The sequence below is a fragment of the Indicator indicator genome, chromosome 18, assembly GCF_027791375.1.
Source record: "Indicator indicator isolate 239-I01 chromosome 18, UM_Iind_1.1, whole genome shotgun sequence".
Classification (NCBI taxonomy): domain Eukaryota; kingdom Metazoa; phylum Chordata; class Aves; order Piciformes; family Indicatoridae; genus Indicator; species Indicator indicator.
Window position 1 is genome coordinate 8710974 of NC_072027.1, and position 141527 is coordinate 8852500.

Consider the following 141527-nt stretch of genomic DNA (forward strand, 5'->3'; position numbering starts at 1 on the left):
TGAAATCAAGTATTAAATGGGGACATCTAGGGGAAACACCCGACGGTGCAGCCGTGCTTCCTAACATCTCTGGTTTTAACCGAGGGGTCAGTGGTGAATGATTGTCCTGGCAAACCTCAGTGGTCCCAGCATCACTCACACCAGTGTGTGTTTTGCTCCACACGTGCCCTGCTGACCAGCCGAGGGCAGAGGCAGGGGAGGGGGTGCATTTGCAGACTCCATCCCAATGAGTAATGCAGGCAAAACTCAGCATCTGGCTTTGAGAACATCTGGCCTTGGTGATTTCTCATCAGTTACCTGATATATTGTGCCCCAAAGCATGGGGGCTGATTGCCTCCTCCCCTTGTCTTTGCTCTTAAGAAAAAAATGGGTTTATCCTGGGATGATCAGCCCTCACATTTCTTTCAGGAATTTCCCCATACTGATGTTTGAAATACTATTTACATCTCCAGTTCCTGGAAATTTGTGGTTGCACAAGAATTTCAGAAGCCTTTTTTGAAGTAAGTTTCATGTTCCCCTAATTCATCCCTTCCCCTGACTGAGATGTCAAGAAAACAAACTGAAAATGCAACCCAAGTAAACCCCTGAAACAGAAGGAAGTTGACAATAATGAAGCACTTTTTTGTTTGTTTGTTTGTTTTTGTTTTAACCTAACTCATGGGGTTTGGATCTATCTGATACAATGTGTGGATTTGGCTATACTGGGTTAAGAACAGAATGGGATATGAACAGAGGAACTAATCCCAAAATTTCATCTCTTTTAATCTAGATTTTTGCAGCGGTTTAGCTAATTTTTTTAAAGTTATCAATTCTTATTAAAAGTAGAGTTTTTACTTTATTATACTAGGGGATCTGGGCATTGTGCACAAGCACAGAAACATTGCTTGGGTGGGACCCCCAGAGATCATCTAGGCCAGCTTCCTCCTTGGAGCAGGAGTGTCACCAGCACTGGGCTAGGTCAGACAGCAATCTGTCCAGCTGTGTCTTCAAAAACCTCACAGGATGGAGCCCTGGCCTCTTGGGGTTACCTGCTCCAAGGTGCATCACCATCCTGGGGAGGAATGTCCCACTAGACCTCCTAAGCTGCAACTTGTGGTCATTGCCCTTTGTTCTGTCATCTGCCTCCTTGAGAAGTGTTTGATTTCATCATCTTTGTGTTACCCCTACAAGATTATTTGGGATATCTATCCTTATCAGGTGCTGTAAATATATGGAATCCAAGATTCCAGGATAAATCCTGCGCTCAAGGGCTTGCAGATGTCCTCTAGACTCTCTGAGGGTAGGCAGTTCAGGCTGGGGCTTCTCTCAGGCTGGAGAGAAGATTAGTCTGCTGGCACAGTCTGCAAACTCAAGTTACCCCTTAGAAAGTTTCTGGGCAGCTCTGATTCAGCACAGCACTTTGAGGGCTCTGGCATTTTTCATTCAGCACTCGATACCCTATAAGCAGATTTGCTATCTGGTGGCTCCACAGCCAAAGGAAATAAGCCATTTGGATTCTTTCCACTCATTTCTTGCAAAGAGCTCACAGGTGTCAAGCCAAGTCAGGAAACAGGTTAATTACCTGTCTATGGATTACTCCTTCTTATTGTTTCTCAAGTGATAAATGAGCAAATAAAACCTCCAAAAAAGCCACAGAGCTATGCAAACCTGCCCCAGGCTCATGAGAGCACAGCTCATCCCATGGACAGACAGAGCATTGCCAGTGCATTAACCACAACCACTGGGAGCAGCCAGCACAGTTCTTGGCAACACCTGTTAGCAGAGCTGAGCTCTCCCTCAGCTTTATGACCCAGTGAGAAGAAACTGCTGCCCTGACTGCAAGGATCCAAGCAGCTCCCTGCTTTAAATGTCAGGTTACACAGGGTCTGTCAGCCAAAATAAACCAGTGGGGTTTGATTTTATTAGTACTGTTCCTGGTATAGGTTAGGGAATAAAGGGCACTTTGAATGGTTATTGCCGTGCTGCACTGGACTCATTCTGGGTTGGAAGTTGGAACACTTTCTATAAATCTAAGACCAGTTCAGCTTCCTAACAGCTAATTTCAACGTGAAATGGAGCATTCAAAAGCATCCATCTCTGAGCTATCAGGTACTGGAAGCTAGAAACACCAAGGCCCTGACCAAGAGGATGAGCAAAGCCCTGCAGTGGCTGTTATGAAGGACCAACAGACCCTGGGGTACCACTTGTCTGAAGGTGAGATTTGCATTACAGTCTGAAATAAATCCTTAAGTCTGTGCTCTCTTGTACATTTTAATTGGATTTTATGCTCTTGAGCATTGTAAGAATAATTTCTGTCACTTGATTGTAGTATGCATTATCCTTTAATGCCAAGTGGAAGGGGAACCTTTGTCTCCACATCTGAGGGGAACTCTTGAAACCATAGGAAAACACTGAAGCAGTGCGAGTGAGGTTGTGTCTGGTACTAAGGCAGAATTTTGCTTCTGTGAGGGTCATTGCCATGGTGCTAATTCTCTTCCTCTGATCTTCCACAGCCAACTGAGGTGCATCTGAAAGCTGAGTGTTTTCTGCAGCATCTGCATTTAGATGCAGCGTGCTGCCTGTTGTCAGTAAGAAATGCTGTGGCCCTGGCAGAGTCTTTCCAGCTCCTGGACCTTCATTGAAAGATTTACCTGAAGAGTAAGTACTTCTGAAAATGAGATTAGCTTTAGTGCTCTAAAATTACAGGTCCTGTGTAATGTTATTGAAAAGAGATAAACAGAATGATACATCTCTTAGGATTTAAACCAGAGATCACAAATATTGCACTTCAGATGTTCCAACACATGCAGCACTCTGTAAGACTAATTAACTACCAGCTTGGTTAATACAAGTGCTTGGCAGTACCCCAAAAACCTTTCACATGCAGCATGTATCACCATGTCCTCTCTGTTCTATCATGCCCTGTAAGCTGCTCTGGAAGCTTACAAGGCCTGGCTACTCCTGCATCAGCTTCTGCAGTAGGTATGGCTCAGGGGACTGTGCAGAGCCACTGAGCTGCATTTTCAGCTCTAATGGAAAATACTCCTTTCCCCTTCCCCCTTCCATTGCCTCCTTCCTTATTCGTGAGACAGAAGAAGGTCCAAGAGCCTATAAAAACTGTTTGATTTTATACTATTATTGTCCTTTGGATCCCACCCCACAGGTCAGGCTTGCTAGTGCTGTACAAACATGATAACCAGGTCCTGGCACAACCAGCAGATAATTGGCATAAGAAAAAACCCAGCCCTAAAGGAGCTCTTCACAGCTGTGCAAGTGAGATGCCAGGAGCGGAGGACAAGAGGGGATTTCTGGCTCACTGAAGCTAATTCCTTAGCACTGCAGCAACCTCCCAATGTAATCCTTTCCATAAACTGATCGTGCTCTGGGTCAGCAAGCAGGTGGGTTTCTTGCCAGCAGTGTTCTCCATGTGAGGCTGTTTGCAAACCCCTGTCTGCTGGCTCACGGCTTCCCCACCTCCTACCTGCAGCTATGGAGTCTACTGCCACGTTTTTGCAAACCCCCATGGTGCTCCAGCTCAAATGACACCTCTTTCCATGGATTTACCCCACTTAGCAGAGATTGAAGGGCAGCAGAATCAGATCAGCCTGCAGTTTCTTTCTTTCTTTCTTTTTTTTTTTTTTTTTTTTTGAGCAAGGGGCTTTGTCCTCTGTGTTTGCACTTAGGGAAGTTTGAGAGAAACGCTGGATGTGGAGGTTTGGCTCTTCCTCTGTACTAGAAGAGACTAAATAGGAGTAAAAGAATAGCTAGTGCATCACAAGTTAAAAATGACATCTCCAAAAGAAAAATGGGTTCTTCTGACAGTGTTTCTGATTTGTTGGAAAAGTCCTTCTTTCCTTCAGGGGTCGGGGGTGGAAGAGAAAAAAGGCAGAATGCTATGAGCACTTTAACAGTGCCTTCTGTGCAGCAATCACACATGCCCCTTTCATACACCAGGCCATCTCATTAATACTGTCTATTAATTCTGAACAGTATCTCTTGTCTGCTACTGGGTTTTAATTGCCTGTGCAACCTGTCTGGGATCAGTGGGCATTTAAAATAAAATAAATCCTGCTAATTATTGCTCACAGCTTTCTGCAGACCCTGCCTGAGAGCTCCCTGTTTTCCAGATCTGCATTTTTATTGCTTTCTCTGTTATGTGAGCAACCTGAATAAGGGCCAGATCATGCTGCTGTTCTACTTGCTGGACTGAAACCCCATGGGGAGGACTTGCTTTAATGAGTTCTGCACGGGGGTATGCATCCTCCTGTCCCATGAGGTATGTACCCTGTGGGTCCTGGAGTCAATACAGAGACATTGTCACCATCCAACAACCCTGTAAAGGAAATCAGCCCACTGGAGCTGATCTTAACTCATGGCATCCAAGGGATGGAGGGGGTCCCTAAATCCTCAGGGAAGTGAGTAGTCCTTGTGTTAATACCTACCTTGCTTCTCTTGGATAAATCCATACCTGGATCCTGTGCTGGGTAGTAACCACCTAAGCACTCTTCCCAGCTCAAACTGTCCCTTTTCTCAAAAAAATAACCTCAGCTATGTCTGGCTGTGGTGAATAGAGCACAGCATCTGTTTTCATCCATCAGTTGTTGCTAATTTGTTGGTGCAGCACGTGCTGTTGCCCTTCTTCAGCCCCCTGGCAATGCCTACAGCCAGGCTGGGGAGAGGCCAGAGCCTTTTCAGGGAGAAGCAGTGAGGACAGCAGGCTGTGGTGAGAGCCAGGTGATAAAGCCAGGGTTACTCCCAGAGCTCAGCCTTACTGTTGGGCATGTCCTGCAGCTCTGCTCTGGACCAGGCACCTGGCTAAGGGTCAGGGCTTGGGGCTGCTGCCTGTGGGAGTCGGGGAGGAAGGTGAGGAGCCAGCTGCAGGACCATAGCCTTGCAAGTCATTCAGCACATGGGAGGGCTGGGAAAGGACCTCACGAAGCAGCCGTGGAGCTTGGCTGGCTGTCAGTAGCTCTCCCCAGCAGAGCCCGAACCCAGCCGGCAGCAGCCACACGCTCCTGCGCGGCTCCACAGCAGGAAGCATCAGGGTTTTGGTATTTCCTGCAAGCACAACGAGCAGGAGGTCACCTTTATCCTCTGGATGTGAGCACCAGTTGGTATTCCACGTATTCTTTCCAAGCAGGAAATCAGTGCTTATCATCTGTTTCTAAGCCCTTCTGCCCTGAAACAGAACCATCTTGAAAGCTGTTCATCCACTGGCGCTCAGGACCTGCCTTTCAACTGCTGGGCAGGGATGGGGATGGTATGGTTGATTTCAATGGGTTTGAAGCCACAAGGTTTCTCTTCAGCATCCAGAAGGAGCTTAAGAACATAGTCCAGGACCTTGATATTTCTGGAGATGAGGTAGAATTAGAGAAATTACAGTCAAAACACAGGCCTTGAAAATGCCCCTGAATTTGAATCCTTGGGATTAATTTTACACTGCTGTGTGCAGCCACTTCTCACTCAAGCCTGAATTCTCTTCCTGTTGACTTCAGGATTTGGCCTTTGGTGACTTACTGCATACACAGAATGAATTGAAAATGATTTAACAGCAAGATAGCAACAGGGAGGAATATTTTGGGGGAGTTAAACCAGGTATATTCCTCTGTCTGAGGACACTCTAACGAGAGGAGGTAGGCAGGACTGGCAGCAGTGCTTTTGTTTAAGTCATTTTCTTCCGAGTTCACTTGTAGCTTCTCATTATTTTCCAGGCTCTCTGCAGTTCATTCTTACAGCACATGGCTGCAGGGGTACCTTGGTGGGGTACACTCAGACTTGAAATTCCTTCTAGAAACATTACAAGTGCTGTACCTTGGCACAGACTTGTGCCATGAAGACATCAATGCTAGAAAAGAGCCCAGGGGAAGCTCATTGTCTTCTCTGGTAGATCTGTCATTTTGACCTTAAATCAATTCCAGGTTTCAGTGAGAAGCTGTAGGGATCTTTTCCATCCCTACCTCATAAAGGGGAGCATCTCCCTGCAACCAGAAGGGGCACAAAGCTGGTAACAGCACCTTCTGTCCAGCTCTGCCTTGACACAGTCCTCATTACAGAGGTGTGTGCACGCATTCCTTGCCAATTTGCTTTTGCCACCAGCTCACCTTTGTCCCTCTGTGGTCACTGGTGCTCTTTCAGATCTCTCTCTGCTCTGAAGTACTCTCTGATTAATGACCACCTGCAGCTACAGTGGTAGGGAGTTAAGTCATTAATAAACTGTAGACATCTCTTATCTCTGTCACTGCTTCACATTGTCCTCAGGACTTCAGCAACTCAGGATGCTCCAGGAGTACATTTAGCAAGACAGCCATGGGTAACTGAGGAAGATCCTTTCTCTTCTCCTCCTTTCTACTGCTGTGTTCCTGGGTTACTGATTTTATTGGTAATTCTCTGTGTTCCACCACCAGTATCCTCTTCAATGATTTGTTACAGACAGTTGCTGACTGCCTCCTGTAAGCCCTGCCGGGCTTGCAGCCCATTTCCTGTGTGGTTTAACAGCACAGTGAGGTATCAAACCTCTGTCCTGCTTGGGGCCTGCAGACAGCTCTCTAAACACCCCCATTTCCCCAGAGCAGGCTGCACTGCTCTGTCCTTTCATCTCAAGGGGGCCTGATTTAAAAGGCTACTTCGAGCAGGAGCAGCATGGCTGTGACACAGCCATAAAGGCACCTTGCTTTCTGCTTTCCCTTCCACATCCTACCCCAGCTGTTATGAATCACTCCAACATCTGCAAGTCATTACAAATGGCAGAGAAACAGCCATGTGCCAGGGAGGTGCCCCATGAGCCTTTAACACGTTCGGGATGAGCCGGAGGCAGTCAGTTGAAACCAATTACTCTGGAGTCAGTTGGGAAACTAGAGGCAGTTGGAGAAGGGGACAAGAGCCTGGACTTGAAGCCCTTTCTCTGAAATAACTGTTGATATTGGGCAAGGCTGCCTTGCTAAACTACAGATCTCTCTCTTCTCCAGCTGAACTACAGATAATTGAAGATGTTTGCAGTCTTCTGCATTGACAAACAACAAAAAGAGGAAGGGGATCCTGAACGGCCTCCCAGCAAGACCAGTGCACTTCCAACAGGCTAATAAGAACTCTTTACCTAGCTGGGAATGACACAGCCTCACTTCTCCCATCCTCTGCTCTCAGCTTACAGCTACCAGATAGATTTATCAGACTTGTAGAAAGTGAACAACTCAAAGCAATTGTCTGTTATGTTTTCTCCATTGCACAGCACTGCTGCTACACCAAGGTGGGTGCCAGAGACTGGTGTCCAAGGAGAAATGAAAGACTGATGTAACTTGAACTTTAGCTTCATGTTTCACTATTCCCCAGGACTAAGCCTGATGTCAGCCTTACTGTCCCCCATGTAGTGCAAAGGGTGTACCATTTTGGTGTTTTAAAGATAACCTCTTCCTGTCCCGTGTTGCACCTTGGTTTAGCAAGAGCCTTCTGCCCCAGTGCTGCTGTTTTGCTGCATTCAGATACACACAAAGCAAGGCTGGTTTGAAACGAGGCAGGCTGGGCTCCAAAGGTGGAGCCAGTCGCACTGGCAGCTGCTTGCTCCCATGCTTCACTTTCTGCCTCCTGTGCCTGCATGCTCCAGGCTTGGGCAGCTCCCTCCATCCACACTGCCATGCTCATGAGGAACAGCCCAAGAGAGGAAATGCTATTTGCTTTGTTAACAAAACCACCTAATTAAGTCCATATGGAGAGAGAGCAAGAGAGGCAGCAGAGTTTCTCTTGCTTAGATATTGACTGTTTACCCTTTGGGAAAGCAACCCAGTGAATTTATTTCTCCCCTCTCACCTTATAGGACATCACATCATTCAGCCATTATCTGCCATTACTGAGTGTCCCTAGCAAAGCAGCATGGCTGCAGCATAAGGGACTAATTAGAAGAGAAAATTCCAGTCTCCAAGACCTCCCATGAAATGAGGTTTTGGCATGCCTGTAAGGCAGCATCCCACCTCTCAGACCTTTGCAACTGCAAACTAGGCCAGAGAAAATAAACTACATGGCTGAAATCCCAACTTTCTGGGATTCCTCAGAGAAAGAAGAAACACAGTAGGCCACTCTTTACAGAGGTGAGAGCTCAGTGCCTTTTCCACAAGTTACCTTGCTAATTGGAGGAAGGGACCAGTCACGGCAGGCTCTCAGCTGGCTGCTCCTTATGGTGTCCAGATGGACTCTGGGATTCTGCTCTCACCAGGGCAGTTGGCTCACTACAAGCAGCAGCAAAATCAGGTCCATGGTCCAAGCAGGATGGGTGATGCAGCAGCCAAATGAGGATGCAGGTTTAGCCAGCAGAAAGGAATGAGGGTTTGACACAGGACCAGGAGTGAGGGTACAACATTCACCATTGAGCAGAGACCCCATGCTGCTCATAGCACATTATGTGATGCCATACAGCCAGACACAGGTCAACAAAACATGAATATAGGCTCAAAACAAACATTAATTATGTTAATGAGGAATAGAAACAGCACAAGCTACAGAATATAGCTCTGTAAATCATACAGAATCTTCTCCTCTAAGCTGATAAGCTGTAGGGTGTGAAGCTGCACTTGATTTCACTGCTTGCAGTGACTGAGAAAATGTCAGCTCTTGTGCTCTTTTGATCTAGAACCCACATCCTTTTGGAGTTTTGCTTCAGTCAACAGCCAGCCCAGCATTCCCAGCCCACTTCCCACACTGAAGTGTATTACAGCTGCTCACCAAGGAGAGTGTGACATTAGGGGTTGGAAGGGACCTCAAAAGATCATCTAGTTCCCCCCCCACCCCACCTTCCAGAGCAGGATCACCTAGAGCAGATCACACAGGAACGCATCCAGGAACGCTTTGAGAATCTCCAGAGAAGGAAACTACATCACTCCCCTGGGCAGCCTGTTCCAGTGGTCCATCACCTGCACAGTGAATGGAGGATGGACAACCCTCTTACTGCTTGACAAGCAACCACCCTTTGCTCAGCTAGGAGATGGATAAAGGAAGACCAAATGTAGTTTTCTAATCCCAGTGTTTGAGGACATCAGCTCTGAGAACTTCTGTGTGTCCATGCTGAAGGAGATGGAAGCAAGATGGTCTTATGGGTCAGAATGAATGGCTACAAACAAGCCATTCAACCTGTTTACACACACACACACACATATATATAAGAAGGGGATATGATTATATAAAAGATTTTATATATATATATAAAATATTAATAAACATATATACACACATACATATGAAGGGAATAAAAAGTACATTAAAATCTATAAAAAGGGGGAAAGCTCCAGGAAAATGGCATGCTGGTTTGCAACTCACATCAGAAATTCTGCTGTGAAATGATCCTAAGATAAAAAAATAAAATTAACCAAATATATGTATTGAAACATTTAGCAGTGATAACATTAGACTGAAGTGGCCTACAAAAAAAAAAAAAAAAAAGATTCCTACTCCTTTGATACCATAGGTAGTTAATCAAGACTATGAAAGTGGTGACCTGAATTCAGACAACACATCAGTTACTGTAATTACAGGACAATTACACAGATCCATTTCTGCACTGCTCACCAAGGAGCCTGAAGCACATCTGCGGACAGCAGGAGCTGGGCTCACAGGAGGTTCATGCTGGATACCTGAGTGCATCTCCAGGCTCTGCATTCTCCATGGACTGCACACTTTATTTGCAAGGCAAAAGGTTACCACACCCCACAGTTATTACAAAGATGTGTCTCTGGGGTGTCAGACAGCTAATGAAGAAGTTGCAGAGCTCCAGCTCAGAACTAAAAGCCCTGCTGAAGAAACTAAAAGAGAAAAAACAACGCTGAGTTTCCTCCTCAAGGTGTGGCATTTCCAGCATTCATTTTATTTTGTAAATGCAGGGGCAAAAAAGGTTCTTTTTTTTTTTTTTTGTCTTAAATACAATAAATTTTGTACAGTGTTTCCAACCAACAGAAGCCCATGATGGTTTGCTCTCAATGGTAAAAGATCTTCCCTAGGTTAAAAACAAAAAACCCACATAATTCAGGTCTAAAGACAACCTGCTTGTGCTTTGCAGTTGATTCAAAGTATGTGGTAAGCCAAGACAAAAATGCATAATGCATTTCAAAGATTACCTGGTGGCCACAGCACCTTTGTGTTGTCCTAGGGTTCTTCATTGATTGAAGGAGCCAGAGAGGGGACAAAAGTTAAAAAACACATTTCACACCACTGCTGGATTTGATTCCAAAAGACTGGATAAAAGTTACAGGGATGAAAAAGGGTCAGACATCACTGGGATCCCTCCCTCTTGTTTCTGCATGCTGGAGCTGTGTGTTTCCTGAGTCGGGACCAAACCCAGCCACATGGCCTATGCAACGTCAATGCCTGTCACGGGGCACACACAAACAAACTGCATACAAAACGTTTTACCATAAAAATGAAGATATTTATTCAAGAAGTACAAATTTGATGGTACCAGCCATCTTTGAAAGCCATTACCATGAGGCAGAGAGGACACAAACCGAAGTCTCTTGCTCAGAGCACATGAAAGCAAGTGTCTAACAAATCACCAGCTAATGCAGTCATCTCAATCATTGCTCAAAAGCCACCTCTCTACTTTTTAAACATTCCCTGGACTTAAAGAGAGGCACAAATAGGATTTTTTTCCATACAAGACCAGTTAGTTATTTTAATAAAGCCATCAGCTAAAATTTGTTTTAAATTTCCTTAAATTGTCTCCAGCCTTTGACTGGATTCAAATTTCCTAAAGGAAAAAACAGGGACTTGAGAATGAGCGGGTGCAGAATTTTTTGGAGCTCAAGATGAACTAAATGTTTTAAGGCAGGAGTCAGGATTTTAAGTTCTCTATTTGCCCCATGGCTCTGATCAAATGGTCTTCATCTGTAAAATATACAAATACAGAGTTCTACTGGATAAATACCCAACAAGTAAGTGGTCCTGCATAGAGGGCAGGAACATACTTATTCAAGGAGACTCCAGTGGACACATTTGTTAAAAGTCTCAAAGTCCACAGTAAGAAGCCTGCTGGTTAAAACATTTCATCTTCCAACTATTTAACTTTTGTAGGCTCAGTGGCATGTCTCTCCCTTGGAAGGAGAGCTATAGCTCCATCTCCTATGAACAAGAGCAACACACACGCAGCTACAGAGTATCTAAGCAGATGAAATATGGGAGAGCCATTTGCAGAACAGAGCAATCAAAAACACTTTATGGAAAGGAAAGTCTTGAAGCAGGCAGACTTGTATATACAGTCATTAACCAACAGAAGTGTTTGGAGCTGCAGATACAATAGCAGGACATTCATCTTCCTTGGGAGAAGACAGAAGCATGGCTGCTGGCAAGTTTAAACCCAAGGTTTCCTGGATCAGTTACCTTGCAAGGCAGACCACCAACATCTAGTGGGTTTGAAGCAGCTTTCTTTCCCTCCCCTCCCCCCAGGAAGTTGCAAAGCATACGAAGCTCTTCCCCTACCCCCACAAAGCAAGTTTCAAGCCTGCCTTTCTCAAATACCTCTCCAGGAGAGTTCAAGCTGTCCAAGAGCTGCCAGCCATCATCCAGGAGGGAGGTAGATTTATGGGGGATGTGGTGAAGGGCAAAGTCAAACCCTCCCTTTTTTCCTAAACAGAGACTACTTTCATTTCAACATAACAGGATCAGAGCAGCGCAGTGAAAAAGCCAACACAACCCTTTTTTTTTCTCTTCCTCTTTAAAAAAATGTAAACATTCTCTGCATAAGGTGCAGGGTCCTGCATATGTACAGTGACAAAGAGATGAGTTGGGTGAATATAGCTCAAGAGTCAGAAATGTAGCTACCGCTGATGCTTCTGAAGAAGACAGAAACGGAGCAATGTACAGCATTCATTTTGTCAACACTTACACAGTGAAAATACTTTCAGAACTCCACAGCTGAAAGCATCCCACCCGCTGGAACAAAGACTCTATTTTTTATTTTTTAATATAGTTTTAAGACAGGGTTTTTTTTTTTTACATCATTTCCTAGCAATGGATATATATGCAGAAGCATGTCATACTACAGCAATATTTTATCCAAAGGTTATGCAAGTTGCCATGTGTTGCCTCATTGCCCCAATGAGCCTCTTTCCTCTCCTCCCAAAACAACTTAGGAACTTGCTGTGAAAGGCAAAGTGGAGCTGGGTTTTGCTTGGTTGCTCCCAGGCTGAGGTTGTGTTATTACTACTACTTGTAGCATTGGGTTATCTATTAAAAAAAACCCAGTTTATTACACTGCTGACTTGGATCCTTCAGTTTTCCCAAACACTTCCCAAATTCAGAGAAGCAAAGGCTTTGAGAAAACTATTAAAATGTTCTCACAGTGCAGCTATTCCAAGCTGTGTTTTCTGCTGAGGACACCAATAAACTGTGATGTGCAAAGAGCCACAGTAGTCAGTGAAACTTCTGGGAGCTGGATGCTCTGAAGGAGCAGCTGTCACTTGGTTGTGGAAGATGACCACGAGCATCCTTCTGTAGCACACTGAGTAATGCACTTCCAGCTTTCCTGCAGCTCCCTTGCCCCAACAGACTACATGTATGCATGCTTCTCTGCCCTTCAAGCTGTTCAGGATGTAGACTTTCACCAGGTTATTACTTCTGAGTCAGGCAGAAGCAAAATAAAGAGTATAAAAATCTGAACCAACATCAAACAGACCTATCAGTAACATGGTCAAAGATGTTACCTACTAGGTGAATTCATAGCCAGAGCTCATCAGGAATGACACAAGGGGCTGATGGATCTAACAAAACCCCCTATTACTCCTCACTTGCCTGTACCTAGCATTGCAGTTCATGGCTGTATGTCTTAAAAAAATCGTTGCACTGCTTCGATCATACCTAAGACAGCAGGCAGTGCAGTGGTGTGTCACAACCCAGCCCTGCCCATGCCACCAGCAGTGTGGAGCTGCAAGCTCAGCACACGCTCACACTGCAGAATAAAGATGCACACACCAGCGTGCTTCAGCCGCCCTGGGAGCAGCCACTGGTGTCCATCATGCAGACCTGCATCAGTCCTTCTCACCAGGGCTGCCAGCTAAACAGCTGTTTAGCACTGAGTTAGTCTCACTTCAGTCATGCCCACTCTGCCTTCCCTACCTCCTCCAGCTATGCAGGGAGTCCTGCTCTGCCCCAGCAGCTCCAGCCCCATCCCTGCACTGGCGTCTGCACCAAAGACCACCTCGTAGGACACAGGCATGGCACTTCAGAGACAGAAATGACTCTTCTCTGAATATATATTGCAGCCTCCAGTTATATACATGGGATATGTTAGTCAACACACTGTATGCCTTCGTTACCAATATTTGTTTAATATAGATACTCTTTGAAACTTAAAATTCTTTCCTAACACAAATCTTGTAAAGTTTTTTTTTCCCCCCAGCAGAGTACGTGCTTGGTATATCTGTCATTTATACAGAAGAGGCTGAAAAGTTCTTCCCTTTCACCTATAAAAACATTTTGCCACTTCAGTATTAGATATGTACTTAAGGGATAGGGGAGGAGGAAGGGCTGTTAGAGAAAAGAATATTTTCATCAACCAATTCTCAGTTATACACAAAGCCCACTCATGATAGGGCTTTCAGATAACCACCCTGCTCCCCAACATAAAAGCAATTAATATGAATTATGGTCATCCATCATGAATGTTTTCCACCTAACTGGGTGGGGAAAGAGTAAAAGCAGCAGCTCTCCCAGACCCTACATGCTGTCATCTCAAAACCAGTACACGGTGACAATTTTATCTTTTTGTTCAGGCAAAGAAAACAAACAAACAAGAAATGTTAAAAAAAAAAGTAGTGTTTTAGTGCTCACAGTGACAGAATTGTCACCCTGGTTTGCTTCTCCTTTATCATGATGTCCCCCCTTCCAGAAGGGACTGAAAGGAAATTACACCATAAAAAGATTCATACAGAGATGCAAGCTATACCTTACAATACAAGCAGTGTCTCTGGCATGAAACTATCCTTTGCCCAGTGAAAATCCAAGGGATTTTTGAGCTGTTTATATATCAAATGTTTGTTTCCCCTCTGAAATGCAGAAGATGTTTGCAAAAACCCAGTATAGTTAATCATATTTGTCTTTAGAAACACTCCACAATAGAAAACATTTGTTATAGATTAGTATTTATCAGCTTTGATATCATTTTTAAAAACAAAAAATAAAAGAAAAGAAAAAAGAAAACCAGGTCACTTTGGTGTTTATGAGAACAGAGAACTAATTTTTCTTTACATAGCTCTGCCACTGCACTTCAGTCAACCTGTATCAAATCAGGGCTAAAGGAGCTGTCAGAAAACCACAGGCTTAATACAACATGGGAACCAGAAAGCAAGTTGTGTTTATTTGGGGTAGGGTGGGAAATATATAGAAAATGTGGATCTGTTTTCTAACCCTCAATGTAAATTCTGCGCCTGCTTCCATCTGCTGGGAAAGGCTCAGGATGAACAAGTGACCTCTGCTTGTTCTGGCTCTGTGCTGATGCTTGTCAATCAAGAGCTCCTTTTCAGTTGGAGAAACTGAGTTCTAGGGAATTAACGAAAGAGCAAAAGCAAGAAGTTTAAAATTGTCAGTGTAACCCACCAGTTTCACAAGCAGACGAGAAGTGCAGCAAGGGAAGATAGAAACTCAAAAACCCCCTCACTATTCATACCTGAATAGCACATTGGACTTTGGAAGAAGTGAAGTCAATTCAATGATGGCTGAAAAAAACAAGCAAACTAGAAATTACCTTTCAAAAGGAACAGGGTATTTGATCTCAGCCAGAGGCATTACCAGACAGGGATGAAGAGCAGCCAAAGGAACACAGAGAGCATCTGCAACTGAGGGAATAAGCAATCAGGTTTCCCATGTCCCCCCAAAAATATGCTTCAATTCAGATTTGTAAGATTACAAAAGGATTTGTCATGTGCTGAAAGGGCTGCTCTTACACTCTGGCTGGGAACAGCATCGTGCTCTGGGCTGTGAGCGTGTGTTGGTGAGGATACCTCCAGTCGTCTCGGCTGGAGAGGGCTGGCTGCTGCTTCAAATGGCACTCACACAAAAAGCTGAAAACTGTGCTGCCATGTCCTCCCTTTCATCTTCCATGCTTTCTGACCTCTAGGAACTGAGCAGAGAGAGTAGCAACCCATTGCACGTGGGTGTAACTGCAGTGTAACCTGCACCTGTTACACTGGTGCCGTGTGACAGAGGTGATGCACCCAACGCTTGAGCACAGACCAGCACACCACTCAGGGTAGCTAGCCTGATCAAAGCTTGCCTTAATGATCTGAGTGATGCACAGTAATCCAGCAGACACCAACTGAGGTGCCCAGCAGCCTGTAAACTTCAGGCCAAGTCAGTCTTGCAGTAAGTAAATTTACAGTACAGTACGTGAGAGTATACGTTGACTAAGTTATTGCCTAAGGCTCCAGCGGGCTGCATGCCCAGCTTGGGAGCCAGCAATGGCACAGGTCTGCATTGCCATCTTGGAATGTACAATTGCTTGGTCTGAGCATCACCAGGAGCCATCCATGTGGAGAGACCAAGCCCCCAGCCCAGCTCAGCTGCCTGGGGCTGGCTGCACCCCAGCAGTGCCTGAGCAAAGCACTCAAGTTCGGTCAAACCAGAGAGGATCCCTGCAAGCAGGTAGTGCAGGACCCAACCACAGCAGCTGAGAATCCTGCATCAACTGTATGTGGTGCTGACATCACTTTTATACATTGATTAGGCTCTCTTTTTTTCTTTTTTTAATAAAAGTGCTCTGTGTTGCTCTGGCTCTGTAGATCAGGACACCACCTACAGCTGCAAGAATCTTGATGTGTTTGTATTGTTTGAGTGAACCACACTTCCCTCCCTCTTTGTACCTCCTCTCTTTTCCCTTCCAGCTCCTTCCTTTGCCCTTGCCCTGTGCTGCTTGCAGTTGTGTTAAATACAAGATCAGGCAAACCCTGAAGGCCAGTTTACATTTTTATGTTTTGTTTTTGCAGATCTCCATCACAGATGGAATTTTTGCTGGTCATTTCTTGAAGCCAATCCATGAGCAGGACAAACCAAAAGAAGAGAGGGCAGTGAAAACAAACCCCATGACAGAGATGGAGGGAAGAATCAACAAGCAAGGAGAAATCAGTTTTCCACTGGGGTGGGATTGGCTAAGGGCTGGCTCACGATGACTTGCACCACGTAGTCCTTTGGGATTTTCAGCTCTTCCAGTTTCATTTTGTCTGCCAGTGGCCTGCCCGAGAAGAACCAGCGCTGGCTGCCTGGCTCCACTCCCTCCACCGCATGCAGCCTCCTCTTCATGTGGTAGACTGTGTCCATGCTGCGGACCATCAGTTTGAGGTCTTTGCCTGTGGACAGGCGCAAACGAAGCTGGCATTCGTGCCCTGAATTGGGTGGGGGGTCAGGAATATCCAGAGTCTCCAGGTCTCCCTTCTCCTCTATCATGTTGATAGGTGGGGCAAGGCAGTAGACGGGAAGCTGGTACCGGTTGCCCAGTTCATCGTAACACTCTGTAAGAGCACCTTTAGGAAAGAAGAGGGGAAAAGAAATGAGTAAGGTGGCTTTTCACATTTAACGTTGAAGTGGTCACACTCAGAAGCATTTACCCTACAGGTAAACCATCCAAACAATGAGGTCTGAATTCAGGCTTTAGAACTTGATACCAAAATCTCAAGTTTTCATCTTGGTCTTGTATCAAAACTTGGGGGTGAGTTAAATAGCACCCCCTAAAAGCCAAACACATCCCTCCCTCCAGATAAACCAGGATAAACTTCTAAAGCAGTCCACAAGAAGAGACAAGGCAGAATGCTGCTCTCCCCATGTGCTATTTAAAAGAGGACCATTTCTCCGGCAGCACATCCTCAGATCAGGGCACACATGCAATGAGAAAATGCTACTTGGATGAATTGCACAATCCTCAACCTGAGCTGTGAAAAGGCAAAATGGCAAAGACCAAAGGTCACTGTGAAAGAAAGGTTTTATAACTTCTCAAACATTCAAAAACTGCTGAAATGGTTTCATATAGGACTCACATCTCAGTGAGCACTGCCAGAACAAACAAACACGACCACCCAAGTCAGACAACTCTCTGGCTCTGGCCAGTCCATGTTGTCACCACCAGAGCAGTGACACTCAGCAAATACTTTTTATATTTGCACGGCATCTCTAGCTCTCATGTTCAAAGACCTTAAGTTTCAGGAGTGATTTTTTTATTTCCCCAGACTCCTGAGAGGTTCCTTGGGAGAATCCAGGTGTTTGTGTTAAAGATGACCAGGCAGTGGTGTGCTGCCCTGCACCCAGCACTCCTTCCTACCAGTATGGTACAGCGTGCTCAGAATGGCTCAAGACTTCTAACACTGACTGAAGGAGAATAAAGACAGGTTGGATTTTCCACCCTGATGACACATTTTATGATGCTATTTCAAAGAACTACCTGAGAAAACCAGCAGCACATTTTAAAAAAATGTTTTAAGAGTTCCAGAAGGCTGAAAGCAGAGCCCTACAACACACCTCAGCTCTTGTAGCAAGCCGGGGTGCTGAGGAAGCTGCATCCTAAATCACAGCAGAAATCTCTTCTCACTGTGCTTAAAAAAAACCTCCAACAGTCAACACTCCAAACAAACACTTCTCTCATTTCCAATCTACCTGCCCTCACAAATTTGCACCTCGTTGCCCCTAGAGGGGGCACATTCCCTTGCGAGATGACCCATCCTTTTGCAGTCAGGAGCGTTTGAAGAGGAGGAAGTCCTTGAGCTAGAGAGTATTTTAAAAACGCTTTGACTCGGCAGTTCTGCACACAACACCCAACTACTCCTTGCCAGAAACTAAGGGTGGTTTCTTAGTTGGAAGTTTTGTCATGCTGACAGCGAGATGCCTTCGACTTTGTTGTTTGATCGGCAAAATTGTCCCAGTAGAGAACTGTAAGTTGGGGACACATTGTGTCACTCAGCACACTGTGACAGCAGCATCTTCTGCTGGAAATTTTTCTTTTAGACAGAAGCCCTCCTTTTTTAAAGGATATTTTGCGTTGTCAAAACCACAGAGGAAATCTTTGGCTGTAAGATCGATGTTTTAGGTGCAGCTGCTTTTGGAGGCTTTTCTGTTTGTACAGGTAGCATACCAAGGCAGCTGTGCCCTGAGATATACTGAGAAAACGAAACAAAAGCAGTAAAGCCAGAAAAAGTGATAGCTGTATCATTCATGAATCTCAGAGCAAAGCAGCTTTTATAAAAACTGTATTGAATCCATACCTTTCATGGTACTTTGTAGTTTACAGACCAAAGCCCAAAGTTCCCATACTTCACTTTTCGTTTTGCAACATTCATTTCATTCTGTACACCTGATCTATTTCATAAATGTCATAGGATCACAGTTCACAGAAACAAGTAGATTATTTGCTGCTAAAAATCCAACCCCAAATTTCCAAACTTCAACAGCCTTTAGATTTAGCCAGAGCAGCTCTAATGACCATGTATTTAAAAAAAAAAAAAAAAAAAATCCCACTTTAGAATAGCATCACAAAGAGTTAACTTTAAATACCATGGGGTAAGCTTGCTAAGGAATTTCTTCATCATTTATATCCTTGCACAGCTGAACCAACATCAAGGTCAAAGCATATGCTATAAACACTGGATTGCTTAATCATAATCAGATAAGCAATATTAAAAAAATCCTCTGAAACAGCAGCTAAGTTGGAGGTCTGTCTTTTAACAAACAAGAAAAAAAAAAAGAAAGAAAAAAGACACAGTAGAGGAAACCTGTTGCCAATAAAAACTGCACAGTCCCATCCCTGTCTAAGAAATGGCTCATAACAAAATGTTAATGCAACCACAGGCCACCATAAATCTCACCAGTAATCCCATTCTTCCACTCATACTGGTCTATACTATTCTCAAGTCTTATTACCTACCACACAATGGCCTTCAAGACTGGCTATGGTGGTTAAAGCACAGAACCACTGTGAGCCAAAGATACTTTGCAATGGCACCACCTCCTTACTAGCACATCACATCTGCTGAAAGCCAAACTAGACCTCTAAGGAGATGAGGAGGTGTTGGTGCTCACCTCCAAAGAGACATGGAGCTAGGCCAGATAATTCCTGTTGGTCTTTACAAGGCTTTCAGTTAAGGGATCTTTGGAGAAGGTCAGACTCTGCTACAACCTTCAAGATGTAAATGTCAACAAACTCAAAGGCAGAACATTCAGGGATGTCACGCTGGTTGGAGTTCAAAAGCAAAACGATGGCTGAGTGTGTTAAACAGAAGGCATGGTGAGCGTGGAGCTATTTTAAGTGATACAAGCAAACACAATTTATTGGAGAGGAAGAGAGAAAGTGGTTGAATTCCCCACAGCCACTATGGCAAGGCCAATCTCACCAGCCAGATGGCAGCTCTGCACTGAGGCATTCACTGCAGCATCCCTTACACAGTGCAAAGCACACATGAAACCAAACAACCAAACTACAAAACCCTTTGTAATTTTGCTGTTATAATTGAAAACCGTGCTTCTGATCCTTCCCTGCAAGATCTATCAGCTTGGACCACACAAGTTATTCAGTAGGAAAGAGCACTAAAATAATATGAAGCTTTTATGAGAGAATAGAGAAAAAGCAACAAAAATGGTATTTAATTATTTTTTTTTTTAGGTTTCCCTGTTACCTAGGTAACCAGGGTCCTCACCAGCCAGTTAGAGCATAGAAAAGATGCAGACTCCCTTAAACTAGAGAAGGGAAATGCAATGCAAGCAGAGGTCTCACAGTGCAGCCACAGGCTTGTGCTGCAGCCCAGCCCTGCCACCACTGTGCTCTGCCATTTACAGAGATTTCCCCTTTCCTACTTCCCCCCTTCTTTCCCCAGATACTGCAGCTGGATGCTCCATCAGGCAACCTAACCAAGTTCCAATGCCAAAGCCTAGAGGCTTTGTTGGTAGTTTGAATTTTCGTTGCTGGATCATACAAGGAAACAACATAGAAGGGACAGATTTCAAGAAGCAAGCAGCAGAGAGGGTGGGTGGCAGGCATGCAGCTCTAGGTGAAGGATTCTGTTCTGGACATGAAAGATCAGGAAGTTATACAGAGATTTTACAACAATATTGAGGAAAAGACAAAGTAAGCTTATCATCACTTCATATACTTGAGTATTCTTTATGTATTTAAATATTCCTTTAGATGGTGACATGACTTTAATAAACCTGGACAAAAACATCCTGGTAGCAACATGAACAGCCTTTGAGGAAAGCCAGTGACAGAACCAACCAACAACCCAACCAACCTCTGCACCTAATCCCCTCCAACTTTCTATCTTCAGAATTTAGGTGCCATGGCACGTGATCTAAGGAGTACTCTGAGGATCTCACAGACCAATTCATTGCTCTGAAAAGCCACCAGTTAAAGACTTACTCCATCAAGCAAGCTCCAGAGACATTCACTACTGATGCTGCAACACAGTTAGGACACAAACTTTACAGGCTTGATTACATCAGGCAGAACAGAAAATACAATGCTACAACCACAGCAGATGGAATTATTTTAATATTTCAAAAGTATTATCAGCTCAGAGACTGAGGAATTCTGGAAGGAGCTGCGAGGCAAAGCTTCTTTTTGGCTGTGAGCCAGGTAGGAGACAGCTTGAGAGTTTTGGGTGGAAAATAAGCAGATGTGATCATCAAGCAAGTGGAACTGGAACATTTTGAAATTAATTGCCTTGCAGGCCACAAACACCCCAAAAGCAACAACTTTGTTTCATTATTAGGATGGAGATATTTCCCTGAATTGCTAAGGGGAAACACTAAAAAAGGAGTGCTTCCACCCCTAAGCAGTTCAGAGTTTGGACTTGTCCTAAAATATGTAAGAACTAGCAACTTAAGAAACCTCAATGACATGGAAGTAAACTTTTGCAAGAGTTACTGAAATGGGTAATATGACCACACTCATCTAAGAGCAACAGAAAATTGTAGTGCACTTTAATGACATTTTGGCATGTCTTAAAGTTGCATACCATTCTCTCCAGAAAAAGCAGCAGATTTGCTTTCTGTTCAATATACTTCTATTACTTTAAGATTTTGAGCAGCTCTGGGAAAAATTGCTCAGAAATGCCAAAAACTTAAGAACTGAGCACATTTCCATCTCTTCCTCCAGACAGACTTGCTGCAGGGACAGAAATTAAGATGACACAAAACAAAATCTAGCATTGCAATAAGACTGGCTTAAGTGCCTGTGTATAACACATTTGCCTGAGGAACAGCTGGTTCATTTGTTTTTTTCTTAATGGAAAGCTCCATTCCAAACCCAAGCTGAGCCTGGATTGCTAAATAAATTGGCAATAGTAGAGTTTTCACCTGTAGGCTATTGGTTTGAATCCAATATAGGTCATTAATGCCTGAAACTCATCACAAGCAGCAGAAAACAAGTGGGTCTTCTTCTGGGTCCTGCAGTACAACAATTCCTAGAGAGCAACGACTGAGCCAGGAATGTTGGACTATCTCTTGATCTTTATTAGTTGCTGACTTCAGGTCACAGCTGGGAAGTACAAAATCTTACAAAGAAAAAAATGTACTGATGTCAGCAGCCTGTGAGAGTGGTGAAGGGCAACTGCTCCAGGTGTGAACAGCACTGAGACAAAACAAGTGAAAACACGCAGTGGTTTGTTCCAGCACACCTACAAGCATCACAGACTGGGAGGAGTTAAGAGGAAAAAAAAAAAGTTACTCTTTCACATGAATCCCTGTATAGGTTAATAATGACTGAAATGGTTGAATGCTGCAGTTAGCAACTGGAGCTCTCCCTGTTTCTGGAGGGCAATCTGTAGGCATACTTGTGCCAGCCTGTGCCTTGGACCACGTGCAGAGAACAATAAAGCAGCTATAATTGTTAATGGTGTGGATGAAGCACTTGATAGTAAACCACACATATAAGGCCCCCCTCCCATGCTTCTTCCACACTAAACTTCCATGAGCTATGCAAATTTCAACTTCCATAAAGCTACAAGCTTGGCTCACAAGCCACAGCACAATTGCTTACACAACCCAGCTCTGCTCTCCAGCCTCTCTCTTTTTATTATAAAGGCCTTACTCCAGTTCCTGAAATAATAGGTTTTATAGATAAGTGTTAAGCATTTAATATTTTTCATTTAAAATGCAGTGGGAAAACAGCTCTTCCATTACGGGGACATTATTGGCCTGGCTTGATTCCACAGAGGAGAGCAACTCCCAGAGCCAGCAGGAGATTCCAGTGCTCCAGAAGCTCCTTGGTGAGCTTACTCTCACTTGCAGCAGCTGGTGCAAAGACAGACTGGAACTGTGCTTAGTGCATAACAACAAGGGAAAAGAGAAGAAAATGAAGATACTTTGCTCCTGCCTTTGTAATCCTCTCACCCTGTTCTCTGGCAGGAGAACTACCTCCCAGCTGGCTCACTGAATCGGCTGTTGCTCTGTTCATGTTTGTCTCCACACTTGGATGTTCTTTAGAGAATCCAGCTCACTTGGGCTCCAAGGTCACTGATAAAACAGTGTACATTCAGCAGTCTGAAAAGGCTCTGCAAGGCAGCAACCTGAGACATGCTTGCAACTGAGGGCTGGACTACATAGACTCTTGAGGTTTCTTCCAACCTGAAGGGATCCTAACTAGCTGCTTTTGCTACAATAAAATTTTAAAGAGCAGATCTCAGTCTGAGTATCTAACCAAAGATCCACCCCCCCATGTTTCTAAGTCATCCCACTTCAACCTCAGCACGCTTCACCCTGCTGTGGGGCAGCTTTGTGAACCAAGATCTCATCAGCAAACCATTCTTAAAACCAGTTTTGCAACTCATGCCTGCACATTGGCACATGGGAGGAAAACCCAAACTGCTATCGCCGAATCAGCAGTGCCCAGTACCTGCAGAAGACCTTAGAGGTTTTTCCAATCAAAACAATTCTACGGTTCTATGATTCTGTGCAAGCAGAGAGCAGCAGCACTGCATTGCCTGCACTCGCCTGCCAAAGAAACTGAGGTGCATCTCAACAGCCAAGTGAGACAAGGTGTTTGTGCAGCCCCTTCTGCACTGCTCTGCTGGCTAAGAGGGATGTGCTATCACCACCCAGCCTGAGGTGTGTGTGTAACTGAAAGCCAGGCTGCCTGCATGCCATTGCTCCCTGTATGCCACTGCTTGTCTGAAGCCTTCAGTTTTGGGTTGGATTTTGGGGAGGGGGGGCAGGAAAAGAGCAGTGGGTGTTTATTTTGTAAAATGTCTGGTGCAGATCTGCACAGTGCATTGCTGGGCATGCTGATCTGCTCCCTTTATCATAGCAGAGCATCAGCATCAGTTAATTCGTTAGCACTAATTAACTAGGCTGAAGGTGAAAGATAATTAAGATTAAAAGTCTTCTGCAAGATAGGAATTTCTGCACTAGACAAGCAAGCCACTTTTCTTTACATTTTAGACACAATTAGCAGGTGTGCATCCTCTGCTGTGCTGGAGGGCAAGGAGAGGAGAAGCTGCCATGGGAGGAGAGGTGGGTAGGGATAGAAACCAACTTGGGAAGAAGACTGCCTGTGAGAGAGGGGAGGTCAGGGCCACGAACAAACTCCCTCAAAATTCCTCTTTAAAATCCTTGCTAATGCCAATGACAGCAGCAGCAATCCTGTCAGATGAAGTGGGATGTGCAGCCTCCCTGTGCTCCTCTGCCAGAGATAAAGCAGCAGCCAGACAGCTACACCAGAAAGCTCAAAAATTGAGAGTAGCACAACCTACAGAACAGAGCTAATTCTTTCTCAACACAGTTTTACTGGAGGACAAATACTTACACTCTACACAGTTCATTGGCTTTTCATCTGCTCTGGTTATGGAAGACAACTAAGAAACTCATTGGGCTGGAACTCATCTGTAATGCACAGTGTGGCTAAGGACTGCCAGTTAGTAGACCAGGACTACAAACAACAACTATGAACTAAACAGTGCAAGAAGATGGTGAATTTTAACCATAACCATGGGTTCAGAGACTGGTTAACCAGTCACCCACTCAGGGCATCCTTTATGTTAAGCCTCCTCATCCCCTTCCTTGCGGGCTTTTGCCACAGTATGAACTCTAGAACAGCCCAATTCATAGGTGGGACAAACCCAAATCAGGTTTGATAAAGTCAGTTGTGCATTAATGCTTGCTAGTTGTTGTGTTAGCAGCACCATATGTACTGCCACTTGTGTCACTCTGTAAAACTTGGATCCAACATTGTAAGAAGGTAACAGCGTCCAAGAAACATTACATCAGGGTTCAAAGATGACAAGTTTTTTTACTAATGAAGTATTCATGTATCATTCTGCTTTGCATGCCATTATAATAGATGCCTGACTAGACAGGCTTCTTAGATAAAAAAAAAAAAATCAATCTGGTTGGTAAAAGAGTTTCTCTGTGCACCCTCTTCATTTACGTTTGCTGTTCTCCCTTATCTGTCTTCTTAAAAGGGGTGAGGGGATTTGGAAGAAAAAAGAAAGCACAGTATGACAACCATCTGAGCCTGCATTGTATTGCCCCATGGACAGCTGACTTGGCAGTGGTTCCAGTAACCAGGTTATCTGTCCAGTGTGAAGATGCACAGAAGCTGAACTCAGATGCACAGAAGTTGTTACTGCCTTTGTTACCACTGAATTTGTAACTAGTCTGTTGTTTCCACAAACCAGGAGTGAGTGCATAGCACCTAGCATCCCAAATCTCACAAATAGCACAGTTAAAACAGAAAATCAAATGGGAGGTTAACAATGCTGTCTTATACAGCTGATAGAGATTTTCCTTTTTCTTGCCAACCACAAAGACTTCAGCAGTTTTTCCTTTCTTTGGAGGTCTACAAAGCTTTTGCTCTGCTCCCCTAAAACAGACTTGTAAGAGTCTGCTTGAAGTCATCAACATTTAACTACGATGTTTCAGAAAGGCTACCAAAAATACAGGGTGCTGGCCCTGGAGGTACAAAGAGTTCATTCTTGCACAAAACAGGAGAAGATGGCATTTGGACTGCAGAAGTTCTGGTAACCCTAATGCTTATGAAGACTCCACCGTCCTACAGAAAGCAACTTGTTTTGTTGAGCACTGCTTTTGGAGAAGAAAAAAGCCTTTGTCCATTAGGTTAGGATGTTTCGCTTAATAATCACTTAGCAAATGTAACTCTTCAGTCTCACTTTCCTAACGTGACAGACTACTTTGCTATTTCCAGTTAAGTCTGGAAGACAAAGTAACTGTTGTACTATTTGTATTTTACTTTAAGAGGATTTTCCTTTAGCTAAGATCAGCAGGGCACTAGTGATCAACACTGTGGTCCACATCATCACCCAACAAATATGCCACAGGCTGCTGTGCTCCTTTCCAAACAAGACAAAAGGCAAACTTTACCTTTGCTTGAGACTGATCTCAGTATGTACAATCCACTTGTCCTTAACTGCTTGTTCTACCTTGGACTGACTCTTGTAGCCACCTCAAGAAAAAGAAGGTCCTTTTGCTTCTCAGGTACAAAAGGCATAGTCTAACCACACTAAGTTCTGCCCTACACAGAGAGGTTCAATTATCAACTCAGTGACTGCAGCAGCTCCAGGTGCTCCAACTCTGTTGGATGAACAATCCCCTGCCCACCACAAGGCCCACTCTGGGCAGCAGAATGATATTTGAGACTTGGTTTAATCTGAGTCCAAAATGGATAAAGGACAGTGATTCAGCTTGAGGTAACATTTATTACAGCTTCAGCTAACAGAGCAGCAGAAACCACCCCTCAGATGGAACACAAAAGCTAATGTTGGCTTTTATGGAGTATAGAGAAGCCCCACATCAGTCTGCAATGAGAAAAGGGTGTGGAAAATACTTTCCAGGACTAACAACTGTCCCCAAGACCTTCCTATATGCAACAGAAAATAAAAAGAAAGCACAGAATGTTCTAGACAAAAGTATGCCCCTGTACCATTTTTCTCTTACTGCTCCCAAACTTGCCTATATCCCTGTGCTGACATTCAAAGACCTGTTAATGAGCATGGAAGTCATTAATTTGCATGCTTAGTCTCCAAGTATACCCAGCAAAAATGTCAAAGGCTCCAGGGAGGTCAAGCAAACTGACATGATCCCACATTAGTACCTACAGCCTAAAATAAAACACCACAAAGCTGTTTAAAAAAGGTGGAGGCGGAGGGGATTATGGAAGGTTACAGGAGAGATTTGAAGCAGCAGAAGGCTGCAGCAGTGCTTTATCCCATCTAATCTGCTCTTCACCTCCAAGATGCTGTTCCTTCAGAGGTACCTATTTTATGAGAAAAAAAAAAAGAGAAAAAAAAAGTATTGATCAAGCATAAGTATAGAATACTGCATGTTAGAGCTGCATCATGCCCTAAATGTGCACCCAGCAGAGATTTGGGGATCTGCACAGAGAGTGAGAGCCTAAAGAGGCTAAAAACTCAAGGTCTTGCTACAGCTATGACCTAAAAAAAAAAAAAACCCTGCTTGATTCCCTATAGAGTAAAGGCAGGTCTGAGATTTCATGATTGCTCTATAATGATTAATAGTCAAAACATGTACAGAAACACACACTGCGTTCTGTAATGCACTCCCTGAAGCCCAGTAATGACTTGAAGTTACTATCCTAAGGTATTTCTTGAAAGAGGTGATAGAAGATTTAGAAGTGCTAAAATATCTCCTTTTTGCTTACCACCAGGCTAGAGAGTACTGCCCAGGTTCTCTGTAGCATACCCCAGGTAGGACTTTCCTCAGCCATTACCTGGCCCCAAAACACTGTGCTAGGCAGAAGTCTTCTCCTGAGACTCAGACACTTCTGGCCATAATTATCTTGCCTTGGTCTTGGAGAAAGTCACCATCTTTCTATTACTTAAATACTTGAAGCCAAAACAAAGAAAGATGACTGGCTGCTGTCGACCAGAGAACATGGAGGAGGAGCAGGATGCATCCACGGGCAAGGAGCAAGCAAGAAAAAGTCTGACTGAACCCCTTGTTAATGACTGAGACACTCTGAAGAATACCAGTTCCTTCAGCAACAACAGTTTTAGTGCAAACCACTGACAATTACAGAAGTAACACCACATCTGAAGATCACTTCTTCACACAGCAGGCAGCATTTCAGGGACTCTCATTGGCTTGCATTGAGGTTTTCAGTGAGGAACACATTTCCTGTTTCTTCTTCTCCTATAGGCACATGAAGCTGATCCTCAATTTCAATGTTCTAAGTAGACAAGGATGGAGTAAATGTCTACTCCAATGAAGCATCTAGTAAACTAGACATGATGTCCTGACTATTATCAGATACTAGAGGAATATTTTTCACTTTAAATAGACATAATCCTGTCTGGAAGATCTTCAACACACAGATCAACAACCAATCTGCAGCTTCTTATATGAAGAATTTGAGATGTTCTTTTGTCATGAGTCTGGATTTATTTGGAGCATTTAATGGCTATCATGTAGACTCAGTTTTGTCTTGGTGGTGTTCTTTTTAATTTTCCTTAACAGTTTGCTGCAGTTTCCTGGTTCCATACTAATGGCTTAAAAACAAACAAACCAACCCCCCCCCCCCTTCAAACCCCAAACAAATCTGCAGACAGTGTTGTACAGTTGTCCTCACTGCACCAGAAAAGGCAAATTGAAGCCAAAGACAGAAAACAGACAGGCATATGCTACCAGGGTAAGAGACTTGAGAAGAGTCCAAGCAATTATGTTGACAAAGTTCCTAAAAATACCTTTCAAAAAACAAGAGCAGAAGTTACAGACATTTAAGGAAAACAACTGTAGGATGTAGCTATAAGCAGGTTTTAATTTGAAAGGTTGATTGTTTCTAACCTGCACTTAGATAGACAAATATTTCAGCCAGCTACAACTGCTTTACATCCTGATGATGTGATTCAATGTTCCATTTGAAGAAAAGATGGAAATCCAGCATGTCTCAGAAAGGATGCTGGGCATTGTTTAACAAAATATTAATCACAGCAGAAATGACAGAAAGCATCATTTTAATTGTAGCTGCAGAATGAAGAGGCTTTTGAGACAACAGACTGTTTCAAGGTTAGGAGGAGTCTGGTGAAGCACAACAGTGTTGACATATCCTTCACCATCACCAACATGGTGCTTCTGGGACAGCAGAGAGCTTGTACCATTCCTATAGAAAACACCCAACACATGAGCCAGCAGCCATGGAATCACATGTCCCAGTGCCACAAGTGTTAGCCAAGGCTATAAGAGGGTAAGGAAATCCCCAAATACAGGTGGGTCTCCTCACCATCTTCCATGGTAGCTCTTTGCTTTGAAGCAAAAGGTGCACTCCTCAGGGTCTGAGCACTGACCCAAGCATGCTAGGTTTAAGTGAACAGGAAGAAAGAGATCCCAACACAGCAATCTGGAATTTTCAAGAGGATGAAAACCAAAAATTAAAGTAACAGAAAGGGGTGCACCATTGGAATAAAAGCACCTCCAGCAGCCCCACACTAAACCAGTTACAACAATTATCTTTAATTGCCTCATTGATCAGCTATTGTCATTTCCCCTCATTCTCTACTCACAAATCACTGTGCTCAGCTTGCCACCAGACGCTATGCACAGCAGTTGCACCACAGAAAGAACAGGAATATTGGCCAAGCCTTAGCCTAGCTGTTATTTGCTCCCTTGAGAACAAGAGAAACACCAGCCCTGTGCAGCACTGCCTGGCAGGAGCTGCAGATGCAGCTTCACACATGAAATTCACCAATTACAAAAGAATTTATTGGTTTTTCTCTAATTTTCAGTCTGGGGGATCTCTTGAAGAGCTCACTTTTACAAGCAGCATTTCTCTAATGAAAAATACCATACAAACCACACAGCTTCAGTCCAGCCACAAGATGCATGGTGTCAGTCTATTGAGAGATGATCAGATGATCACTCCAAGCATCTCCACCTCTTACTTCTAACCACACCCCAGTGGAGCACAGTCCTCTCCCAGGACACGGGGGCTATACCCCAGCGCTCTTAAAAAACCTGGAGTCACACCGTGCTGAGGGGATGGAAATGAAAAACCCATTTAGTGGTGCCGTTAAGAATCACTTCATCACGTGGCAGATGAGGGTTCCTCTGCAGTGCACTGCATCTTAAAAAAAAAATAACCACTGCTGTTTTAGAACCTTCTCTTTCTGAAATGCATGCAAGTCACTGGTTGTGACAGTAGAGGCCCTGTGTGATTGGTCCCTTCCAACCACTTCTGAGGCAATTTTCTGAGCAGCAAGGCCATCCTAGCAGCTGCCTGACCCCATCTCCTGCTTGTTCCTGCTGTTGTAGTAGCAACTGAGTGGCCCTGCTACAGGTGCTTGCAGCTATCTCACAAACTGGACAGGGAAGATGATGCATGTCAAAAGCTACCAAACATTATGGCAAAGGATATTTTAAACTTAGAGATGTTCACTGACCCTGCTTCACATCCTGTGGCCCTGCAAAGACATTGAGGTTGTGTCAAGTGAAGCAGGCAGTTTGCTCATCTTGCTCCATTGCTTAAAGCACTCAGGGTCCACAGCCCTGTCTGTGGGAAGCCAACTCCACTTTACCAAACTGAGAATACACATTCTGCTTTCTTCCACGCTGTGCCTCATACCTGAAAGAAACATTGAACACATCCACACACGCCAGCATTGCTAGCTCTCAGGACATGAGCTGCTAGGATGCACACTCTCCCCTCCAAAGTGCTCTAAAGAAGGGACTTGGCAAATCAAGAGCCCCACCCTGCTGTACAGCATCATCTCCCTGGTCCCTCACATCCCTCCTCTGACTCAAGTGAAAACAATCCGAGCAACAGCTGGACTTGCTGTTTAGGAAAGCTTTTATACCACTTCACATAAAACAAGGGTTTCTCTTCCTTGGTTTATTTTGTGCTTTACAGGCACCCTCAACATCAACACTATGCTTTCCATGGATCCTGTTAAGAGTAAAAACTGGAGCAAAGATATACAAAACACAGCTGAAGAGCAAAACCAATGGGCTGTGACACTCCAGGTCAGTGCAGGATGGGGTTATTCACATTAGCCTCTGCCTCTCTCCCCTAGAAGGCTTTCAAAGGGTAAGTGGGGAAAGTACTCCAGCATAAGCATTCACAACTCCACTTGAACATAAAAATCAAATCAAAAGCTTCTCCAAAGCTTTCAACTCCCAGCTGTGAAGTGGTTAGTACAAAACAAGACATTTCTGCTGCACTGTAGTCTATATGTTAATGCTGCAAACTTGCCCTTTTTCAGTGTGAAGGTAAACAAACGGATTGCTTTAAGCATCCAGGTATTGAAATCATGTGTTGTATTTCCAGCCAGGAAGAGCTCTTTTCTCACTCCTATTTATAAATGGAGTCTCTCCTCCTTGAAGTTCTAGTTTAATAAGAAAAATGCAGCTAAAGCTGCCAGTTGTGCAACAGTCATCTGATGAGGCTGCTCGGACTCGACAGGGCTGTTAAACCAAATGACAACAGAAGGGTAAAAGAATGAGAAACGAGGCTTTAACTAAAGGCCTGAACCTCTTCCAGCTTGCATCTACATTTTGAGCCTTCAGCTGCTTTTTCCATGGGACAGTAAAAGGCTGAAGTAATTGGTGTAATAATTGACTTTTGGCTTTTTAAATTTCACATCAAAACCAAAAACGAAACAATTTGCTTCCTTTTATCAGGCAGCTTACTAAACCTTCTAAGTATTGGGCCAGTTTTCAAGTGCAAATGGTCCTTTCTTGACTAGAGTGTAACATCTGTAAGGGTTTTAGTCATGCAGCAGGGCAGCAGTGCATCTGCCCTTGCCCAGCACTGTGTGCATGTGGACCTCCCTGGAATAAGGTATTTCTCAAGGGCAATAAAACCACCTTCCCAGGCATGCCAGCTCAGCAACGGACACAGAAAATGCTGAGCATCACAGAGGCAAGAGACAGTGGAGGAGAAGCTGCCACCCTGCCAGCTGTCTCTGAGCAGCCAGTGGGAAGAAGGCTGGATCAGGCTGAATTTAGTGTCCAAGCAGGGAGCACACAGCCTGGAGGCCATTGGTTGAAGATCCCTACTTCAGATGAAGCTTTCTAACAAAAAAGCAATTACTGTGCCTGAGCAGAAGTGAAACAGCCAGAGCATTTCAGACATTTCTCATCAGCAGGAGGTACATTCTGAGGACAGAGAAGACAGAAGGAGCATGCCCAAAGTTGCTTCACAAAATGGATTTTGACGATGAGTTTGTCTCCCTCACCTCTCTCACCAGAGCAGGTGCTCCCCCAGCATATGGATGGTAACATTTCTTTCTGCACCTCTTGTGTTCTTATGCCATGTGCACACTTCAAGAGTAACATAGTGATGAGACTACAACTGGAGCAGTCAAAGCTTGAGAGAGGCACCACCAAAACTGGGGATCAGAGCTCTCACCTGGGTGACCAACCCTTTTCCAGAGTATCTACTGGTGCTATGCACACACAAAGGCATGAAGACACAAACCCAGTTTTGATGCAGTCTTGTTAAAAGCCTCTCTCAATGTACTCACTAACCATTTCAGACAAGATAAACCTCAGGAGTGAGCTTGATGTCAACAACATTCAAAAATGGACACTGATATGTAGAAGAAAACCCAAAATACAAGCATTCTTCTAATGCACATTCATGTCCTCAGCACTCATGGCAGCTAGTCTGGTTTCTTGCAAGACATCACCAATTCTGGTGTTTTAATCCTTTACTTTTGGTCTTTTTTTTGGCCTTTTTTTTTTTTAAACTGAATTAAAAATGAAACAGGAAAAAAACAAACAACCCTTCCCTTCAAAACCAAACAAACCACAAAAAAACCCAACTAAAAAACCACCAACCAACCAAACAAAACCAAACAATAAAAACCTGCTTTCTGCTGAGCAGAGTCTAGAGGGGAAGAAAAAAATGCAGTAACCCAAAACAATCAAAAGCAAAACAGTAGTAGCCTCAAGTGGAAATGTTATGATATTCACTGCAGAAAGATTTTAATTTCCTTAACTTTCATGGCCTGCATGCTCATCTCAGTACTGCTGCTGATCATATTGACAGATAACACTTTCATAGTCAGACCTCCCAAAGCTTTCATAACTGCTGAAATCTAAAATTAGACAGCCACAGACACCAAAATACCTTTCACTTTTAGAGAGACTTCACCCTTTTAGAGAGACATTAGAGAAGCCTGGATGAGCATTCTGTATCCACATACAAAAATCTATTGTTCATGTGTGTAAAGCAATGTAATACATTACAGAAAAAATTATTTTATCAATGAAAATTCAAAGTCTCTTCAGACAAATGAACTACTGAGAGAGGAATTTTTACAGTCTTAACCTGCTAGCAAAGGCTAAGGGATGGATACAGCAGCTTGCAGGGAAGGGTAGGAGGAAAACCCACAAGGATCTTGTGGTTTAACAGGCAGCAATTTACAGCAGCAGATTCAAATTAAACACTAAAGATGTCACAGTGAAATTTACTGTACAGATTCTCTCAACCACAGCTTCATCAATACAACACTTAAGTCCAATAAAGCCACCACACAAAAAGCACTGCAAAAATTAAGAGTTACACTTCTGGAGCTACTTATTTTATGAGAGATGTACATTAAATGATCAGTGTGAAATATCTGTGATGTAGTTTTGTTTCCACTGCTCCCACTCCCATCTATGTCTGGCTGCTCATTTTTAGTAATTATTGTTTTGGGAGCCTGGAAAATCAGTATATGAGATAGATACACTAGGTCCCTGCAGAAAGCTTATTTACAGTAGCATCCCACCTGTGACACTTGCAGTCACAGCACTTCTTGGCTGTTAATGAAGGCCATGCACATGATCAAGCCTTAACATTCACAAAGAAGGAGGGTTTAGCAGCTACTCCTCTTTCAGAGAATCACAGAACATTAAGGGCTGGAAGGGACCTCAAAAGATCATCTAGTCCAGCACCCCTGCCAGGGCAGGATCACCTAGAGTAGGTCACTCAGGAATGTATGCAGGCAGATTTGAATGTTTCCAGAGAAGGAGACTCCACAACCTCTCTGGGCAGGCCTGTTCCAGTGTTTTGTCACCCTCACAGTGAAAAGGTTTTTTCCTTATGTTCACATGGAACCTTCTATGCTCCAGCTTGCACCCACTGCCCCTTGTCCTATCACTGGGCACCTTCTGAGAAGAGGCTGGCTCCATCTTCCTGACACTGCCCTTCACATATTTATAAACATTAAAGAGATCATCTCTCAATCTCCTCTTCTCCAAAGTAAAGAGACCCTATTTAATAGGTAAAAACAGCACAGCAGATATATTTTCTAAAACAGCTTAGAAGACATAAGTCTGAGTTCACTTCTGATATAGGAACTGGCTTTAACACAAACAATTTACACGTCTGTAACATATAATGTCTTTCACTAAATTAATACCAAGTGGCACAGCCACTAATGGCTGATACAGCCTTGAAAGGACTGCTGGCACTTGGGTGCTAGGTTTCCCTCTCCAGGACAGAGGACAGTCTGGTTTCTTTTCAATAAAAGCATTGAGTGTTATTTTCATCCTTAGTTCCTGCTTCTACAAAAATAAGCTATTGCCATCCCTTCCCTCACTCCAAACTGTACACAACCTTGGATGGTTTGTGGTGCAAAGGAAGGTCTCTACACCCTCCCCTTTCCTTATAAGCAAGGATGAGGCTGGTTGGGATGACTAACATACATTGAGAGCATGTACTCTTCAGATTTCCCATCGCTACTGTGTTCCTCTGCCCTGCATAAAGGAGGAAAATGGTATTTTGCCTATGCTTTGCTTCTTCACTCAGTCTCAGTCACTGGGGACAACTGTTTTGGGCAAATTCTGCATTTCTCATACCAGCAGGATCTTGGTATGGATACTTTTCATAAAACGACTACAGAAAAGTTAGAGCAAGGCAAAATCCTTCAATGAGAAGGTGAAAGGCCAGCTGCAGCAGGAAGCAGTTTTCCAGCACTCCCAGTGACTTACTTGGGCAGCACAAAAATCTCCTTGGAACTTCTTGCACAATGAATGCGATCAACACTAAAAGCAGCACTGACATCTTGCCAGCCACATTTGTGCTATGGGCTGCTCTCCTGTTCACCTAAATTCACCCTGCTCCATTAAGCCTTAGCTACCATCCCCTCTGCCCTTCACCTTGCACACCCCCAAAGTCTCTAGGAACAGTGTGAAACCTTCCATTTACATGCAAAAATGGAGTTTTCAGCATCGCAGAAGGTAACTATCGAGTACAGCTTGATAATAGTGTATGCTCACATTGTACTGGGTATGCACTAAAAATATAAAACATCAAAACCCTCAAACCTGATCAGCAAGGATCATATGCATCCCAACGGTCTACTGAACCACAGTGCTGCAGCGAGGTGCAGCCAAGCACTAGAGGACAGAAGGTACATGATGTGATGTAATGAGTCCTTTCAGACAGCAACAGCTTCTGAGACCCCAGAGCACACAAAAGGGAGGCAGTGCACAGAAGGATGGAGGACTGCAGGCACAGCCATTAAAAGCTGCTCTTTAGTGCAGGGAAACATCAAGCCCAAAGGCAGCAAATACCACATTAAGATGCATAGCTACAAGCTCAGTAGGGAAAAAGAGTTTTGCTGGCACTAGGAATTTGTGTTTGGACTGGAGTGGGATAAACAGCAGAGGTGAAACACTCTTTCCTTTACACCACTGCTGTTGGCTTTGGGTTTTTCTGTGTTTCTGTGGAATATTTCACCCAATGGGGAAGAAAATGCTATATTCACAGCAAGAACATTTCAGTAATTTCACCTACTTTTCATCAGCATTTAAGTTAAACACTCACATCCCCACTTCTGATGATCTCCAGCGTTACACACAGTAGATGTGACAGGTCTTCTCACGCACAAAGAGCCAGTGCTGCAAGACTGCTCACTGCAAAAGCATGCTGAGAGCTATAGGAGCTGTATTTTAAGGCACAGAGTAGTTGACTGCTCCCAAGCACAAAGCCAGTGTTTAACAGAGAGGCCCTTTTTTACCATTCAGACAGTATTAAAGGAGTTAAATCCAACATACTAGTAACTATGCTACAGCAAATTCAGTGTCCATCCTGAAATTCAAAAACTCCACTTAACCCCAGACAGATTCCAATTAATATTAAACTAATTTCAGGACCAGATCAGCTCAACACTAACATTTGGTTCAGACCCTAGTAAAATACTACACATTTCAATATTTCCTTTTTGATAGCTGAGAAGTATGTAAAACTGTTCTTCATTAAATTTAAATAGACTTATTAATAAAATATTGAGGATGTGCTACTTTGAGACATCAGGAAAAAAAAAGAAAAAAGTGTAAATTGGTGATAACATTATTTCTATTTTTAAATACATCCCACAGAGGCACCCAAGATAGATGAGAAGTGTTAAGCCCATCCCACAAGCTTATTTATTTATTTAATACTTCTTATGTGCTATTTTTAACTGCAGAAGACAGCAGAAAGCATCCATTAGAAAAATTACATTGGGAAGAGTCCTCCTCACACAGGTCGGAGAAGTGAGCTATCTGGCTGAATGCAGTGTTGAGAGGAGATACGTTTCTTCCTCCCCTTCCTACAGGTCTCTGGAACCAAAAGGCAATTTTAGTTTTGCAGCATCAGCTAATCCAGAGTCTGTATCTGCAAGCCTCTGTCAGTCCTTACTCACTCTCCACCCCCCTCTTCCCACTCCTTCGCTTCCTGCAAGGTTTAATTCTGTACGTAACGCACGGGGCGAACGCATCCACAACATGCTTAGCACACAAGGGCAGTGAAAATAGAGATGTGTGGCTTTGATTTCCCTTTTCTAAGCCTCTCTTGTGCACACAGAAAATAAAGGAGAAGAAATGCAATAGTCTCATAGTATTGCATCACTTCTCAGAAGACCTCTTCCTTTGGGAGAGGAGGAAAAAAATTCATTTTAAAATTTGCCTTTTTTTTTTTTTTTCTTCAATGGAGTTAAAGGAATTTATCTCAGCTGATGCTGGTTTTCTGTGGTGAGAATCAGAATGTCCCATCCTTGCCTGCCCCCATCATGAGTACAAGCTTTCACACACAAAAATGTCAAGTTACTTAAGGAAGAAAAAAAAAAACAAAACACTCAAAACAAGCAGCAAAAGACCCCCCAAAATAATCTTGACTTCTACATGTCATCTTTCTCAACAGTTGCCTTCCTTGGGGAAATACAGAGTGCTTTCATGGACAGCCTGAGCAGAAAATTTTCCTTTTTCCCTCCCATTTGAAGAAATAAATCCTCAATTCCACAAAAACTCTGCCACACCCAAGCAGTCTCTGGCAGCCCAGAAGACAAAATTGCACATCAACATTTAGGTGTTATTCCAGGAACCTCTGCAAGCACTTTAAACATCCTCCTGCCTTTGCTGCAGAAGACACAGCCTGAATTGGATGTGTTTGTGCTGCCCAGCCAGAAAAACAGCTACAAACAATAAAAATGGTATAAAAGGTTAATTTCAGATGTGACACAAGTCTCCTGCCCTGCTCCAGGTGCCCACACAGAGGCCCAGGGCAGAGTAGGAGAACAAATCACCCTGTGCAGGACATGGCACTGCTCTGCAGTTACCTAGGTAGATCTAGGTAGAAATGAAGTCAGATAAGCACAGGACTGTAAGTTAATGCATATACAGCAGCTGGATTTCTTAAAATCCATTATCCCTTCTTTTTTTTTACATTTTGCACAATGAGGCTTTTTGTAAACAAAAACAAGGAGGATTTTGGTGTCACTCAGAACAAGTAGAGTTTGTTTGTCCTACCTGCCTGAAGATAAGCTCAGTTTGCTGAAAACAGGCATCACTGAGCCCATAAATTGAAAGCTTTTAGTCATAATCTATTTGTATGCTGCACTAACAATACTGATGGCTGAGAAATGCTTGAATTTCTAAAAGAAGCAGCTTTCTCTGTAGTGGAAAGGTCACATTGCACAAAGAACCACAGAAGCAGCTGATGTACAAGAAAGTGTCACCTGCAGAAGGTTGACTAAAAAGCAGTTAAAGCAATTTTGCAGGTACAAAAATCACCACTAGAGATTCTGGATAAACACTCAAAACACTCTCTGTATTTGGAATCTATCTTCAGATCAGGCCTGGCTTGGGCAAGACAGCCTCTGGTACAAGTTTGATTTCTGACTTACTTATGAAATATACTGAATATTCTGTATGTGGGCCTCAGAAAGCAAGTCTATGGTCTGTCAGTAGTAGGCAGGAACCCAAGCAAGTTGTCTGCTGAAAAGCCAGATCTAAGAGTTCACATACTTCTTCCCCCTTAAGTATTGCATTCAATAACATTAGAAGAATAACTTCCAGGGCACAGCATCTATCACACATTCCTAAGGCTGCTCAAAGAGAAGAAAACCAAGTTATCCACCCAGTTTCAGGTTTTTGCTTGCAACCAGAAACTGCAGGGACTTAAAGCCTGAAACACATTTATAAAGTCTGAGCTTAATAAGCAGTCATACATCACACAAATCAAGAAACACTCTTTGCAAATTTGGAAGTGTTGAAAGTAAACATCACACATCCTGTCTTCTCATAAGCAAGGAACATGGACCCACAAGTGACTTCATCTCAGAACCCAAAGACAGACTTAATCTCCCAGACAGGCTTAAACAGCTTAAACTTTCCCACTTGTATAAAATCCTCCCCCGCAATTACAAGTTGTTATGCTTCCTTCTATGCTTTGATGCCATAAATTCAATGTTTCCCCTGAAAGTGCTGTTCATATGTACACTTGTGCAACATTTAAACTGAATACATAATCTAATGCTGTCAAAATAGCTCATTACTGGGGTCTTGTCATGTTCTGCAAGCCACATTACACAAACAATATCCCCCTCACTGCAGAAATGTGTTCATGTTTCAAATCTCCATTTAGTAGAAGAATTAAATTTCTATCAGTCTTCTTTGTATGGTTACAAGCAGGCTCAGACCATCCCTGAGGAGAGGGAACATTTACACACCAAGAGACAATTCTTCAGGCTAAGCTGAAGTCTGATCTGGAGAGCAAATCACTTAAGCAGTGAAAAATCACAGTGGAAGGCAATCTATATTTTAGTAAACTTTCCCCATATATAACTGAGTTTTCCTGCCCTCTACTGTTTTTATTTTAGCAACTAAGCAAAACAATAAAGTGACTACTTTAGGTCTGCAAACACTCAATCTCTGAGATATTAATTATCTTTTCTGAATGGTGACTTAAAATTATCAGTAACTTCAGTCGTCCACTTTGCCAGACCCCCCCTCACCTGACAATTCCCTCCAGCTCACAACCAGCCTAAGCACCCAGCTTCTTCTGGGACATTTTCAGCAGTGCAGATGATTCTTGAAGGACAAAAATCCACAATATTATCAGTTTAGAAGGAGAATATTCTGTTGCTTTCTGTACACAGAATAAATAAAATACACTATTTAAAATACATATAAAATCAAGAAGTCTGGTAGGTTATTTAGGATTTTCAGATTCTGATCAGCTTTATGAACAAGGAAACACACATGACAAACAGGAAGAAAGAGGTCTTCTGATACTAGTTCAACACTAGATAACTTGATTCCTTCCTCTCTCTTTTGAAAGCCACATTAGCTGAGAAATTATTTCTCTCTCATGGCTTGGGCCTAGTACATATAAAGACCTCCAACAGGTCTGTCAAAGACAAGCCTGAGATTTCCATTCTGGAAATAATTGACAAAATCCTCTTTAAAATCACAACTGCTACAGAAACCCTTTTCCTTATGTGCAACTGCCCTTGACAAAACCTCCCTCATTATCAGTCAAGCCAGCAAAACACAAACCTCCTTGAAAACAAACAATGATCTGGAGGACCACAAGAGACTGCCCATGAATTATGGAAAAGCCAGGTTGTGTTGCAGCCCTGGAAGTTTCCAACTCTCAGTGATGTTTCAGAGATCCTGACTTCTCAATGGAAGTGGGGAAAACGACACCTGAAGCCACAACTGTTAGGAATGTTTCACACTTTAGTGTGGCAAAAGACAGAGCTCCCCAAATCTACCCCTTTCAAGCTAAATACATGACCAATGGTGCCTTCCTCAGGAAAGTGAGGTTCTAAACAGTGCCAGTAAAAGAACGGGGTGAGGGGGAAGGCAGTATGAGTAGAAGATTAGTTACCCCAGAAAGCCAGGTACATGATCTTCTAAATTATCCTTTATCTCTTCCCAGGAGACCCTAGTCAGCACACATATAATGTCTTTTATACACACCAGGAACAAGTTCATTGTTTGAAGCAAGTCACTTCACACCTCTTCTGGAGGAGAGGACACCAAGCAGAGCCTAACCAGAACACATGCTTGGCTCACTTCTGTGCATTTTGTTACAGGTAATTTTTTAAAATTAGTTTTTGGTGTGGGTTAAGGGGGGGTTTTGTTTGATTTTAATTCCATCCTAATTGTTTCATGTTACTAAGGCTACAAATCCATTCAATTTCACAATTTTTTAACATTTTTAAATACAGAACTTGAACAGCATTTCTGTTGGGAATAAAGCAAAGTGATTAATTGCAGAAGAGTAAAATGAAGGAGAACAGAGCTTGAAAAAAAAGCTACAACAGAATTCAGAACAACTGTGCAAAGGGGAAAGCTCCCAAAATAATGCTTACTGTTCATCTCATACAAGATCTTAGAGCAGACTGCCAACATCAAGTAATTGGGCAAGTTTTACAAACTCTTCAGAAAAGATACTTTAAAACCACAATTAGTGTGCCAAAGAAACCTTTAAGATTTGGGAAGAGGGGGAGGGGAAAAAAAAAATACACTCACTAAGGGAGGCTGGGAAAAAGAAAATGTGCTTTCAAGCACCCAGGTGTTCCAAGAGATTACAGAAAGTCACAGGTGCTGCCTATAGAGATCAGACACTTAAACTGTGCATTACTCCATGTACCAGGTCACAGATTCAAATGTAGGTAACTAGAGGAAGGTAGCTTTTCTCGGTCCCTTCACGCATGAGCGCGGTTTTGCTTTGAAAGAGCAAATAGGAAGACGTGCCTACTGAGACAAAGGTATTTTAAGCCACTGCATAGATGTCTCAGTTGATTTGCTTTAACCCACCGTTACACTTCTCACAGGCCACATCCATCTTAGGTGAACCTACCATGTGGTAGTGTTATGTTCGCACCATCGACGATTGCTTGTGCCAGTTCGTGATCATTGCTCTCAAAAGCATGCGCAGCAGCCTTCAGGGCATCCCAAATCTCCTTGCGACCTTCGAAAGCCGGTGCAGTGTCCCAAAACTCATCTCTCTTACTGCGCAGCTGTCCGTCTGTCATGGGGTAATCACTTTTCCATTTCGGTTTCTCTTTTTTCAAGGGCTGGTTACGACCAAGAGCAACTGTGGAGGAGAAAGAGGAAGGGAAATTAAAACGAGGCTACACTACAAAAAAAAAAAAATCACTGAAGTGCCCTTTGGTTATTCTGTTTAAGATCTATGGAGCTAAAGTTTATTTTGGGTTAATCCTGATCCTTTTTTCTGTGTCCTCTGAGGCATCACTTTCCTTACCCTGGCCTCCAAGGCTACCTGCTTCTTGATGATTTCACCTGCACCCCTGAGCACCCTACAACATCTTCCCAAGCTCCCCAAAAACTCAGCACCCCTCTGCCTGTGCCATGTGTGCCTGACTGGCGGACTCACATCCAGCACAGATATCTTCCAAAGGCTGTAGCAGCAGAACAGCAAGAAGGTGAAACTGCACTGCAGCTGCATCTGTACACTGCTAGCAACACTCTCTGCTCAACAACCCTGACACTTCATTAATACAAGAAGCTAAGATTTTTTTTTTGTATTATCTCCTTTCAAACAGATTTAATTTAGTGAAAGTATATACAGAAAGGCAAATAAGATACACAAAGGCTAGAACTGTCAGAGACAGGAATCCCTAAAGAATAATCCAGGAAGCCATCAAGCTTTAAAAAGTAGTTATCTCATTCACAATAAACACAGAAGCATTTGTTTTGTTTTAGCTCCAGCTATTTTTGTGTAATAGTTAGTTAAGATACGGACATAGGGATGAAGGTGGTGGATTAAAACTACCTGCTCAACTGCTTGGCTAAGACTGCTAAACCCTTCACTTCCATTTGTGTGAGTAAGGGTTAGGGTTATTTCATCCTCTGTTGAAAGAAAAGGAAAAACAAGGGAGTAAATTTATTCAGTGTGCCCTGAATTTCTCCCTGCAAGAGGTAAAATCCCACTTCCTTCAACCCCCCTCCTGGCAGTGAGAAGCTCAACGACCTGCAAGGACAGTACAGGGAAGAGTGCAGTGACAAACCACAAAACCACTTCTCACCACAGCTCAATACCACAAAACTTTGAATAGTTCAGATGTATCCACAGGGAATAAAGTGACCTTTAACAGTTAAATGAAATTTAAGCGTGTTTCCAGCTGAAAGTAAGCAGGCCCTGCATAGGACAGGTCATAGAAATTGGGTGATGAGTACTGAAGGCTCTTGAAAGGCAAGTAAGCTACACAGGACTGAACGCAATTAAGGATCCCACCACATGCTGGGGAGCCCTTGCTGTCCCAAGAGAACAGAGGAGCCCCAGCTGCTGTCAGGCCAGGGAAGCATGAAGAGATGAAGTTTGTCACTCCACCTCCACGTTACCAAGGATAACATATCCCTTTTCAAGAATGAGACACCACAGCTGCTATAGTATCAAAGCCTGTAAAGTAAAGCTGCTGCTTATCAGGTGCTCCTGGCTAGTCTGCAAGGATGGGAGAGCACCAGGACAAGCACAAGGGCTTACATTTAGCATTCTGTATCCTATGTGCACCCTTAGAGATTTCATTTCTCTAGATACTCTTCATTTTTCTGGCAGAAAGTTGACAATAGCTGGCAAAACCCCCTTGCATTTCTCCTCAATCTTACTTCAGCATTCAGTTTTCATTGGAAAACTAGAGCAACATCTAAATATTCTTCTTAGTCCTTAATCTAGACTTAGATTGCATTTCTACAGCTAACTACATATGGCAGTGTGTGTGTGGGGGTGAGGAACATGACTGAGAAGACTAAGTGTCAATATATCAGAAATACTCACTTCAGGTAAACTATAACATTTTGCATAAACAGTACTTAATTCAAATATTCCCCCCTCCTTCCTTGGCTTTTTTTTTTTTTCCTGCCACAGATGCACTCAGCTGTTTTCAGAACAACACTTGATGCTGAGCATTGGGTCACAGGGTTGACCAGCAGTGCCTGGTGTCACAGTAGGCATTTCAACTTCACACAGGCTTTAAGGAGACCAAAACACATACACAAGGTCACTCCTCACACCCTTTAACAATCTAACTTTGTATTACCAAAGATATACTTGAGTTCGTAATTCAAAATGACATTCACGTTTAAGAAGCTGAGACATAAGTGGCTGAAAAAAATAGGATGCTTAAAAGAATTCCTGCTGGAAAGGTGACATTGCCAACTATGTGAAGGCATGAACCTTTCATCAGATTTAAAAAAAATAAAAGAAAAAATATATATATTAGAGAACATTTTTGCATGGAAACAAAGTCAGATCATAATTAGAAGTATCAAATTACAACTGCCTCACACACAAGCAATGACTCCAGCTGTTATTTTGTATCCCATGCAGAAACTAACAACAATAAACTTCTGAGACCTTCCAAGAGACCACAAACATTTAGGGCTTTTTGTTTCCATGGGATTGCTTCCATTTGCTTTTCAAAGAAGTGCTGACCATTTAACAGATTTCAGAACAGCAGACCCAAGAGTTTACAAAACACCAAGTTTCCTGGCAAAGCTCAGCCATTACTAGTCCAAGTCTTTGCTGAGCACACACAAGCTGGGAGCTGATGATGGTCCAGACTAGAACAATGGTGAAGGAGGCAGCCCAGACAAGATGGACTGCATGCATTAAACAGTGTATTGTGAAATTGTAGAAACATATGGGGTGAAACACTTAAACGAGGAGTTGTTTCCTTATTAAGGCTTATCAGTCAGAACATTGCAGACAGACTAACAGGGCCGTGTAAAAAATTTGGGTCACTGGGCATCTTTTCTTCCAATCTACTTCAGCTAACATCTGTTTGCATGTACATTCAATGAATACTAATTTACCCCACAGGGCCCTCTCCTTCTCCCCAAACATTAATTATGAAAGTGGGTTAAAGGCACTTCCCACAGTCCCCAAGCATGGCAGCGTTTCCTGCACACAGCCCTGCCTGCCCCTTATCCAGCCCCACCACACAAACTGCAACAGGCCATTTCTCTCTCCTGCTTTCTCCTCTGCCCAAGACAGCATCCAGATAGATTGCTTTTCACAAGACAAGAATAGCAGGAGAGAGACTAAAGAGACAGAGATCCTAACAGTCTCAAATAACTTCTCCCTAGAGATACAATCCTTCCTACCCAGAGAGCAGCGATGATAAAACTGGTGATAAAATCTTTTTTTTTTCCTTTCAAGCCGGAGAGAAGGATGGCAGAAGAAAGTGACTCTACAAATGCCTCTAAAGCCAAATCCATTCTACCAAGCCATCCATCCCAGTACTAAGCTTTTCAACACAACTTGGCTTCACAAGTCAGTATTTAAAAAGATCTTTAGAGTGATTATCATTTATTACAAGTGTTGCAAGAATCCCCTCCTAAAAGCTTTATGCCACCCCTGAAGAAATTTTGAAGAAATATCCCTGTCTCTCTAGCTGTGTGGACAGATGGAGCAAAAGAGATACAAGAAACTTTTAAGACATGTAAAAATCCTAATGTGTAAAAGAACCCAAATCTTTCACTTTCCATCTCATGTTTTAGTCACTAAAGAGAAACATCAATACACAAATTTCTGAAATCAAAGTTTTGGACCACATCAAAGAACTTCCCTTTTTCTGTAACAATTTGATAAAGACTAGTCAGAATAGGCAATGAAACAAACAGCAGCAATCTGAAACACTTTGGCAGGTATTTACAGTGTCAGTTTTATACCCCTTGCTTTACAAGTAAGCTAGAGCTCAAAAGAAAACATTGCCTTCATTTAAGACCACACACATCAGAGGCATAAGCAGTTTGCAAGATGTGGAAGAGAAAGTAATATCTGCATTAATTTTTCATCATGTATCACTTCAGCATAAGCAAGAAATTATTAATACCCTCCTTGAAATTATGAATAGTTTCATAAATGCCAAGAAGGCATGTTCTCTCTGAAGCAATGCTGAAAGTTGCCCATCTCAAGTGATGGCAATGGTTGATATTTTTGGCAAACGATTTATTTAGAAGGAAATATGAAGACCATTAACAGTCTACTTTGCAGAAAGGAAAAAAAAAAAATCAGCACATTAGTGGCTGGTTATTCTTGTTCTAATAGCTCACAGATATTCAGGTAGTGCTGTGCATCATAAAAAGGGGTAAGATGCTGCTGATAAGCTGCACGAACTTACTTAAAAGTAGCCTTTCAGAAAGGAGAACCACACAGCCTTACAAAGGCCCAGAGGGGTTACTGCAAAGTGATTACAGATGCTCTTCATCCTCCTGGATATCAGCCCTGTTCTAGCCAGAGAGTTGCCTTAAAGATGCCTCTTGCATTGTTCCCTGTCAGTCTGAATTTCACCTCTGCTTCCAGGGTACACAGAGCACTAACATCAAATGCCATTTTTAGGAACTGCTAAGGTCCATTCCAGTTAATGGCAGAAGCAATAGCTAAGCAGGTAAGAAGTCCCAATAACTACAGAATGAATTCCGAGGGTTCAGAATGCATAGGAGAAGAAACCCTAACCCAAATGCAACTAGTTGGGCACTCTGGGATACATTGGGGACTGATGCAGGAGATAGGATTGCAGTGGTGTGCAGCAGCATGGAGAAGCAGGGAAGAAGAGGCTGATCTCATCTGAACTCAGTATCCACCCATCCAGCATGTCTGCCACGCAGGTGTTCCCACACATGCAAAATCCAAGCACTGCTTAAGCTCCCCTTCCTAGTCAAGCATCCCTTATTAGACTGTTTAATACCTCAAAGTGACTCAAACCCAGTGGCAGCAGGCTGTTTCTGCCCCATCAGTAGGCTTTAGCAGCATACAACACATTTCCCCTTCACAGGGGATTCTGGAGGTAACTGCTACTGTCAGACCTCCTAGCAAACTACAAAGTATTCTTTTTCTGAAGGAAGGTCTGCAAGGATTGGAAAAATAAGTCTATTTTATAACCCTTCCCCACAGCTTCCCATCAGAGCAATGCAATCAGTAAGGTTATCTACGTTTCTTTTAAGTCGGCTTATGCAGATAAATTCAGATATTTAAAGCAGTTTCTTAACAGAATGTCAAAAAACATCTACGTAGAACTTTTTTCAACAGCTGCTGTATTTGTTATGTCGCTGTCACTGTGGATCTGCTGCCTCCTCCAAAACAGACCAGATGAGGAAGAGCAGTTGGTAATGGCAAAGTCTCATTACTAAAAGCCAATATCCAGCTAAAGCACTCAAAATTCCGAGTTTATACACCCATGAACTGTAGCACTTGATAATCAAATTGGAAAGTATTTCTGTCCCACAGGGCTTACAGTCAAAGCAAGTAACATATATGCAATGGCTGAATGAGACATCAGATAGCTCATAGGCTCTAGAGAAGGACAGGTGGACCTCTGCTTCCAATTGTGAATTAGAATTTCTTCCTTTCCATTTACTGACCACGCAGGTAACCCTGTAAAGAGAGGCCACAGGATTTGGTCCCCTGTTGCAGTTCAAAGTTACCTCTGGCAAGCAAGCTAAAAACTTAAGCATTTGGAGGAATGTCTCTTTTGCTGTCAGTCAGCCTTACATGAGCTTTTCCTTCCCACCTCAGTTCTTCCAAGTATCTTTCACCTATTTCTTAAAATAATGCTAGGAATAAAATTTGGCATGTGAAATTCAAGCAAGTGCTCCACAGCAAATTTCCTTTTCTTTCGAAACAGAAGCATATGTTGCTTGTACCATTAGTCTTTTGCTGCTTCTGTAAGAGGCAGGAGAAACTCTCCCAATTTGGCCAAAACATGCTGGAGAAGCCTCTGTGCACACACACCCCACCCAGAGGATGGAGAAACTGGCAATGCAGTTCCTAAAGAAGACATTTGAACTGGACATACTCCATTTCAGGAGCGGAGGTTCAAAGATGTTGATCTCCATGCATCTACCAATAGCTGTACAAACAGGAGACTTTTCTGTGCTTCCCACATGTTTGCTGACATGGGTGAAGACCAACACAAAGTAAAAAACAAAGACTGTCAAGGAAAGACCCTCAACTGGTGAAGCAGGACTTAAGGGCAGATAAAGGCAAGTGCTGCAAAACCCAAGCGTTGGGATGACACTGAAATGATGCTTAGTAATAAGAGAATCGGGCAAGCTCTGGTAATATTTTCCCTCTTTTTTGGTAGGAAAACATCTAAAAGATGAAGACAACTGCTTAAGTGTTGAGAGATCAGTAAGATTTTGAACGAACTGTGAGGACAGGAGCAGGAGTGCCCAAGAGAAGTGCTGAAGGAAGGACAGAAAAACCACCAGAACAATCTATCTGAATGGGATAGATGAGACAGGTTTTCAGAAACTATTCTCAACAGAAAAGATGGAATTTGATGACTGTCGGGCTCCAAAGGAAGAGAACAGAAATTATAAGCTGTCAAGGAAACAACACAGACCCAGACTAGCAGAGGCTGAGGCCATGAAACCATGGCACACAGGTACTGATTAGTTTTCTTAAGAGTGCAACCATGCAGAGATTTGACAGGAGAAGCAATACCCTCCCAGGGATATGCACTTTGAGAAACAGCAATGGGTAATTACTTGAAGACAGTCAGGAGAAGCTAATAAATATTACACAAATTGAATTAATGATAAAAAAATATTTCCCTTACAAAATTGCTTCCCTGTTGAGGATCACTTGCTAACAAAGTATTTTTCTAAGATAAATGAAATGCAAAGTATCAGTTTATTACCCATAAATTTTCTTTTAGTAATAGTCCCAAGGGTTTCCCTTCCCACAACCAGTGAGCAGTACTCTATCAAATGAGTCTCATTTTAAGTCTGTTTTGCTCCAATTTCCTCATAAGCTATCTTGTAATTTGGTATCAATATCTAGATACAGTTCATCCTAATTGTTATCTTGGCATCATTCTCTGGTGTAATCCTTTCAGAAGTGGTTGGAGGAAAAGTCAGTAGACAGGAGAGGTACAGACAAACAAAGCTGAGGAGGGAGCAGGGGGGAGTGTATTGCATCCACAAAATAGACAATTTGAATTACATTAAGCAGCATACATTTACAGAATTTAAATTACATTAAGCAGCCCAGGTTTACACACCAACAGGAAAATGGCAGAATCTTATCTGCTTATTGCCTGGTTTTCAGCATTTTTATTTCTTAAGAAGTTTACATTTTTGCAAGGCAAGAACAGTATTTTGGAAAGGAAGGGTCCCCAGACAGCAGTAAAGATTTTCAGCCTTACAAATTAAATATTTTGCTGAACAATTAAACTTTCCTCACAAGGAAATGAAGGAGCACTGAGATTTCAAATGAAAACTACAGGAAATACCTATTAATGTAGTCTTGAGAGTATTCAGAGCAGTGTAACATTAATTTCTGGGGATCCTGTGGCATTGAAAAAGACATGAGCTTTCCAAATGCTGTGTGCAGATAAATAGAGATAGACCAATGGATAGAGACAATGTTTGAAAGTAAGTTAAGTTTTATGCTTTTTCATGAGGGGGGACTGGGGAAGGTGAAAAAGAACAACTACATTTCCTGACAAAAATCCAAGTCATGTCTTTAAACTGCTATGTAATAAAACACCAGGCTACAGACTCAAATCCACGTTATAAAGGTGTAGGCAAACCAGCTAGTTTTGAGCCAGACAAGAACTTGTGGCCTGAAGCTTTTTACAGCAGCAAACCCAGCAAAGATCAATGTGCACACAAGAAGTAAACCCACCAACCAGTCCCAGTTATTTCCCCTTTCTCCTAAAGAGGGCGAAGGAGAGAAGAAAAAAAAAGGGAAAAAAAAAATCCCCAAACAAAACCAAAACCAAACAACCATGAGATGGAGATAGGAAAGAACCAGAGGGGAACAGCAGCCCGCTCACCATCATTCTTCTGCAAGAGCTGCCTGCCAGCCACGACATGTGCTGGTGCTAAATGATGTATGGGGTCCCTCAGGGGAAAGGGGCACCACCAATCACTCGTGCCACCTCTACGCTCAATGCCAGCCAGGCAAACAGTGCTGCGTCCCCTAGAAGCTGGTCACCTGTGCTGGCACTAGGGATGTTGCAAAGCACTGCTCAAAGCAGGAGCAAGGAATGTACCTTCTCTGTCTGTGCAGGTGTTTCCTCAACTCTAGCATGACATCTTCCTCCAAAGGAGTTAATTGGCACAGAAGAGGCTGTAGTGAGTAAGATGTAAGTTACACCCACAATTACAGGCAGTGTTGGACACTCACTCGTGCACAAGGTTTCCCTGCCTCCCAGCACACACGAGACACTAAATCTTTGCAGAGTCAATCCAGAGACTTCACAGCAGGAAATATAAAACTTACGAGAGGATGAGGGCATGTGAATATGCTGGACAAAGAAAAATTGACTCTAATTACCAGCTATAACACTGTATTTTCCATTTCTTCCATAATTTTCAACAGGAACTGAAGAAGAAATCAAGAAAGCTTGGTATTTCCAGGCAGCTCATCACTCCTCACATTTCAAAGAAGCCATCAAGAAATAAATGCTTCTGACTTTTGAGATCTGCTCCCTGATGCTATGCCAGATCCAAACATCCCACCTCACCCCAACATACAGAGTATCTATTCAGATTACCAACTGCCTTGATGCGTGCTCTGCACTGGGATACACTGCGATAACCTAGGCTGCTTTTTGCAGGCACTGAAACTGTATCAGTGTGTCCCATGTGTCATATTTTGTCTAAGGTGAGGTGAAATTCACAGCTGAGAGCCAGCTGGCAAGAGATAGACTTCAGCCTCCTCTCTGTGCAGGTTTTATGAGGACAATTCTACTGCTGCCAGAGATGCAAGAGCAGGATGGCAAACCATGACAGTTACAAATGCCTTGGCTAAGTGGTGTCAGAGCAATAATGCAAACAAAGCCACTGTGAAGTTCTCTGCTGTCATTTGCCTCAACATTTCGAATGACATTTTTCAAAGGAAATTTTTTGCATTAGTCTCTCTGCCCAAGCTCAGCACTATTTCCAAGCATTAATTCTACGGCTTTATTATTAGCTCACAAAAGCTTTGTGGTTACTCCTGAGCCCTGCCTGCCCACCCAGCTTCCAGCTGGAAGCACAAGCAGAGTATTTCTTGATCGTCTGGATTAAGCTCATGATGCATCACCACTTCTCCCAACAGATAAAATATCTAAGGAGCAAACAGCTTTAGAGTCACCACCTTGAATCCTTAGTGCCTCGGTCAAAGGGTGTTGACAGATGAAGTAAGAACACTGACTGGCAGGGCAAAGGCCAGAGGATGCCTATCTGTCTCAACTTGACCATGTAAGAAGAATCTTAGAGCAAACAATTCTACTTCCACACCAACAGAAAGAATGGCAGCAGCTCTACTGGCTGCTCAGCATTAGCTTCAGCCTCACATTAAGGTTTTAGCTGCACTAAGGTGGAACGGCTTCAAGGGACAGACATTACCAATGCAATTACCTGTCAGCACTGTTTACACTAGAATTTATGCTGCTCCTCTCTCTGGTAGATGCATGCTTTCAACTGAATGCAGAACAGGATAAAGATTTACCCATTCCCAAATCACAGCATGTAAGCACCAAAACCTTTAATCTGTACCACCCTCAGTGCACAACTAGACTACCTTTTGGAAACGCTGACAAGAACCATTAAATGAGCTGTCAGCAGAGAAACAATATTCTGCTTGAGACACACTGCATGAAGTACACGATTCTTTTGACTTCTGCAAAGCATAGCTAAGTGAAAATTCAGTCTTAGCTGGCATCGACGCAGCCTCTCACATGCAAAACAAAACAAGCGCAGTACACAGCACAGCAGAGCTGGAAGCAGTTGTGGGAATGCAGTGGGAAGTTGCACAGAGCTTACCTAAAATAAAGCCCAGTGCTTTCTGTCTCTCTTCATGAGGAAGAATGCAACTCAGCAACTACACTTTTAGAGTACTAACCTTTTTTGTATCTTCCCCTGATTCAGCTAACAAGGAAACTTCAGACACATCAGCTAGAACTGTACAGTGTCGAGTTCCTCTGATGGTCAGCTCCATGCTGGCTGTGACACAGGTACCTGCTCGCTGCTCCACACCAGCAGCACAGGCCTATCTCATCTGCTAGCACAGGTTTCACACCAAGAAAGACCTGGCATTCCCTAAGCAAATGAAAACTATCCTGGCTCAGAAGCTCCCTTGCCCCTTGATCGTGTTCTCCCTATGCCCACTACAAGCATCTATATGAAATACTAAGGAAAGGTTTAAATGTTTACTGGAGGCTGACATCCCTCCTGTCAAAAAACTTACAGCTGGCAGTGCTGCAAGTGCTTCTCCACCTGCTAACAGCCAAGTTCTGCATGCATTGAGTAAGGCACATACCAGAGTTCAAAACAAAGTTTTTTGCCTTTATTTTGTCCTCATCCATGGGAGCAGCACAACGAGCAGCAGCCACTGCCAGACTGACACCAGCAAGGTTAGCACAAATTCTCCCTGTTTGGTAAGTGACAGACTGGGACATCTGTTGTACACCTGGTCTGTTTAATGCACCACCAGTACTTTCAACACTAGCACAATTTTCAGTTAAAAAAAAAAAAAGAAGACAGCCAGCCTTATCTTTCGTCCTGCCAGAATGACACCAAATATTAAACTGGCAATTTCCTTTAGGGACTAAAGCAGGCTCCACCTCAGTTAGGTGCAACTGTGCTGCAAGCAGCCTGCACACCCTCCACAGCAAACCCATCTGCAGTGTGTGTACACACTGAAGACTGAATGATGCCACCAGTGAATTTATCTTACTACATGAAGAAATCCAGACTTGTGCAGCTCTTAGCCCATTCACTGCGTCAGGAGGAAGGACAGTGAGGGCAAAGCTGAGGCACTTCAGCATCCCAACAGAAACAAGCTCAGGCAGCACTACAGAGATTCAGACCAGTTTTAGGTCACCACTACGGCTCAAAATTTTAAAACAAACAGAGATCCTAGAAACCCACACGGTTCCCCTAAAGTAAAATTGCTTTGTAGGAGCTGTGTAAGTCAACACAATTGTCAGATCCCATCTCACCACAGTGCTAAGTTCTATCAGGCTATGTTGCATTAAACCCTTACACCAAAATCTGAGATTTAACCCAGTCTGTGTAGAAGGGGGTACAATGCACAGGACAGGTGGCCAATTTTATGTTCCTAAAGAACACTTAGGTGAACATGGCATTGCTTGGCATGTCACTTCTTCCATGCACAAATTCCAGTCACAAATTCCAGAAGGCAATGAACTAAAAAGTCTCCAAGTAGGTAACTGCTTTTACAATGACCAATGATTAAATGAGCTTAGCTACAAGATCTAACACCACGTCTTGAATTTATTCCAGTGTCACTGTTATCGGCAGGGATAAAGTTTCACATTAGCCAATTAACTGAATGCACTATTACTGTATCTCAGCTACTTAAGCTCATCATTTAATTAAGAGCTCAGCATAAGCTGAAAATAGAAATCTTACCTGACACACATACCAACCATGTATTATCTTCTTAATGATTTCATTTTACAGTTCCACACTACATTCCACAGGTGCCATTTGGAAAACTGACAGGCAGTTCCTAAGTTTAAGGAGCAGGTGAAAGATGCAGAAGCAAACATTTGAAGATTTAATCTAAGAAACTGTATTTCTTAGAATGATACTTGCTGCTTTCCTAAGCTCTATTTTAAGAGGTAGTTTTTCAAAATAAAATTGCCATTTCACACTCATTACAAATTACTTCTCTATCATTTTTAGATGCTTTCAACTTCATTCCCATTTTAAAAGTGTTCTGTCTTCTTATTACCTAACTGAAGCCTACCCACTCACTTTCCAAGGGACTCTGCCCTGGTAATTTCTGAGAAGTGCAGCTGCCAGTAGCAGCTGAACAAAGCAGACCTGCGGGCACACAGCTGTGCCAAGCACCTGCAGAGGGGTGCGTAACAACAGGATAACACATTCTTGATGCTCCTCAGATCCTCAAGCTTCCTTCTGCAAAGTAATCCTTCAACCAGCTCTTCACAGTAGGTGGTGAGGTCTTCTTTAATAGCTGTTAGTCAGTCCTGCCATACACAGCATCAACAGACCTGTGATTTATGAGCAGAAAATCCAGTACCCCACTTGCTGCTATTTATCCTTTAAGGTCACACGGCACAAGTCATGACACCACAGCATCACTCAAGACTCCTCCAGAATGTGGACCTGGTTTTCCATGTACCACTAAGCCCATCTTTTTGGAATATTTGTCCTTTCTGGTAAGTTTACAGCCACAAAATGAAAAAAAAAAAAACCCCAAACACAACACAACCTCTCTCCCCCCCCCCAACATTACAAAAAACAAGGGCTTGCAAGGGTTAAACTTCATTTCTGCAGGAAGTTGATTAAAAATAATAAAAACTCCCACTCCATCCCTAAGCCTCAGTCTAGCAAAACCCCTTCCATAGTCCAGATGCCCTTAGCACAAAAGGCTCTTCATCCAGAGAGGAGGATTCTACATGGTACAATATTTTAACTAGCAGGACTCATCGTCCTTCCCCAGTGTCCCTTGTTTCCCATCAGTAAAAAGCAGCTCATTACATTAACAAATCAGTATGACCACAGAAGCTAAATGATCACATCACTGAGCCTCCAGGTGCTCCCAAGCAGTGAGGTACCAAAGAACTAGATTCCTTATGATGTTCCCACATTTGACTGTGCATACTGACTTCTGCAGGGCAGAAGTCTGACAGACTGGTGGCTTAATGCCCCACTGAAAAGCAAAACCATTCATTTACTTCTATAATCAACACTTTCTGGATCCACAATCCAGCTAATAAACTAGAAAATTTGTTCATGGAAGTACATACGCTTGCAGCCTAAGCAAACCCCAGCCTCGAGGTCACCATCATGCTATCCAAAACAAGCGAGGAAGGAAACAGCTAAAGAAAAATGATGATGCAATTTATATTTTTAAATAAGCAATTTTGATACTAAACTCCTATCTCTTCTTCTGGGCAATCATTCTCCAAGAAACTCCAGCAACCAAGGCTGGAAGGTCTACAAATAACAAGCAGTGTCAATGTATCAAAGGTCTAACACTTGAGCTTCTCAGACAAGAGGGATATGGAGCAATCAGCAGTTGTTTTGGGATACTGAGAAAGTCTATTGCTCCTCACATCCCAAACAGAAGTTACACCATATGGTAAAGAAAAATTGAAGATAAGCTCAGAACTACTGCTTGAAAATTAACTAATAGACAGCTCTGTTCTCCAGCTAAAGACGTAGAAGATTATAAAACACAGGAAGAAAACAAAAACTAAATCCTGAAAGGTGTTTGTAAAGAGAGGAGCTCTCATATTAGGATCATCTGACAGCACACAAAAAGGACAAAGACCATCTTCTGAGTAAAAGCAAAGCTAGATAACTCCCCTACTGCCCATCCATGCATTCCACTCCATGCCTCACCTGCAGCTCTCCTCCTGTGCTCCCTTTACACAAGGGGCAACATCTCTTCTGCTGACTGCTGCTCTCCATGGACACGGTGACATCACAGAGACACAGAATCAGAGAATCGTTTAGGTTGGAAAAGACCTTTAGGATCATTGAGTACAACTGTTAACCCAGCACTGCCAAGCCCACCACTAAACTATGTATGCCACTCAGCACCACATCTTTCAATAGCTCCCTGGCTTGTATCAGCAACAGTGTGGCTGGCAGGACTAGGGCAGTGAGTGTTTCCCCGTACTTGGTATAGGTGAGGCCACATCTTAGATTCAGTTTTGGGCCCCTCACTACAGGAGGGACAAGATGGTGCTGGAGTGTGTCCAGAAAAGGGCAGTCAATCTGGTGAAGGGTCTAGAGCACGTCTTATGAGACAGGCTAAGGGAACTGGCCTTAAATTTATCCTGGGGAAAAGGAGGCTCAGGGGTGACCTTACTGCTCTCTACCTGAAGGGAGGTTGCAGAGAGATGGGAGTCAGTCTCTCTGCCCAAGGAATAAGCAATAGGACAAGAGGAAATAGCCTCAAGTTGTGTTAGAGGTTTAAGTTGGACATTAGGAAAAATTTCTTCATAGAAAATGTTGTCAAAGCCTGGAACAGGCTGCCCAGGGAAGTGGGGTCACCACCCCTGGAAATATTTTAAAGACAGGACATGATTTAGTAGTGGACTTGGCAGTTTAAGTTAATAGCTGGACTTGATGATCTTAAAGGTCTTTAACCTAAACGATTGTATGATTCTACAATATTTTAAGTACTATTTACTAATAGTGGCCAGGCAACTTCAGAAACCCAAGCTGCCTTTTGAAAAAGTCATCCAGCTGTTTTCTACATACCAACCTCTCAGCCATATGTAACTCCTGCCTTTCAAGTACACTTTTTGTTAACAAAACATATTTATCCCAGAGTTAGAAACAAATAATAATACATAATGACACTAGTGCATTGCTTAAATAATTAGAAAGCTATCATCCATCACTCTAACCAAAAATGAACTATATACAATGAGATCTGCAAGCCTTTGTTGCAACCTGTATATATACACCTGTATGCCTCATACATCCAGGCAAAAATAAAACTCAGCTGTTAAATGGGAGCACTTGAACAGAGCAACCTTAAAACTACACCCTTTCAAGGCCATTTTAACCCTCTGTGGATATACTGAGGGGAAAAAAATTATACCTATTATAATCAACGGCCAAGGATTATTGGTGTAATCCAAATTTAAGCATTTAACCAAAGGTGCTGGAATTAGGAACATAAATGAGGCAGCCTCCTCTGACCAACACTGGGCATGGATATCAGGACCTCCTTCTGCAGGAGCCTGCTGCTCTCTGTGAGATGGAAGGACTTTGGAGCAGGCACAGGAAACTGCCCTCTTCATGTAAATTGCTCAAATGAAAACAGATTAAAGTAGCCAGAGCCTTTCCACCTTTAGCAAATTCATTTGATCTCTCTGAAAAGTCCCTGAGCACACAAGTCTTTAGCTCTATTAATGGATTGAGCGATACTTGTTCTGTACCAAAGGGCAAGGTTTCCAACAGACACAACAACACATCCTGGAAGTAACCTCTCTTCCTTTCAAATGAAGGGATCACTACAGAACATCATTTGCTTGCAAATGCATTTAACTCTCAGCAGCTGGGAGCAAGCTAAAATCTGGCAGTGCAAGGATAATGCTGACAATGGTATCAGCTGTTAGGTACCCAGGGACAGCTGAAGCAGGTCTTAGCCACTGCCTGTGCATGACTTTTCTCAAAAAGCACTCAGCACTGGAAGGAAGGGGCTCATTTCTCCAGTGTCATCATCTACTCATTAGCAAAAGTAGCATTATTTATCAGGACAGATGCCTTTTTCCTACTTTTTCACATAATTTAAGACATGAGTGCTGTAATAGCAGATTAAAGTAAGTGTATGTTGTTTCTGGATGTGACAGTCAACATTTCTGTGGGAATCATCTTTTGTTCTGAGTTCACACAGAACTTTCAGTGTAAGACAGACCCTCTTTTCACCCTGTCTTCTCTTGCTTGAAGGGAAAATAAGCCTAGCTTTGAATTTATGGATGAGCATGACAAAAACTCACCAGAAAATGGTCACATTCAAGTAGCACTCACCCCAGCTCCCTCATCTGAAAAGAGCTTCTTCCTAAAATCCAGTCTAAACCTACTCTCCCTCAGCTTCAAACTATTCCCTCTTGTCCTATTACTAGACACCCTAATGAAGAGTCCTCCTTCAGCCTTCCTGTAGGATCCCTTCAGGTATTGGAAGGCAGCAATAAGGTCCCCCTGGAGTCTTCTCTTCCACATATTATTATATTCCATGATAATCTGCATTGAAATACCTTGACAGAAAAATATCTGGTTTGTGAGGAATAGGATTACTTTTGGCATAAATAACTGAAAGTCAGAAAGTTTCAAAATAAGAACAAGAAAATAAATGGTGCAAATACCCAAATCTGTACTGCATGGCAAGAGTTCCTTCAGCTGGAAAAAAAAAGTCTCCTGTTAATTTATAATAATGAAATGAGACATGTGAAAGAAGGAAGGGTGATTGCACTGAGCAGCTAGAAATGCACTTTATCAATGGGAGATGAATTCAGCTTGGAAATTTGGCAGGCAATCAGATAGCAACAGCATACTTGAGTAGGCAAACCTGCAAAGAGTTTTAAGACAAGATTAGATCAGTTAGCAGAATTTCTAAGACAGAATATTCTGTTTGACACAGCACTGAACTAGGAAATACAGAAGCCTTTACTGGCACTGCCGTCTTGGACTTTGCACAACCTTGTTTTAAGTTAAATTGTCACTCCTTAATAAAACAGGTTTTTTAACAGGCTTGATGATCAGATAGCAGTGTTCTCATCAACCCTGGATGGAGCCTGCCAAGAGATGTTAAAGTAGGACACTCTCAGGAACTGAAATGCTTCTCCCCTCGCCCCCAAGTACCTATAATATTTTCTTAACTAGTGTGGAAATTATTAACTCTTGGTAATAAGCTTCCCAACACAAAAAGATAAAATGCTAATGTTGTTTCTTCCACAGTCCTGTGGCATACCATTTTCCTGACATATAATCATCAGAAAGAACATAATTGGAATAAAAAAAGATAAATCACATGTCTTCTTTGGGATGGATAAAGCCAGGAAAAAAAAAAGTTAATTCTAACAGTGAACAATTATATAGAATGCAAAAAAATACTTGTTTATTTTCCAATGCAGTATTTCAAAGAAGCTGTGGTAAGCATTGCTTTAAATATGTTTACTTATCAATTACTGAGGAAAAGTTGCTCCTTGGGACCTCACCATGACTGATCATATCCTGGGACTGACAAAGGCTGGGAATGGGGTGTGTTCACCCACTCTGCATGCATAGCCATTACTCCAAGGTGAAGCTGTTAGCTAAACCCCATCCATGGGATGGGTACAGAGGGTGTTTCATTTGGGGTCTACCAACCAATGCACCCCTGAATTTCTGCTCCCAGTTGGTTTGGTAAGCAGTTGACTTATGCCACAAAACACTTAGAAATCTCCAGCAGCAGCACTAAGCAACACCAATTATGGTAAAGATAAATAAAGAACCCAAATTCCCTTTTTTTCAAATGGAGTAATTTTGTTTTCCCCACTGTTGGGCAGTGACTGTCCAAAAACCAGTGGAATAATTGGTTTTTCAAGCTTCCCAAAAATCCAGACTGGTAATTACCAGTCATGACTTCTCTTCCTCCCCAACTAAAACCTAGTTACTAGAAGAACAGTACTTAGAGGAATGAGGTGCACAACAGAGAAGTCATTCTGCTAGAAAAGGTGTGAAAACCCCCCAGGGAGACAAAGCATGCACCAGTCTCAAGCTTCACATCTACTAACACCTTGCTGTGCTTTGGTGGGTGAAGGACTGCAAAGCCAAACAATGCAGAAGTGAGATAAACCATGGGTACCTTGGAGCATTAACTACTGCTAAACAGGAAAGGCAAAAACAGCAGCAAGATGATATGGCTAGGAGTCAAGAAATCCCTCCTGCTCAAGCTTACTCAACCAAAAAACCACATTGATACAAACAGTTCAGAACATGCAGAAGTTGCTTTCACCAAACCTGTAAGGGCCAGTTATCAGATTGTAAACTCTTTGGGACCACTATTGTTCCTTTGGTTCAATTTATCCAGCATTCATGAGCTACCTCAGCAGGGGCCCAAACTACAACTAATACTCAGGAATGGCACATTTCCAGCTGGAAGCCTGTCTGCCTCAAAGAAACATTATTTTAAGAAGAGGCCAGCAGGACAGAGTCCATGAGAGATACATCTGGCCACCAAACACTGCGTTTTCCTTTAGCTCTATAAAGCAGCATATTTTGGTAGTGTTTCTCTCTAAGAAACAAAAGGTAGAAAAGCTTTTGGAAACCTCTATCTGGACACATGGTATTATTCACATCACAATCTCTCCAAGGCAGGTCAGTCACAGTTGAGAAGATCTTGGTATGTGTTTTAAGGGTTTACTTAGAAGAAAAAAAAAGATACTCCAAATACAACTAAACTGTTTTTAGAGGTTTACAGAAATCTTTCTCTATGCTGAATTGTTTTTTCTCACTTTGTGAGAAAAGGCACTGGATTAGAAAGTCTCTATCTTGAGCCAGAGTTCAAGAACTAGAAGATTATTTACACCTAAAAGACTCTCAATAGAGTATTGCTTGTAATATCCATGCTCACTCGCTCTGACAACACTGCTGCTTCTTCATTCCCCCAGAGGAGAGACTAAAATTGTGTATTCCCTCTTGCTCCCTTCCAAAGGAGTATCAGTTAGAGCCAAAACCCCAGCCTGGAGTATTTGTGAAGCTATTTTTGTGCTGTAATACCAGCACAGCAGTTGGAGCGTCTTGGATACGTATGACGAATGCGCTCATTTTGGTTGCATTAAGGCAGCAATGGGACATTGCAGTAAGTAACATCAGTGCGAGGCTATACACTACGTGACTGATTTAAAGCATGTGACTTCCACCCAGCAACATGATTTCAATACTCATGTGGTTTTCTGTTGCAAATCAAGCTGTTTTGGCACCGGAATTAGTGTTAGATTTGGAGAAAGATACAATGGAGATCTACAGATGTGAAAAACCTACACACAAATGAGTAAGAGGATTTAACCACAAATGAGTAAGAACTCATCCCAAATGGAACATTTAAACCTATCTTAGGATCATATCAGATATTGATAAGTACTTCACAGAACATATTCTTGTTCAGTAATTGTTTGTATTTATAGTAACCCGTTCTTTTAATGTACTTTTGTAGGCACATAGCAAAAAAAACCCCAAACAACCCCAAAACAACAAACACCAAAAATATCTCAACAACAACAACCCAACTGAAAAAAAAAAAATATCAGTCTGTTAAGTGTTTTGCTGAGCCAAGTCATCAATATGAAATTCACCACTGAGTTCCAACTCTTTAAAAACACAGAGTTTAAATAGATAATTTGACAGCTTTCCCCTCCTTCATCTCCCGAAGTGCTAACCCTTAGCTGGGACCTGTGATGTGCCACTCGTTCAGCAGGTTTGCTCATTATATGCACTGGGTGTGTGTGATGCTCAGGCAGAGGAAGGGGTGCAAGCAGGGCATCCACATCACATCCCCAACAGGCAACCAGAACAAATTCAGGCACAGTGAAGGAAGCTGCTACTTAGAGGTGTGAAGGACTAGAGTGCTAAGCTTCATCTGAACGTATGTTTAACTACCGCTGCCATCAAATATAGCCTCCTTGTGAACACATCCAGCAAGAGTTAGTGAAATTGTTAGCCCAACCTTCAGAGAACGTTTATGGTTTCCAAACTATTTCACACATATGCTACTCTCTGCTTCCCATTAACATTTCCAAACTGCTTAATGCCTGTGTCTTCTCACCCTCCCTTCAGTCTGTGTTAACAAGCTTAGAGCAAACAACACCTATCATTAGTAGAGTAAGAATTTCACCTGCACCCAAAAAAACCCTATTTAAACACATTTCCATGTTCAGAGACATTGAGTGTCCCCTCCCCACTTCCACCATGGCCCCATATGTATGTAGGGATCCTTCCTGACCCCCATGAGGTACATACATGCAACGCAGTGACTCACACAAGAGAGGTTCAGAAGTGATTGTTGGGTGTGAGCCCAACTGCAAGCTAAGCATTCCGCATTAAAGACATTTTGATGCACACAGCTTTCCTTGCACCAGAGCTGCAGCAAGTGCATCTACAACCACTCTGAAGGCATCAAGAAGTTCAGCAGTTGTGATAAATGCAGTATTTCCCTATCCCGTGCAGGAGATATGAAATGGGAGAATCAGCAATTTTCACCTGAGCCATTTACCTTTTCACCAGCCAGCCATTACCCTGTGGCTGCTGATGCTCCACATAGGCTCAGGTGCTTGAGCAGCAGCATGTCTCCAAGAAAAAAATTGGCAGGAAAAAACGGCATTTGCCAGCTGCAGACACTATCTGCTATTTTGAAGGTACTCTTTTATAAAAAGACTGTATTTACCCATACAGACAAGAAATCACAGGAGATGATAGCTCTGTGGCAGAACAGCAAAGTGACAAAGTAAATGCCACGAGAGATCCTTCTCATGAATCCAGAGTGCCCTTGATCACAGCGTGAGAGCAGAAATTGAGCTCCATAACTGAATTTTAAAGGTACAAAGGTAACAAGCATCCAACCACAAACTACTGTACTCTGCTCCCACTGCCATCTCAGGCCCTAGGAGCATTCTCATACTGGGAGAAGGTGAAAATGTCTTCCTACATAGTTTGCTATCTGAACTAAGAGAATTATTTACAGGTGTTACATTTATTATAAATCATTATAAACTATAAAATGTTTATACTTTCATTTTATGAAAAATACTGTAAAGTGTCCATGACAGTAGACTGAATCTATCTTTGAAGGTAAATTTTCCCTATTAAATGTGTGCAAAGACAACATGCAATCTACAGCATTTTCACATTCTAGCCTCTAATCTTTTCCCCCCAGGCAGCACCTGTTCTCTCTGAAAACTACTGAAGCACTCTTCACTTCCATTTGTAAAGTGCCTTTTCTTTCATGTTTGAGAATGTGGAAAAAAAAAAAAAGATAGAGCAGAAACTCCCCCAACTCCTTCCCTTGTACCTAATCTTCACCACAAGGATGCCTTTATATATATATACGTATGTATATGGAGAAAAAAAATCCTTCAGCACATCTGAGTTTCTATAGAAGTGAAGAATAATTTCTTCAGAACTGTGCCCATCTCCTCCCACTAATGCCTTTCAAGCTGGGCTTTGAGCTTTTCCCTTTTAAATCCTGTTCACTAAGGAGGGGGTGAGATGGGAATGGAAAAGGACATTGAGAAAAGGATAAAGGGAGGAGCTGTTAAAGTGATAATATGCAAGCGCAGCAGCAAGAATTCCCATCCCCACCAGTATTGCTACTTTATGAAGCACCATTTTCAAATGCTTTACATTAGGGCCCAATAGGTCATCTGGATGTAGAACAGATCCTGCAAATTGATAGCATGCATTAATTGCTCATGCATTTATTACCTGCAGAACCTGCAGTGCCTCTGCATCTCCTAGATCAGTCTTGGGATACCAGGCTACTCATGTCATTAAATATTTAAGGTAGTCTAAGAAACTCCAGCTCCATTCAGCATTTAAGACATTCTTTTTAATGGGAAATGGAATAAAACCCCTTTATGCATTTTGTGCTGTCCCATCTTTTGTCTCCCTCTCATTTGCACACACCTAATGCAAGTGTGCCAGGAGAGAAAGCTACTACATGGCTTATAGCTGTGAGATCAGCCCAGGGTCAGCAGAAGGCAGCAAATGCAAAATTCAGGTTCCAGGTGAACCTGAAATAGACCATATTAAACATCCTGCATATTTTACTGCACACAGGTAAAGACAGTAAAATATCAAGCTACATACAATATGCTATAGGTGTTTTCCATCAACTATACCAGCAGTGCAATGAGCACTTGTGCTGCTTTTGGCTGTGTCACTCTTCCTCTGATATCAATAACTCAGTATAAAACACTGAATGAGATTCTGCACTTCTCACACTGGAACATCAATACATGAAGGAAAGGATTTATTTTTCTCGAAAATCAAACCAACAAACCCAGCTTACACTTCTTTTGCTTCCCAAGTAGCACACTCCAAATCTTAGATTTTCCGCCAGACAGCATACAGGCAGCTGATTAAGCAGTACCTGAAAACCTCAGAGTGCAAGTAGGGTTTCATTTAACAGCCAGAAAGCAGGTTGATGACTTCAGCTTTTTTATTCTTCCTTGTACTCCACCTGCTTCACAGAAAGGATCACTTCATAGCCTTTAATTTCTGATTTCAGGTAACTGAGCCTTGTTGCTCTCACCACACTCCCAGGTCGAGCAAAACCAGGCACCAGGCTCCCACCAGCAGGACCAGCAGCCGTGGCACAGGTGCTTCCCCAGCAAATGGGTCCGATGTGCCCCATACGCTCAGTCCCAACACGTGGATTCATCAGGCCTGCCAAGTTGCAATACAAATTCCCAAGGATTAGCATCACTGTGTGCAAACAAAGCCTGGAAGCTGTCAGTAAACAAAGCAGGCAATTGCCTCTGAAAGCCCTATCATACACATGCAACACTGCATCACCATCCAAGGTCAGCACCTTTCCACATGTTGAAACTCAGCATCCCAAACTGGCAAGACGTCCCTGAGCACCACCTCATCCACCTGCTTGCTTTATTTTTGCCACAATTATTATGACTACAGACGTCTAAATGGAGCAACTTTTAAAACCAGAATTAGGAAGATTCAGAAAGGCTCAATTTCATAACGTGACTTTTGCAAAAGAAGGAAGAGTCCTAGAGAGCTTCCTGATGGAAGAAAAATGAAACTCACAAACCTCTACAAACTTCACTTGAAGCACCTGCATGTAGGAGAGATGAAGGTGAACCACTGGCTTCTGCCTTTAAGCTGCTGCCCAGGTGCTCTGCACTGAAGAGATGCCACATGCAGACTTGCCTGCTTCATCCTGGCTGCAGTGTGGCAGAACTCCACATAGAAATATTCCTCCTTTCCCTAGAGAGGGATGCCACCAACTCTGCGAAGGGAATGTTTGGCTGCACATCCAGCTGCACTTCTCAGGAAACACTCCATGGAAAGGCAAATGAAGCCCTTCCTGCATTTTCTTAGGAACAGTACTTGGGAAAGCCATGGTGCACAGCTGCAGACACACTGGAATCTGGCTTCTCTGCAGGAGAAGATGGACATACTGCACCAGCCATATTGCAAAAGCAATTTTTAATCTGATGAGAAAGGATTGGGAGGATCATGAAGCACCTACGGGCCAGTACAGCATACTTCCCTGCAGGAGGTATAAGCAATTTGGAAGGAAAAAAAAAGGACCAAGAGAAAAAAACCCAAAAAAACCCAAAACCTGAAGTATTTGCACCAAGGGAGTCTGAATTTTAAGGCAGTGAAGCAGAAGCAGCAAATTGGAAACAAATGCCTAAAAAAGTCTCACCTGACTTATGCACATCTACAAAACAGGGGGGAAGCGTTTTTCACATCAAGTCCTAAAAATACCACAATCTTTTTGTTCTTATAAACCAGTAAAGGAGGAGTTGTATTAATTTCTCAACTTCTGGACAGAAGTTTTGCAGATATTTATTTTAATCTTTTTTTTTTTTTCTTTCCCCAGTAGCCTGACCAGCTGTGGCCAACTCAATCCTTCTTTGTACCTTCAAGCCGACTTGCAGGAGTTGGCAAGACTTAACTATAAGGAAAAATCTTTATTTCTGCCTTCGACTGTATTATAATTGGTGACTCATTAATTATATTATTCAACATTCACATGGAAAATAATAGCTATCACATTACCTGCTGCAATAAGAGTGGATCACTGCTTTTTAGAGTTTATTCAAACGGGCAACTAATATTTTCTATTTATCAAGAATCTCCAAAGCACAATTTGTGTTCAATTTATTAGATTTAATATTCGGCAAAGGAAGGCATTGATGCTTTCAACACTGAAATCCCAAACAGAGAAATTAAAACAAATCACTTCATCTAGAAACCAAATGAACAATCACATGGAAAAACATAACCAGAAAGGGAACTGAACAGCTGCATTCATCAGTCCTTATTAACAGTGAAATAACACTATTTTCTAAGAGTTATTTGTTATCACCTGAAAAACAAAACAAAGTCCATTAGTTTACAAATGGAAAGTGTCACACCAAAGTGAAATTCCAGTAGAAAAATACTCGAGACTGAATTATCTGCTGTTCTCAGCACAAGAGGAAATATCACGAAAGCAAATCATTAAAGTCTACTTTTATTCGAAGCCCTGATAAAAATCACACTCTCTCTTGTGGATATCATGAGAGATTCACAACCAGCTGTAAGAGACATGCTAAGCTTTTTATATTATTTCTTCTATTAAAAAAAAAAAGAAGAAAAAAAAAAGCCACAGAAAGACCTAAAGACCTAACAGCTAACACCAGCTCTGACTTAATATTACTTCTGCAAAAAACACATCCAGCACCATATTTCAGGGCTGCATTATGAAACAACAGGAACTACCTGAAGTCTAGAGCTACCTCCTTTAGATGTCAACACAACCCCAGCAAGGTGCTCTGTGCAGGCATGCACCATCACAGCTTGCAACCAACAGCCTAAACATGCTGCAAAACGCAATCTGGAAGCCGGGAGATTCTTTCTATGCTCCAATACAAGGGATAGGCACCAAATGCTACTAACTACTCAGTCATGGGACGCTTGTTTAACCCCTCTGTGTAAGCTGTGCATAGCCCTACTGTATTAGTCCAATTGTGAGGAAAATCTACTTAATATGCAAATTCCCTTGGTCAGTCTTCCATAGAAGCACCATGAAAGCAGTTATTGTAACTTCGAATTAGACATGTGATATGCAGCCCTCTAAAGAAAATATTTAAGAAACTGTTGTCCAGTTCTCAAAAGCAGAGGCTGAACACAATATTTAGCTTTCTAGAAGTTAATGAAGCTCTAGCATTGCCTCAAATACTGCAGGAGAAATTCCTATTTTTAATAACCTCCCATTCTTTTGTGTCAGTCAAACGTGCAGCCCTATTTTCACTTGTCCCTATTATCACTACTGGGTGATAGGGGCAGCAGTAAAGAAGACAAATTTCAAACAGAATCACCGCCTTCTGTAACAAAGAAGGCGATAAGAACTCCAGCAGGCAGGCGAACATCATGTCAAGGAGAGTGCAGCAGCAACCAGACAGCTGCAGCCAAAAGCTTAATCTTTAATGACTTGTCATGCCTGTACTTCTAGACACTGGATTTCCTGCCCTTGCATTATTCCACACAAATAACTCTTACTGAACTTTACCAAGTAAGACAAAGTAATATACAACTTCTAATATGGGTAGCAGTTTGCCAGAATAAAACGAATGGGTTGCTGTTTCTCCTTTTCCTTCCCACTGCTCTCCTTCAAAACCAGGAAAAAAACCACAACCTAAGACTCCTCCAGAAAGGAGTTGCTGTGGGGATGGCAAGTTGGCAATGCAAGCTCTCCTATTTGTGCTAAACCAAACATACCTGATAAACTATTAAACCTTATGTATAGGCACAAGGGCAGAGTTTTCCAGCAGTTAAGTCCAAATCCAATGGTATTTGAACACAGAGCTAAAGAAGTCACATAACCTTTATGTGCCAGAGAACAGCCATTTCTTCCCCCATCACAATATCCTGCAGAAACTCAGCCACGTTTGACAAGGCACAGCAAGAAGGGATGCTGTGCTCAACTCCTGAAACCTTGGAATACCTGACAGGAGACAACTGAGCTAAAAAGATGGGGAGAAAAGAACCTCTGTGTCTATAAATCACTTAATGATCACCATTTATTCTTCTTTGCATCTCCTTTAAAGAGTCACCAAGAAATCCATCTCGCCATCCAGATCATCCACCCACCACGATACAGCTCTGCTGGACCAGGCATTGAGGCAGGAACTTTTTTCCAAATACAACAAACAACGTCCTGTTGAAATGAAAACTTGCTAAAAAGAGCAGTGATAATGAAACAGCTGGTACCAATCTACAAAGACCATTTCATTTCCAGTAGGATGGGCAGAGCAGCATTGGTTTAATTCTTGTTGAGGAACAAACTATTCCTGCTTCAGTCAGTGTGAAGAGAAACATCACACAAGCTGGTACGCACAGATAGGAGAGCCGATATTTTTAATTCAAACTTACACACCCAAGTAGATTAAGCAGCTCTCCACATACAAACAAGCATCTCAACCTGGAGAAGAAACAATAGAAAAGACAAAAGAAGTGCAATGTGGTCAGGGCATGATATCTGCTTTGCTGAGCAGTGGAGAAGTAACAGGAAGCACCGGAGATTGACAAAAGGACTGAGTAGAATACAGGGATGTGACAAATCTTCATCTCAGCTCTGGTGATTCAATCGAGCAAGACTTTGCCAGCTGCACACAGTACTGCTATAGATCGAAGCCAGCATGTATTGGACTTGAGATCCAGTTCCTACTTTTATGCAGCATCAAGGGTTGCTATTACTGTCTAATCAATCTCATGACCACTTGTAATTCTCCAAGAAACTTCTCCGTTCTAAGGAAGAGACAAAGCCTCCTTAAAGTAAGTCCATCATCAACACCACTCTGGTTGAAAGTGAGATGTTTGTTACAAAACAACCTCCTTGAGATTTATAAAAGCATCTGGCCCTGTTCATTGACAGCCCTCTGAAAGTGAATACACCAGACTAGGTCACAGCCCAGGAGCTGGAGGAAATGAGCGTGATACAGGAGACAGGACTAAGTCTTCTTTCTGCACAGGTCTAGTCTCCGAATCGTGCTTGCTTGTGCTTCAGCTGGTTTGCTTGCTGATGCCTCAAGACATAAGCTCCCTCGAGAGATCAAGTCAGATTTCATATGTGGCATGAGTATGTTTGCAGAATTTGTGAAGCTAAGAATTCGTGCAGGCTGGACTTTGACATCTTGGGAGTTAGATTTATAAAAGATATTCTGAGGCTCTTTCAGCTTAACCTACACTCCCTTTTTTCTTGTTGAGAAGCATGAACAGATACGTAACACTACAAAACTGGCTATTGCACACTGCAGCTGATTGTTTAAGACAGTGCTAAGAAGCCCGTAATTCAACTGGAATTTCATCACTCCTCTCTTCAGTGAAACAACCTTAAGGAACATTACCCTTAGAGCATGAATCAACACAAGCCAGCTGACATGCGTTTCACATCTCTTACATCTTGAAACACCCAGCTGCTCTTCTGTTCTAATGCACCAAGCACAATAGGTTTCTAACCCCAAAGCAGCACTGTCTCACGCCATGTATGCATCAAGCAGGAAACACGCTCCCAGCAACTCCATCCAGAACAGCACTCTGTAGACAACTTGGATGGACACTACTCATCTCACACGCTGCTGCTGGACATGTAATGAGACTATTTTACAATATCAGACAGGCTCTGATAATTTTTTCTCTGCCTATCTCCCTCATTTGACATCACAGGTAAGGTAAGAGCAAGGAAATTAAACTGAGGCTATTTCTGTGACATGACCTCACCTTGTAACACCTACTTACTGAAGCAGGTCTCAGAACAAATGTCAGCAGAGCTTTTAATGCTATTTTTTGTCAAGATTTTTTTGGGTATGTGATGATTCCTGACATTTTTTTCTTTGAATTCTAGTATGCTCTGTTCCTTTTTGTACTGACATTCTTGTATTTTTTTACTGATTGGTTAAGTCTGTTTAGCACAGCTCTGTTTCAGCTAACCCCTCCTTTGTAATAATGGAGAAGAACAAGGAAAACTTATCCTAGATAAAGCTTAAAATTCCTTTTAATGACAATGATGTGATTAAATCCTACACAGTTCTCAGCAGCTGGACTTTCTGGTATTTGTATGAACCACATATCTGGCATTAATCAGCAGGTGACTGCTTCAGATATAACTGTAAGTGCTGCATTTTTTTACACTATGGAAATGACAGCAAAGTCACTCTTACAAAAGAACACTCAGCAGCTAAGGCATCCAAAATAAAACCAGATTGATAAATAATATTCCATAAAGCACTAGGGAAATGCAGCCCTAGGTCAGCAATTTTCAACCTAAAATCTGTGTACCCTGCATGTGTGAGAACTACTTTTAAGTCAAGCGTCCTGTTGGTAAACTGAATTAAAGGACTATAAAGCATATACAGCTCAGCTGGAGAACACCAGGGGTCCACAAACCTAAGAACACTGAAAAAGCAATCATTCAGATGTTTAGGTAGAAAAATCCAAAGGGTAAATAAAGGCCGCTTACACTGCAGCGGTGTTTCCACATAAGCTGTGCTCACCAAGTAGGTGTGCACGAGTCAGAACACGCCGCTCCAGCATCTTAAGTCGCTGGAAATTGATTATTTAGCATGGGTGATTTAGGTTGGAGGAAAGCATCCATCTTTCTTGGAGAGAATAAAACGAAAAACAAAACCTAAACCCGCAGCAGTGCCAGGACCTAAGTTATCTGAAGAATTATTTTCCACACACCACAAGGAGCTGAGAGCAAGGAAAACAAAGTTTGGGAGCCCCAGGCATGCCCTTTCCCCAGTTTGTCTTTATTTTATCAGCCGCCGGCCCCGGCTGGCGAAGGGGCCGTGCCGCGGAGCCCCCCGCCACGCATGGGGCCGCGACTGCGGGGCGCGGGGGGCTCTGCCTGTAGCGGGGCACCCCGACGAGCCCCCAGGCGCTGTACATGGGCTATAGGTGTCCCGCATGCAACCCCCCCCCCACACCCCCGCCACCCCGGGAAAGTTGCGGCCCGGGCGGCCGCGCCGGGGCCGGGCGCAGGGGGGCGAAGCCCGGTGCGGCGCCCCGAGGCCGATGAGGGCAACGCGGTTCCCTTCGCCCGGCGCCGGCCCCGGGCCCGGCCCTGCCGCAGGCCCCGGCCCGCAGCGCCCGCCGGAGGGTCCCCTAGAAGCGCCGGGGGCGGCTCACCCGCCCGCCCGCCCGTTCGCCCCCTTCCAACCCAGCCCCAGGACCCGACACTCACCTCCAGTTCCGTCCGAGTTCTCGTTCAGGCTGCCCGAGGAGTCGTGGTGGGAGCCCACACACCCGCCCATGGGGCCCGCCCGGCCCGCAGACCCGCCGCCGAGCCGCCCCCCCACCCCCCTCCCCCTGTAGCCGAGCTGCGCCGCCAGCCGGGCAGGCGCGATGGCACTGGAGCCGCCTCTTCAGTCTGCAACACCGCCCCCGAGGCGCGGCCTCCTCCTGCCGCCCGGCTCCGCCCCCGGCCCGCCCCGGCCCCGGGCTCGCCTCGGACCCGGCTTCGGGCCGGGTGGGCTGGGCGCCGCGCGAGGCCTTGAGCCGGGGCGGCTTGCAAACCGGGATGGGCCTGGCCACGGCTCGGCACTGGCGAGCCCGAGGCCGCCTCTCGCTCCCCGGGTGGCGGCGGCTGTGACGGCGAGCGGCGGCCCCACGGGCCAGGACGAAGCCCCAGTGGAAGTTGGCAGACAACCCTGCGGCGCCGTGAGCAGCCTCCGGCGCAGCGTGAACGGGAGAGGAGGTCGATGGCCGCGGGCTTTGTCTAGGGAATGCGGGGCCGACTCCCTCCCCCGGTTGGGGATGGCGCTGCGGCGGCCCCAGGCGGCTCCCAGGCGCGGAGGGTGCGGGGCCGGGTGAGAAGGGCCAGCCTGGCTGGGCCGACTGGGTCGCCGAACTCGGGTGGCCAGATGTATTTAATGTTTTCTGGCCGTGCAGTCTGGTGCTTTCCCGTGCTTTCCAGCGTTATTGATGCCTACACACGAACATGAAGTTCTTGCACGCTCCGAGATAAGGCTGTATCCCGCTCGTCGTCGAAGCAGCTCGGTGTGGACAGGCTGATCCTTTGAGTAACACTGAGCAAATTCAGCACCTCCTGACCACTCAGCGCCCGACTTCAGTCCCGAGAAGAAAAGCTGGACTGTTGGGTGATTAATGCCTGGAGGGGTGACGTTATTTCAATAGGGTTTGGGGAGTTACGGTTCATACACTATCAGATGCACTGTAGCTTTTTGAAATAATCAGCTCTTAAGTCAGAACGTAGCAAAATGGAAACAGAGTGCAAAAAATAAAACCTAGTAGCAGACTGTGCTCTGGATTCCCCACATGCTCTGCTATACATGGCAGCTTCATGTTCTGATACACAAAATCTCAGAAAACAAAACTCAAGCTGAACGTATTTTACCTCCTTAAAGATGACATGGCAAATGTATTTTTCAGAATTAACATAGCCTAGCTGTTTGTAGAGCTCATAGTCACCACAGTGAAAGGAACAGATGGACAAATCCATTTTTCTACCATTAATTTGCCTAACTACTCTTCATAGTGAAGGACCAACCAGCATTTGGAAAAACACTTGTGTCGATAATTAAAATCTCGACTGTATGAGATAAGCTAAGTGCAAAATGCCAAGCACTTTATCATGTGTGAGCAAAAAGACAGAGTCAGTCTGCTTTATGGGGCCAAACACAAAGGTCAAGACTGGTAAGGAACGCTAAGGAAAAATTATTACAGTCCACACACTAATTACAAGACAGGCAAAATTCGTTGACTGTGCAGAAGGTGAAGCCAGATAGAGAAAACACATGGAGGTCAGCTGTTACTAGTTCTCTTTTCAGGTTGTATCTGAGAGCCACACAGAGGTTTGCCTGAATGTATGCAGGCATAATTATCATAGAATTATCATAGAATCAGTCAGGGTTGGAAGGGAACACAAGGATCATCTAGTTCCAACAGTTCCAACCCCCCTGCCATGAGCAGGGACACCTCACAGTAGATCAGGCTGGCCAGAGCCTCATCCAGCCTGGCCTTAAACACCTCCAGGGATGGGGCCCCAACCACCTCCCTGGACAATCCATTCCAGGCTCTCACCACTCTCATGGTGAAGAACTTCTTCCTCACTTGCAGCCTGAATCTCCCCACTTCCAGCTTTATTCCATTCCCCCTAGTCCTATCACTACCAGATATCCTAAAAGGGACCTCCAAAGGTCATCTAGCCCAACCCCCTTCAGGGACATCCTCTGCTAGATCAAGTTGCTCCTGGTGTTTTTATTTTGGATCGAATGTAATCTGTTCAAAATTATAGTAACACAGAAGAAAGTTAAGGATATTTGCAAATTTTTTGTGAGAGTAGGTGTTGGTGTGGATGTTTCATCAGCAATAGCGTGGTAGTTCTGCCAAGAAAGCATAGGTTGTGGTAAGGCACTTGGGACACGCAATTCCACCTCTGGATGTCATCCTTGCCCAGTGACATCCCCAGAATGCCCAGCAGCGAGGGGGCAGGGGCTTAAACACAGTGTGACTGCTCCATACTGGGGTGGCCACAGGGCTGGGAGCTGGCATGGGAAAGTATGTCCCCACTGAGACAGCAGTCTGCTTGTGGAGCTCTGCGATAACATGTCCACCATTGTTACTCTGCGTTTTTGGTATGAACTTCTTTAGCTAGAAACTTTGTTCTTCTCTCACACACACTCTATATAATCCGTGTATGTGTATTTGTGTGTATATAAACACCCAGGATGGGCCAAAGTCAATATTTGCTTCCTGACCCCTGTATGAGGATGTACTTGCAATGCACTTACAGAGTACAAAAGACAAACCAAGACTTTTTCTAAACGGATTATCTGTTTTGAAAATTGTGTTCCTTCTCAAAAATAAGTATCAGGAGAGGCAAGGACTGGGTTTTTCAATCAGATTTTCTGCATTTTAATCCTGGCTCTGCCCTGGATACCCACTTTGGGGCCTAGGACATAGACTCTGTTGCTCTATTTCTATCAGCAGATTAATGTTTGTCTATATATCTCTTGGGGGCATGGTGAGGATTAATTAATTCTTATTCTTTATTACTTGTTAACTGCCTGAAATGTGTGGGATGTAAAACACTTTGAAGATGAGAAGTGTCATTTCACAAATTAAGTGGTGTAATGAACTGAGTATTCCATACAGGTATGACTATCCTGTATGGCTGGAAATGATTCTCTGTGGATCCTAAACCCTACAGTGCTAACAGCTAGAGAATTTTCTTTTGGCACAAGGTGCTACTGGACTGTGTATTGTACCAAGGAGGCCAGAGCAATGAGTTTGGTGGCCCAAGGAATGCAGCATATGGAAAACCCCTAACTAGAGCTACATTTGCATCACCTGGGTTATTTCCTATATATTCCTATGCATTAAAATATTTTGTACAATTCACCAGTTTCTCTCTCTGACTGGGATCTCACTGTTTCCTTGCAGTCAATGGTGGTGGGTTTTGCCATCACATGATGATACAGTATGATGAATTCCCGTTCTCTGATGATTCATTTTTGCGTGGGAACAAGTATGAGATGCTGACAAATTGTCTGAGGCATCAACATTTTGATTTTTATCCTTGCTACCCAGAGCTGTAGTATCAAAGTCTTATCACTGTCAGTGAAAGTCTACTCAGATCTCTTTCATTCTCCTTTGATAGATGGGAAAGGGAGATGAGAGATGCATTTATTCACCGAAGGTCCCACAAGAAGCAGGGAAGAACCATGAAGTCCAACCACTGTGTGATGCTGAGCCCTTCTTCCCCCTCAAGGAGTCTGATGAAATGTAGCAAGTTGCCATTTTCAGACTTGCTTCCACATGGCTCTCTTCCTGAAAACTAATGAGGCTGTAGCGAGATGTTGGAGATTTCCCTGCCCCCGTATGATGCACAGCACTCACATTTAGATGTGGTTTTGAGGAATGCCAGCTCCTCTTCCACAGCTCCCACCAGTGATTTTTAGGCTTGACTCCAAGCTAATACAATCCATCCCTTAAAAAGCCATACCAAAGAAACTGGTATCAATCTCCACCACCTAGATAGAGACCACAAAGCTGTGTCAAAGCAATGTCAAACTGGGCAGAGTTTGCTTTCCTGGAATGACCAGGAGAAAAAAAATCTACTGCACAGAGGTCTCTGTGGTTGAGGAACCCCATCAGACATCAGGGCATTCAGAACTGGCTGACTATGAATGGAGAGAGTGAATGTCTGCCGAGTCCTGCCTGTGCCTCCAGCATATCCCCAGGAGCACACCCACCCTTCTGCCAATGTCTCAGCACACATCTCTGCAGCTGGAAATGCTGGGATGAGAAGTCTGAGCTTCTGAGGAAACTTTCATCAAATGAAGAGTATATCACTGTGAAGACCACGTTCAATTTCTCTCTTGATCTCTTCAAGCCCAGCTCCTACTCTATGGACTGCTTTTGCAGGCTCTTTAAGTCTTCTCTTAATAATAGAAGGAATGGTGATATTTCAGCTTTCTTTTAAACATTTCTGCAAGGCTTTGTGATTTCTATTCTCAATTGCTGTAGAAAGGGTTCACTGGAAAGTCTAAAATTTGCTATTTAATGTGCAGCATCAGAGATAATTGTAGAAATCTCCAGGAGGGGTAGATTCTGCTGTAGAAACCCATAAAATTCCCTGCAGGTACTCCTTGCTGGCAGTTTTGCTTTGCCCAGAATACACCAGTGGCACTACGCTCTGTTCCCAGCCTGTCTGCTGAGGAAAGGCTCATTCTTCATTGATCGTTTTGGCACCAGTATTATTTCACAGGGAGTATTTTGCTTTTTAGCCTGAAAACCTCAAAAATGGATAAATGAATCAGCCCTGAGTTTAATCAGATATTTGTCTCTTCATTCGTGTCTTTAAAACCCAAACTTTGTGAGCTCATGTTTTGTCAAATATGTAATTTCTGCAGGAAAAGAGTTGTTCTAACTTCAGGCTATAGAAGTAATTCCACTACAAGTTCCATTTCTTGTCTGTGCTGGAAATCAGCAATTTAACAAATCAATTTTTGAATCGAGTAGAGGGACCATATATCTTAAAGTATTAACTGTTAGCCAGCAGGTACTGTTGTGACAGGCACACATAAATGCAGCTGGCAAGTGAGCTGTCCACTTCCATTCTGTTTCATGACAGCTTTATTGCTGCTTCTGCCTTTAAACATGCTTCTCATTTTTAATAAATTCTGAATTCTGCAGGCTGTTCTGAAAGCAGACGTTTTCAACCCACCAGCTTTAACCAGCTCCTGTCAACTTAGATTCTCTGAACAAGAGATATTTATTGTTTTGTCACATCAGGGAGGTTTTTCTAATGGTCAAAATATACATTTAGAATGGAATTTAAAAAAAAAAAAAGCTTAAATTGCCTTGCTTGCTGAGGAAACAAAAGTGAAACACTGCTTCCCTCCTGTGGTGACCTTCCTGATTGCACACCGACAGACAGAATAAATTGCACATTTTAAGTGATTTTTTTATTATTACCATTCTGATGACATTTGAAGAGCGGTGCTTTCTTGCTAAGCTGCAGGCCAGCAGTCATTCACGTCCTGCTGTTATTGCTGCAGTGCTGGAATTCAGTTTTCAAAGCTGAAGGCTGCTGCTGGTGCATACCAAGTGCCAGCTTTTGCTAATCGGCTGCGGTAGAAGCTGTGAGAACCTTATCTCATTACGACCTGCTGTTTGTGGACAACTTCTCCTCTTTCAGCTGCATTTGAATTGATTCTCTGCCTGGGTGGGTGCAGGAGAGTTATGTATCGCTGTGCTAAATAATGAAGAGGATTAGCAGCAGTGGGACAAAGAGAGCAAACGTGGATGAGGGCCCTGAGCCTACCTGCAAACTGCAGGAGCTGTCTTACAGGCTGCTGGGTCCCTATGCCAGCACAAAAGGACAGGCCACACAATGGGTTCTGTTATTGCCATTGCTTCATTTGCTGCTCTTATCAATATTGTATTAGCTCACCCAGGATCCCATATCTCTACCTGAAAGGACACTGAAGAGATGGGTATGTAGGCTGTGGTTTGCTTTAGAAAAGGAATGTAGCAGGGGACATGATAACACCACCTGAGGTCATGAATAAGTGAGAAGAAACAGGGCAAGAGATTTGGATTTACTTTTTAAATCTGTTTTTGGCTGTGCAAGAATGAAGGCACACACTAGCAATGGTAACAGGATAAGCCAGGGCTGATCAAAGAAGAATTTTTCAGTGGAGCATGTAATTGAGTAGAAAGTGGGCACAATGCATGACATTGCTTCTGTCTTGGCTCTGAGCTAATGAACACCAAAAATTCCTTCAGGAAAGGAGTTTGAAAGTTCCCTTGTTCCTGGGTTTTAGCTCTGTTTTCCAAATGCAAAGCATTTAAAGGGCTGTTTCCTAGAGAGAACATAGAGACAACCCTCTCATGCAGAGCCAAAAACTGGGTTCATTTGAGGAGAAATTGGACAAGTTTTGGCGGGAGGAGAAGGATGGGTAGAAAAGGAAAGATGCTACCTCCTGTCAGAATGCTTTTGATAAAATTAAAACGGAGCCAGATGGTTATGGATGGTACAGGCTAATGTTACCATATGGCAGGATCAGTCATGCAAGAAATATGTGACTTTAAGGAATGTGAGAAACTGATAGATGTTAATATTCCAAATATTTGAAATTTGTATCTCGAGCATTGTCATGGGCTGTGGAGCTAGAAGATGCACATGCTCAGGAAGTGTTCTTTCGGGCTACAGTACTGCTCTGGTGAGATATTTGCTCCTCCTCTGCTCTCCTCAGCGGCAGGAAACATCTGGCTGAACTATTCCTTTGCTTTCTCCACTCAGTGCTGGGAGCATGTCACAGGGGTGTGTGTGTCTGGGCAGGTGCTTACCCAGAAGGGAAATGGAGACAGGGAAAGGACAGGGGCTCACTGCACAGGCAGAGCAGGGCAGGAACACTGGCACTGCAGTTGCTCATGTTTGCAGGACGTCCAAAGAACCATGGGAAATGGGAGCTCCTGTATTATCCCTGTGGCAGCAGAGGAGAGGGATGGGACAACAGTGAGGAGTGAATGAGCATATGCCCCAGCCCCCTTCATTTCTAGATAGAGAAAACCAGAAATAACAATAGTGACAATGGAAGCTATTGCTGGCCAGCTGCTATGAAGAAGAGGAATGATGCAACTTGTCTCCTGCCAGGTTCTTGCCAGCTCCTGGTTTCTAATAGTGACATGCAGTATCCAGAGGTGAAATATTTCTGTTCTCTGTTCTGAGACTGAGCTTTACATGGTGAGAGTAAGAAAAAATCTGAACAAGATCCTCAGCATGGCCAAATATATTCACACTGAATTGTTGTATGACTTTGCCTGGATGCATGTCTAAATCTTGTCTCCTCTTATCACTATTGTCTCTGAGGAGGAGCTTATTTCTTGTATACTGTAACTCTATTGAGTGTGTGGAATTGCATCAGGGATGACAAACTTGGCTGAAAATCTGGTTTGAACTTTTGATGATGATATTAAAAAAAAAAAAAGAAAGAAAAAACAAAACAAGAAGAGATTTTGTCTCATTCCAACTGTTATTTGTCCCCCATGCTGTATACTGCTTTGGGATTTAGAATAGGATTCTATTGTTGTATTTCCAGCAAACAAAGAGCAGTTTCTCCTCCTGCCTTATTAGATAGCCTTTGTATGAATCATGGAAAAAAACATGTCTGTGTGAGATGCAGCATGGTGTAAGAGACCTTCCTTGGCCTGTCCTGGTGGAGACGTGGCCTCCAGTGCACACGAGGAACCAGGAGCCAACTTTAGAAATCCATTCATTCAGATAAGTGTTGTTTAATTTCCACTTCAACACTCTGCGGTCTTCCAGCAATTTAAACTGAAGGGATGCAGGGATTAGAATAAATCTGGCAGGGCTGGAAACCTCAAAGGAAGCCAGTCCAGCAGAAGTGGTGTTAAGGAGCCATCTCCAGCATTTCTAACAGGAAACCTCCTCCCTTGTCATGGTCAACACTGTGGCCTGGATTCGTGTCACCTCATGTCACCCCTGCAATCTGCTGACCAAAGATAATTGTGATAGGAAAAACCTGAAGAGATGGAAAAATGGTTTAAATATTTATGCTAGTGAATGAGAGCATTGGACTTACTGGGTATGGAAACATGAAGGAGCTCTTAAACTTCTGCTTCAGGACCCTTGCTGCTGGATCTATCAGGAAACACCTTTCTGGGAATGGTAGCTGAGAAGTGACCATTTCTGAGGTTTCCTCTTTCTTTTGGCTTGACCACTGTCAGTGCTAGGTACAGGGGCTCTATTGGATGAGTACAGCAAGCTCCATCCTTCACGGGTGGACATCCCAGGGCTCAGAGTGCCCATGGGGACATGGTGAGGTGGACAGCCCAACTCTCAGAAGGCTCATGGACACTTGATGGCACACTGCACACACTGCTGCTGAAAGACTCTGCCTTAAATGAGAGGAGGATCACTTCTAATGTGCAATATTAGCTTTTTTTTTCTACAGTTAAGCTCACCTCCCAGAAGTTAATTTATAATGAGTAAACCTTCAAAAAATACTTTTCCCCCCCAAATAGAAAATACTTAAACTTTCACCAGCTCTGTCAATGTCAAGAGTATCAGTACACAGCAATAAAGTCTAGGTTAACCATTCTAACAGAAAAGAAATACTGCACACAGACAGAACTGATGAAGTAATTGGTATCATCACCCTTTCGGTGGTGTTTGTTATTTATTTCTCATTTTATATTTGCACATTCAATTTTTTGAATACTAAGCAGAATATTTTTATATTTGTTCTCGTTGAGTCTCAGCTGATGGATTTCATCCCATTATCTAGATCAATTTGAATTCAGATCCTGTCCTCTGTATTGTTTACAATACCTCCCAGCTTATAAAGCTGCATTATCTTTGCTATCATACAAATCAGTTATTAATGGACAGGATGAACAAACCAGGCTCTGCTGTTCCCACTTGAAATGGGCTGCTTGGGAAGTGTTTTTTCTCCTGCTTATGCACCTGAGTTACGATGATTTTGTTTATGTTCCTATTTCACTCCCATCTCCTTCATTTGCTCATGAGACTGTCATGTAATACTGAGTACACAGTCTTTTTACAGTCAGGATATATCACATCTGCTTCTTCCTTTTCCACCAGGCCTGTTATTCTGTCAGAAGAGGAAATTAGATTGATTTGATGTGATTTGTTCTTGAGAAATCCATGCTGGCTTTTTCTTGTCATTTTATTATCTTCTAGGTGTTTATATTGATTATTTCATAATTTGTTCCAGTATCTTTCCAAGAAATAGGCAGGCTGGTGGATAACTCCTGGAGCCTCTTTTTCTCTTTTCTAAAGCTAAGACACTGTTTGTTTCTTGTGTCCCTTAGGACTTGCCACCATTCCTTCTCAGACATGTTTACTGGTGCTTTAGAAATTTCCTTGTCTGGTTCTCAAGTGCTCCAGGATGAATTCCATTAGCTCTGCTGACTTAAGGACATCCACACACTTCCACACATGCTCTTCCCTTGTTCTAGCCTGCATGTACATCTCCCTTCTAGCTCATGCCCCAGGTGATGCTTTGTGTAAGGGAAGACCACGAGATGGAGCAGAGCAGCCTCTCTCTGAAAGGGAGCCCAGGCACAGACGAGCAAGTGCCCAGGCAGGGAGATGGGAAGTCTGGGTCTCCACAGCACAGACATGATCTGGCTGATTGTAATCAACCTCTGAGCTGCTTTACCCTCTTCTGCTTATTTCAAGAAATGGTGCCTTTCATGTAGGTCTGCAAAAAAAAACCCAAACCACTGTGGTTTTGCAGCAGTTAGCCCTAAAAGTCATGCTACCAAACAGGGGTTGTTTCCTGATGGTGTGCTTGCTCATCTGAGCTGGAGAACACTATTGTAAGGCTACTGAATTATAAGATGGATTGTGAAACTCTTTAAAATGTTGGTTATACAGCCAAACTGGAGTGTGAGGACATCTGTGACCCAGAGAAGGGTGTAGGTGCATTCAGGGAGTTCTGGCAGGTTTTGAACTTGCAACTGTGACTTTGTAAAGAAACTGGAGCATCAGCACACAGATCACTGGCACTGGGGACTTTGGTACTCTTATCTGATCATTGATTCAGTCGTGGTCCAGATGATAGTTCCTGTCCTTGGGCTGTTCTGCCTTGTCATGACCTGAAAGAAGGATCAGGCATTTTCTGTGTCTTTATTTGGGTGATTTTTTTTTGCCCAGGTTTGTACCCAGCACATTCACATCAGTGCAGCTTTACAAACACAAGAGACCTCGCTGGTGCCCAAGGCACAGGCACAGCCACAATGGCAAGAATGTGTGGGACACTCCCTGTCTTTATCTGGGTAGTGCAGTTGGTTACACTGGACCACAGAGGCACTGAGGCATCTGGCTTCAACTCTAGAGTGTTAAATTACCATTTTCCAGGCAGGTGAGGAGAGCACGGTGTGAGCTTGAAATTTCTAAGTAATTTATTTAATTTATTAATTATTAACTCTCAGGCTGTTAGGAATACATTTACAAGATCTGGGAATTAGAGTCGGGAAAGATTAGATCATGCTCTCACCTTTCACAACAATTCAGCTTTTTATTAAATTTCCATCCAGGAGAAGACTTCAGGCTGATGAAATTATTTGAGGAGCTATTAAAAAGAACCATAAAACCCCATCCCCCATTACATTCAGTGCAGCAGCAGCGAGGGAAGGGTTTATGAGATTTGTTCAAAAGCATTTATCACCTGGAAACACACCATAGTTAGCAAAATCCAGTTTGCTTTTAATTTAACTGCTCAGAAGTGACTGGATGACTTTTCATTAATACTTAAATCACCCAGAGCAATTACAGAGCATTACATACATCTCGTTAAGCTTCAGACCACTAGGGTGAGCCAGACTATAGCTGATGCCAACAGATGTAGCGTGAAATGGAGCTGACATCTCAGATCATGAGATTCAGAACGAGTCAAAACTTGTGATTAGACCTCATGCCCATCACCTCGGGAAAGAGGAGGAGCAAACCATGCTATATACAGGCTGAGATCAGTGGCTCTAAGTTTAACTTAATCAGCAGGGCAAGTGGAGAGAAAGTATGAATGGTGCACTGCTACCTCTACATTGTCAGCTGCTCTGCAGGGCCACAATTCCTCCCTGGACCTTTTAGAGCTGCTGTAAAGAGCCTTGTAGGCTGCATGTATCTGTAAATGAGAGAGAGATGTTCCTCCTCTTGGACACCTCCTGGCCCCTGCATTGTGTGATGTGGTACTTGTGAGCATGTGCTCCTGGTGGGCTGTCCCCTACTATGTGACCAGGCACAGCTTTGTGTCTTACTGTGGCAATGAACATTGGGGTCTTGGTCCTTAGACATCTGCCTGCCTGATTGCATGAGAAAAAGCATCAGCCACAAATAGAAAGCCATCACAATCCATGAAGTAAAACAGTTCCCCCTCTTCCTTGTGTGTTTTCTTTTGGTTTGTTAGTTGGTTTTGTTTTGTTTTGTTTGTTTTTTTCACGCTGGGTGATTTGTAACAACCTTCACTGGAGAAAATCTATGACTGCTTGCAGTAGGGAACACTGAAAAGGACAGTGGGGCTCTCTTATTTAAGGAAAAAACTCTTCTTAGTTTGAGAGAAGCCTGCCAAATACTTGTGTCTAGCATCAGTGGATAAACAAACAGGGCTCTGCAGGCTAACACAGCCAGCTGGGCATCATTAAGGTGAGACTCTCATGTAATTCTCCTTCTTCGTCTTCTTCCAGCACTAGAAAACAAAGCTGCAGTTTGCTATTATTTATCCCCTGCATTCACTGATGTCAGTCACTGAATAGCCCTTTAGGAGGCTTTACTGCCCTGAACAAACTGCAAGAAATGTGATCTATTATCCCAGAGCCTGTGGATACTGTGGGCCAGTACTTCACCTCTTGGAGATCACCCCTGGCAGTGGCATGTCCTTGTTAGTGTGGTTTTATATGGACCCTGGGTGGCTGAACTGGTGCAGTGATTGCCTTTTTTTTCCTGAAGTTTGACTCAAAAATCTCTGCTTTGCTGTAGCCAAACAGCTTGGAGACTCCAATCCATGCAGGGGCTGGCTCTGGTTCCAGTGAGAAATGACACTGGAAGCCTGTGGTTTAGGCAGGTTCTTGGTGGACCGTGTGCTGCAGCACATTTTCTCTGCTTGACTCATCTCCTGTGCTGTAAGCATCCCATTCATAGCAGAACTGTAGAGCCTTTAGGTTCACAAAATGAGAGCTTCCAAGCCATCATAGGAGTTGAGATTCCAAACTCTTTTCTGCTCTTTTGTGACAGTAGGGACTGAAAGGACAGAGACCCTTCATCACACTGAAAATCTTAAGGGATTCCACATCTTCCATCTGTGCTGCCTGTGTCTTCAAAGCACACTGAAATGTAGGATGGAGATTAGCAAACTTGTTCTAAAGAAATTTGCTTGTCCGAGAGGCTACATTTCTCTGGCCAGAGTTAACTCATAAGTATACATCCCATGACATCCTGCTCAGAAGAGACATCCTGCTCACGTATCTACACAGCAAAGGGCCTGTGGAAGGGAGATGTGCCCCAGCAGCAAAAGGAGCTCTTTGTGTTGGCTTTGTGTTTAAACTGGCACTGCAGCTGTGGACAGCAGTGGCTGCCTCCCCTCCACCCAGCCATTCACTGCTGCCACTGTGCCACCACCTCTCTCTGTGTCTGTGAATCAACCCAGGGAGCCCAACATGAAGGAAAGGTAAACAGCCATCTGGACTGACTGACTGGAAACCTCTGCTTAGGGAGACCTCCCTGTGTTTCTTTCCATGGGTACATGGATATCCCTGCCTGCAGAGTATGTGAAGGGTGCCTACAAGTGAAAGAATCCAGGATGAAGAATGCTGATGGCAGTGCCAATATAAATGTATGTCAAAACAAGACCTGATTTTGATTAATTTGCTTATGTTACTTCATATTCCTTTGCTTTCCACAGTAGAGGATATTTGACATACTTTGACCATGTGTGCATCAGCTTTGCATAGGGGGACCAGTCATGTTCTCTGTATCTTTCCAGTCTGACTGCCTAGACTGATGCAGATTCCACCAGCCAGGCTGACATCCTCCAAGACATTTGCCTGGTCAGTTGCACCCACTCCCTCACTGCATTTGTGACCAATGCCCACTGCTGCTTTCAGCAGCCCCTTCTGGAGTGCTCTGGCATATACTTCTTAACAGTTTGTGTTGCATCTTATCAAACCAAAATATTTGGGGAAATGAACACGTTTTCCTCCATACCCAACACTCCCCAGATCCACCAGCTACCAAATGAGATAAAGTAAAAATGTTCACTAATCTTCCTGCACAGCCATCTCCAAGTCCAGCTTGTGGCAGTTCTGGAAGCTGCAAATGGATAAACCTCAGCAGAGTATTCTTGTTACAGTTTTTGGTGTTTCTGACAAGACTCACAGTTTAGTTTAAACACCTCAAGTGTTTTAAACCTTCCTGTCAGTCTAGAGGTACACAATTTTCTTGCCAACTTGATTTATGCACAAAACTCAGCCCAGGAAAGAAAAAAAACCAACAAACAGCAATAGTGGCAGACCCATGCAAGATTTTCACTTGTAAAATAATATTTACTTGTAAGTGCTGGCTGACAGCTCCAGGAAAACATGATCATAAACAACTTTTCTTCAGCTAGAGCTATTTCATTCTGGTTTATGGCCCTGGCTTTGAACAGCTCCATCACTGTCAAGGAAGCGACACTTGGTGTAAGACATGCTAAATACCAGCACACACCTGTGAGCTTTTGGAGAGCCTCTTTTCAAAAGCAGCTGTTTGATTTGCTTCCTGAGGGAGGGAAACGCATACCAGAAGAGCAGACACCTGTAAAATCATCAGTGTTTAGCTTTCTTGGGCAACAAGAGGCCACAGGGCCATTCTGCAGGTCCTGGGTGATGAACTATGAATGATGAAAGACACAAATTGCCCTAAATAGTGCACTTCTCTCAGATTGCTGTTTCAGGTTAGTAAAATCCATTTGAAAGGTCTTTCCATCCTTCCATGTTCCCCATCCCCATTCTTTGATCCTGTTTGCAGGAAGGTGCTGTCCATCCCAGATGCTTTCAGTGCTCTCAGAACAGCCTCTGTATTCTGTCTGCAATGCTGAGATACCAGCAAAGTAGATCAAGGCAAGAGGTGGACAAGTTCACAGCTGCCTTCACTGCTGAAGAGGGTGGTTATGTCATGACCTCTTTGATCTCTTAGGTCTCTTTTCCCTATTTTTCTGTGTAAGTTTCTGTTTCACTTCTTGAACACCTTCCAGTTCCTACCCCTCAGCTCCTCTTGTGTTTGTTATCTCCTTCCATGCATTATAAACGTCAGCATAGATATGATTTGACAAAAACTGGTCCGTTGGCTTTTGGAGTGAATTCTTTAGGGAGTTTGCAAATAAAATAAAATAAAATAAAATAAAAAATAAAATAAAATAAAATAAAATAAAATAAAATAAAATAAAATAAAAGTTTTGGAGCCATTCTTCAAGGCTGACCTGAGACTGAAGGAAGTACAGAGGGTATCCTGCTCTCTGATGGAGTCCTTTCCATTTCCCAGCTTCTCGGTCACGTCATGCAGAGATGGTTACGTTCCTGGGCTGGTAAACAGACTGATGAGGAATGTTTTTTCCACTTTTCCAGGCAGCAGAGAAAAAGCTCTTCTGATGCTCCTGGTGCCATGCAGCGCTGTGCTGCACTGCTCTGTCACTGCACTTAGTGGGCTTTAGGGAGCAAAGCATAAATATTTCAGAAGGGTGTTTTAATAAGTGTTTGTTTGCCCAAGAACTGTTGATTCCTTCTTTGGTAGTTGCTATGGTAAGCCACGTTGTTTTGAACAGGACTAATGAACACAGCCTGGAGAGCTCCACTCCTCATGTCTGTATATATGTTAGCCCTTAAAGGTGTTGATGCAGCTCAGGATGCGGCTTCAGCCAGGCAGTTCCCTTCAGTGATTCACCCCCAGTGAAATACTGCTTTGGCCCACAAATTGTGTTCACCCCACTTCAAGGTAAGGTTTGCTGAGTGGCCTGAAGAGTCATGTGATTTCCCTCATGCCCCTGCCATCCTCACTGCTTCTCATCTGCTGCTGGAGAAGGAGCTCTCTGGCTATAGCAGCTTGGGCATGAGCATGGCTTTGGGGATGCTCCTTGCAGGTAATGAAGATGACTCCAGTTTTTACCGCTTTAAAAATAATTCACATACCCTTTTTGGCCTAAAGAATAGGGCTAAAGTGGAAGGGGATTTTCTAGGGACAGTCTGGACAAAGGATTCTGCTACGTTTGCTGCAATATGTGCAATAAGCCACAACGAGTTCCCACTGTTTCCCTGCTGCAGAGCAGGAAACAGGCACAAGGCACTGCCAAAGTGAGACGTGCTGCAAGTATGCCATGGCCAACAGCATCCTTCCAGCCACATGCAGCAAACAAAAAATGACTGCAACTGAGTCAACAAGGCCAACACAGAGAAGGGAGAAAGCCACCACAGCTGCTGGCAACTCTCTAACCCATTGTCCTACTGTGAGGGTGGGAAGATGGACTTTGATCAGAGCATGATTCCTAAAGGCAGAAGGCAAGAAAGCCACAAACTGACTTTTGGCATTCCTGGATGGTTTTTCATGCAGCTCCTGGAGAAAGCTGCTCAAGAGCTCTGCTCTAGCAAGCCTCATTCCCCACTGGGAGAGGGCCCTGCAGATTTCATCTGTTTTGCAATAGCTCACAAGTGGTACTCCAGGTTGGAGTTGGTGGGCTGGGAAGAGGCTGGCTTCTTATCTGATGGGGTGCTCCACGTTCTTCCTCGTGCAGGGCCCAAGCACCACATGGATTTAAGTTTTCCAAGGTCAAACAACTAATTAAATGCTGGCTTCCCCTCCTCACAGCATGTGTGGTGGGGCTGCACTGAGCTGTGCAGGGATGGGATTTGAAGCTTAGTGTTACTGTGCACTTGCCCTGTGCTCAGACCATGAAATGTGAACTGATGGTTGTCACCATCTCCAAGAGTTTGAATATCACAGTTTTACACCTCTGAACTAAATCTATTCCTCTGACCCTTCAGGATCAAGAGGCTCACCATTAAGAACCTCAATTTTTAAGTCTGTGCTGGCACCTTCTATTTACTATCTCACTGTGGTAATCAAGACAGTGATACATGCTGGGGTTTAGCTGTCATGCCTAGGTGGAAAGAAAGCATAAAATTTCATAAAGCAGCCTCCTGCCTACCTGAATGTAAATGGCCTCTCTATATCCAGAGCATCCCAGGAGTTCCAGAGACTGGCAGCATTTCCCTGCATGATGTAGAGGAAGTGCTGCTTCGGCTCAGCAGTAATGCTACAATTAGACTGATTTGAGTTTTCATGGCATTGCTGGACTATGAACTTCTGCAGCACACTGTGTGTGCTAAGACAGCAGGGTAACAAAGCCAGCTGCTGCTCTGCTTGTCATTACACGGGCAAGAAGCCCTCGTGGGGCTGGGACTCCTCTGGGAGGGCACTATGCTGATGCAGTGTAAACCTGGCCCTGCTGCCAGTCAGAGTGTGGGCAGCCAGGGCAGAGCACAACCAGGAGAGAAACAGCACAAAAAGTGCAGAGACTGAGTATTCCAGCCCACAGCTCTTCATACAATGTCCTTTATTTTTCTGTTGTTGTGGAAAGATCAGGAAGCTTTACAGCAGCCTCGGGCTCAGAACAGCAGCATGGTAGTGCAGAAAAGCTTCACAAGGCTCTTTGGAAGGCTCCTGTAAGGACAGACCATGTCTAATTCTCTGTCACAGCCCTTGTGTCAGAGTAGAACTAACGCATCAACAGTCCCCACTGTCTCTCTGCAGGCAGTGTGCAGGGCACAGGACTGTGAATTTCATCCCCATGGTGTGTTATTTTTGGCTCTAGAGAAGACTCATTGCTGTGAACCACTCCAGCTGCAGCAATGAGGGGTGTCATCTCTTGGTGACACCTTTAGAAAGGGAGCTGGAGTTGAGCTAAAGAACCACTGCCAGAGGGTAAAACACAAAGAAAATACACACCAGCAAAGAAACAAAACTAGAACTGCTAACTTGGATAAGGCCCTGTCAGGAAGCTAGATGGACAGTGCCACTTCTCTGTGCTTGTTTAAACCTGTCTGTCTGTATTTATTTAATAAATTCCAGCATCTCTCACTTGGACTCAGCTTCAGAAGCGCTGGCTGATTTCTCTTCAGCAGGAACACACAACTCTGTGTCTTCACCACCACCAGCAGCACTTATCAAAAAAGTGTTAATAAATGTGACCTGGAGAGGAGAGGAAACATTCTTTCTGATGCTTTTGGGTTGTTGACATGGGAACAGTAGCTCACCATACAGCATGTTCCTTCTTTTAAACCAGCAGGGAACTTTAATTATTCAGGCTGGGAAATGGGCTGAAGGAACTGCTCAAAATGGCTTGTGCTGATGCCAGCCTGTTCCCCTTGGTGATCAGATGCTTGGTGTCTCTTTTCCTCATTGGTATTCCTGCTATATGCCAGAGAAGAGCAGTGGCTGGCACATGCAGCTTCAGCAGGGTAGATGCTTGCTGAGCTCTTCTGCTGAACCTCTGTATGCTACTGAAAACCCAGCTTGTTGATCCCCCCAACTCCTCTGCGCTGCTTTGCAATGGTTGTGCTCATGGGATGCATCTAGTGAGCTGCTAGCTAGCTTGGAGGTGATAAAAGGTCTTAAAATATATTGTGTCCAAAGTATGTAACACCAGGAATCAGGGTCCTGCAGTGTCTTGGGGATCCTGTGAAGCCACAGACCCAGTCACTGCTGACTGCACACACACACTGCAGTAGCACATCCACCCTCACTGCCTGCCTCGCAAACACAGTCGTGATCCTTGAGAAATTATTAGCTTTGACACTTCATCTTCAACATTTCATCTGCACAGCCAGTCCTCTCTCTGCTTCATGCTAAATCCCTGTTAACAACGATGTGACACCTGTGGGATTCTAATAAAACACCCCAAAGTTGAGATCAATAGTTAATTAGCTGAGGACCTCTGGCAGATGGTACAGTTGGATGGCAGTGTCCTGTATTAAGTCTTGTCATCTCTGCATTACTGAAAAGCTGAGAAGAAGATGGCATTGTGAGCTTGCTGTACCTACAGGAAACCCATCCAGACACAGATAAAAGGGACTCTTAGATAGCCTGAGAGTTCAGATCATTAATTTGTTACATCTCCCCATCTCCTTAATTTTAGCTTCTCAAAATGGCATCTGTGTGCTTTAAATCAAATGATGAAGTTCGTGTGGGTCTGCCTCACAGCTGCTAAGATTTAGTCAAATTATGTTGTCAGAAGTGAAACCAACCAAACCCTCCTGTAGTGGTTCAGCACAAGGGCTAACCTGCCTGCTCCCCTGACACAGAAGTGAGGGAAAGAGTAACACACACAGCTCAGGGTAGAGATAAAGAGTTTAATGTAACATAAAATATCATAAGCACAATACGTAACTAAATTAGCTAATAATTGAATTAATCTAATAATGTAAACAATCTAATTAATCTAGTAATACAATGCATGATTACCTTAGCTTAGCCTTTTTGCAGAAGCACAGTGATGTACACAGGGGGAAAAAACCAGCATAAACCAGAAAGGCAAACCCAGCAGCTACCTGACTCCCACCTGTTCCACCACCATGCCTGCACACAAGAGTCAACACCCAAGAACCCAGAACCCAGAAGCAGCAACCAGTCTTCAAGCCCCAAAATATTTTGCTCCACTTTTCATTTTTTTGAAGCTGGCATCACTGCAGCATGCTATGAATAACAGCAGCAGCTTCAACTCAATCCATGACACCACTGAACACCTCCCATGCAATCATCCTTTACTGAAACCTTTCCCCTAATGCATACAATAGAAAACATATTTTATCTTCAGTGATTTCTTTCTCTCTTTATGTGGGTTGCAAATTAACTCAGAAATAAACACTGTGGGGGAAAAAAATCAATAAATACTTCATCCTTTGGCCTTTGGGCTTATTTAGTTGCCAATAACTTGCACTGCATAGCCAAAGAAAAACAATTCTCTCTTTATTTTCTGGTTGAACAATTCTAAAGTAGCAGGAGAGGACATGCTCTGCCATTGTTTTCCTCTGCTGCAGTAGCCAAAATTGCCCCTGATCTGTTCAAGGCTGAGCTGGGCAAACAATTTGCAAGTGATGCCAGGAACATAGCGCAGTAAGAAGTCCTCAGGGCTTTCAACTTGTACCAGCTATTAGTGACCTAGACAACAGAGAATGTTCTGAAATTCTTCTTCAGAAATAGCTTTTTTAGCCAGAAGATGCCAATTTACTCGGATGGGAATCTTTTGTGGGAACATGTCTGAAGGGGATGCTAGAGGCATTGCTAAACCTCAGGTTTTGAGCTGGGAATGCTGACAGAGAGTGTCCCCTCCAAGGGATTTGCTGATTACGTGCATCCCAGATAGGCATTTATGGATTTTAGCTTTCCCCAGCAAGTGTCCTGCTGCCCACCAGTTTCCTCCTTTTCTGCAGTGTCCTGATACCAAAAATGAGCACTGGGAAGCCTGGAAGAGTTTTCCATAATGGAAAAAAAAAATCCTCATTCCTCTATTTCTGAAAACAGACACCTGGCTTTAACCTGAAAACAGGACAGAAAATGTTATCACCAAGGAGCCTCCTGGGCAGAGCAGGGATGGGAAGGGGCTTCTGGGGAGACCCTGGGGCTGGCTTTGAGAGCAGGAACCTTGCTGAGAACTGGGTGCTTCCTCAGCAACTCTGCTGTTTGAGGCATTTTAGCAATGTGGGGAAGAGATCAATTCACCAGGAAATCTCTTTCTGCTGGTTCCTTCCTGCAGCAGGAGGTCAGGCTCAGGTGGGATATTCTTCAGTATTCTGTACACTGAGATGACCAGGGAGAATCCCTGCTTCCTTCCATAGAGTTTGGAACTATTGGGAAATCAAATAAAGCACGTTAAAAAACCCCAGCCATCCAGCTTGTCCAGGGCTTGGCTGCTGACTTTGTAGGCACTATTTTTACACCCTAAGTGTTTCCAAGCTCCCAAGGGCTTAACAGAGCAGGTCCAGGGGAGACATTCACTGGGGAAGGGCTCTGCTGACCAGAAAAGGTTTCTTCCTGTTTATTATCTGGAAACATTCTGTTTAAAAGCAGAAGGGAGTGGCTTTGTCTCTCTGATGCATGAGGAAGCCCTGGATGTGGAGCATTTCCCTTGTCTTGTCTACTGCTCAGTAAAAACAATTGCAAAACCCCCTCAAACCCCCCAAAAAAGCAGATTCCTGCCCTTGTGTCCATACACTGGGTTTGGTTGGGGGGGGATAGGGAAAGATGTGCATTCAGGTCTCAGGGTGGTGCCCATTGTAGTCCTCTCTGAGGGCTCCTCATCGCTGGAGATGGTGATCCTCGTGGCTTGTGTACACTGGCCACAGTGAGCACATCTCTCAAGGAAGCCCAGCTTGTGTATCCCAGTGAGCAAGCTCCATTTATCGTTCACAGGAGTCCACTCCAGCCCAGGGTGGCAAAGAAGACCAACAGGAGTATTACACTGGGAGCTCTGTATCCACAGCTGATCCCCAGGCACCTACTTACTGACACAGCAAAGAGCTCCTCCTGGAAAGGGAGTTTGCAAGTCACTTTTTAAATCACAGTCAAAGCAAATATCAAAAGGCTGCCAAGTGGGAATGTTTACAAACTTTGTAGCTTCCTTTGTAAGCTCTGAAATATCAAGATAAAAGCCCTCCTAATCCCTGTGTCTGGGCAGGCTGGTCCTGCTCCAGGACACTGCTTCTTGTTTCCATGAGCTCTTTTCACAGAATCACAGAATGATAGAGGTTGGAAGTGACCTCTGGAGATCATCTAGTCCAACCAACCCTCCTGCTAATGCAGGTTCACCTAGATCGGGTTGCACAGGATCACACCCAGGCAGGTTTTGAAAGTTTCCAGAGAAGAAAGCTCCATGACCACTGGGCAGCCTGTCCCAGTGTTCCATCACCCTCAAAGTAAAAATGTTTTCCCTTAAGTTCAAGTGAAACCTCCTGTGTTCTAGTCTGTGCCCATTACCCCTTGTCCTATCACTGAGCACCACTGAAAACAGCCCAGCCTCATCCTTATGATCCCAGAAAGGTAATATCAAGCATTTAGAAATAATTCTCCCTTTCTTTTATGTGAATGCAGAAACATCTGAGAGTCAACTGGCTCGTTCTATTACTTTCTCAGAAGCCGCTGAGGAGTTTCTGAAGTGCTCATAGACTCATTGAGATGATGCCTGGACAAAGTGGTCTGTCTTTGCAATTGTTTAGGGCCTGGTAGGAGCAGCCTGAAATGAGCAGAATAAAAACCCCTTCAGTGAAGGGCTGCAGCCTTGCATCGCTGGCTCCCCTGCACATCGCTGGCTCTACTGCACATCGCTGGCTCCCCTGCACATCGCTGGCTCTACTGCACATCGCTGGCTCTACTGCACATCGCTGGCTCCCCTGCACATCGCTGGCTCTACTGCACATCGCTGGCTCTACTGCACATCGCTGGCTCCCCTGCACATCGCTGGCTCTACTGCACATTGCTGGTTTCCCTGCACATCGCTGGCTCCCCTGCACATCGCTGGCTCTACTGCACATCGCTGGTTTCCCTGCACATCGCTGGCTCTACTGCACATCGCTGGCTTCCCTGCACATCGCTGGCTCTACTGCATATTGCTGGCTCCCCTGCACATCGCTGGCTTCCCTGCACATCGCTGGCTCTACTGCACATCGCTGGCTCTACTGCACATCGCTGGTTTCCCTGCACATCGCTGGCTCTACTGCACATCGCTGGCTCTACTGCACATCGCTGGCTCCCCTGCACATCGCTGGCTCTACTGCACATCGCTGGCTCCCCTGCACATCGCTGGCTCCCCTGCACATCGCTGGCTTCCCTGCACATCGCTGGCTCCCCTGCACATCGCTGGCTCCCCTGCACATCGCTGGCTTCCCTGCACATCGCTGGCTCCCCTGCACATCGCTGGCTCTACTGCACATCGCTGGCTCTACTGCACATCGCTGGCTTCCCTGCACATCGCTGGCTCCCCTGCACATCGCTGGCTCTACTGCACATCGCTGGCTCCCCTGCACATCGCTGGCTCCCCTGCACATCGCTGGCTTCCCTGCACATCGCTGGCTCCCCTGCACATCGCTGGCTCTACTGCACATCGCTGGCTCCCCTGCACATCGCTGGCTTCCCTGCACATCGCTGGCTCCCCTGCACATCGCTGGCTCCCCTGCACATCGCTGGCTCTACTGCACATCGCTGGCTCCCCTGCACATCGCTGGCTTCCCTGCACATCGCTGGCTCTACTGCACATCGCTGGCTCCCCTGCACATCGCTGGCTCCCCTGCACATCACTGGCTCTACTGCACATCGCTGGCTCCCCTGCACATCGCTGGCTCCCCTGCACATCACTGGCTCTACTGCACATCGCTGGCTCCCCTGCACATTGCTGGCTCTACTGCACATCGCTGGCTCCCCTGCACATCGCTGGCTTCCCTGCACATCGCTGGCTCCCCTGCACATCGCTGGCTCTACTGCACATCGCTGGCTCTACTGCACATCGCTGGCTTCCCTGCACATCGCTGGCTCCCCTGCACATCGCTGGCTCTACTGCACATCGCTGGCTCTACTGCACATCGCTGGCTCCCCTGCACATTGCTGGCTCTACTGCACATCGCTGGCTCCCCTGCACATCGCTGGCTTCCCTGCACATCGCTGGCTCCCCTGCACATCGCTGGCTCTACTGCACATCGCTGGCTCCCCTGCACATCGCTGGCTTCCCTGCACATCGCTGGCTCTACTGCACATCGCTGGCTCCCCTGCACATCGCTGGCTCCCCTGCACATCGCTGGCTTCCCTGCACATCGCTGGCTCCCCTGCACATCGCTGGCTCCCCTGCACATCGCTGGCTCTACTGCACATCGCTGGCTCCCCTGCACATCGCTGGCTTCCCTGCACATCGCTGGCTCCCCTGCACATCGCTGGCTCTACTGCACATCGCTGGCTCTACTGCACATCGCTGGCTCCCCTGCACATCGCTGGCTCCCCTGCACATCGCTGGCTTCCCTGCACATCGCTGGCTCTACTGCACATCGCTGGCTCCCCTGCGCATCGCTGGCTCCCCTGCACATCACTGGCTCTACTGCACATCGCTGGCTCCCCTGCACATCGCTGGCTCTACTGCACATCGCTGGCTCCCCTGCACATCGCTGGCTTCCCTGCACATCGCTGGCTTCCCTGCACATCGCTGGCTCCCCTGCACATCGTGGCTCTACTGCACATCGCTGGCTCCCCTGCACATCGCTGGCTCCCCTGCACATCGCTGGCTTCCCTGCACATCGCTGGCTCCCCTGCACATCGTGGCTCTACTGCACATCGCTGGCTCCCCTGCACATCGCTGGCTCCCCTGCACATCGCTGGCTTCCCTGCACATCGCTGGCTTCCCTGCACATCGCTGGCTCCCCTGAACATCGCTGGCTCTACTTCACATTGCTGGCTCCCCTGCACATCGCCGCACATCGCCACACATCTGCTCACCCGGCAGGGGGTTGGCAGAAAAAGTTTTTTCTCTCACCAGCTGCAGAATAATAATTCTCCCACAGACCAAGATGGAGATAGCTTTCTCTGGCTCCAGACTGCACTGTTTGTTCACTCTAGTCCTTCCAGTGGAGAAGGATGAGGTGTGTGTGTCTGGCCGTCACATCCTTCTTGCCTCTCTGTCCTGCTGTGTTCTCTCTTTTCCAGCCACAGCCAGGAGGTGATCTCAGGGATGTGCAGCTGTGTGGGTGCTTTCCTGGTAAACGCTGGCTGCCAGCCTCTGATGATGGGGATCCCACAGCCTCCTCTGCACCTCTCACTGAAACTAAGCAGTCTGGAGTCATTACTGCTGTCCTGGAGCACCAGGCTCTGTGACAGACACGCAGGGTAGTGCTGTATAAATGCACCTGCTGTTCCTGATAGTGCTGCACTGCTGCATCCTTTGGGTACCAGCCTGGGGAAAGTTTTGGGTTGCGTAGGATGAATGGCACAAGTATCACGGGGCAGAGAGTGGGCTTTCTGCTGTACCTTTCCCATGCACTGCATCTCAGAGGTCCTTCTGAGGGAGCAGGGAGGAGATTGAAGAGCACACCACATGTGCATTAGCTTTTGAGGTGTTGGACACTGTAAATGAGGAGGGAATAACTCAGCTCTCCATCTAGCCTTTGGAGAGCTGCAGAATGACTTCAGCCAGGCAGTCCTATAGAGTCAAGCAGAGGTTCCACAGCTCCTTCAAGAGAAGGAAGCCAAGACAAAGATGCAGAGGAGTGGTCTCTGTGTGTGCAGCAATGTGCTGCACCCTGAAGGCTGCAGGGCAGTAGGCCATCTTCTGTACGTGCTGGCTCACATGCTTGTTGTCCTTTTGTTGAAGCTGCAAAGTATCATGGAGGCAGTGATGGCCAAATCCCACCCAGGGATGGTCTACAGCGAAGTACAGGACTGCAGCCAGGAACCCCAGAGCCCAGGGCACCTTGGGACCACCATGAGTATGTCTGTGAGTGCACACGTGTGTATGTCAGTGCCTGTGTGTACGTGCAGGTATGTGCTGACCAAGTGCCTTGGGGAAAGGCTGAAGGCTCATTTGCTCACTCTCTCAGATTTTGGTGAGGCACAGGAGATTAAATCTGAGGAGGAATAGTGCCCTCCCTCCTTGCTTTCAGGGGAGACCTTATGGCTCTCTACAACTACCTGAAGGGAAGTCGTAATGTGGTGAGGGTCGGTCTCTTCTCCAAAGTAACAAGAGACAGGACAAGAGGCAATGGCCTCAAGTTTCACAAGGGGAGGTTTAGGTTGGACATTAGGAAAAAAATTCTTCATTGAAGGGGTTGTCATTCCGGGAACAGGCTGCCCTGGGAAGTTGTAGAGTAACCATCTCTTTAAAAGACATGTAGATGTTGTGCTGAGGGACATGGTTTAGTGGAGGACTTGGCAGTCCTAGGTTTATGGTTGGACTTGATGACCTTAAAATTCTTTTCCAATCTAAACAATTCTATGATTCTCTCATAGACAAACCTTTTCATCTGGGAAATAGCTCTGTTATCTTGCAATGTTCTGGTTTTCCTCAGCAACCTCACAATTTTCATTTAAACAGACTCACAGACTGTGTCAAGTTGGAAGGGACCCTCAGAGATCATCTTGTCCAATCCCCCCGACAGTCAGCAGGGACATGTCCAACTAGATCAGGCTGCCCTGATATTTCAGAACTGTGGTCTAGCATTTGCCTTAAATGATGTAACAGTAAACCCCATAAAAATGAGGATTTATGAAAATGTAGGTAAGTAAAGCAAGACAGAAAATGAAACACCCAAAAAGGGCTGCATGAAGTTATTGTCCTGGTGTTGTGTTGTCAGCCCCAAGTGCTATCACTGCTTGGTGCTGGCATTGCTGGTCTGCTGTCAGAAGCTAAATAAATGGGGATTGGTTCTAGCCTTAAACTCTTCCTACACTTTTCCCTGCATTCCTTTCCTTTGCTCATCTGGACTGCTAAACTGCTGATCCAGAGTGCCTTTTGTGCTGCAAGGCTTTATTACAGAGCTGACAGGAACTATAATTATGCTACAATAACTGAGTGCCAGAAGTCTGCAGAGCACAAGGAGGGACAAGCCTCATTTTGTGCAATTTGCCATCTAAATAAACACCTGCATGTACCAGAGACCTGCAGGCAGAGCTGAAAGATCTTGTGACAGTCCCACCACTGTGTGAGGCCCTGCTGACCTTGTGAGGGATGAAGGATGCTGCCGGCATGCAGCCAGGGATGAGGAATGAGTGCAGCCAAAAGTGGTGGTGGGGCTGGTCCTGCAGAGTGGGGCAGGATTGTGCATTGTTCTGCACTGCTCTGATGGCCAGGGCAGTGAAGAAGAGCTTTGTCTTGGCCATGGTTTCTGCACCAGGTTCAGCAGTTTTCCCATCCCTTCTAGAAGAAGAAATAGGGAGAGGAGACTAGGTGGAACAAGTACCTCATTTTCCTTCCAGGCAGCCAAGCAAAATTGCTAGCTCAGGATGGCAGCTATTGCAGAGGTGGATCCTATGAAACAAACAGCATTGGTAGATCCAAAACCCACATGAGGAATAGGAAGTTGTCAGAAAACAGTCAGATGTCTCCTGCACCATCATGTAGCACTGGGCTACTGGGAATGGAGCAGTGCAGCAGCCCTGGGAACCCACAGTGTAGCAAGGAGGCAAAGGAATGGAAAAGTTGGGGTGTGCCTAACACAGGAAGGACAGATAGATAAGATGAAAGGAAAACACAGGCAGAGATGGGCCAGAGCAAAGTCTAAATAAAGTTCAGAGATGAATCTCTGAGTGATGCTTGATCCAGATAAGGCTGTTGGTCACTGCAAGACAAGGGCCAGCTCTGGGCTCTGAGAGGGTGTTTGTACCAGATCAGGACATTGACACTTAAAAAAGAACTCCTCAGCCTGGGAAAGAGCTACCCAAGTGCAGGGAAGGGGTGTTTTCATCTGCCTCCACAGTACTCTGAGTCCCTCTTTCCTCTGCAGCAGGAAGGAGGAACTCAGAATGTGAAACCTTGCTACTGTTTGCTCTCTGTTTTCCCCATTTACTGGACATCCCACAAAGGGTGTCATCTGCCTGCCTAGGAAGAGGGACAAGATGTCCTGGTTCTGGAAGCCTTCTTTCTGGGGCTGCAGGAATCAATTACTACCAGGAATAAAAGGTGTCCTATTTGCTCACTGTGGGCACGTCTGTCACCCTTGTCACTGCCTCCCCCCTGGCATGGAAATGCAAGCTGCCACCCCAAACAAGGTGTTCTTTCACTATGTGGTGAGAAGGTTAGGTGGCCTCACACAGTACATGACATGGGTGGCTGGTGGAGAGGTTGTCTTCTCAGGCAGAGACCTTCTTCGCAGAGCTGGGCAGTGAGCTGTAAGGATTAATATATAGGTAAACAGAGTAGAAACAATCAGGAGGGAACACGATATCCAGAGTGCGTCACAAGCAAATATGCTTTCCAATTAAACGACTAGAAAGAAATGGAGGGGACAACATGGCAGGAGGGGGAGGGGGAAGGGAGGGCTGCTGCCTTCATGGTTTTTTTCCCCTGTGCGTCATCTTTATACCCATGGAAAATGACTGCAAGAAGTGCACCAAAAAGGTAACCTTTCACTCTTGTTCCAGACAAGTGAGATGCTGATTCTGGGAGCAAGGACATTTCCACCTGGCTTGGTTTCACTTTGGAGGCCACATCTTCAGCCTAGTCCTGCTCTTTGGTCTTACCTCTTGGAGGAGAGTGCATGGTAGCATTGGAAGGCTTTATACTGAGAGTTTAAGTGTTTTAGACTGAGAGTTAAGTTTACACTTGGTTGCAGGATTACTTTGCAGGCTACAACCTTCTGGTTAAATGTTGGTTTCAGGTTGTTTTGGAAACGCCTGCTACTAAGGCAAAGGTAACTCTTCCAAAGGTAAGAGTTTCATAACAGTTCATTGCAATGATGACTGGTGTCAGGGGAGACTGCTGCTTTAATGAGCTGACAGTGGGGGTCAAGCACTCTTCTGAGAAATCATCAGTGTAACTTATTCAGCATTTCCAAGAGAAAAAGAGTGTCTGTGTCCTGCAGGATTCACTCTGTACTGTACACATCACCTTCTGCTCTCTTGATCTGCCATTTGACTGAAAAACATAACCCAGCCCCTCATTCCCTCTGTGTTCATGCCCCTTCTTCATGTTTAAACTATTCAGTGTCAGCCTCTTATTTTGGCATTTAAAGCAAGTCTCATGCTACAGGCAGAAAGACTTAAACCAGAAGGCTCCCATGGGAGCCAAGGTTGTGAACTCTCCCTTTCTGGAGAGATTCAAACCCACCTGGATGTGTTCTTGAGCAAACTGATCTAAGCAAACCTGTTTTAGCAGGGAGAAGGGACTAGATAATCTCCAAATATCATTGCCCCTTGTCCTGTCCTCACAGGTCTTTGTAAACAGTCTCTCTCCATCCTTTTGTAGGCCTCCTAGTGCAGAGGAAAAAAAGGCTTTTTTTTTTTTTCTATTTCCTTTTGATTGATGCTTGAATAGAAAAAAAATCCAATAAAAATGTTAACCTGCACTGAATCAAACCATTTTAATTTTCCTTTGAAATGAAAAAAAAATATTATTCTCCTGTATCTTTAGCTAGTCTCAGTTGACTCACTCTGAAATGCTACTCCAATCACATGCTTTTCACACAATAATTGTTTACAGCCAACTTCTACCAATTTCCATCTGTGCTTTATCAGTAGCCACTGCTTAAACAGTATTTTCTGTCAATAGCTGTCATGAGTTCCCAGGATACTAATGTGTTTGGGCCACACAGAGGCTGAGAACTTCACAAACTGTTAGGAGAAAAATCAGCCATCCCAAAGTTCCTTTCAAGGGGAAAAAAAAAGCCCCCAGAAGAAGATTCAAAGGTCGGAGGAGGGAAAGCATCCCCAAAGAAGTGGGGGTGGTCTACCTTGCTCTTGGTCCTTTAGACCATCAGAGAACCTCATGGATCATCTGCTACCCATGGTCCCTCCAGGGTTCATGGGTGATGAGCCAGCTCTACCAGGAAGGCTTAAGATAATCCTGACCATAATGGCCACATCCAGGTGAGAGTTAGCTTTACAGGCACCTTGGTCCTGGGAAACAGTGGGAGAACAGGAACCTGGCTCCTGTCCTGAGTCCTGTACTAGCTTGGCACAAAGAAGGTAATCCCAAACCCCCTGCTCACTGCATGATGTTGAACAAGTTGCTTCCCTTCCTTCTGAAACAAGCAGCCTGAGCCCGGGTCCGTGTGGGGCCGGGTAAAGAATCAGCTCAGTTCAAGCCCTCTGGAAGGCAGCTGGCTGCCTCTGAATCTGCTAACTCAATAACTGTGGTGCCCTGCAAATCCTCTTCAGGCAATGAATCCCCTTTTACTCAAGAGGTTTATTCAGTTACTCTCTGCTATTTTCAGTAGAGAAGGCATTTTTATTGCAGCAATTCAATAAATTAGCAGGGATTGGTGTCAGTAACCTCCTTGCAACGTCAGAAATGCAAAGCTTCATGTGGCACCAATCCCATTATGTGCCTAATCTCATCTACTGCTCATACAGATAACTGTGTGATAAGAGGTCAGATTTCCTTGGCTGCCTTTGTGAGTGTGCTAAGCTTATTATCCTCTCCTCATCCCCTACAGAAGACAGGCTGTCACCTCCACACTCCTCCTGTAATTATTCACTGTTAGCAGAGCATGGCAGGTCTGGCTCTTGAATTCTGCTTAATATGATATTCTTTATCTGGTCAATGTTCTCCTCTCAATGGGCTTCCACTGATGACTTCTCTCTCTGCTGCTCGTCTCCTCTCTTCTCTCCTCCCCCACCCACGCCCTGTTCTTACTGCTGTTTAGGTTGACCTTTTGAAGTCTTACAAAGGCCATAAGGATCCTCCTGAAGAAAACAGGATTTACAAGGAAAGAGGACAAGAGAGGAACCCTCCTTGATAGGTTATGTTGGTCCTAGTGACATGTATGACTCCCTGAACAGCCCAGGCTGAGTCACAACCAGTTGCCTCCCTCTCTACACCTTCCCAGCTGGTGATAAATATTTGCTTTCTCTTCTTCAGGCAGAATCATGTCAGGTTTCATTTTCAGAAAGCTCTTTTGTGAAAAGAAACAAAACCAAAACCTCTCCATTCACTAAGATGACTTTCAATTTCTGCCCTCAGCTATATTTAGTTTACAGGGAATTTATGGGATGGAAACACTTTTGTTAGCACGGGGGTGGTGACAAATGGCATCGACTGGCAAAAATGGCAACTCTGCTGTCAGAGTGGTTTGCAGGAGGGGGAGGGGGAGGCATTGCTTTGGCAGATTCCTATTAATCATGATAAGAAATGCTTTAGAAATAGCTTTCTACAGAAGGGAGCTCAGCAGCAGATCCCAATTACATGGGGAACTACCCAGGCTGTTTTGTAATAGCCCATTCCTCACCAGCCTTGCTGCTGTCAGCTCTGAAGATTAATACCATCAGCACCTCACATCTGCAAAGCAAATGTATGGATGGGCATTGCCTCTGTGCTGAGTACAAGGCTGTGTTTTCCCTGTTCAGGTCCTCTCCTTTCATCTGTGTGCATTTTCATCACCTGGACAGGTCAGAGGGAAAGCCAAGATGCTCAGTTTGGCCATCTGTATGCAGGGTATGGATGGGAAAGCAGCAGGTAGCAAAATGAGCACAACTCCCCAGCCCTTCAGGTGCCTGAACATGGCTTGCCCAGCAGAGAGCAGGAGCAGAAGACTTCATTGGCAACTGCCAAAGCTACAAAATAAATGATCCCAAGAGCCAAATATTTAATTTTCACTTGCTGCAGAGACTGGCCCCTGTGAAAATGAGAGACCTCTCATCCCAGCAACACCAAGGGAATTAGCAGGCTGGCTCCTTATCCTTCCACTCATTTTTTTAATGAAGTGTGATGGCATGCTGGGTGAACCTGGAGCTGTATGGCACCCTCAGTCCCACAAACAGGGCTGTTTACTAAAGTGAGATTAAATGAAAGGAAAACGGTGTGGCTGTGCCAATAAATGAGTGTTCTGTCCTGCACATGCTTCCTCTGGGACATGGGGAGGAGGAGGAGGAGGAGGTTTGCTAATTACTCAGATGTTTCTCACCATACACTGTCTGCGGTTGCAGATTGCTCCTTTAAAGCCAAGGAGATGGTTTGGACTCGAGTTTGGACAAGGAGATACTGCATTGCTGAGAGCTGTTGGCTTTTAAAGCACTTGAAACAACAACAGATTGGAAGGGCTGCTCCTACCCAGTTAGTCTCAAAGTCTCTTTGAGACTCCACAGTGTGTATTCCTCTGCTCTGGAGGCTGCACAGACTGTGTAAAATAAATTCCTATGGTTTGAAAAAGGATCATTAAGCTGCTATCATCACAGCTCTCCAGGATTTGCAGTTTTTTTTGTTCATTCTCTATGTGATGCCTCATAATCTTTTTCTCCAGCTAGAAATTAAAAGCTGATTTTCACATTTACTCGTACCCCGGACACAGCCTTTGGATGTGGAGCCTTGTAGATCATTCCTGCCTCTTAATGACCACCACAATGAGATGTGTCCTGGAGGTTTTATGTTTTCAGGGAAGGCTATGCCCTGGGCAGGCAGCACAACTGGGCAGGATCAATTAGCAGGGATGCAACAAAGTCAGACTCTTCTCTTCTGGAGCCAGATTCTTCTCAGCAGTGTCCAGTGACAGGACAAGGGGCAGTGAATATAGACTGGAACACAAGAGGTTCCATGTAAACATAGGGAAAAAATTCTTTACTTTGAGAGTGGCAGAGCACTGGAACAGGCTGCCCAGAGAATTTGTGCAGTCTCCTTCTCCAGAGGCATTCAAAACCCACCTGGATGTGTTCCTGTGTGATTTACTCTGGGTCATCCTTCTTTGGCAGGAGGGTTGGACTGGATGATCCTCAGAGGTCCCTTTCAACCCCCACCATTCTGTGAATGCTTTTCCCATGCCCTCCCCCCATGTATAGATAAGCCAGCCCTGGAATTAGTGTCCTATTTCCACATAGCATTTATTGCCCTGTGCCCCTTTGCCCAAAGCTGCTGCAACCAAGGGACTGTAGCACTCAGCAACAGAAAAATACAAAGCGTGTGCTTGATGAGACATTAAGCAGGCAGCTCCAAAGGCAAAGGCACCATCCCAACCTTTGCCCATGCTATCTGTGTGCTGTCTCCAAGTGGGCAGATTCCCTCTGTCCCATGGCTGGAGTTATGTTCATCCACACAGCAGCTGGAACAGCCAAGATACAGGCACTGTTGAGGTGTTTTAAGAGCTCTGAGACAAGCTACTCTATTGCTTTCTGACACCAGCAGCAGTGAGCAGAGGTATTGAAATAAATGCAAATTAAGAGCTAGGAAAGCCTAACTTTTTAGTGCATTTCTGATAGCCAAGTATGGACCCTTGGCAAGTTGTTTGTTGCCCCGTTTTGGTCCATTACTTCCATCAACAAGAACAGAGAAATGCTTGTGAACTGCTTTCAGCATGAGTATCTCTGGGGTAAAGAAGTCTTGTTAAGCAGATACTGCTGAGATATCTGCCCTCATCAGGTGCTGCAGAGTGGAAAGACCATGTGACAGAGCTGGGACAGACACTTTCCTATCAGAAGACATGGAAGATGATTGTCTGTAATTCAGTGGGAGACAACACAGGATGTGAAAGGTGCTGCAACACTTACTTGTTTGTCTTCTTACCTTTTGGTGACCACATGGTGTTCTTGGATTGGGCAAGAAGCCAGGAGCATCACAGACACAGGAGTTTGGAAAGCTGGTCTTGGGGCCAAGCACATTAAGCAAACACTGGGCATGGGACAGACAGACCCTGACTGTGATGTATTTTGTCTCTCAGGGTTTCAAGCTGTGTGCCAGATGCCTCAGTCAATGTAAGCAGCAAGGTAAGGGCAGGCCAGGCCGGACCCACAAGAAAACAGCATGGCATTTAATGTGCTGCCATTATTCATTCATTACAGCACCTGAATGTGAAATGAGAGAAGGATTCAACTTGTGATTGATCCAGAGCTGATCCCTGGGTCTAAAACTCTTTCATTATGGTAGGTTACTCCATCTGCTCTCTCATTGATGGATGCTGGGGCAGAGCCTCTTATGCCACAGTGATTATCCAACTATCACAACAAATCCTGTCTCCTGCAGGGCCAGGTCTCTCCAGGCACTGGGCAGGCAGGGTTCATACCCCAAACACCCATGCTGAGTAGCTGGGGAACCAGGCTCCTGGTTGACTGTGTGGCTGTTCACTCCCCTGCTTTCCACACTGGGCATTTAAACAAATCACTCAGTGTACCCTGGCTGGATCTTCGCCACCAGGACCGGGCAGTGGAAAGCTCTTTTATTCCACGTTGTTCTTCCTGCTTTTCCATCCATCACAGGAAGGACTCCTTGTTTTGTTGCCAGGATGAGTGCTGGCATTGGTCCTGCTTTGGTCTGAATGCCCTCCTCTGAGAGCAGTTTGCTCCTTTCTGAGAAGGATGCACACGGAGATAGTCAGACTTTTATTTTATAGCCAAGAGGAGAAGTGTGTGGCCAGGTACATCTCATCAGTCAGGTGAGTGCCTGGAATCACATTCCTGGCTGTGCAGGAGAGGTTCAGGACTGAGCTCTGAGGGGCTGCAGTGACACTCAGCATGCCCTTGGGCTAATCCTCAGTGTCAGCTGAATGCAGTGGTGACAAATATACACAGTGATTTGGGTAATGGGGGATAAACAACACAGGAAGGGCTTCTCTGTCTGGTGACAGGAACAAAGCATACATCATTTTTTGCTGTCTCTCCTCATCCCCTCCAAAACACTGAACTTTTTGGTTAAACTCCACCAAACTTAACAGAGGGATGCAGGTGCCAAAGAGAACAAAATTCCTAAAAATGTTGTGGAAAATTATTATCTGAGCATCAGAAAGCAAATCTATCAATATCTTCTCTAAGGAGGAGGTTGCAGTATGAGTACAATATTTTCAAGGTCTTGGAGAACTGGCACAGGCATGAGATATAGGCAAGTCTTCAGCAGCTGAGTTGCTGGTAGGAGCTTGCTTGTTATTAGGCACCAGCACTCCACTCCTCCAGCTGAGCTGGTCCCTCAGGTGTGCTCCATGGTGCCCTGTGCAAGGAGACTCAGCCCTAGTGACACAAAGGCAGGGCAAGCCGAGGTGCTTCTGGTGTTTTGCAGCTTGATATTTGCTGACAATCTCTGCCTGTCCTTCAGGCTGACCACCAGTGTCACTTCAGGGGCCCCTTTCTTTGGCTAACTATGTCATGCTTGGCCAGCCCTGTGCTTCTCATCAGCACCAGCTGTCTTCCTGCATGCTGGAGGCTTTCTTGGAGGCAATTGCCTGTGTGGACAGCTCAGGCAGCACGATGCATGCTAGAAGGCACTTAGGCAGCTCTGAAAGCAACAAGTCCCTGCTCTCTCTGCTGACCCTCAGCAGATTAATTTGCTGTCTTAATGGGAAGAAAACTCCATTAGTCATCACCAACCTGGCACTTCTGTCCTGGGGCTGAAAACACTTTGCTCTGAGTATGTGAATAAGGTGTTGTCAGAAGATGCAAAGCTGCAAGCAGGCAGGTTGTGGATGCTAGCAGAGCTGTGGAAACCTTCTGGAATGGACTGGGACTTGGGAGAACATGGGTCATCTTGGGCAGGACTTACTTGACTCTGACTTTTAGGACTGCCTTTCGAGCAAACATGATCAGGGGATGTTCAAGTTGAAGCTTGGAGTCTGGGATACACTGTACACCCAATTTTGTGGTCCAGCCCTGGTTCAGTGTTTGCAGAGCTCCAGAAATCAATCTATAGTCTAAAATTTTAAGTAAGCAGAAGACTTTTACAGAGCACATGTGCTAAGCCACATTTTGAACTCGGAGAACACCTTAAGGTTAAGGTGTCTGTTAGGACACAGGCTTTGTAACTGAGCAGGTTCCCCTCAGATGCATATTAGCAAGTAAAAGCTGAAAGGTCTGATCCTCAATTTGCTGCACATAGTGAACTGCTTGGGTAAACCTAGCAGTTCAGGACTGTATTTATTCTGTGGACAAGCTGCCTTGAGGAGTCCCTGGAGCCCAGAATTGGTTGTGCACAAGGTCCTCCACTGGTGCTGCACACAGAGGGCAGTGTGAGAAAAGCTACAGAGCTCTGGAGAGGCAGAGCCGACATGCTTCAGGAGCAAACAAGACATCCCAGAAACCAGGCACAATTGTAAAGCTCTAGATTTACCTGGCCAGTGATGCTCAATGTACTGAAACTTATTTCCCATGATGTCTGCCAGCAGCACAGCTGAGTTTCTAGCTCTGTCCTCCCTTGCAGCGTTGTGAGATTGTGTTGATGTATTTTGTACTCTTTGGCCCCAGCTCCAGAATGATTCTGTGATTCTCCTCTGATAACAAGAATGCTCCCTGTATTTCTTTGTGCCTCCACTGATGTATTTATATCTGTGGCACTCAGGAGGCTTAGGGGGGCAGGTCCTACCTTCTGGCTAGAACTGATGGAGTTCTAAAGGTCTTTTTCTCCATTGGTGTCGATGCTGTCTGGCTTTCAGGGTAGCACTGCTGTGCCTTTGTTTTCACAGGGTCATTCATACACCAAAGCCACAAGCATCACCTGCCTGCTCTGGGGCAATCAAGATACCTGGACTTTGGCATCCAGACTCAGCAGCTATGTGCCAGGCTCCCACATCCTTGCACACATCTTATTTATTACTGCACCACAGGGATTCTGGAAAACCTTAGCCAAGATCATCACTTCTTTTGTAAGAGGTCTCTTGTTCTGAGCGAAACGCTGTGATTAGGTAGACTCTGCTGGTTTTAGGGCTATGCCCTTAAAATTTTTCACAGACGTTGAGCTGAGCTAGTCTGGTGAAGTTAATGTTGGGAGGGGAATTTCAGCCTACCACATAGACCATTAAGAATCACATAGTGGTTCCAAATCAAGAGGGGGTGCAAAATAAAAGAAATCACTGAATCACATTTCTTGCCAGGTGTCCTCTGTCCCATCCTGCTGACCTATCCATCTTGGCTTGCTGTGCTCATAATGCTGGGTGGTAAATACAGATATACTGACAAGAGAGTTTTGCTGGCTCAGCATCTGTGGTATGGACAACATCTGCTGCCATTCAAGGGCTCGTCTTGTGCTGTTGGGAGGGAGAGTCTGCAGCACAGAATTGATCAAGTGTAGATCTAGTGTGTCTCTGGCTCCTGTCCCCCACCTCTGACTCACAGAAGGCTAAAAATATCACCTGGTTCAGAGCTGCTATTTTTGGGGGCTCTGTGTTTTCCCCAGCTTTAGCTTCTCAAGCATGTGCTGCTATTTTTTTCCGGTAGTGATCAGCATTACACTGTCTATTTGTCTTTAGAATATATCATTTTAGACCTGATTATGCAATTATTGCCACTCTAAATCATCTGCTATGAGAATTGGTTTTCTTAATTAAAAACAATAACGAATTTGGCTTCATTTATAGCACTGCAAAGTGCTTAGCCCCAGGATTAGAGTTGGCTTCTCCGGGGACTGTGTTTCCCAACACACATCACTCCTGTCAATGTGTTTTGCTCTGTGCTTCCTGCAGAAAATCACCAAACTGTGCAAGCTTTCATACTTCTGTACAAGACACGGGAATATTTCTAGGGAAGGAGGACAAGACCATTTATGACTGTAGGCTCAGTTACAACATTACACCCAGTCTGAAAATGGATCACCAGAAGCAAAGTCACTTCATTGTCTTTGTAAGTTGTGATATTATAAGAGCACTGTGGTACAAGTTTTTTTTCTGTCTGAGGGAATGAGAGTATCAGAGATACTCCAGATGCATTGGAAGGACTAAAATGTTCAGTATTAATAAAGAGAATGTTAAAAGTTATTCATCTTTTTTGTTCCAGGGCTAGCAGGTCCCGAATGCTTTCACTGACAAGACCATGCTCAGCACTTCTCAGAGTAGATTGGAGGCTAATGAAGACACCCTGCAAACCCCATTTTCCCCTGTTGAGTGAGACAGCAAAGTCCATCAGGAGCTTCAGGAGGGGCCCTTTGCCATGTTCATGCCTTTATTTCCTGTGTGCCTCCCACTGTGAGGAGCAACCCCGGGCCAGCCTTGTACCCAGCATTTTAAACTATGTTTCTGTGCTCACAAGGAGGTGTCTTGATTTGGGTGCTGGTGCTCTGGGGGAAGGCTGTGACAAGCTGGGAGGGGTGGATGGGGAGCATTGCAGTGAGCAGCCCTTGGGACTGTTTCAGGAAAAGCTGAACCTGCCTTGGAGCAGGGAAAAGCCTAGCTGGCCACCTGCAGTCTCTTCCAGCCCTGGTTTTTATGATGTTATTTATTTCTTGCAGTTCCCCTTTTGTCCCCTTCCTCTGATTTCATCCATAATCTACAATTTGCTTCCATTACTGTGGAAACAATTCTCATCTTCACCCCAGCCTTGAGCAATCCATCCCCTTAGCAAAGGCATAAACTGAAAACAGTACAAGTGACACTATGTGGCATTCCATGATATTCAGGGAGCAAACCCTCTGTTGTGGTTAACTGCTTCCTCTCCTTGCCAGTCTCAGGCAATACACTTGAGTAAATAAGTCTTTTACTAGCAGAGCTGGGATCAGTAGCTTTGTGGTTCCAGTGCTGTGCGATGCTGCCACACATTAAAGTGGACCCAGAGGGACAGGGCCTGCTTGGATCTTTTGGTGGGGGAGGAAAAATCTTCAAGCCCTGTGTGTGTTTGATCAGTGTTAGAAGCTGACCCATTTGTGATGCTTTTGTTAGTACCTACAGCACCTTGGAGACAGGCCTAAGGGAACTGCTGCTACTGGGGCAGAGAAAGTGAACTTGGGCATAGTCACCAGCTGGTTGACTGGATGTCTCTGAGGAGACTGAGCATGATCCAGGGTGGTGGCAGCTGGCATATGGTCCTGAACCGAGGTCTCTCCTCATTCCTGGGGATTGGAGGACAAGGGGGAAAGTGAGGGCAGGAAGGTACTTGTGCATTGATATCACCCAAGATAGAAGCCAACGTGTGTCATTGACGTCAAATCTGACCCCGTCACAGCTGAGTGTCCTGTTACAGTCAAGCAGCATTTAGCTCCAGGAAAATGCCTCCATGCTGAAGCTGTTACTAATGTGATAAATGCTGAAGCTCCCAGGAGCCTTAGTTATGGCAAAGTCCTCGAAGGAAAACAGTACAAACCTCCTTTAAAATAAAGACAAGATGAAACTTCAAAGCTGGAAGAAGCGAACACATTGCAACGGAGGAGTTAAATCTGCCTCCCCACCCTCCCTGCTCTCACATAACCACTCTGCTAAGAGGCTCAGAAATTGGCACTAAGAAATTCAGAGGGCTATTTATCCAGACCTGGAAATGATGATCCTACTCATGAAAGACGTGTTTGTGCTCGGAGGTTTGTGGAAGAAGCCCAGCAGCTGCAGCCCCAGTGGATCTGCTGCAGGACACTGTGTTGCTGCTTGGCCAAAGACAGTTTGCTCTGGCAACTGGATGGAGCTGAGCCAACAGGACAGGAGATGGTGCTAAAAGCCTGAGTTATCCAGCCAGCCCTTTACATCCCAATGTATGGCTGTCTATACATCTCACAGCTTGCTGACAGGCCAGGGGGAAATACAGCAAGTTAGGGGAGTACTTGTGCAGGGGTGCTCACTAGACACGGCCATTCTCCTCCAGCCAGAGCTGAAGGTGAGCAGCCAGGGCTCTGCTCTCTGTCTGCACATGGATGATGCTGGAAAAGGCAAAAGAAAAGAAACTGTATTTCAAGCTGTCCAAGCATGAGGATGCCTGGGGGTGCTTCCTGGAGGTGGACTTAACTCCGATGCACTTTCTTGGTGTCAGGGGGTGTGACACCCCTTGTAAGAAGGAAAGCACGTCTGACCTCATCTAACTGTACCTCCCTTCACTTCTAATTACTGTCTCTTGCCTTTGTGCCAGAATGCCCTTTCAGCCCTCAGAAGAGTCTTTTCTGGAAGAGAGGTGATGTTCCAGAGAGGTGCTGGGTACTGTCCACCCCACCCTGGCTGCCAGCAGATTCAGCATGGTTATATATAGGCTCTGAGCTGAGGCCTTCGAAGCAGCACTTAGACCTGAGTTCCTTGAACATGGCTGGAAAAATTCCACTTGGCATTAGGCAATTCTCCATATGCCGCTGTTCCCTTCTGCTTTTATCCAGATAGCACCTCCAAGCTGCTATTTTGAGAGGAGCATTTGATATCTTTCTGTTCCCTAACCTCTCTTGAAGGGGCTATCTCCCCTCCTCCAGGCTTCCTAACTCACTGTACCAGCCCAGTGTCACTGGATTGCAGTGGTGCATGAGCAATGTCTGGACTGTGGGGTCTCTGAGAGGGATGAAGGTGTCCCTCTGTCGTGTGTTTGAAGGCTAATGATAGCAGGTACCAAAATATTCACTAGCTGCACTGGGTTTTCTCAGATACAACCTGTAGGACCCATAACCTTCATGCACAACTTCCACATTTGGAAAGTAAGACTTCTGCATTTCTCTTTTGAACTGCTGGCTTTTCTCTGATGCTGTCTAGGAAAGACTTCTTGCACCTACTGTTTCCACTCAGTATCTCTGGCTTTTAAAAAACATTTATGTTCTCGGAAATAGAAATTGCTTTGAACACCTACGCTGTTGACACACCAACCCACGCACAAAATCTACATACACCTAAAGCACCAAAGCATGTTTGTACCACCCAGTGAGTTTGGCCTGGGATTGCTAAGTGGAGAACAGGAGTTTCATAGTAGGGCTGATGAAAAGGTTGTGTAGGTAACCTGCCAGAAGTCTTCAGGTGGGCACTCCAGCTGGGTCTTTGTTATAAACCTGTCCTTGCCTATCACTATGAAGCAGTTGCAAGACAGGATGAGTTCTGCTCAGTGCAGGCATGCAGTGCAAAAGCAGGAGGGCATCTCTGCTTGGCAAGTCTGGAATGAACCTCCCCAGACAAATACAGGTTTCTCAAAGGAGATGGGAAAGATTCCTCCCTGCGGAAGTGTGGGAGGTGCCTGAAGGTTTCTTTTGGTGACCTGTGCACCACTCTGATTTCCAGTTTGACACACTTGCAACGATCCTGATACTTTTGTCTGAATTGGCTCTCATCACTGCACTTGATCCTCACTGCTGTTAACCCACACTTCTGTAATCATGAGCAAGAGTAAGAGGATGGAGAGGACTTAAAAAACACCAGCTGACATTTCAAGAAGATTTGTGTAAATAACTTTGTGTGTTGTAAAGCTGTCAGGGGGCAGAAACACGGATCTCAAGAGCTAGGCATTGTTCCATCAGACTGGCCAAGCTCCTGCCCTCCACTAGTGTCACTGGCAGTTTTGGAGACAAGGCCTGGCTGGGGGTCTCACATGCTCTTCTGTTTATTTCCCTGGACACCTGACATTTCCCCAGCTGATCCTGCAGCAAAGGGTTGTCTGTTCCTCAAAGAACTTTCTGAAGTCTTCATTGCAAGGGCTGCATCTGGGAAGAAATTCACTTTATGGAGACTTTCCACCCCAAACGAGGACAAGCTAGTACCTCTCTTATTTATGCCTCCACAGCATCCCTCTCCTCTTGCTTACATGGAAAATAGTATCAGGAGAGCATTTGTGTATTTTTAGCTACTTTTAATTGAAGTAGCAGCTGGAAACAAGGAGAAGAGCCAGCATTGCTTTGCCAGCCAGCACTTCACAGGCATCCAGCAGCTGCTGTGCAGCCCTGAGCCTGTAGTCACTTGGCAATTCAGGAGAGGTCCATGGGCACCTGAGGACATATTTGGGGCAGCTCTGAGAGAGCCAGGAGCCAGGAGCTGTAAATACTGTGTGTCCTCACATACACAAGCCTGAGCTCCAGGTAGTTTGAGTTATCACCTCTGCAATCATCAGCCTCAGTGCTTGTTTCTCGTGCTGCTGGAGGCTTGACAAGTTCATAGCAATGAGAGTCAATATTTACCACCTTGTGTTAGTGCTAAGAAAGCTGCTCATTCAGAGATGCTTCCTTGACTAATCCATGTAAATGCTTCTCTTTTAATGAGGGAGAATGATAAATAGGTGGCAGGGAGAAGGTGACAAAATAGAAATGGGTGTCACCTATGGCAGGAAATGAGAGGGGAAACTGCACACTGCTGTCAAGAGATAGGAAATAGTGTGGGTTTGAAGAAGCAAAAGTCAGGCAGTCAGATATGCAAATGACTCTGAGACCCTGAGAGGAGTTCAGCTGCTGAATTCTGAATAGACAAGGTGTCATCTTCCTTCACCAGTGGTTTCAACAAACACAGTACTTAATTTCTGGTGGATGAAATGCTGCCTGATGTACATGCATTTGTGTGCATGCTACACGGACTGGAAACTAGTCAGGGCATCCTCCTTCCCTGCAGGAGGGCTAGCAGGGCACAATGTGGAGGGCAGGGTCAGGGCTGCTGGTGGATAAGCTGTGCAGAGGGGGCTCACAGCCTTCTTAGGGTGGGAAATGGTCTGTGGGGATGGATTTCTGGTGCAGCCTGCTTCTCTGATCTTTGCATTTCTGAAAGCAAGACGTGCTTCTGTTCACATAGCAAAGCAACCTGTGGACTCCACCATGTCTTCTTTGGCATGATATCAGGAGTTTAGACCAGCATCCACATATTTATCATCTGAATTTCATGCAGAAAAGCAGATAGGCTAAAGGAGACAAACTCTAAGGCACTTCCATGCCTCCAGTCACAAGAAATCTCCTGCCACAATAAAAATTGCACGACTGTCATTAAAGACATCAAACAAAATCTACAACTTCTCTAAATAACAAAGCTGGCCAACTCCCTTTGCTCGAACTGCTTCCTCACACAGCTCTGCATCCACAGTAAGTAGGGCTGAGGCTGCAGCAGCAAGCCCAAACCCCTTCCCTGAGCACCGCCAGGCTCTGGGGCTCTCTCCATCACAGCCCAGGGTGAATACCAACAAAGACCATGAAATCTGCACTTGACACTGAGCTAAATTCGTGCTTTACAGCCTCAGCATACTAAAGAGAAGCCCAGTTAAATTTCACTATGCCAACCTGAGGGCTGGCTAGCATCCCAACCCTCTTCATCTTCCCCAGTTTCAGTGCAAAAGGTCTGTGAGAGAAACCTTTACCACGAGGGATTTGTCAGCCTGCCATTTTTATTCCCATGTAAACACCTCCTCCAGCCATCAGATTTAGTGGCTGGCAGGAATAAGTAACTTCTGCAAGGCAGGAAAACAGAGCAGGTGGGTCATTAGGGAAATCCAAGTGTAGCTGAGGAAACACACTCTGCAGGCAAAACATTTGGCAGTGCAGGAGGGGGGCTGCACATCTGGAGAAGGCAGGCAGCAGGCTGATCAGCATACAGCCTTAGGAAACATCTGGAAGAGTGCAGCCTGCAGATGGAGTTTGGGTTGTATGTCTGAGGAAAGTAGATCCTAGCTACTATGCCTGTCCCAGCCTATGTGCACTGGAAAATCCACAAGGAAATTCCTATACATTCATGTGGGGTTTTTTGTGCCTTTGCAGAGGCTTTTTTCTCTCTGTCTTGCTGCTGTGATTTCCTGCACTGCTGTGGGCTGTTTGTGGACACTCACAGCAGCTGCATTGAGGGCACAACTGACATTTTGTGACCCTTTCTTGTCATCAGAGGACACCAGATTTGTCTTCTCCTTGCTCTGCCCAAGCCAGTCTTCACTGCATCCTTGGGAATGGTCTGCAAGCTCAGACCCTCAGCATCATCCCCTTCAGCCGCTAGCAGGCAAGGCAGAGAGGAGACCTGGGAGGAGGCAGTGAAAGGTTTGGTTGTCCTTGGAAGTGGGTGGCCCTTGAATGCCATGTAAACCAGCCAGCAATGACAACCCTCGCCAGTGCAGCCTCTGCTGTCTCTCCAAAACACCAACCATGTGAGCACCCACTATTTGCCCCATGGATGAAGAGCATATGTGTGGAGCTGCTGTCCCCCTCCAGAGGGGGTGCCAACAATGGTTCCCTTCCACACCTGGAGGGTTGGTGGCAGCTCTGGTTCTTGCCTCATCACTCATCTGTGAAAGGGTTTGGTACAAACCATCTCTGAAAGGGTTTGGTTCAGGGATTTGATACACCTCCACAAACATATTCTTGATACTCAACCCACCACCAAGTAAGACTGTAATCATTCCTGACTGCTCTCTGGGCAACCAACTATTTCTTTGCTGTGCTTAGTGCCACTCTCTGCTGTGACATCAAAGGCAGCAGAGCTTTTATTGCTGTTAGGGATGTGATGAGCATGAAGCATCCAGCTGGACTCCTCATGTCTGCAAAATGACTAGGCTCAATCTGGACACAATTTAGAAGAAAACAAATGGGAATCATTGCAATGGCTTCTATCTGATTTTACCTTGAAAGGGAAAATGCCCTTTCTCATTCTTGCATGGTGCAAGGCAAATATCCACCCCTCTGAAATAGGGTGGTAAACATGGTTAATCTAGGAACTAACAGCCACAATTAATTCCCTTTGCAATTTCTAGTAGCTGGAGAGGCTTTCATCTAGCAGGATATATCCATTTGGAGGCAATTGCCTTTATTATTCAGTCTTGCAAATTGCCTGTTCCTATTGGCCTCTAATGCAAGTCTTTAAAAGTTTAACACATCTGCAATTTTATAAAGTCATTAGTTTTAATTAATAGATAAAGCTCCTCCATTATTCTCAGAATTAACTCCAACTGAGAAGAAGACACAGCCAATATGTGGTTGTGTTTATTCACTGGGAAATTCTTTTGAAATGCTGTGATTAAAGGTAGAGAAAGAGATTTGGGCTTTATTTGGCAGATAAATGGAAATGAAGAGCAAAGTGTTCTCTCCACATTCTGTAGGGCTGAAGCAATCTCAGGTGTGCTGCAATTTGCTGCCAAAGTGTTTTGTGTTGTCCTCACATCCAGAGAGTGGCCAGTGGGGTACACCTGTGTGTCCATGGGAGGTGGAGAGGATGCAGGCTGGGATTCAGTGCGGGTGGCAGAGCCTCCAATGCTGGCTGGCCATGAGGCACACAGTGCCATCCTGCTGGGCTCCCAAGGGACCAAGCAGGTAATATATCAGATACTCTGTAGGAAAGTGTCCTGGGAACAGCACTGACCTTTCTCTTGGGAGTGCTGGTGAGCTGTCTCCTGCTCCCCACCTCTAGGTCATTGCCTCCAAGCTGAGCTTCATCTGGGTACTAAGCAGTGTCACACCTGAGCTCTGAAGATACTTGCAAAAGCTTGAGAAAAAGGAGGAGGTGGAGTAAGGATGGATTTAATGAAGACAAAGCAGCAGGTGATCAAACACATCACCCTCAGTTCCAAAACCTGGAGCTGCTCGCCTCAATGAGTGTATCTAAGCTGAGATGTGTGGTAGTGCTTTCATTTGATGGCCCACACTGGACAGGAGTTGGCTGTGCAGTTTTTGTTCCTTCTGCTGGCAGTATTTAACCTCAAAAAGCCTGACCACAGGTACAGTTGAGCAGCACGTCACTTCCCCATCTTGAGCTTTCACAAATCCAACCTTGTTGTTAAAGAGGGATGTATAAGACTGTTTATCACTGTGGAATGACAGCCTGGGGCTTTCCTCATTTCTGTTGAAGCTTTTTGTGAAAAGCTGTGCTTCCTAACAACTGCAGCATTTCACTATATGCAGAGCAGGCCACCAGGAAGCCTTCTTCCTCCTTGATCCCAGATGGATTTGTTCTCTTCAAGACTGAAGCTCTGGGTGCAGCAGGAACCAAGGGTCTGAGGAGCCCCATCCCTTGAGGTTTTTAAGGCCAGGCTGGATGTGGCTCTGAGAAACCTGATCTAGTGTGAGGTGTCCCTGTCCATGGCAGGGGGAGTGGAACTGGATGAGCCTTGAGGTCCCTCCAACCCTAACAATTCTATGATTCTATGAAGAGGAGATGCCGGGATGAAGCAGAATGAGAAATCCTGGCACTTCCCAGCAGAGCCAGCAGCTGCTGCTCCTCAGGTCTGCTCAACCAAAATCTGCCAGTTTGCTCCTTTGTTCAGCATAAAATGGCTATATAAGGAGGGACTGAACATAATCAAATCATCCATTCCTCTGGTGGGATGAGGCTGGAAAGCAGTGCAAGAAAGCTGGGGCAGACCTTGAAGATTGTGGAGTGAGGGCACTATCTCTGCTCCCGCACCGGTACGAGATCCTGTGTGACATCCACATTCAGGAAGCCTTGCTGCACTGGTATGAACTCATGGGCAAAGAATACGATAAAACAGAAGAATGTCATGAGGCTTAAGAGGGAATTAATTCTGTGGAGCAAAAGGCAGCATGGTGATGACAGCTCAGCTGACAGGGCTGAGCTGTGAGTGACAGCATCATATCGCTTTGGGCTGAATGCAGCAGTTCCAGTTCAAAGCAGAAGTCAGTGGAGCTGTCAGCAGCTTTGGTGGGACATGAAATGGTGCTCTGCAATTTTTCTGCTCCATGACATGAATACAGGGAAGCACCTGGGCTATTGTAAATAAAGATAAGGGCAGAGTAAGAAACAGGCCTCTGTGACACAGCAGGGAGAGGATGCAGGGAGGTGGTTTGCAGATGTCTGAATTTGCGCTGAACTGAAGTCACTGTCAGCTCCTCAGGTCCTTCTCAATTCTATGGTGGCAAAAAAGGACAGTTGAAAGGGACTGGGTTAGTTAGAAGTGACCAGCTCAGAAAGAAGCTGCCTCTTTTCAGCAGCTTGCAGAGTCTGTGGTGTTACCCTAAAGCCACAACCTCAACCTCTGCCCCAGCCAGCGAGGTGCAAAGTGCCTGAGCTGTGCTCACCACAGGCAGCACAGTGCACAGCTGCGTGTGGCTGGGGCAGCTTTCAGAAGCAAACTAGAGCTGCTGGTTGGAATACACTCTTCCCTGCCTCTCTAGGGGTGGAAAAGGCAGTGGAAGGTGTCCAGAGGTTAAATATCTTCACTGCAGTGCCTCATCCTGTTTGTCACTGCCACCCTTCAACTCTCACTGGGTTTAGTGAGTGTGATGAAAAGCCACCTATGTGAGCATGCAGCAGTGCAAGGGCAAAAGTGTTTCCCAGGCTCTATAGATCCCAAACCATGTAGTTCCCAATGGGAAGGCTTTGCCCAGAGCTTGCTGATAGTGGTGCAAAGAGTGGTGCTGGCAGCTGCAAGCCTGTGGACTTGCCTGAGTGTTGTGAAGAAGGGTGACCACTAGCTCTATTGGGTTTGCAGGATGTAGGGAGATGTGGGGGGAAGCTAGAGCTGGCACAGGGAGATGTCTTATCTGATGTGCAGTCAGGACATCCCATAACAACTGCAGATCCCAAGGTAACAAGGAAAGAGGTGGGTTAAGGCTTTCCACAGGTTAAGTTGTCAGCACTCAAACAGGTTAATTTCCCATGCTTGTGTTGGACATGGACACTGATGCAACGCTTTACTGCTCTCTGTTTCTTCGCTGTCACATTACTCCTCGAATACCAACCAGAGTTATCTGGGACATAGCAGAGGTCTGGGACATACAGGAAATGGTGTATAGTCCAGGGTCTTCTGTAGAACTGTGGGAGCCTGTATGTAGCTTCAGAGACAAGGGAGACACTCGGCTGGTTCTTAAGAGGCTGCAAGTCCCTTCCATCGCTGCTCTGAGCCATTTGAGCTCATGGAAAGTGTTCACCCAGTGCTGAATACTATTAACTTGAGCTGTTACCTTGCTGTGTCCTCCTTTCCAGAACATCAAAAGCTCAATCAAGTCCTGCAGTGCTGACTACATTCATTGGCTCTTTCAGATGAGTTTGCCAGAGCCCGGCAATTCCCCAAGTCACCCTGAGTGATGAATGCCAAGAGGAGGCTAATCATGCACAACAGGCAGGGAGAACACGAGATCTGCAAGGTGCCAGGGGTGGACAAGGAGCTTTGGTGTGCTCCAAAAGCACACAAAAAAGAATGCAATACTGATTCACAGCTCCACAAGGTTCTGCCAGCCACCCTGGGGCATTGCATCAGTTCACGGATTTACAGATTTTAACACCAGGAGAAATTTGGATTTCAGGGCAGGGCATAAAGTTTCACATGATAGTGGGGGTTTTTTTGCTTTAAACTCTGGTTGCACTGCAGAGAAGGTTTTCAGGCTGAGGTCTACCAATAAGTGGAGCCCACAAAAGGTTACTAAGGAAGGCAGCTTCACACACTCCTCACAAGAAACCACATATGTGAAACTGATAACAAAGTCTCTGTCTTCACTGGGAAATTTTTATCTGTCTTCACTGGCAAATTTTTATCTGTCCCTAAATAATAAAAAATACTAATACTAAGTTGAAAAGCACTTGGATGGACATAAAAGTTTAAGCTAAAGGCCAAAAATGGATCTTTTTATTTGTAGCTATAAAGGGTGAAGTAGCCAAGGCACAGACAAGAAAAGACCATCACTGAACTGTCTCAGAAGACTGCATGGTGGCAAAGTGCCTGCCTTTGGCCCTAGCAGTTGCCCTGAGATGAAAATGAGGATTAGACTTGTGAATGCTTTTTGGCTTTATGGAGCAATATATAACCCCCAAACTGAGATGGCATGAGAAGGAAAAACTGAGTATCATTTATACAAAGGAAATTTGTGCTCCTCAAATCTACTGTAATTATTTGCCTATGGTGATAAAAGTAGAGATACTAGAGAAAGAGAAATCCTTTAGATTCCAAAAAACAATTTAAATTAGGCAGGCCAGGAAAGATATTGGTGAATTTCTAAAGGGTCTCAGACACTCAGATGAATGAGCAGCGTGATGTCATATCACATGCCAAATACTGGGTCACATTGGAAGGAATGGATTGAATACCTCATACAGTTGCAGCATTGCTGAGCTCCAAATTAACAGTGCCCATGGGAAAGGGCATGGATCTGGGCATATGCACACAGATAAACAAAGAGCAAGGCTCCCTGTGCAGCTCCAATGTGAAGAGTCAACAAAATGTTAGCATGCCTAAAAACTGGGGCAGGAGATACTGCATTGCTGCTGTATAACCTGGTGGAGCCCTGACCTCTCTAACCTTGCTTAACTCTTATTATCCCATCCCAGAAAGGCACACGATGGGAGGAGGCACAACATGCAATGTACCTCAGTTACGGAGCCATCTCTTGGGTTTGGAGCAATTTTTCAGATGTCCTTGGGGTAAATTCAGGGGAAAAATTGCAAGTGATGCCAACCCTGTAGAAGAACAAGAGAGCTGTGAAAGCCTGGAGAGAGGAAGGGAATTGCTGAAGTGCTGAGTTAATTCGTAGCACGTTGCCCACAGGTTCACTTCATCCACCTTCCTCCAGGTATTTGTTTAGAAAAGGCTCATTCAAGCTTCATTTCTTAGCTGAAGGGATTGATAGCAAAGATCTTTATCTTTTGGTTAGCTTCTATTCTGATGAGCAACATAGACAAGCATTGCCAGAGAAGAGCTTGTTCTGTGTGCTATATTTGTAGCTGTGAGAACACCAAAAGCTATGCCTTTGGAATATAATTGCCTGATTTCTCAGATGTCCTTCTGGATCCAGGCCTAGCAGATAATTTTCCTGTCTCTGCTTTTAATGTCCAGTTTCTTCCTGTTGGGTACCCTGAGCTTTTGAATACAGGCACTGACACTGCAAGTTCTTGCTTCTCTAAAGAAACCTATCCTCAGACTATTATTAATCACTGAATTTATTACCCTGACATGGGGGAAGGCTCAGAGTAGGCTGAACGGATTCTTGTACCTGCCGCAGGGGCTGAGTGATGTGGGGAGCCTGAGCTGAGCTGAATATGCATGGAAAATAAGGCAAAGTGGAAAACAGAACCAAAGAAAATCTGGAAAACGGAGCAGAGAGAGTGCCCATGAAAACTCTTTTGTGTACAGGACAAAGAGTAGGCAGTCCACATTTGGGCCACATAGCATAGGTTTTCTTCTAGCTAGAAAAGCAATTACAAAGCAAATACTGACTCACTCTTGGCAAACCCAAAATCTACAAAATATTTATTTACAGGAGTGAAAGGTCTCTGAGCTTCGGTGAGATCGGCAGATGTCAGAAAAATACATCACAGAGTTCAAGTGAAGCTGAGAACCATAGAATTGCCTGGTTGGGAAAGACCTTAAGATCTTCTAGTCCAACCATAACCTACCATCTCCCTGTACACAAATGTTAGATCGTCCCTGAGGAACTCATACAAACATCTTCTAAACATCTCAGGGGATGGTGACTCCACCACTTCCCTGGGCAGCCTGTTCCAGTGCCTGACGACCCTTCTGGTGAAGGAATTTTTCCTAATATCCAATCTAAACTTCCCCTGGTGCAACTTGAGTCCACTTCCTCTCACCCTATCACTTGTTACCTGAGAGAAGAGGCTGGCCCCCACCTCACTGCAACCTCCTTTCAAGTAGTTGTAGAGACCAATGAGGTCTGCCCTCAGCCTCTTCTCCAGGCTGAACAGCCCCAGCTTGTCCCAGTGTGGCCAGATCCAGGCTTGGTAGGAGTGGTAACCAGGCTTGGAAGGGAGGAGGATTGTTTGCAAGAGGCCAGGAAGGCAGAAGCAGAGCTCAGCAGCCTCCGAGGAGCATCCCTCTCCTCTAGGGGTCATGGTGAATTCACTGAACAAGCATCACTGGGCCAAGCCTTGGTGTCAAGCTGACTGTCCCTGAAGATCAGCTTTGCAAAGCTCTTGGAATGGCAGCTTCCAGAAGAGAGGTGGACATGCCCTCCTTGGGGACACTGAAAGAGGAGATGTCATTCTGTTCCTTCCCAGCATCTTCAGCTCAGCAAATGGAACAGAAGGATCTCTTGGGCTTTGCTGCACCTCTGTCAGGAATCTGCACTGCTTTGCTTCGTTTTGCCTGAGCAGTGGGGTGGTGCCAAGCTACTGCCAACCATACCCAGTGAGGACCTCACAGGTTCTTCTAAAGGAGTGTTCTGAAACTGAAGAGAGCCCCGAGCTCTCATTTCAGCCTGACAGACCTAGGGACATATTCAGAGTGAGGACACGCAAGCAGGTGACACAGAAATAAATAACCTCTGCCACCAGCCAAGTTTGGGCAGTAATGGGAAAAATCTCTTTTGGAAAAGTGAGACAAGAGTTAATCAACACACCACCCTTGCTGGGAACACCAGGCTGAGGAGCAGCAGAAATCCCTTGTGTTTGATCCTATCATAGAGAGTTCTCTCAAAGCCCAGGGATCTGTTGCCAGTAATTTCAGTGTCTCAAGTGCCCCCTTTTGTGGGTGGCAGCTGCTCTTGCTGGCCAGCAGAGAGTGGCTGGAGGAAGCTATTAATTTGTTTATCTATTGAAGTTAAAAAAAAAAAAAAAAGGTTTTCAATCATGACCAAGAAAGGAGGCAGCAGCACAAAGCAAATAAACAATCTTTAATGTGCCTCACAGATATGTTTATGCTTCTTGTTCATGAAAAACAGCCTCTTGGTAGTGCAACACTCTGGGTTAGAGCTGGGGAAAGGGTGAGAACGGGGGAAAATAACAGAGGCAGAGCAGGGAGGGTCCCTGTCAGTGCATGCCTGTGCAAGCAGACAGCCACTATGAGAGAGCAGGGAGTCACATCCAGCCAGGGGGATGTATTGGGCAAGAGGGCAATGGTCAGATGAGGGGTCACACTTCTGCCTTCCCTTCAGTTTGATGGTAGGGCTTAACATGGGGGTTGTGTGTGTCCCCAACATCTCCTGCCAGACAGTAAGACCCTTATGAGTTTGCCCTGAGCAGCCATCCTTATAAGAAAGAAATGTGTCATCTTTAGCAGGAGTGAGCTTGAAAGCTCCTGCCCACAGGTAGGACACATGCAATCCCAGGTGATCTGAAAGCAGGTGTGAAATGGCCAAGCCACCCTCCAGTATGTCACTCTCCATGTCCCCAAACAGCAAATGCACCAGGGAAAGATGGTGTGTGCTGAGCCCAGGCTGAGCTGGGAGGCAGGAGTGTGTGTCCAGAGTCTCATGCGTGACCTGGTCAGGGAGGTTTCCGGAGGGAGTCCTTTTAGCAGTGGAACGCTCTGCTCTGCACACACTCTGTGAGTTGGGACTCAGTCAGGGAATATTTATCCTCATGGAGATTAAATGATAAATGGTGACATCTGTAGCTCCAGTCTGTGCAACCCGAGTCGTATAAAACCCATTCCAAAAAGCTAGGCTGAGATTCCTTCCTCGGCTCTGTTTGCAGCTCTTGCCTGGTTCTAGCATGGTGCAGGTGCTGGGCATCTGGGCACAAGCCTGGGGGACTTTCCTGGCTGGCTTTGTGTTTTTCTTTCATTGCCTGGGTGCAGAGTATACCTGAAAAGGATTGTTCCACGAATCTATGTGAGAATCGGTCACTGCACTAAACCTTTTCTGAGAGACAGCATTCCCAGTGACTGTTTCTAACACTCGAGGGGCATTTACAAAGAGATTTGGAAAGGACAATGTTAAGTCATTTTGGAAGAGCTGTGATGGTTTGTCAGAGAGGCAAAAATCATGATCCTAACCAGCAGCCTTCACCAAGCAGCTCTGCGTTCATCGTAAGAGACACAGCTCCCCAACCTGCTTTAATTCCCCTTAGGTCAAATATCATCTTCTTCCCCCAAACTGTAATGCCTCCTCTTCAGACACAAACACTCCCTCTTCTTGGCCTAAACTCATAGAGTCTGCACTCTTACTGTACTCTGATTCTTACTTACAAAGTTGTTGTGTTCGAGTTATGAGCAAAGTAATCCCCACTCATAAATTATGTTTACAGCATGCTTTTGGATCTTGTGGAATGAAAAATACTGAAACAATGTCAGCTATTATTTTTCCCATCAGATCAAGCAGTGAGTTCAGTCCCCTTTAGGAAACTCTTCTCCATAATTAGGAAAATGCCATAGAAAATGTTTATCTTAATCAGCAAGTCGAGATCTGTGAACGCTGTGAACGTTGCAAGCTCCCCCACAGGCAGGCTGAGCTTTTCTGAGATCCCTGATGAGATTTAGCAGTGAGCAGGGGACTGAGAGAGGGTCCTGTAGCACAGCAAGTGAGTCCTCAGCTCACCTGCTGTTTGTGGAAGAAGGCAAAGGCAAGAAATTGATTTCATGCCCCTGGACAGTGACTGGTTGGCCAGTCACAAGGGTAAAAGTCCTGCTGGGCACTGTGGCTCCTTGTCTCTGATAAGCAGCCAAATTCAAGAGCCTTGTTGCTATAGTGGACATGTTTGTTTAGGTCACACATTCAGGAAAGTAATCAAGAATGAAGTGAAAACACTGTGCTGTATAAATGTGAGGGGTACTGTGTGCAGCCCTGAGCACCCTGGTTCCAGCACAAGCCCAGGGTGCAAACGTGTTCAACAGGGAAAGAGGAAAGCACCAAGAATTTTATTAATTATTAAACATGAAGGTTTGGAGTTCACCTCCTTCAGCTCAGGAAATTCCTGGGCTGCTTGTTGCCAAAGGCTGGATGGGACATTAGTAGAATGACACATGTGCCCCATGGCCAATTTCTTGCTCACTTTCCCTCTTTCTGCTTGCTGGCTTTTAGAGACACAGGCAGATGTATAGCACACTTCCAGAGATGCATTCTCCTGCTCTTGTAGCACAACTGATGCCCAAAATAGGCTCCAGTCCTGGAAGCTGCACAACCAAGAACTGTCCCCATGGTGCCTGTAGTCTCCTGCCTGCTGCATTGCTGTTGGAGGATGGGTGAGTGTTGGGGGCCACTCCTTCTGGTTGTTGCAACACATTTTTCAGGGGGAATCTGATTCTCTTGCACATGGGGACAGAGGATCAGTGAGCCCAAGCCTTGACTGGCTGGAGGTGTCCAAAAGCCATACCCACAGATGTCCAAACACTCAGGCATGGTAGAGGTCATCTCTGTGTCCCCTGTTGATATAGAAATCAGACAGCCACAGAGGGTAAGGGTAAAGATGCAGGTAGCACAATAAGTCTGTAGTAGTTGAGAAAACATAAAGAAAATGCATCAGGGTCACAAGGGGAGCACTGAAGGCCATGGTTACTATTTGAGTGACCTTTCAGTTGGGGAATGTGCCAGACTTGTTATTTGTGTTCCCTGTAACTGCAGGTTTGGTTTTGGGAAGCTTTCATCAACACAATTAAGGGCACCAGTTCTGAGCCTTCAACCTTTCCTCCCCCTGCAGAGCACAAGTCATCCTCATGGACACCACTGAGAGGTGACAGGAGGTGGCTGAAGAAAGACGGAAATATCCCAAATATCCCAAGTGGATGATATCATGCTTGCTCTTTTTTTGTTTTCTTTTCCTGGCATCGCAAATGGCTCCTGGAAGCAAAAGGTGGGAAAAGAATCCTGCAGAGCACAAACACAAAAAGCAAACACAAGGATGCTTGGTTTCTGCTGATGCTCCCCGGCTGGTAAGGGACACATGGTGGGATGGGTGGAGGCGGGTTGGTGGCAGATGGCCTCTCTGGACCAGCTGGCAAATGGTCTGGTAGGGAAGGTGAGGCCTTTCCAATTCCAACTTGTGTGAAAAGGCTCTGGGGCTCAGGGTGATGACCATGGCTGCCTCAGGGACCCAGCAATGTTTGTGTTGTGATAGGCACCAAGCCCAGTGGCTCCATGAGCTGGATCCATGTGTTGTGGCATCCCAGTTGAAGCTGTTGATGCTGTGGCATCCTATTTGAAGCTGTTCTGTGCCTCTATGCCAGATCCCGGATTGCTGGGGGATGCACACGTCCTTACTTGGCTGATGCAAATGTAGTCAAACATGATTTTGGCCCTTTTACTTTATTGCTGTTTGTCAGACCAGGATAACCACCTCATTAAATCCAACCCTGCCTTGACAAAGCATTGGCAGGAAGACTGCAGAGATCAGCTTTGTCCCTGGGACAACTTAATCTGCCTTTAGGCTGTAACTGTTATGGAATAATAAAGCGTCCCTGCTCGGATGTGCTCCACAAAAGGTCACATCCTTTCCCAACACCCTCTACAGTAGCCCTGGGCTGTTGTGGGAGGAGAAGGGACTTCTTGCCATTAAGAGACGTGCTTCCAGTCCCCTGCTCCCATTTCAGCATGTTCCCTCTGCCCTGCCCTGCAAGCTTTCAGGCTGGTACAGTTTGGGACTGGTTCTACAGCTGGATGGGTGTCAACCCAGCCTGAACAGCCACAATATCTCTGAGGCTGGAAGGTTCTTGCTGGCTGTTTAGTATGGGTTCCCCAGGTCTTGCTTCTCCCAGACATGGGTTTCTGTATACTCTGGAAGATGCTGGTGCAAGGGTTGGTGAATGATGCTGCTGTGGGCATAGAAGAGCCTATATTGGATAGCAAGGCTCAAGGTGTGGAAGGGACACTCCTGTCCTGGCTGTGCTTGTGTGGCTTTGTGTTGGTGTGTCTGAGCTTTGATTGTAAAAACAGTCATAAAGTGGTTTTGTTCCTGCATGCAGATAATGTTGAAAGAAAAGAAAACAAGGCATGATCTTGCTGAAGTTCATTCTCCAAACTGAAAGTTAGTGATGAAAAATGCTAATATAGTTGTTGTTTCCACACACACACTCCCAGTCTTCCTGTAAATATTTCCAACACAAAGAAATGCACATTTCCCTTTGGAAAATTGACAACATTTATTTTAGCCAAATACCTTTATTTTGTTTTGTTTTGAGTTCTCTTCTCTTCTCTTCTCTTCTCTTCTCTTCTCTTCTCTTCTCTTCTCTTCTCTTCTCTTCTCTTCTCTTCTTTCCTTTCCTTTCCTTTCCTTTCCTTTCCTTTCCTTTCCTTTCCTTTCCTTTCCTTTCCTTTCCTTTCCTTTCCTTTCCTTTCCTTTCCTTTCCTTTCCTTTCCTTTCCTTTCCTTTCCTTTCCTTTCCTTTCCTTTCCTTTCCTTTCCTTTCCTTTCCTTTCCTTTCCTTTCCTTTCCTTTCCTTTCCTTTCCTTTCCTTTCCTTTCCTTTCCTTTCTTTTCTTTTCTTTTCTTTTCTTTTCTTTTCTTTTCTTTTCTTTTCTTTTCTTTTCTTTTCTTTTCTTTTCTTTTCTTTTCTTTTCTTTTCTTTTCTTTTCTTTTCTTTTCTTTTCTTTTCTTTTCTTTTCTTTTTTCTTTTCTTTTCTTTTCTTTTCTTTTCTTTTCTTTTCTTTTCTTTTCTTTTCTTTTCTTTTCTTTTCTTTTCTTTTCTTTTCTTTTCTTTTCTTTTCTTTTCTTTTCTTTTCTTTTCCTTTTCCTTTCTTTTCTTTTCTTTTCTTTTCTTTTCTTTTCTTTTCTTTTCTTTTCTTTTCTTTTCTTTTCTTTTCTTTTCTTTTCTTTTCTTTTCTTTTCTTTTCTTTTCTTTTCTTTTCCTTTTCCTTTCTTTTCTTTTCTTTTCTTTTCTTTTCTTTTCTTTTCTTTTCTTTTCTTTTCTTTTCTTTTCTTTTCTTTTCTTTTCTTTTCTTTTCTTTTCTTTTCTTTTCTTTTCTTTTCTTTTCTTTTCTTTTCTTTTCTCTTCTCTTCTTTTCTCTTCTTTTCTCTTCTCTTCTTTTCTCTTCTCTTCTTTTATTTTCCAGTGGAAAATATTTCAGGGGGTGTGTGCACCTTTCATTGCACACTGAAATTTGATGCACTTGTTGAAGTATTTTTCCATTGTGACAGCAAATTACTGACCTGACAAAAAGAGGACTCCAAATGAGCTACCAGCTGTGGTAGGATTGTTGTGATGAAGCTGTGACCCAGACCCGTTTGCTTTTTGTCTGTTTTCAGTAAGCAGCTCCTAAGAGCTGGGCTAACTTTCACTCTGCTCTTCACATGGCCTTGGATTGTTTCTCAGCTCTGTAACACATCTATCTCCTTTGCAATCTGCTACTTCTGCTTTGATCTGCCCTTGCAAAGTTTAATTACCTGGAGAATAATTATTTTGGGCTTCTCTTGCCATTGCCTAGCAGAAAGGCTTCTAAGATCAGTGTGAGCTGTGGTGCTGGGTTTCATCTACACTGCACCTGACTTCATTGACATTGCCACGCAGGGTTCCTGGCACTGGTACCTTCTTCCCAAAGCAGACCTTATGCTCCTCACCATTAGGGCAGAAGTGACTGCAACACTGCAGCTCCAGAAAGACTGCATCAACATCTCATGCCCTGGTGGTCAATAACGAATTTGAGAGGGCGAAAGACCTTCACCTGACCCTCTTTCTGAGAAATGTGTCCTGGGCCACATTGAGATGGATCACTATCTCTTACTGGTGAGGTCCTTTCTGTGTAAGCTACCAAAAACATCTGTGTCAGTGCATGGAAATGTTGAAGAGGGGAATATTCTCTGGTCACAGCCTTACTTACACTTACACTTTGGTCCTGCAGTGGCATGGAGATGCATTTTTTTAAAAAGCAGAAGGCAGCATCGGGATCCTCCTACAGCTCTATGCCACAGAAGCATTTTGTTTGTCATTCAACTTATTTTTCCCTTACTTTTCTTTAAATTTGTCAAGGCTCAGAGAGGGATCTGGAGGTTGTGCTGGGCTCCTCCTGACAGCCAGCACTACGTAGCCATTAATTACCATGGACAACTGTGCTGGAAAGTTTACCTGGCATGGTACAAAACCACTGCTTGTTGGCAGTGTGGCTGGCTGAGGGTAAAGTCTGAGTGGGTAAACAATAACCCCAGTAATAAGAAGTCCACATAGCTGAAACCTGGCCAGCCCAGTGGGAAAAATGCTGACAGACTGGCTTGGTCATGAAGGGCCTGTCAGCCCCGGGCCATAGCGGGCAGACTCTGGTGCTGCTGATCATGTGGCTATTGCTGCAGCAACTGGGACAAAGGGGCTTGAAGGAAAGCTGTGTAAGACAATGCTTCAAAAACACTGCCAGGCTGACTTTCCAGCCTGCTTGGGTCTGACAGCAAATGTCATACATCCCCATGTGTCTCACAGGTTTCCTGCTCTAACTGTTCCTGCCCCCAAAGGCGTTTGCTACATACCCCAAAGCCGCCTGGTCCAGCTGAGAGTCCAGACTCATATCCTATGCTGTGCAGTGACTTTGTGATGGGAGAAGGTGGCAATGAGGACTAAGCTGCTCCCTGTATTCACCTAGAGCCTCTTGGAGGATTCTGAAACATCAGAGTTGGCTTGAAAGGGCCATTGGACACAAATTCTATATTGTCACATCTTAGGTCACAGTGGATGTGTTTGAGCTTCTTGATGGTCCTGACCACCTGGTCAGACTCAGACTTTTCTTTCAATGTATTGCATAGTCATTTTAATTTGAGAATTTGATATTTAAGGCACTTGCTCCCAAAGAACCACTGTGTCAGCAAGAAATGAAGGCTTTCATTTGATGAAAGGCAATCATTATTTTGCAGCATTGAAATAGTGTCCCCAGCTTTGATGGATTTCTGATAATATATCTGTGGCTTAGGGACTCTGAAGGCCTTCCTTCTGGAAAATAGTTAGGATGTTTACTGTGAAAATGTGAAGATTGGGAGAAAGCTGGGTCTGAGGGAAATGAGGACATCAGAGGTTCTTTCATCAACCTGTGTGAAGAGAATGAGCTAGCTAACAAAGACACTTCTGGAGGACTGAGTCATCTATTTTATGAGGTGTCTTGGAGGGCAGTAGGACACCTCTGCTTCATAAAATGCTTTCCTAGTCAAGAATCCTGCCTTTTCTCTGCAAAGTTCATATTTCCATTAATATTTAATGTGAGACAGAAGAAGTAGCAATGTACTTGTGATTTCATCCCCAGGAAATGGGCTTGTATTAGAAAACACATGTAACACACATTGCTCTTTATTAATTATGCATCCCCTAATAAATTGCTAGATACAGGCTGAGCTCTGTTTTTTTCCTATGTCCTGTGCATGACAGAGTGGAACTAAGCTCTACTAGATCTGAGTTTCTTGTTTCTTCATTCCTCTGGGGGGAGCTTGAGAACATTTCTTATCAGAAACCTAGAACCACAGTGAGAAATAACCTTCCACACTTATCACTGACTCCTGGACCATGATCAAATGATATTTGCTGTGGTAGAAAGTTCAGTATTGCCTGGCTTAGACAGAAACTCGTTTCCTGCCATAAATTCTTCCATGTCTTGCTCTTGGATGCACTCCACATCCCTGGATCTCCATGTCTTTCTATCAACATTGTTGTCCTCTGTTCAGATTTATCCTTTACTCCAGGGCAGTGCTGAACAGGAGATTTAACTGTAAAATTGTCATCAGTGGAGTTTAAATTTTGGGGGGAAATGAAGTTCATGGGAGGGGGGAAAATTATTTACACATTTTGGGTCGGTTTTGTGAAAAATTCCCCCCCATCCCCCAAAGAATTCCCTTCTCCCGAAGGTGCCAAAGTTTTTCATTTTGGTATTCTGAAAGAAGCTTTTCAGCTTTGATCACTGCTTCTCTTCTTATGAAGCGTGATCCATTTTTGGAGAAAATATTGAAAAACAAAACCCAATGTCCCCAGACAAAAACAAGACTCTTGGCTTGGTTCTAGTTCTTCTTTTGTTGTCATTTTGCAAAACAGCTGAAAGGGAAATACAGTTCTGCTTGGACTGTGCTAATTAATTTTTCTGATTTGTTTGTCCACCAACCAAACTGAAAAATCAGCTCCTCCTACATTGCTATTGGCAAATGAGCTGGAAATGCTTCCCATTCAAACAGTAAGGCTGTGAGAAATATCCAAGGCATCTCAGTGGGAATAGCACCAAAGGAAAACATTTTGTTCAGAAACATTTCTGCTGTTCTTTGGTGCAAAATTCCACCTTTTGCAAAAGAGAAACACAATGCCCAAGGTGAAGACTGCTTTTTAAGAAAAATGATTGAGGAAGACAGTATAAACCATCCTATGCACCAAAGATGGGTCCTGTGGGCCTAATAATATCATTGTGCTTTTTGGTGCAAAAGAAGCAATGGCCTGTGCAGGCAGTGAGGAAGGGAGGGACCTTGGGTTAGCTTGGCCTGATCAAGAAACAGCCCCAGCAACTGAGGGACTCCATGACAGGGCTTTGGCTCTGTTTTCCCAGAGTTATTTTTACTCCTAATGAACCCTTGGTCCTGGTGGAAATGAGCTCAGTAGTGCAATGCTTCCTGTGGTTACCTGCCAAGCCAAAGGCTCCCATCCCATCTAACAAGGCCCTGCTAACCTCAGGGTGCTGCAGGACCCTGCCTGGGAATGGCAACCACCACAAGACCCACCACGCTTCCCCACAGGTGTCAGTGACAGGGACTGTTCTTAGGCCAGGCACAGGGACATGCTGCAGAGGCAGGGCAGGTGCAGGGAACAGCCTCCCCCATGCAGCTTGGAGAGCCAGTGCCAGAGGGCAGGCTCCTCACTGCAGCCCGACGTGATGGCTGCTGCCCTATTTCCTGAGCCACAGCCAGTGCCCGGCTCTGGGGCAGCACTGCATCTCTCTCCCCATACTGCCTGGACTGCCCAGGGCTCTGCCAGCCTCCCCAGAATCTCAGGAATCCTTTCCTTGCATCCTCCCAGAGGACATTCACACTCCCAGACCATTTCCCCAGGGAGCACTTTTCTTTTTCCTGAATTATTGAGTGGCTTTGAGAGCAATTTCACAGAAAGCCTGGAATAACTGAGTCCTTCCCATTGTTACTTGGACTCAACCATGCCTTCATTTGGCTGTTGGGACATTGAACTCATGGGAGGTTTCAGTCATTTGCAGCTGGTGATGCATCAGAGGGCCTTGGTAAGTGGAGATGGCTTAGCAAGCTGTGCCCTACTTCCCTGTGGGTAATGTGCAGGTAGATATTGCAAGTGGATGTGTTACTGCCAATAGAGCAGCAAAGGTGGAGAACAGCTCCTTCTCACCTATGCAGTATCCTCCTCTTCCTCCCTTCCAGCCCATAGTTTCAGCTCCCACCCCTGGGAACATGTCTAATAGATCTCTCCAGGGACAGGATGAACAGAGTGTCTTATCACTGGCTTGAGGATTTCTGCCTATTTCTGTCTAATGATGGGAAAATGAGAAGGGAACAGTTCATTAACTTAATTTTTCCTAATGAACCTGCAAAGTGCTGTGGGAGGGTAGAGGAATCAGGTCAGTGCTTTTGGGCCACAGCAAAATGCTTCTGTAATTCCCCAGATCCTAGGAACATTGCAGCCTCTATCCTGGGCCACTGTTTCCAGCAGGGACACCATAAACAAGGCAGCCTTAATCTCATTAGCTCAGTGATGCTCTTTATTAGCTTCACTCACACTGGCATCCTTTTGATGTCTGTCCAAGATGGATTGTACCTCTCTCTCTCGTTGGAAAGGCCATCAAGAACTCTATTCCTGGGCTGTAAATAGAGACTAAAACATTTCCTTGTTGATGGACTGTTTTACTGGCAAGCCAGCAGCCAGCACAAGGGAGGCAGCTGAGACAGTGCAATGATCAGAGGTCAAACTGAGGCTGACTTTAGGGAGGATGAATCCCCTGCACTCAGTGACAAAATCCCATTACCTCTGCCAAACATCTATTCCTGGGTGAGCCTGGTGTCATGGGCTGGAAACAGCTGAGCAGTCTGACTGCTGTGACCTGTGTTTCGTGTCTGCCCATGGGTGGGTTTCTTGCCTGCCATCTTGGAGCAGAAGAGGGTGCAAGGCAAGGAGAAGGGAGCAGAAGAATAAAGACAAGAAGGGGGCAGTGATATGTGTTCATATATTAATGACAGGCCTATTGTTTGTGTAATGAGTGTCTCTGTGGTAAGGAAGCTGATGTTCACAGGAGTCCATTCTTTCAGCCTGAGACATCTATGATCACAGGTAACAGCTTTTCTCTTTCTTCTGCCAAAAAGAGTTGAATAAAAGACCTGCATTATTCCAGGGTGTGGTGGGTGACACCATACATGATATCACCATCTCAACAGTGCCAGCACCTTGGTCTCATGGCACAGATCAGTGTCTTTCCAGGTGTGGCATCAGGAGATGATATCTCTCCAACCTTGCCTTGTCCTGCCTGAACATCACAACGTGACACTGACTTTTTGCCCAGACCTCTGTTGTTGTAGGGAGAGGAGCCAGTCTTGGCTTCAGCTCCACATTTCAAACTGATGTCAGCAGTGCTGTTGTATAAGCCTTTTTGATTTTTGTTTTCTAAAGACAGTCATTTGGTAAGATTATTTTAATCAGTCTTTTCACTGTGATATTTGCTGTTTCCACAAAGCTTAACCCAGAAAAGGGAAATGGACCAGAAGGCAAAGTGAAGCTGCCCAATTGTATTGTTCAGGCCACAGTACTGAGGGTAAGCAGAGAGGAAACAAGGGAAGGTCAGTTAGATTTTCCTGTGTCTGGAGCACCTCTCCTATGAGGACAGAGTGAAAGAGTTGGGGCTGTTCAGTCTGGAGAAAAGAAATCTCTGAGGTGACCTTATTGTGGCCTTCCAGTATCTGAAGGGGGCACCAAGAAAGCTGGGGACAGACTTTTTAGGACATCAGGTGGTGATAGGACTAGGGGAAATGGAATAAAGCTGGAAGTGGGGAGATTCAGGCTGGAAGTGAGGAAGAAGTTCTTCCCCATGAGAGTGGTGAGAGCCTGGAATGGGTTGCCCAGAGAGGTGGTTGAGGCTCTATCCCTGGAGGTGTTTAAGGCCAGGCTGGATGAGGCTCTGGCCAGCCTGATCTAGTGTGAGGTGTCCCTGCCCATGGCAGGGGGTTGGAACTAGATGATCCTTGTGGTCCCTTCCAACCCTGACTGATTCTATGATTGTATGATTCTCCTTTACACTGCCCCACATGCAGAGCAGGTGAGGAGCCTGTCCCAGGTTTTACCCCAGAGCTGGTGGGTAGGGTATAATCTGACCCTGTTTGCAAAGGCAATACACACTTGGGAATTCCAGGCTTTTGAGATAGATTACCATTTCCTTTTTCCCTCTAGACTGGTACCTCTGAGCATCCTCAAAAGGTTTTGGTGTTGTGAATGCTATCTGCAAGCCTCTGTCTCAGAGCTGTGCCTCTATTTGTTATATTTGACTGAAACACTGCAGTGGCTGATGACAACACAGCACTGCCTTGGAGCCTGGGGAGCAGCTGGCAGTAGGCTGTCCACAGAGGGAAAAGGGAGATGATGGCACAGATTGTCCCACAGTACCAGGTCCATTTGCTATCAGTTGTCAGCTTTATTGGGGCACTGATTTGCCATAAATTCAGGAGCCTGCTGGGCTCTGGAGTGGGGGAAGCTCCCTGGCACCAGGGAAGCTTTATTCCTTCAAGTGTGAAATTACTGCATAGGGGAAATGGAGAAGGAACATTAATTCATGTGATAGCTTTGCTGTGGAAAGGTAATTCATGTTTCCCCTATGCAAAATGCTCCAGGCATACTAATGACCCTTAAGTGTAGGTACTGCTGTTAGATTTATGCTTTGTTGTTGGAATTAGAACAATGTACTGAACTTAGCCTGGACACAAGTCAGTGGCCAGCAATGAGGCTACCTGGAGCAAGGAATTGTCCCTGTTGTTTCAATAAAAATATTGTGAATCTGTTATTCCTCAAATTTTAGTAAAAATAACAAACATTTCTCACAGGTGAAGATCCTTGCTTGTATAGCAGGTATCACCTATAAATGCTTTTGTCTGGGCAGAAAAGGAAAAATAAGCTGGTGCTAAGACTCCTTTTAGATTTTTCTTTCATTGCACTAGTACAGACTAAATAGGGAGCTAGTTCTTCTTCCCACAGTTCTGTCTCATTAAATATCAGGAAATTGAGAAATGCCACCACATTAAGAGTGTTTTCCATCAGTTAATAACCACAATCAAAGCAGGAATATTTGGAGAAGAAGCAGCACTTCACTGCAGGCAGAAAAGTCCCAGCTCCTTTTGGGGATTTTTGGGAAAATGGAGAGAAAAGCCAGCTCTGACCTGAGTGATGTTCGAATTATAAGGAATTAATGCAATGAATTATTCTTTTGCACAAATGAATTACCTTAAATCTAGTTTGCTATGGTCACTACTCTGGGTTGGTTTGAAAGACAGAGTAACTCAGGGACTTCTGGAGGTTGTTTTGTCCAACCCTGCACATGAGACAAAGAAACTGAATACCCAGCTCCCTGCATGACAAGTCAGTGGTTACAGTTTGATTTGGAATGATTTGAGTGAAAATGCCTTCAGTGAGAGCATCATTGCTGCTCCTTACAGTCAAAATTCTTCCCTTTCACGTCTATCTGTGGAGCTGGGCGAGCTCTGCAGACCCAGGCAGACCAATCCAGGCCTGAAGGCCAGAGGAAGAGGAAAAAAGTGCTGCTTTTGCCACACAGAGGCACAGCAGGAGGTATGCAGACATGACATGGTGAAGATTCAGCTCCCACTGGAGCTATGTGTTCCCATATTATTAGGGTTTCCCCTAGAGATCTCTCTCCTATGCAGCAGCTCTGCTCACCCCATCAGAAAAGGGCCCCAGTGGTTAGGCTGAGCTGACAGCACTTCGAAGCAGGAGGACATCAGCTACTTTACCAGTGTGCTTTTACTGCAGATCTATTGCGGGTCATTAGCCAGACTCTCTAAGGAACCTTTCCGAATCTCAGCCCTATTTCCCAGGGATGAATACATCTCAGGAACTGCTGTCCAGGACTTCAGCATCAACAGTGCAGATCAGGTTTCAGTCTAAAACAGCAGCAAAATGTCCTACTTTAGGGTTCTGTAGCTATTAACCTGTGCAAATAATAATTCATTTCCTGATAAAGGAACAAATGCCTGATTTCTTGCTTGGTTAATGATACTTTTTCCTGCAAACTGACTTTGCACAGTCATTGTTATTCAGGTCAGACTGTATTCACATTTCTGTGTCCAGCAGCAGACATCTGTCTCCCACTCCAGCTGCTGTGACTCAATATCCCTTTCCGCTCACCATAGCAGGGAGGTGATTCTGCATTTCCACTCTCCTCCAGAGGTGCATAAAGTTTTGCCAAGAAAATGCTCTTTCACAGCCATCCCTCAGCAAAGTGGCTGACCTGAGAGTCAAAGAATGCCATTTAGCACCACACTGGGGAATTGCTAACGACTGCTGCCCAGTCAGTTGTTGACACAGAGAAGCAAAGCTGGGCTGTGGATCTAATGTGGGAAGTGAGTGATGTTAGTGCGAGTGGAACAGCTCCTGTACACCCAGCCATGGAAACCTTTGTCATTGCTTGGTAAGAAAAAATTATCCATCAGCCAGGACCAATCCGAGGAGCTAAACGTAGGAAGCATCCACTAATCTCTTTTCTGCAGGCAAGAGAAGTTTTATGAGCTTAGCATCTACTGAGTAGAACTCATAGGAGTCTTATAAATAAAATGGTAGAAAACTGGTATGGGAATTTTCTGTGCTATAAAAATTACAGAGTAATCTTAAGTGGAGCATATGGAAACTTTCTAACAATACAAAGTTTAACCTCATTCAGCAGGGAATAGCCTAGGGAACCTTTGGAACACTGTGCAAAAAGGATCAGGACTACACTTATAATAAGCTTACTGAAGTTTAACTTGAAGTCCTGGATTAGAGATGAGGGATTGTATCAAATCCTTTTTTTTTTTTCCTTTTTTTTTTTTTTTTTAAGGAAACCATTGTTTGTGGGTTTGTATGAAACTGGAGACACATATTTGCTTTAATTGCTATTAAATGTTTACTGAAGATAAGCTCAAAGTTTGGAAAACAATTCTGCCCAAGGAAACACAATACTAGAAGGTCTGATAGAAAGACATAAACCTTTAGGAACCCACTGTTAAACTGGCAGATAATGATAATTTTTTATGTGAATAGTGGGTTGAATAAATATATATATGAGTGGCCCAAATTATTTAGGGCCTTAAACTGTCCATGGATGTTTTGATGTTTGATATGCAGCATGTGTTATTTAAAAGATAATAAAATTAGCACCTGCCAGGAGAGCCCACATGGTTGTGTCTGGAAACAGCTCAGTTCTTTTCCAGTGTATATATAAAAATGAACTGTGTTATCTCCAGGAGCACCTGGAGAGTAATGGTTAGCAAATATTGCCTGATTGATGGCAACTGTTGCCAACGTTAACAAAAGTAGGTGGAATAATGAAACATTTATGCTGACATTATGAGACACAAAATATGCAGCTTCCACCTGACCCCTTGCCTGACAAATTAAGTTGGCTACAAGATGAACAAACTGGAGTTTTTTAGGAAAAGATTATCAGGGGAAAACAAACCAAAATTCACATCATTCCTTTAGCATAATCCATCACTGCATGGCTGCACTGTTCTGTTATTGCACATATTGCTGTCAGAAGATGTTTTTTAATGTTAGCAGGTTAATACTATGTTTTGTTCTAAAAAAAAAAAAAAAAAGAAAATAGATGAAAAAAAAGCAATAGAGAACAATATGGCTTCTTCCACTGTAAATGTTTCTAAGTCATAATGAGGTCCCAGGAGACCCATCATAAACATATGGCATTAAAAAGGCCGTTCCAGTACTTGAAGGGGGCCTACAGGAAAGCTGGGCAGGGACTTTTTACAAGGGCTTGTAGTGACAGGACGAGGGGGAATGGCTTTAAGCTGGAAGAGGAGAAATTTAGACTGAGTATTGGGAAGAAATTCTTTACAGTGAGGGTAGTGAGACACTGGAACAGGTTGCCATGGGAGGTTATGGATACTCCCTCCCTAAGGGTGTTCAAGGCCAGGTTTGACGGGGCCTTGAGCAACCAGGTCCAGTGGAAGGTGTCCCTGCCCACGGTGAGGGGGTGGAACTAGATGATCATTAAGATCCCTTCCAATCCAAATCATTCAAGTGCTGGGTGCTCCACTTTGGCCACAACAACCCCATGCAGAGCTACAGGCTGGGGACAGAGTGGCTGGAGAGCAGCCAGGTGGAAAGGGACCTGGGGGTACTGACTGACAGCAGCTGAACATGAGCCAGCAGTGTGCCCAGGTGGCCAAGAGGGCCAATGGCATCCTGGCCTGCATCAGGCATAGTGTGGCCAGCAGGAGCAGGGAGGTCATTGTACCCCTGTACACAGCACTGGTTAGGCCACACCTTGAGTACTGTGTCCAGTTCTGGGCCCCTCAGTTTAGGAAAGATGTTGAATTGCTGGAGCATGTCCAGAGAAGGGCAACGAGGCTGGGGAGAGGCCTTGAGCACAAGCCCTATGAGGAGAGGCTGAGGGAGCTGGGACTGTTTAGCCTGGAGGAGAGGAGGCTCAGGGGAGACCTCATTGCTGTCTACAACTACCTGAAGGGAGGTTGTAGCCAGGAGGGGGTTGGTCTCTTCTCCCAGGCAACCAGCACCAGAACAAGAGGACACAGTCTCAAGCTGCACCAGGGGAGGTTTAGGCTGGAGGTGAGGAGAAAGTTCTTCACAGAGAGAGTGGTTGGCCATTGGAATGGGCTGCCCAGGGAGGTGGTGGAGTCACCATCCCTGGAGGTGTTCAAGAGGGGATTGGACGTGGCACTTGGTGCCATGGTTTAGGTAGTCATGAAGTGTAGGGTGACAGGTTGGACTCGATGATCCTTGAGGTCTCTTCCAGCCTTCTTGATTCTATGATTCTATGATTCTATTCTATGACTCTAATTACTGGCCCACCTGAATTGTGACTCCTATGTACACAGGAGGGTGAGCTTCTTCCCTAAACAATATATAGAAGTGTTACAGTTCTGTACACTGTGCCTGGAGGGGAAGGGGGGCAGTAAGGAAATTCTGGTTTTTTCCAACTATTTTATTCAACTACCCTTTCTCTCACAATATTCTTCTCAGAGGTGGTTGATTTGAGCTGGATGAAATACACCAAAATGCCATGATTTCTCTCTTTATACATTATTGGAATCTGGATGAAATACACCAAAATGCCATGATTTCTCTCTTTATACACCATGGGAATCTGGATGAAATACACCAAAATGCCATCCATGATTTCTCTCTTTATACACCATGGGAATCTAGTTCCTGCTGACAAGTTGCATGTCATTAGCACAGACAGTTCACTTAGGAAACAAAAAGTCCTCACCCCAGATAATTGTTCTCTATGTTCTTGGTGTTCTGAAAAAAAAATAATTAAAAAAATATATACATAAAAGAAGCCAGTAATATAATTTGGCTCATAATTTTCTTGAGCAGAAGCAGCAGCATAGATTTTATTCCCTTGGACAAACTCTCCTACTTTGGAGTAGGATGCTCATCCAGCATGAGCTCCAGAGCAGCTGAGTGGCTCAGTTTGGCTCAGGATGAACAACACATCCTGCCCACAAAGGTGCTGGTTATTTGTCCATAACCCACGCCAAGGCTCAAGGAACTAATTGCTAAAGCCTCCAGCCGAGCAGGAGAACACTCGTGGGCATGCATCTTCTCAGCCACAGGCATTTGAAAGACAATAAAAGCAGGTGCTTTGGCTTGGCTTTGAGGCAGGAGGAGTTGATGGTTCTTCATGGTATTTTTTTTCCTCTCCAGACAAGGCTGTGCTGGCAGTTAACCACAAGCCTCACAAGCTGCCGTGCCACCAATGTGGTGAATCTGAATGTGGGCTTTTATATGAAATAACCAGTCTCCAGCCAGAAACGCTGTTTTCTACAGCTCAGAAACACTCCACAATTAGGAGAAACAAGAAAAACTAAAAATAGGAACTTCCAGTTCTTAGATAGCTAAAAGAAATGAAGAGCCTTCACAAGTTCTGCTAACAGCAATCTCCAAACCATCCTTAAGTGACCATGATACTGCTGTGAAGGAACTTTGCTGGCATCAAGCTTGCCTTTCTTAGTGACTCTGTGGAGCTACCTAAAGCCTTCCATCACTTGAATGCCAAGTTTGTGAAACTGAACTACACCATGCATAAAAACCCCAGAAGCAACCAGAAAAAAAGAAACCCTGATGAGATGCTGTCTGTACAAGCTGACCAGCATGGCTGGGGCTTGCAAGGCCAACCTGCCTTGCACAAACCCAGTGGGTCTGGCTCCTTTCCTTGTATCCCACCTCACACCAGTTCCCTGAGCTGCCTCTGAACCCCATCAAGACTTGGTGCCTGTTTGCAGGGGCTGTGCCTAGGCATTTATTAGAGCTTTGTGGGGCCCACCTGAGGCACACCATATTTGAAGAGGGAAGAAGTATTTCACTATGTACTGGTACACAGATCTACTCCAATTCATCTCCAGGGGTGCACTGCAGGCTGCCTGACCAGCAGCAGCCAGTCCTTTGGGAAGCAGCTGGCTGCTGACCCCCAGTTCTGGCACAGCACTAAACTCAGCACCATTGCCTGTGCTGCTTCTACATCAGGAGTTTCACTTCCGAGGTTCCCATCTCAGCTCTCCTCTCCTGCAGGGTAGGACACATGCAAGAAATAGCTTTTTGAGGTTGATTTAACACCTCACCATCACTCTAGTTATTAATCTGTTCATGGTGGAAGTTTATTGCTGTCTATGACACAGACCAATAAAGATTATCACTGAATTAATTCACAACTACTGGGTTGTTAGGCTTGAAGCCAAATGCTCTGTGTTATCAGTGTGAATAAATACTCCAGAGTAATTTCTCAATGAGCCTATCTTAAATGGACTTCTAAAGCAAAATTTTTGAAATAAACTGTCTTAAAAGTAAAAAGAACAAGGACCACTCTGTCCAGGGTGGCAAAATTCCTTGCATGACATTGTACACACCTGACTTGCTTGTTACAGGGCTGAGGGTTTTTGTTGCCCAGTTTCTCTGGGTTGTTGCAGAGCTTCTCCCCTGGACCTATCATCTGCATCTTCTTTAAGAAGGTGCATGCAGGGAGTGTGCATCCTTCACAGTTCTTGAGCACTGAACTGCAAAGCCATTTCTGTCTTCCCACTTTGTCTTGTACTTTCTCAGCAGAGCATTGAGATCCTCATGCCCTTTCAGTTTCTAACCAGCAGCAGCAGTGAAATGCTCTCCCTCGCTGCTGACCTCTTTGAAGGAGCAGACAATTAAAAGAGATACTAAAGCCATGGGGGCTGGTGATGAGAATACACTTCAAAAGAAGCAAGAAATGTTTGGGCATTGGCCAGAATCATTTTATGTTTGTGCAAACGACAGAAACTTTCCATCATCTGTTGAAAATGAGGCTAAAAATAGCTTTCCCTGGAGTGTTGCATATCCAGAGACTCAAGAGCGGGTGACATGGATGGTGACACTTTGAAGGCCTTCACCTGTGAGAGGAAGGGAGAGATTCAAAATCAGGGAAAGGCCAGGACCTTTTTGATACCTCAGAGTTGTCATCTGGGTGGTAGTTAAGTATATTTCATCTGACAGCAGACAAGACCAACGTGCCTCTTCCCTGTGCTGCAGCTCACAGTGTTAGGGCTGCATTCCTGCTGTCCAGATCCACACTGTAAGGTTGTGTGTGTGGCATAGTCTTACACTGGAGGGGAAGAAGCTTTGCACCTTCTTTTGGTATGGGATACAGGAGTTTCTCTAACCCCTTTCAGTCCAAGTAGAGTCACTCCTCTGGCACTGTAGGAGACCAGGAGGCTGGAATGAGGCTGGAAGCAAACTTCCCTGTGATATATAGCACAGGAGCATTTTGGGGACTTGGCAGTACCTTCAGCTTCTGTTTTAGCTGGAGGCTTTTTCATTTAAGATGGTGAAATCCCAAGGAGCAGGTACTATCCTTTGGGCACAACAGGGGATCCTCAACGGATCTGTAGGTTAGTGGAGTGGCCATTGCTTGAAGGTGAAGGTGCTGGGAGAGAGAAGTGTGTCCCTGGGCTAATGTTTTTTTGTAGCAGTGCTTCAGAAACAAGTCTTACAAGTTAATCCCTGATTTATTAGGGGAAGGGAACTTGGCCTGCTTGCCTAGCTGGGCCCAGTCCCTCTGTGGAACTGGCTTCTATATCTTAAACAAACTGGTTAAAGAAAAGCAACATGTCTCATCTTTGCATTGGAAGACATCCCAGCACAAAGTCTGTTTGCCTTACTTTGGAAACTTTGACTGAAAAGGAATTCGTGAAGGGGAGCAGAAAAAAAAAATGTTTTGGAGCAGGATGGAACCAGCTGACACCTCTTTCTGCCTGGTGGTCAGGCCATGCTGACATGGACTACTCCTGGCCAGTCAACCCGCTCCTGCTTCAGGGGAGCATTGTGTGCAAGGTGAAAGCAGTGCCCAGAACTCCCAGTCTCCGCATGGGGCATTAAGGAATGATGGAGGCACATAGAGGCAGATGAAAAATGTGATGTGGGATTCAAACCCTGGCACTAACATGGGGGGAACATATATTTATATTGTTGAGGTTGTCCTGATGAGCAGGAAATGATCTCTCAGCATTTGGAGAGGGCAAGTGTCAATCCTACCTACTTACTTTTAGGGGACAGCATTAACATGTACAACCCTATGCTTGGTAAATTCGGGCCTCTGAGGGAAAACTAAAGGCTGTTTTATAAGGGACCACCTTGGAAACAGCCAGCTAGGAGTGGAGAAGGAATGAGGCTAAGAGATTTCAGACTTATCTCCTCCAACCTTTCTTTTGAAAGAGTAGTGCTATCCTTCTCAGAGACATCACCCCCCCCACCCCCCCCAAAAGCCCCCCTCCTCATTTTTAGTTTGGATTTAAGAGAATAGGATCCCTTCTGTGGGCTGAGCATGGGGTGCTATGGACTGATTGGTGAGAATGGCATAACATGGTTTTTGGGACAGGAAGAAGTGATTTACTGCAATTTGGGACAGTAAATGGAGCACCTCCATTGTGCCAGTAGTAACATGTTGAATCAAATCACTTCCTGCTCCTGAACACAGCAACAGGCTCACGTGTGGATTTAGAGATGGCAGCATGAGTTCAAGTGGATTAGCATGTTTGCAATTGTATTAGCCATAAAAACCTATTCCCAGTCCTTTATGGAGCTGGATGGGACGGATTTCAAGTGCAGTTGGGTTTTGTCTCCTCTCCCAGTAGGAATGCCAGGGCAGCAGAGTGGTATTGCCAGCTCTGTCTTCCATTCCTGCCTATGGGCAGCCAGTGTGGGCAAAACCAGAGCAGCAACACATCTGCGTCATTTAGAAATCAGCATTTGCCCTGGCTTTCTGCTGGATCTGTCCTCCCACTGTTTTTTTTCTGTTTTCCAAGAGGATTTTGTGCTCAATAAACTGTGTTTGGATTGAATGTGATTACTGGACAAGGGTATGGGCCTGATGCCAGGCAGAGCGAGTGGCTTAGTCAGCTCTGCCTGCCTCCTTCCTGCACTGGAGTCTCCTGTAACTGCTTGCATCTCCTGGAGAACTGGGCTTGCTCTTCTGGAGGAGAGAGGACTCTGGTAAAGATTCCAGAGGCTCTTTGATCTAGCTGTAGGGATTTGAATGTAATGAGTAATTAATTACTCAGGACTTCCCACCTTTCTCTATTTCTCAGGCTCCTCCAATTTCTCTCAGTTGCTCTTTGAAAAAAGAGCAAACATTGGGCTGGGAGAATGCAGTTCCTAACTTGGGGCAATTTGATTTCAGCACCACTACCAGTCAGATGTGGTTCAGTACACTTTCTCATCACCTTCTGGCAAGCATTCCATCCTCCAGTAAAGGTTAACAGCTGCAGCAGCAGTGAGTAATTTGCAGACCTGTATAGCTCCTTACATCCTCCAGCCATGAGAACACACACACTGAACACTTGCATAAGCAGCCTCAATACTCAGCATGGGTGAGAAAACAGGGGGAAAAGGTAAATGGTGGAAGATATTGTTTAACATGTGGATGTCTAAAACCAGGTGTTTGAATAAATGTTTGTGAAGCTAGGAGAGAGATCGTTTGTGGCTGTGGGGGATGAGGAAAAGCTGTGAGCCAGGAAAGGATCACATGTCTGGAGGGAAAAGCATTCTGGGATCCTGTTTTTCTCTGCATATACTCAGTGTTAGTAAATCTCACCAGGCTGCTGCATGGAGGGGAAGCGTGAACCACTCTTCTAAAGCAGCCTTGCTTGGGGGAAGTTTGGTTTATTCTGCATTCAGTGAGGATGGAAGTGATAAACTGAAAGCAGTAAGCGTGTTGTAAATTGTAAATTGGCATTGTAGTTGGCTGGTTTGTAGAACCTGGAGGAAGCAGAGAGAAGCAAGAGCAAAGCATGAAGAAAGAGAAAGGAGGCAATGGAATGGATGGCCTTCTATACATTAACATTTGGGGAAAACATCCTCAAGTGACAGTGTCACTGGTGGTTCAGAATGGGCTGTGAGAAACTGTGATCTAGGTCACCTAGATCTGCCTCCACCAAGACTCCTGTTGCAGCTGGTGAGGCACTTATGCAGCATTTAAAAGGGAGGCTGAAGTTGTGACATGGCCACGGTCTGCCATTAGCTGCAAGAGAAAAATCTCAGAGAGGGGTGCTCAGTTAAGTGGAAAAAGACATAGCAAAATACTGCTGGCATTCCTGAGGTAACCAAAGCAAGTAAAATGTAGAACTGAGCAAACAGCACTGTGCTGCAGGCTCTTCCCTGTGCAGAAATTGCTGATGGAGATCACTGAGGCAGTCCATGGTGTAATCTCCACCAAAGTTTCTCACCAAGACAATCTTCTTCATCCAGAAAACCATATTTTAAAAGAGAACATCTACAGCCCATGACTGCTGAGGAGGATGGGGAGGCTGCACAGTGTCCACATCTGGTTCCTCCTGCTGCCACCTGCAATGATCTCACAGCCTCTCATATCCCACACCAGTGGAGAGCAGTGCAAGTCAGAGAACTTTTATTGCACATTTCAGGCACCAATAAAACGTTATACACCTGAATGTTGGACTCAATGATCTTATGGGTCTTTGCTAACCTAAATGATATTGTGATTCTATGTCTGACTGATGGAGAATGCCTGGCAAAGCCAGTGTAAGCCTTTAGTTTTAGGGAATCACTTAATGCCCTACAATAACTTGCACAAGCCTCAGCTGCATCCTATGGGTGTGTTACCCTAAGCAGGAAAATTGTTAGTGACCCCAGTATGGCCCTCCTGCCTTAAAGGTTTGTTAATGGCACTTTAGCTGTTTGTAGAGGTATCCGGAAATGAAAGGGCAGGGGGCAAGTTGCCTTAAGAGTTGTCCCCAAGAGAGGACACCCTGTGAAGAGAGGCAGGGACTACTCCCAGCATGGCACAGAAGGTGGCTTCAGTGGTGGCAGAAAGCACTGCTGCAGCTACCCCACAGTGCTAATGGGGTGGTGGCAGGGATCCAGCAAGCCAGGTTTTCTCCCTATCCTTCTGTTCTGATTCCCAGGAGTGTGGCAATCAGGCTGTCCCCGGGAGAAGCAGGGTGTAAATCACTAATTAATGCCTCCCATCTGCATGTAATTCAAGCCCATTTGTGCCTGACAGAGATATGCAGCACAGGCTCTTGGGAGAGATATTCTATAATCTGTTACTAATCACTGAGGCTTCAAAGCCATTTAAAAGGACGTGCTTGTGACTTGTACCCATGCAAACATCAATTATATTCTCTCTGAAGCTATGGCCTGCAGGATAAGGGAGGTTTTTGAACATTTGTCCCCCACCTGTAGCGCCCAGCTTGGTTTATTGTAGCTGCTGATGTTATTTAAGGTTTTCCCTGCTGCTCAGAGGATGACTGGAGGAATATCATAAGGAAACACAGAGACTATGGCACAGTAAGACAGACATTTCCAGGGCATCACATAAACAAGTACACCAGTGTGTAGTAGTAAATCAAGCTCAATGCTGCCCATACACCATTATGTGTGTTAAAAGGTTTGGGAGGTGCTGGCCAGAATTGGAACCCACTGAATTAAGCATCAGAGTGACCTGGTCTAGTGGAAGGTGTCCATGTCCATGGCAGAGGGGTTGTAACTACATCACAGAATCATAGAATAGTCAGGGTTGGAAGGGACCTCAAGGATCATCTAGTTCCAATCCCCCTGCTAGTGTGAGAGCAGGGACACCTCACACTAGATCAGGTTGCTCAGAGC

General features: G+C 44.8%; 1 protein-coding gene across 1 annotated transcript; it reads right to left on the reverse strand.

Annotated features, from left to right (window-relative positions):
• Positions 1 to 16065: 16065 nt before the first annotated feature.
• Positions 16066 to 68636, reverse strand: UBTD2 (ubiquitin domain containing 2). The gene is made up of 3 exons (XM_054389260.1): positions 68567 to 68636; positions 40007 to 40243; positions 16066 to 16463 (listed from the first exon to the last, which is right to left on the reverse strand). The coding sequence occupies exons 1-3, from the start codon at positions 68634 to 68636 to the stop codon at positions 16066 to 16068; spliced, it is 705 nt and encodes a 234-aa protein (XP_054245235.1).
• Positions 68637 to 141527: the final 72891 nt, after the last annotated feature.

Excerpts from the sequence above, each read along its gene's own strand:
- UBTD2 (XM_054389260.1), bottom strand. The coding sequence starts at position 68,636 with ATGGGCGGGTGTGTGGGCTCCCACCACGACTCCTCGGGCAGCCTGAAC. Across the intron at positions 40,244-68,566 it reads GAACTCGGACGGAACTGGAG|TTGCTCTTGGTCGTAACCAG; the intron begins GTGAGTGTCGGG and ends TCTCCTCCACAG. Across the intron at positions 16,464-40,006 it reads GAACATAACACTACCACATG|GTGCTCTTACAGAGTGTTAC; the intron begins GTAGGTTCACCT and ends TCTTTCCTAAAG.